The sequence below is a fragment of the Trachypithecus francoisi genome, unplaced genomic scaffold, assembly GCF_009764315.1.
Source record: "Trachypithecus francoisi isolate TF-2019V2 unplaced genomic scaffold, Tfra_2.0 Lachesis_group10, whole genome shotgun sequence".
Taxonomy (NCBI): domain Eukaryota; kingdom Metazoa; phylum Chordata; class Mammalia; order Primates; family Cercopithecidae; genus Trachypithecus; species Trachypithecus francoisi.
Window position 1 is genome coordinate 22,928,389 of NW_022681455.1, and position 144,179 is coordinate 23,072,567.

A 144,179-nucleotide genomic window follows, 5' to 3' on the forward strand; every position below is an offset into this window, starting at 1 on the left:
GCTCAAGGGCTCTAATATACTCACTGGTATATGCACACCCCATTATAACTTTAAAAGTGTTCTATTCCAAAAAGTGGTCAATAAGAACTATACCCAGGTTAAATTCTGATTTTTTTAAAGTGAAGGAAAATAGGAGAGCTTGAGATGATTTCCTGTTCCTGAATCTCTAATTTAGTATAGTGCTCTCCTGCTAGTAGTTTGAACTGACAAAAGAATTGACTATAGTGTGAAAGAAGTTGAACTACATCTTTGCCTCCCCCCACCTTCAATTTAGGAGCATTTTCAAAATTAGGCATCAAAATGCAAAAACATCATAAAATAAATTTGAAATGCAGAAATTACTACTTGCACGGTGTCTGTACAATTTTAATTCTAAACATTTCTAAAAACTCTTCTAAGATAGCATTTTTGTGTGTGTGAAGGGAGGTGGAATGGATAATTTGAATTACAAAAAAGACTTGATAACCCCCCACACATCAATTTACCTGTGAACAAAAAGACTCACACTGAGAAAATGGGACTTGGGACTATTTGATAAATTACTACAGACTACTTGAATATTCCATTAGCAAAATAATAGCTCATTATGGAACCTCAGAAGAATGTAGTATAATTACAATAGTACTATCCTCCCTTGGAGATTGGGAGGAATGCAAATGTTAAAAATGAGAGCGATTTAACCAATGCTAGAGAAAAATGCCTCAAAACAAACGCGGAGGGTATATGATTTATGGAACTTAGAGAAATTATTATAGTTTCCAGCAGCTTTAATTAGTTGAATGTGTTTCTACCAAATGAAGGTTATTCACATTCTTGGACCATATAGATGTATATATGCACACCCCACATGTGAGTAATGACAGAATTGACTTAGTCTCTGTTAAAATTTTCTGTAAACTGCACCTGGATGTATATGAGAAGTGATGACATGGTCACATTCTCAGTACCAGGTGAGAACATTTTGAGAAGTTGATTATTGAACAGAGGTGGTAAAGTAGAAGATTAGAAAGGGTATATGATGGAGGGAAAGAATGGAGGGTGGGAATGAAGGATGAAAGAGAAAGAAAAAATGGAATAATGAAAAGAAACCTAATGTCTAACTTATAATTATGATGACCTCTATCACAAAATAAAGTACAAAATAACAACAAAACTGCCCAAGTTTTTGAACTAATATGTATCAAGTGCCCTTCTCCTGCTACTGGACCCAAATGATATATAAATGGATGAACAAAACTAATTTTTCTATTTTTTTATATTTTTTAAATTATACTTTAAGTTCTAGGGTACACGTGCATAACGTGCAGGTTTGTTACATATGTATACTTGTGCCATGTTGGTGTGCTGCACCCATCAACTCGTCAGCACCCGTCAATTCGTCATTTATATCAGGTATAACTCCCAATGCAATCCCTCCCCCCTCCCCACTCCCCATGATAGGCCCCGATGTGTGATGTTCCCCTTCCCGAGTCCAAGTGATGTCATTGTTCAGTTCCCACCTATGAGTGAGAACATGCGGTGTTTGGTTTTCTGTTCTTGTGATAGTTTGCTAAGAATGATGGTTTCCAGCTGCATCCATGTCCCTCCAAAGGACGCAAACTCATCCTTTTTTATGGCTGCATAATATTCCATGGTGTATATGTGCCACATTTTCTTAATCCAGTCTGTCACAGATGGACATTTGGGTTGTTTCCAAGTCTTTGCTATTGTGAATAGTGCCGCAATAAACATGTGTGCATGCGTCTTTATAGCAGCATGATTTATAATTCTTTGGGTGTATACCCAGTAGTGGGATGGCTGGGTCATATGGTACATCTAGTTCTAGATCCTTGAGGAATTGCCATACTGTTTTCCATAATGGTTGAACTAGTTTACAATCCCACCAACAGTGTAAAACTGTTCCTATTTCTCCACATCCTCTCCAGCACCTGTTGTTTCCTGACTTTTTAATGATTGCCATTCTAACTGGTGTGAGATGGTATCTCATTGTGGTTTTGATTTGCATTTCTCTGATGGCCAGTGATGATGAGCATTTTTTCATGTGTCTGTTGGTTGTATGAATGTCTTCTTTTGAGAAATGTCTGTTCATATCCTTTGCCCACTTTTTGATGAGGTTGTTTGTTTTTTTCTTGTAAATTTGTTTGAGTTCTTTGTAGGTTCTGGATATTAGCCCTTTGTCAGATGAGTAGATTGCAAAAATTTTCTCCCATTCTGTAGGTTGCCTGTTCACTCTGATGGTAGTTTCTTTTGCTGTGCAGAAGCTCTTTAGTTTAATTAGATCCCATTTGTCAATATTGGCTTTTGCTGCCCTGCTTTTGGTGTTTTAGACATGAAGTCCTTGCCCATGCCTATGTCCTAAATGGTACCACCTAGGTTTTCTTCTAGGGTTTTTATGGTATTAGGTCTAACATTTAAGTCTCTAATCCATCTTGAATTAATTTTCATATAAGGAGTAAGGAAAGGATCCAGTTTCATCTTTCTACTTATGGCTAGCCAATTTTCCCAGCACCATTTATTAAATAGGGAATCCTTTCCCCATTTCTTGTTTCTCTCAGGTTTGTCAAAGATCAGATGGCTGTAGATGTGTGGTATTATTTCTGAGGACTCTGTTCTGTTCCATTGGTCTATATCTCTGTTGTGGTACCAGTACCATGCTGTTTTGGTTACTGTGGCCTTGTAGTATAGTTTGAAGTTAGGTAAAGTGATGCCTCCAGCCTTGTTCTTTTGACTTAGGATTCTCTTGGCAATGTGGGCTCTTTTTTGGTTCCATATGAACTTTAAAGCTGTTTTTCCCAATTCTGTGAAGAAAGTCATTGGTAGCTTGATGGGGATGGCGTTGAATCTATAAATAACCTTGGGCAGTATGGCCATTTTCACGATATTGATTCTTCCTATCCATGAGCATGGTATGTTCTTCCATTTGTTAGTGTCCTCTTTGATTTCACTGAGCAGTGGTTTGTAGTTCTCCTTGAAGATGTCCTTTACATCCCTTGTAAGTTGGATTCCTAGGTATTTTATTCTCTTTGAAGCAATGTGAATGGAAGTTCATTCATGATTTGGCTCTCTGTTTGTCTGTTACTGGTGTATAAGAATGCTTGTGATTTTTGCACATTAATTTTGTATACTGAGACGTTGCTGAAGTTTCTTATCAGCTTAAGGAGATTTTGGGCTGAGACGATGGGGTTTTCTAAATATACAATCATGTCATCTCCAACAGGGACAATTTGACTTCTTCTTTTCCTAACTGGATACCCTTGATTTCTTTCTCTTGCCTGATTGCCCTAGGCAGAACTTCCAAGACTATGTTGAATAGGAGTGGTGAGAGAGGGCATCCCTGTCTTGTGCCAGTTTTCAAAGGGAATTTTTCCAGTTTTTGCCCATTCAGTATGATATTGGCTGTGGGTTTGTCATAAATAGCTCTTATTATTTTGAGATACGTTCCATCAATACCGAATTTATTGAGTGTTTTTAGCATGAAGGGCTGTTGAATTTTGTCAAAAGCCTTTTCTGCATCTATTGAGATAATCATGTGGTTCTTGTCTTTGGTTCTGTTTATATGCTGGATTACGTTTATTGATTTGCGAATGTTGAACCAGCCTTGCATCCCAGGGATGAAGCCCACTTGATCATGGTGGATAAGCTTTTTGATGTGCTGCTGAATCCAGTTTGCCAGTATTTTATTGAGGATTTTTGCATCGATGTTCATCAGGGATATTGGTCTAAAATTTTCTGTTTTTGTTGTGTCTCTGCCAGGCTTTGGTATCAGGATGATGTTGGCCTCCTAAAATGAGTTAGGGAGGATTCCCTCTTTTTCTATTGATTGGAATAGTTTCAGAAGGACTGGTACCAGCTCCTCCTTGTACCTCTGGTAGAATTCAGCTGTGCATCCATCTGGTCCTGGACTTTTTTTGGTTGGTAGGCTATTAATTATTGCCTCAATTTCAGAGCCTGCTATTGGTCTATTCAGGGATTCAACTTCTTCCTGGTTTAGTCTTGGAAGAGTGTAAGTGTCCAGGAAATTATCCATTTCTTCTAGATTTTCTAGTTGATTTGCGTAGAGGTGTTTCTAGTATTCTCTGATGGTAGTTTGTATTTCTGTGGGGTCCGTGGTGATATCCCCTTTATCATTTTTTATTGCGTCTATTTGATTCTTCTCTCTTTTCTTCTTTATTAGTCTTGCTAGCGGTCTGTCAATTTTGTTGATTTTTCAAAAAACCAATTCCTGGATTCATTGATTTTTTGGAGGGTTTTTAGTGTCTCTATCTCCTTCAGTTCTGCTCTGATCTTAGTTATTTCTTGCCTTCTGCTAGCTTTTGAATGTGTTTGCTCTTGCTTCTCCAGTTCTTTTAATTGTGATGTTAGAGTGTCAATTTTAGATCTTTCCAGCTTTCTCTTGTGGGCATTTAGTGCTTTAAATTTCCCTCTACACACTGCTTTAAATGTGTCCCAGAGATTCTGGTATGTTGTATGTTTGTTCTCATAGGTTTCAAAGAACATCTTTATTTCTGCCTTCATTTCGTTATGTACCCAGTAGTCATTCAGGAGCAGGTTGTTCAGTTTCCATGTAGTTGAGCAGTTTTGATTGGGTTTCTTAGTCCTGAGTTCTAGTTTGATTGCACTGTGGTCTGAGAGACAGTTTGTTATAACTTCTGTTCTTTTACATTTGCTAAGGAGTGCTTTACTTCCAATTATGTGGTCAATTTTGGAATAAGTGCGATGTGGTGCTGAGAAGAATGTATATTCTGTTGATTTGGGGTGGAGAGTTCTATAGATGTCTATTAGGTCCGATTGGTACAGAGATGAGTTCAATTCCTGGATATCCTTGTTAACTTTCTGTCTCGTTGATCTGTCTAATGTTGACAGTGGAGTGTTGAAGTCTCCCATTGTTATTGTATGGGAGTCTAAGTCTCTTTGTAAGTCTCTAAGGACTTGCTTTATGAATCTGGGTACTCCTGTATTGGGTGCATATATATTTAGGATAGTTAGCTCTTCCTGTTGAATTGATCCCTTTACCATTATGTAATGGCCTTCTTTGTCTCTTTTGATCTTTGATGGTTTAAAGTCAGTTTTATCAGAGACTAGGATTGCAACCCCTGCTTTTTTTTGTTCTCCATTTGCTTGGTAGATATTCCTCCATCCCTTTATTTTGAGCCTCTGTATGTCTCTGCATGTGAGATGGGTCTCCTGAATACAGTAGACTGATGAGTCTTGACTCTTTATCCAGTTTGCCAGTCTGTGTCTTTTAATTGGAGCATTTAGTCCATTGACATTTAAGGTTAATATTGTTATGTGTGAACTTGATCCTGCCATTATGATATTAACTGGTTATTTTGCTCGTTAGTTGATGCAGTTTCTTCCTAGCCTCGATGGTCCTTACATTTTGGCAGGTTTTTGCAATGGCTGGTACCGGTTGTTCCTTTCCATGTTTAGGGCTTCCTTCAGGGTCTCTTGTAAGGCAGGCCTGGTGGTGACAAAATCTCTAAGCATTTGCTTATCTGTAAAGGATTTTATTTCTCCTTCACTGATGAAACTTAGTTTGGCTGGATATGAAATTCTGGGTTTAAAATTCTTTTCTTTAAGAATGTTGAATATTGGCCCCCACTCTCTTCTGGCTTGGAGAGTTTCTGCCGAGAGGTCTGCTGTTAGTCTGATGGGCTTCCCTTTGTGGGTAACCCGACCTTTCTCTCTGGCTGCCCTTAAGATTTTTTCCTTCATTTCAACTTTGGTGAATCTGGCGATTATGTGTCTTGGAGTTGCTCTTCTGGAGGAGTATCTTTGTGGCGTTCTCTGTATTTCCTGAATTTAAATGTTGGCCTGCCCTACTAGGCTGGGGAAGTTCTCCTGAATGATAACCTGAAGAGTGTTTTCCAACTTGGTTCCATTTTCCCCCTCACTTTCAGGCACCCCAATCAGACGTAGATTTGGTCTTTTTACATAATCCCATACTTCTTGCAGGCTTTGTTCATTTCTTTTTCTTCTTTTTTCTTTTGGTTTCTCTTCTTGCTTCATTTCATTCATTTGATCCTCAATCGCTGATACTCTTTCTTCCAGTTGATCAAGTCGGTTACTGAAGCTTGTGGATTTGTCACTTATTTCTCGTGTCATGGTTTTCATCTCTGTCATTTCATTTATGACCTTCTCTGCATTAATTAGTCTAGCTGTCAATTCTTCCACTCTTTTTTCAAGATTTTTAGTTTCTTTGCGCTGGGTACGTAATTCCTCCTTTAACTCTGAGAAGTTTGATGGACTGAAGCCTTCTTCTCTCATCTCGTCAAAGTCATTCTCTGACCAGCTTTGATCCATTGCTGGCGATGAGCTGCGCTCCTTTGCAGGGGGAGATGCACTCTTATTTTTTGAATTTCCAGCTTTTCTGCCCTGCTTCTTCCCCATCTTTGTGGTTTTATCTGCCTCTGGTCTTTGATGATGGTGACGTACTGATGGGGTTTTGGTATAGGTGTTCTTCCTGTTTGATAGTTTTCTTTCTACTAGTCAGGACCCTCAGCTGTAGGTCTGTTGGAGATTGCTTGAGGTCCACTCCAGACCCTGTTTGCCTGGATATCAGCAGCAGAGGTTGCAGAAGATAGAATATTGCTGAACAGCCAGTGTACCTGTCTGATTCTTACTTTGGGAGCTTCCTCTGCGGGGTGTACTCCACCCTGTGAGGTGTGGGGTATCAGACTGCCCCTAGTGGGGGATGTCTCCCAGTTAGGCTACTCAGGGGTCAGGGACCCACTTGAGCAGGCAGTCTGTCTGTTCTCAGATCTCAACCTCTGTGTTGGGAGATCCACTGCTCTCTTCAAAGCTGTCAGACAGAGTCGTTCGTGTCTGCACAGGCCTCTGCTGCTTCCCCTGTTGTTGTTTAGCTTTGCCCTGTCTCCAGAAGTGGAGTCTACAGAGGCTGGCAGGTTTCCTTGAGCTGCTGTGAGCTCCACCCTGTTGGAGCTTCCCAGCGGCTTTGTTTACCTACTTAAGGCTCAGCAATGGCGGGCGCCCCTCCCCCAGCCTCGCTGCTGCCTTGCGGTTAGATCGCAGACTGCTGTGCTAGCAATGAGGGAGGCTCTGTGGCCGTGGGACCCTCCCGGCCAGGTGTGGGTATAATCTCCTGGTGTGCCCGTTTGCTTAAAGCGCAGTATTGGGGTGGGAATTACCCGATTTTCCAGGTGTTGTGTGTCTCAGTTCGCCTGGCTAGGAAAAGGGATTCCCTTCCCCCTTGCACTTCCCAGGTGAGGCAATGCCTCGCCCTGCTTCAGCTCTCGCTGTTTGGGCTGCAGCAGCTGACCAGCACTGATTGTCCGGCACTCCCCAGTGAGATGACCCCAGTACCTCAGTTGAAAATGCAGAAATCACCGGTCTTCTCGCGGTGGGAGTTGGAGACTGGAGCTGTTCCTATTCGTCCATCTTGCTCCGCCCCCCCCCCCCCACAATTTTTCTTTAACAATTTAGCTTTTTCAGCCATGAGATGTTGTGACATCCGATAAACTAATCAAGTCACTTAATATTTAATCAAGCCATTTAATCTCTTAAAATTAAAAAGTTGCTTTAAGAAAACAAAAAGTATAATAATTACTAATGTCAACCATGAGAGCACATTCAACACATGGCTTTTATTTCTTTTCTAAAGCTGACACATCCCAAATTTAGGAAATTTGCAAACTATTTCTAAGCAAGAATTTCACAGTGAGTGTTATGCTCGATGAGCAGGGATATTCATACCTAAACCACGTTGGTATGTTTAATGTCACTTAGTTGAAAATGAAGTTTGCAATAGCCCAAACTTCCCCATGTGAAGTATATATTTGTCTAGATTCCCATCCTTTTGTAAAGATCACCAGAGACAAAGTCAACTTAGAGAATATTTAAGGAAAAACATTTCCATATTAAAAGCAATAATATAGAATAGTTGTGCTTATCAGAATGCCTAGAATATTTTATTCAAATGTCTTAATAGGATGAACACAGGGCTTTACCCAATGTGTTCACTACCAGACTGTCTAGGCTAGAACTTGGCAAATAAACACTCAATATTTGCAGAATGAATATAATAAAGAAAACATAAAATAACATGTTAAGTAAGACTGTGTGTGTTTTCCCAACATATAGCCAACTTTTAATTATTTGTCGGTAATCAGTGGCATTGATAGCCCAAAATCATGAGGAAATTGGGAAAGTTTATATGTTTAGAGAAAAATGCTTTAACTTTCTAAATGATGATTCTTTTGGACATAAAATATCTTTCTAGTTATTCTACACATAGGCAGCATTATGGGAAACAGTGACTAGGAATATAACTAAAGAAGTAAGATTCCTTTGAATAACCTATAAACAGAAAACCAAATGGAACTTATTTAGCATTCGTCTGTCACAGTAGTATTCAGAGATTCGACAAGCAACATTCTGAATATTTAGTAATTATTCCAAAATTTTTTCTTAACCTTGGTCGGTTCTGGGTAACAGGGAGTAAGCATTCCTCCTCTCTCCTATTGAAACCAACTAGAAACCCTGGGAAGAATGCATGGAGCAGCTATTTGTGAACTGTAAATACTAGCAAGAGGATTGGAGTTCAGAATTCCAAACTCATCAAACCCAAACCAGCAGTGAAATTTTTCTTTTTTCCCCTCTGACATCCCTTGTCTTGGATTTAACACAACCAGAAACTTGGAAGTGAGTACTCCTATAGAGACAGAAAATTCCAGGAGGAGCCAAAAAAGGGGACCCTATCACCCCTGAGAGAGATGTCCAGCCCCCACCTTCCCTTTCCTGTGCCAGGTCCTTGGCCAACCTTGTCCAACCTGTGGCCTATGGACTGCATACGGCCCAGGATGTCTGTGAATGTGACCCAACACAAATTTGGAAACTTTCTTAAAACATCATGGAATTTTTTTTTTGGTAGGGGAGTTTTTTTCTCCCCTAGCTCATAGGCTATCATTAGTGTTAGTGTATTTTATGTGTGGCCCAGGATAATTCTACTTTTAATGTGGTCCAGGGAAGCCAAAAGATTGGATATTCTAGCCTAGGCTATCCCATGGCAGCCCTGGCAATGACAGTATGGAAACCCAGAAGAGACAAACTCACTCCAAGCAAGGAGAGCCTTTCTGCGCCCTCCCAGCAGCTGCAATTCCAAGAAGGTGGGGCTAATTCCCATCACTTGTTTGCTCTCTCTGCTCCTCCTGTTGCTTGGCCCAGGTTGGAGGCAGAATCTTCTGTAGACACTTTTTACCAAATTAAGGTGTTTTCAGCCATGATTCCTTCAAATATTTTTTTGGCCTCACTCTTTTTTTCCCTGCCCCCTCTGACACGCTAACGATATAAATCTTCGACCTTTTGGTATTGCTCTACAAGGTTGTAATGTTTATTAGTTGTTTTCTTTATGTGGTTTTTCTCGGTTGTACAGATTGAATTGTATCTACTTATCGATTGTCAAGTTTACTGACTCTTTCCTCTGCCATCTCCACTTTGTTATTAATACCACCCTATGAAATTTTTATTTCTCACAGTGTACTTTTGAGTTCTAAAATTTCCATTTGTATCTTCTTTGTCTCCTGTTTCTTTGCTGAGATTTTTCTGTCTTTTCATTTGTTGCAAGTATGTTTCTGTCATCCTTTTTTATTGGAGAAGTCTTAAAACCGCTTTAAAGTTTCTATGAGATAATTCCAACATCTGTGACATCTAAATGGGGACCACTGTGGATTGTCTTTTCCTAAGAAAGTTGATATTTTTCAGGTTTTTATGTATGCTAAGTAACTTCAAATTATTTGGTGGGTTTCGAGTCTCGGGTTTTTTTTTTTTTTTTTTTAGATGGAGTCTTGCTTTGTAGCCCAGGCTGGAGTGCAGTGGTGTGATCTCGGTTCACTGCAACCTCCACCTCCCGGGTTCAAGCGATTCTCCTGCTTCAGCCTCCCAAGTAACTGGGACTACAGGCATGTGCCACTACACCCAGCTAATTTTTGTATGTTTAGTAGAGATGGGGTTTCACCATATTGGCCAGGATAGAGTCTCTGGGTTTTGTTGAAATTCTACAAAGAATGTGAATATTTTTGCTTTAATAGCAAGCAACCTAATTGGGTCAGGTCACAAGTTATGACCAGGCTTCTTTGGCCAATTTGGCTTTCAAGGTCTTTGCAGTGTGATCCCAATCTCTCCTCCAAGTCCTGCATGTAGCCAGTCCAGGACTTGATCTGTTCCCTAGTTCAGTTCTCAAAGTCTATGCATTCTATTCAGGTTTACGTCCATGCACACACAGCTCAGGGTTAGTACAGGAGTTCATGTACAACTAAAAGGAGCTGTTTTCTGAAGCTCTTACCTCTTTGAAATCTTTGTACTTTCTGGTTTCCTTAGGGTCCTTTATTCAGTCATCTGGCCAGAAATCTAAAGCATCCTGTTTCACTGTGCTTCACGCTGTACTTGACTGTAGCCACGTCAGAAACAAGTGCAGGCAGTGGGAACCGGATAGGGGAAGTAACACCATTGCTCTAAGATTCTGTGATGGCTGAGGCACCAGAAAACAGAGCAAAGAAAGCAAAACAAAGCAAAAAAACAAAACAAACATGGATTTCCACACTTTCTCTGAGCATTAGGAGGTCCTTTTAGCTTTTCTTGAGCCAGAACCAGAGTGATTTTCCTGAATTTCTGTCTGTGTCAGTGAATGGAATTCCAGAGAGGAAAAAACTTGGTGAATTCACTGTAGTTTTTGATGGTTCTTGACTTCTGGTCTTCTGATTCAATCCACCTGCCCCTATTTTCTTTATTCTTTTCTCTTTTTTTAACTTTTAAGTTCAGATGTACAAGTGCAGATTTGTTACAGAGGTAAACTTGTGTGATGGAGGTTTTTGTACAGATTATTTTATCACCCAGGTATTAAGGCTAGTACCCATTAGTTATTTTTCCTGATCCTCTCCCTCCTCCCATTCTCCACCCTCTGATAGGTCCCAGTGTGTGTTGTTCCCCTTTATCTGTCCATTTGTTCTCATGATTTGGCTCCCACTTATAAGTGAGAATATGCAGTATTTGGTTTTCTGTTCCTGAATTAGTTTGCTAAGGATAATGACCTCCAGCTCCATCCATGTCCCTGCAAAGGACATGATCTCATTCTTTGTTATGGCTGCGTAGTATTCCAGGGTGTATATGTACTGCATTTTCTTTAGTAGTTTCTCTTCAGATCATATAAATCTTTCACCTGTCCCTATTTTCTTTTCAGAGTCATCTGCTTCATCCACATTCTTTCTAGGTACATTGTTTTATAGCTACCTTCAGTGAAAGAGATGATTGAAGTGGAGTATGCTTCATCCATCTTTGCCAGAAATAAATCTTTCTTTCTTTCTTGTATCTATATCTGCATTTATATTTACCTGTATATTTCCATTTCTCTCACTCTCTAATTTCGTATATATTTATTATCTATCTGTCTGTCTGTCTGTCTATCTATCTAATCTATCTACCCATCCATATATCCAACTGACTTAGACGTTAGAGTATAAATCTGTGAGTTGTTAATCAACATTTTGTTTCTGCAGTGTTTTTAACTGTTTAAAGCTTCTTAATCCAAAAGCTAGCTTCAGAATTAGTAAATTCAAGGTATTAAAGGTTTAATGGGGAGGTTTAGGAAATTGAGTTAGTCAAATATGATGCATAAATGTTCAATTGTATGTTTTTCATCCTGCTATAGAGACAAAGATATAGACCTATGGTGGGGTTCATTATTCTGAATGAATCTGTGTTCTGATTCTGTGTGTCCATGGACATACCAAATTGAACCATCTATTCACCACATACTTGAATCCCCTCGATCTTATCTATGCTAAGTGGCAATCATTCTAGGATGAATTTAGAACTACTGTTTTATAATGCTGTCCAGTCTGACTGCTGGAAAATTATCCTCCAAATTTGAAGTCAAGTCTATTTTTTTTCCTGCAATTTTAACCCAGTTTCCATTTTTCTTCTTCTTTGGGTCTTAAAGAAGAGGGTTTTTAAAAAATCTATTTACTTTTTCTCCCCCAAACAGGAAAGCCCTTTAAATATTTGAACACAGTTTAGCTTTCTCTACCTAAACATTCCTGGTTTTTCTGAAAGGTTTTCCTATAACAGTCTATGACCATGTTTCTCTGGGTGGTCTGCAGGCCATCTGTTGCAGAATATTCTGAGGTTCCTATTAAAAAATGCCGACCTGTAGGTTTCACCTCAGATGTACTGAATCAGACTGTCAGACTGGAGAGTCATTGCTCTCTGCTGTTGGAGTTGGGCCCCAGCTGGGCTCAGTGTCAACCTGCTCTGTTCTTCTTTTAACTGAGTTTTCTCTGCCCATCAAGTGAATACCAGTGGGGAACTTACCCTTAGAATCTCAAAAGTACTGTACTTTGAAAATGTTTCCAGAAATTGGCAAGGGCATATGCCTTGGGATTCCTGTATTCTCTGATGGATAATATAATTTATAGCAAGCAATGTAGTGAGAGCCAGGATCTCTGAGAGTCTAAGATACTGAAGTTACAAGTTTAAGGGGCCATTTGTGGGTCAAAAAGACTAATTAGGGAGAAAGAGAGCTAGAGATGTGGAGTTTGGTAAAGTGATTTTTACTGTGATTGCTGCTGTTACATTCCACGGGTGCTTACACACTATGTTGGTGGAGTCCATTCCTCCAAAGGCGAGAGTCAGTAAAAGTTTAGTTCGGGTCCTGATGGAAATCCTTTTGTGTAAGTGTTGATCCTCAACCACAAAGAAGTGGCAACTCCCTGTGAGAAGAAATTTGCAGCCGACTTTCCTATGAAATTCAATTGAAACTTGAAAAACAAAATAGCAATGCTTAGGTTCTATGTCTAGAGATTCCAATTTGGGAGGCCTGGAATAAGGCCCAGACACCCATTTACTTTCAGCTTTCCAGTGATTTCCATCTACAGCTAGGGCTGAGAACGGCTCTCCTAAATATTTACATGGACATTCCTTTTGCTATTGATTATCAAAAGTGATGTGGACACTTACAGGTAATTGATAACAGAATCATAAAAACCTGATAACTATTTGGGAATAAAACTCCTCTCTTCTAGCCCATTTATTTTGAATAAAAGACCAATTTAAATTTCTAGAGAAAAGAGAGACATGTTTGCATTAATTGGGGAGAAAATATCTTTGCAACAGGGAATAAATAAAGGGAAATAAGTTGAATCAGGGAGGAAAATTCTTTATTTTGCTTCAGAATCAGTAGCATATAATGAAAATCTGTCACTTTAAAAAATAGTAATAAAAAATAGTAAGTTTGTTTCACTAACCTGTATAACATTTAGCCCCCTTCTCTTACTAGTCAGGCCCATGAGATAAAAAGAAAACTAAAAGCGGTGTTTTTGGAGCTATAAGCTAAAACGTATTCTAGAGCATTTCAAAGACAAGTAGCTATCATTCATTCTGCCCCTAGAAGCATATATGTAATTGAGACTGTGGGCCCAATCGCTTTAACTTGAAATACAACTAACTTTTTTTTTTTTCACTCTCTTCATATTCATACATAGTGGTTTTTCCCTTTTCCCTCTTCTGAAAACAATACACTTTAGTAAAACCACGTAAGCAAAACCAAAATAAGGTCAATAAATCTTGACCTTATTTATTCCCACCCCCCACCCCCCTACCTCCCTACCCCCCTACCCCCCTACCCCTGCTACAAGATTCAACTTTCACAGCTGTTGTGATCTGTGGGCCAAATTAAAGCTAAGAGAAGCTTTGTAGTTTCTGAAATTTTCCCTTCTTTCCAGAAAGGAACAAGAAGTCTTGGAATGACTGAGCCACTGCCAGCCAGCAACAGATCTTGCAAACCCAGCCACTCCTCTTATCTCTCAGGAACTCAGCTGATTGAAGAAAGCCACCTGTTCCTAGGCCACCCTACTTTCTCTGTAATCAAGAAATAATGACCACATTTGAGAGAAGAACCTCTTTGTTGGTTCTGATAAGTGCCCTAGGAATTTGTGGGGCAACCAAACTGAGCAAACTTCAGCTGAAATGAATGCCAAGGGCAGAACAGAGGCATGCTAATGGCCAGATTTCATTTTTCTGTTTTTAATACCATCTGCATCTCTTTTGATATTTGGGTTACTACTTCATGTTACATAGCTATATTTTTTTTAAAAGGATTTTTTCTTCCCCTTTGGAGTTTCAGCATTTTGTTAAGAAAATCTTTTAAGGGAGGATGTTCCAGCAGTATTAGGTTGGTGCAAAAGTAATTGTGGTTTTGCCTCTCCTTTCAATGGCAAAAACCACGACGACTTTTGCACCAACTTTAATAACAGCAACTTGTGGAAAGGGTAGATTTGGCCAATTAGATGTTTCAGCCTGGGAATTTTTATCTGGAGCCAGTGATGCAGAGAGAGAGAGATAGACATAGAGAGAGAGATTTAAAATGTTTTTATAGCTCTCAAGGTGTCCAGTGAGAGTGCAGCCTCCAGCAGCATCAGTGTTCCATGACTGCAGAAGTGACAGCTCAGCAGGGTATCTCTGCTAAAAAGCAGTTGTTGTTCTCACTTCTTTTGCTACCAAGTTCTCATTCTTTCCGTCTATTTCCTAAGTCTGATTGTCCAGCCTGCTGTAGATTCTGTGCGCCCCATTATCTTTCCAGTAAATATTTTTCTATTTAAATTAGCCGGAATCACTTTCTGCTGCCTGCGACCAAGGATCCTGTCTGATACATGTGAGATGAGAAGAGTATGGTCATTAGAATGAGAAGTAATCATTTTAATTCCAAACTTGGGAATATTCCTTGGGAAAATTTCTGCAGCTTTACAATGTATGTGGAATTATCATCTGGAGCATAAACACGAGATTGGAGATAAATATTAGAAGACTCAACTGTAGAGTACTGTAAAAAGTTGATGGGGCTTTTGAGTTGTAAGAGTAAATATACTTTCCTAGAGCTTCTTAAAATTAAATAAATGCTCATTTTTTTTCTAAAGTAAGGTGGATGCAATCCTCCTTTGAAGCCAAAGCTCCTGTTTGCAATCTTTCAGACATAACGTGTGTTAGAGGCTCTTAACAATAACGCTTAATATGAGAATTACTGCTTTTTTTTTTTTTTGTCTTATTATTGGATTGAAAGTCTTATCTTCTTCTGATTATGTGAATCTGGGTCAGGTATTCTCCACTATTGTAGGATTGAGGGAAGCAAGTAGTAGCCACTCTATCTTTGGAATGTTCTGGCCCCTTTATCAATCACTTAGGCGACCTAGTTACAAAGGATTCCTCTCTGGGACACCTAGACTTTGAGGAACCCCAAAGGAAAGAAAATAAAAGCATCTAAAGCGGGGTTTTTTTGTTGTGTGAGGGCTGTAGCAAGTGAATGGGGGGAGTTTTAAGCAGTTGTCTGGTTAGACAGAGCTAGTTAAATAAGAAGAGTTGGTGAAGCCCGTGGGAGTCAAACCCTTCTCTCTATAGTTTTCCTTTGTAAAGGATAAAGCTAGGGTTGAGTGAACCCAGAAGCTTTTTCCTGTCAGGAGGGAATTAGAACAAAGATTTTCTTTAAAGACAGTGTGCTTAGTACTGTCTAGTGACAGATGAATCTCAAAAGACTCAGTTGTGATAAAGCCCCAATGTGTAGATTCTCAGTGGAAGCACAGAGCAACTTCCTAAACTTTTCTCTACTTGTCCTTTGTTCTGCTGACACCTAATTTCCTGTTTCTGGCTCTGTTCCCTCATTTTAATCCCATCTGGCCCTTTACCTGGAAATATTCTTAACAAAAAAAAAAAAATCCAAGTTGTCCCCCTTCTGAAAATAAATGTAAGTACAAGTTGTCAAACAACCATCATTTCAAAATAGAGTGGCACTGTGTTGAAATGGTCAGAAGATTTGGAGTTCTTATTCAGCATTAGACTTTCTGCTTGATTGAAACTTTCTGAGTTCATTTTTCTGAGATACTAATATTTACTTACATTACAGGAATTCTGGGGCAAATAAATAATAGGAGCTAGAAAATCATTTAAAATATCCAATGCTCCAAGAATAGTAAATGTGATGAAAACTTGTCTGTACACTTGCAAGGAACAACTCTTTTCACTTGTCTATAGTCACTCCATTGATTCCAGCTTATCCTCAGCACCAGACTACCAGGTTCCATGCAGTTCTATTGTTGCCACCTGTTTCCCTATAGATCCTGAGTTATTTTGTTGACTTCTTATTATGACTTGTATTTGACGTGAAATTTTACTCAGTGCAAATACATTTTTATTACCTTATTCTAATATACAACTCTGGAGTATTATATATACATGATAAGCTGGATATATCTATATGAGATAATTGCTGAAAAAAATGTTTGACTATGGTGGCCTGATTCTGTAAAACCAGTGAAGTTATATAGCCCCCATTTTCAGCATTTTGATACTGTGTTTCTATCATGATTCACATTTCTCCTTAGAGAATGTGTCTCAGATATGTAGGGAAGCAAACGTTAAGAAATGTTTTGCCGGCTGGATGTGGCAGCTTATGCTCGTAATCCCATAACTTTGGGAGGCTGAGGTGGGCGGATCACTTGAGGTCAGGAGTTCGAGACCAGCCTGGCCAACATGGCAAAACCCCATCTCTACTAAAAATTGAAAAAAAAAAAAAAAAAGCCAGGCATGGTGGTGCACCTGTAATCCCAGCTACTAGGGAGGCTGAGGCAGGAGAATGGCTTGAATCTAGGAGGCATAAGTTGCAGTAAGCTGAGATCATGCCACTGAACTCCAGCCTGGGCAACAGAGCGAGACTCTGTCTTGAAAATAAAAATGACAAAAGAAATGTTTTGCCAACACATGCCCCTGCTATCAGTGGTTGTGCAGTTACGCATTACACAAATTTAAGGGAAATGATTCTCACAATGGTTGGTCTGTGTGACTGCTGGAATGCATCCCATCTTTCTATATGTTCTCCCCTTCTTTAAGATAGTACTTATTAAATAATACAAATGATTGTAATATCCATTAGATTACTGAGTCAAGTATAAGCAGTGCTGACTTTGTCAATTATTCATGATTTTGTTTTGGAGTTGGCTCCTATCTCCAGTTTCATTACACAGTGATTTCCTTCTATTCATGTATGCTACATAGAATAGTCCTCCCTTATCCATGGGGGATATATCTCAAGACCCCCGGTGGTTGCCTGAAACCTAGAATAAACCCTAAATACACTCTGTTTTTTCCTAAGTCAAAAACTTTCACCTTTTCACTTAAAGGGAACACTTTATGGCTTCTCTTTGGCATATCCCATTTACTAGCATCACTACTCTTGCACATTGGGGGTGATTATTTTTTAAAATTTCAACATTTCAATAGCTTTAGGTGTGCAAGTGGCTTTTGGTTATGTGGATGAATTTTGTAGTGAAGAAGTCTGGGTTTTCAGTGCACCCATCACCTAAATACTGTACATTATATCCAATAAGTAATTTTCATCCCTCACTCTCCTCCCACCCTCTCCCTTCTGAGTCTTCCATTGTGTTCATTTAGAATCAATGTCTCCTCCCACCCCATGGAAACCAGTGATTTGTTTTCTCTCCCTATGTTTTTGCCTTTTCCAGTATGCTATATAAATAGGATCATACATTACCAATATGTTGGGTCTAGCTTCTTTCACTTAGCATACTCTATTTCAGATTCATTCACGTTATTTTATGTATCAACAGTTCACTCATTTTTATTGCTTACTAGTATTCCATTGTGAGTATGTATCACAGCTTATCTGTTGATGTAATGAGGATATTTGGGTTGTTTTCAGTTTTTGGACATTATGAATAAACTTAGTATAAAAGTTCAGGAAAGGTTTTTTTATGAATATACTTTTTCATTTCACTGGGGAAAATTCCTAGGATTGGGATTGTGTCATTTGTTAAGTACATGTTTAACTTCATGAGAAGTTGATAAACTATATTTCAAAATAAGCTATGCCATTTTGCATTCTCACCAGCAATGTATGAAAAATCTAGTTGCTCAATAATCTTGCCAGTACTTGGGATAGTTGTTATTTATTTATTTATTTATTTATTTATTTATTTATTATTTTAGCCATCCAATATTTGTATAATGGTGTCTGGTAGGGGTTTTAATGGCTACTAATGTTTTATAAATAATTATACATAATTTTATTAGTTAATGTATCTATATTCTTCTCTGATTTTCTTTTTAGATTCTGTCCTCTACATGGATTTAGAAAACAGGGCAAATGTCACCTTCCCTGTAGCAGCTTTTCAGACTGCTAAGATAAACTCTTCCTCCTTGGTGTTAGAGTGGCAGTAGGAACTTGCCTTTGGTGGTCCATTTCTTACTTGACTCTACCTGCCTGCTTCTCTGTAAAAATGTTGAATTCCAGGTGAATAGGGACTCGGTTGTACTCATATTTGTATCTTGGGTTCCTATTTCAGAGCCTGGTGTTTAGCTTATGTTTAACTAAATTGTAATTAAATATATGAATTTAGATCAATTTAAGTTTCCTCCCATGTCCAATAATAGAGTTAGATCCTATATAATCACAGTGGTTCTGTCTGTGCAGGTGCTGTATGACTTTATCATTTCGTCTGGCTGCAGGGAATAAGTTCTACTAAATGTGTCAAGAGTACAGAGTAGGGCAAATACATATATGCATGGCAGCTAATGCTATGATAATTATCTATAATAATAATTACATGTATTGCGTACAGAATAGGTGGCAGGAATTGCACCAAACCAAATATTTAATACACTATTTAATTTGTTTCTCATAACAACCTTGTGAAGTAGGTATTATTAACTAATATTCTCATTTTATAAATCAGGAAATGGAATATCAAAAAGGTTTAAGTCACCTATCCAAAGTCACCCAGCTATTAAATTACAGAGCTGGGATATGAACTCGGATCTGTTGCTCTCTAAATCCTTTGCCATTCCCCGTTGGGCAGCATAGTTCTATCCTATGCGTGCACTGTTCCAAATTCATTGTGTTGCCCATCTGTTCTAAAAATCATAGCTGAAAGTCCCAGGAAATAAGGGGATTTCCTGCCTTTGAATAAAACAAATAAAAAATGTTTTATAAATAACCTCTTTAAACAGTTACTGAGGGAAACTCAGAAGTAATAGGTGGAATTTAATGAGCCATTCGGATGTCTAAGGTACTTTATCATAGTTGAAAATAGCGCACCTTCCATTGAGAAATCAAAATGCCACACACTAGATGAATGAATGAGGAGGCTGACGTTCCTGCTGACCAGAGTTCAGCAGCTGTTAGTACTAGCAATGTGTGTAAGCTGTTTCGGGGGTACGGAGGTTCTATTTCTTCCATCACTCCTGTCGCTCAGCCCAAGATCCTGTTGCTTCTCTTAATTGCATGTGCTTTATTTGGTAGTACCTGACAGTTTATTAAAGCAAAAAGAAACTGTTGTGGTTTATCATTAAACTCACACTGTAATTACATTTCCACACACGTAGGCTCTTGTCAGCTTTACAATTCAGCTCAATATTGCATATGTTAATGCCGTTAGGATATTAACAACTATTAGATGCCAGGTAGAGCAATCTGTTTTTTCATTAAGCAATAAGTAACATTTAGGGATATGCTATTGATGATATTGACAAGTGAGCAAAGACCTGAGGCATGGAAAGAGGCTCCATGTTGAAGCTGGACCCTGTGCTGCCACTCCTGCCAGTTCAGAGACAGGCTGTGAGTCACCCCAGTGTCCTGGATGTGCCCAGTCATGACAGGGCCTTGGAGGTTTAGAGTGGGAGAAAAACAACTCAATGCATTAAAAAAACTTAAATAGGCTTATCCTCATATCCTTCATAGGATAAATTCCTGAGGTAAGAGGGATGTTAAGTATTCAGAACGGAGGGGTACTGATGAATTGTTTGATCTTCTGAATGAAAATGTGCTCTTGCTCTTTGAAATTATTTTTATTACTACCTATATTGTGCCTCACAGGCAGCAACAGGTGTACAAAATTGGAAGTACTGTATAGGATAATAGAGAAGGAAATGTAAAAAATATATCTGGAAAGAAAAAAAGCAAAATTAACCCATAAGAAACTGTTTATAAATTATGTGAAGTATCATAAGTTCATGGGTTGGCTTTGAAAGCAATGGTGCTAGTTAGCACTTGAGCATGGTTCATATATTATAATAATATTTTCATTATTGCCAGACTTCTTTCAGAATGTATTGATGAACAATGTATTAGGTTTTGGATATCCTTACTCATTTCTCCCAAATTAGCAGTATCTATTAACTACTTGTAGTAGTTACAAGTAGTTTTCTAAATTTGTTATAATAGACAAAGATTTAACATATATCATGAGAATCACATGCTATTACATGTGGTGGTTTGAAAATCACCTACTTCACTTACTCTCTTCACCTCACTGTGTTCCCTTCACCCTCTCAAAGAGGAGTTGCTATTTTAATTGAGTTCAATATATCTGGACTTTTCTTTGGACAGTTTTATAATGTTACCATATCATGGTGAAAATTTTTTTAAACAAGCAAATGACTGACTGTGGAAACTTGACATCACTTTCTAAAATGAGGAGGATAACAGAATTTGAGGAAAGTTCTTTCTTCTCTATGGAACCATTTTTTACCCTCATCACATTGCTTCTGCTTACCCACCACACCTAGGAATTGCTACTTTGGCCAGGTTTAAAGACACAAATTAGGCCAATTTATAGTTGGGGGTTAAATTGTCACAAAGTATTATACGTGAATGAAGCTCTGTCGTTTTTGTTTCTTGCTTCGATGTCATAAGTTGACATGACAGCCCCACTCTCTGTCCCTTTCAATCTCTTACTTACATTATAAAAAGAACAAATAGAGTTGGCCACTTTTGCAGCATGATGAGCTACCTTGACTTCACACCATTGCATTCATACGTTGGATCTCTCATTAATTTGGGCTCAGCAACTTGTTAGGGGGGAAATGAGAACTTAAACTTAAGGCCAAAGAAGGGCATTTCCTTTCCTCTAAATTAATCACTTCAATCCAGATTTATTTTAGGGTTTAATTAGGAGTTATGGACAGTTGAATAATTATAATAACATGGTAATTAAACTTCTGATTTGTTACTCTCTCATATTTGTGTGGCTCCTTTTGAAATCTCATATCTTAGGAATGATGGGAACTTGTAGGAATGATGGGACCATAATCAATCACATGCTGTAACTCAGTACAATAAAGAACCTCAACTTAATTCCTAATATTTTGATTATTGTCTATTTTTCAGCGGATTAAATTTAATTATTCACTTTCAGACCTCTAGAAAGATGATAGAAATATACAACCTTTCCCAAACTTGGCCACTGGTGAACTCTAAGAAAAGTTGTATTAGCGGATGTTATTTGTATAATTTGTTTTCTGAAGTATCAACGCATATATTTTCCCCAACTGCATTATAAGCACCTTAAAGAGAAAAATGACATATTATTCAAAATTTTGAACCCTAACACAATGTATGGCACCTAGGCAGTAGTCAGTAAATATTTGCTGAGTATAATAGATAACTGTGCTATGTTAGTTGTCAAAAGGGCTAATTTTCTACCTATAATTTTGTGTTTCTCTCCATTTTTCACATTTTAGGAAAACAGTATGAGGAGTTATTTATAGATTTTACATTTGACCTTTCCAAGTGAATTAAAAATAAGTGTAGATTATTCGTGCATTTGATTTAGAAATTTATACTTACATTCTCGTGTAAGAGAGCCTGGAAATAGCAAAACACTGCTCTTAGAGGCTGTCAGTCAGCTCATCCTATCTATCATCCTATCCCATATATTGTTGAATGAATAAATATATAATTGAATTTGTTGCATTAAGAGCTAAATAACAATTTTATTTGGTTTACAGTTTTAGGGAGGTTCAGTTTACTTAGCAATATATGTAGAAAAATCCTGTCAGGGTATTTTGTATACAGAACATAAGGGAAAGAGATTACTATTATCTTTCTCATTTTTGTACATTTTCTATCTTTTTAGAATTTCTACAGTTCTCCATTGCTGTTGGACAGTAGAAGGCCAGTGATTTTTCTTTTGTGCATCTATTTTTTTTGCTCTGGTGAGCTTAGACATGACTAATAGAAATGTATTCATAGAGGGCAGTTATCTCCAATATTAAAATTTTATAAAGAGCTTGCCTCTGTGAAATTTTATATTTGAAAAGCTTGTAGTAAGATAAACAGTTCTGTTTCAGGCCACTCATGACTCTATCAAATGAGACTGATATAGCAAAAAGATAAAGTAAAATTGTGTAATATTTGAATTTTGACTTAGCAAGTTGTACACTTAGATTCTTTTCTCTACTAAAACCCCATAGGTACTGAAAATGGTAGCCTTTGAATATCGAAAATTATGTCTTTTTGTGACTCCATTCAAATCCTAGAACATAACTACTCTGATGGTTAATACTAAGTGTCAAAACTTGACTGAAGGATAAAAGATATTGATCCTCAGTATGTCTGTGAGGGTATTGCAAAGGAGATTAACATTTGAGTCAATGGGCTGGGAAAGGCAGACTCACACTTAATCTGGGTGGGTACAATCTAATCAGCTGCTAGCATGGCTAGAATATAAGCAGGCAGAAAAATGTGAAAAGAGAGACTGGCCAAGCCTCCCAGCCTACATCTTTCTCCCATGCTGGATGCTTCCTGCCCTCAAACATTGGATAAATTCTTCAGTTTTGGAACTTGGACTGGCTCTTCTTGCCCCTCAGCCTGCAGATGGCCTACTGTGGGACCTTGTGATCATGTGAGTTAATACTTAATAAATTCCTATATATATATATATATGTATTCCATTAGTTCTGTCCCTCTAGAGAACCCTAATACAACTACCCACCATCTCATAAGTTCTCCAGAACTTCTGGGTGTCAGAATTTTAGAAAGTAAAGAGGCTTTTTGTAGAATGCCATGAAATATACATTGTTTGTAATTTCACTGTACTATACATAGTCACAACCACAAAGGCTTATGTGCAGGGCAGTAGAGGAGCCCATGAACCATGAGCCATCTTTTCAGAAGTATGGCACTTTGAGTAGGAGCTCAAATCTGGATTCAGAGGTGAGTTCAAATTCCAATTTTACTACTTACTAAAGGAGGCTCTTAGGAAAGTAGCTCATTCTCTCTCTGGCAGAAATGGCCAATTGTTCATCAAAATTTGTAGTATCACCCATTGTGTGGAGATGTTGCTAAGCACAGGCTTCCCCTCATGGTTTCAATTTCCTAATCATCTTTGCATCTCTATGGAGCTATGGGACCAGCTCTCACTAACGGAAGGTGAGAGGGAATAAAGTGTGTTATTTCTTGGTTCACAATGATTAAGAAGTAAGTGTGCCTGCTTTCCTCTTTCTTCCTCTTCCACAGTGACCTTGGAAGCCAAGTGCTGAAGATAGTGGAGCTATGACAATAAAGAGCTTGAGTCTTCAATCCTTACGTGGCCGACCATCCACTCAGCACTCTCATCAAACTTTTATGTGTAAGAAAAAGAAATAAATGTATATTTTAGCTGCTAAGATTTCAGGGCTTATCTGTTCTTGCAGCTAGTGTTGCCTTAACTACTGTAGTCATTAAACTTCAGTTTTTCTCAGTAATATAATGAAGATAAATGTATTTATACTTTCTGTATATGTTCAATGATGATGAGTGTTCTAGATGAGCTAATGCATGTAGAGCATGGAAAAGAGAAAGTTCTCAAAAAGTTAGAATTAATGTTATGAGGGTTTACTATTGTTATTTTTATATGAGCTCTGTGAATTTTACTAACACCAATGTTTCCTGGAGGATAAGTGGTAACAGATACCAAGGAAGTAAAGATAAATATATGTGGAAAATAATTAACACTGAGAATATATTAATGGTGTCATTTCTTTCCCTGTGGGTCAGGAAAAAGTTTCTATTTATTTGGTTTTGCTGAATTCAGCACGCTGCAAGCAACATTACCTTGAAATTAGGTTGAGCAACCAGTGTAGCTTTGCTCCATACATAAAAATACAGGATCAGAGCACAGTGCCTCCATCCGTGCCTCATTCCATTTTCACGTCACTTCTCTTGTTTTAAAATATTCATTTTAGAGAATCTGTTATCTTCAGGTGTTATGTTGGTTGATTTTACTCGCTCATCTTTAAAACAGGAGAGATGACATTCATTGGTAAAACTTCTAGGGAATAGAGGCGCATGATCAGTCACGAGCTTCAGCCTCAGGCACTGCAAAGCATGAAGCAAAAGATAGTATAAAGGCAGATGAGTAAACCAGTGACAGAAATGGTACAGCTGGTGCATCCGCTCATGTGAGGGATATACAAGAAATGAGAACACCGTTCTTAAGTCTGCTCAAAATTGCACGCATTTCAATTTATTCCCAGGGCCACGGTCTCAAGTATTCTGAATTTCACTATTCAGACAGTCCTTGGTATATCATTTTGTTAGTAAAGCCTTCCTGACTCTTTGAGGAGAAGGGATAATTGTTTTCTCACAAAGAACAGGCTGACATTCAATTGGTATTCGTCTCTTCAAACTTTATTCCACATAAAATAGCTACACTTTAGTTTATCAAGTATATTGATGTGTTATTTCTATGAAGACACTTTCAGGTTTGTGCCTATATTGGCTGTTGTTATTTTAGACTATTTTTATTTGTTGCAGTATGATATGTGTAAGGTTCTTGTGTTGGTTAGAACCCCGAGAGCGCGCCAACAGACAACATGAGGCGGCGTGGAGCAACACGCTGTTTTAGCAAGCGCCTGAGTGCAGGCGGGCTGAGGCCTAAAATGGCGTCAGCCCCTACTGAGGACAGGGCAAAGGTTTTATAGCCTCCTATAAACAGGAAGTGTCCTAGTCTGACGTAACTGCTACGTTGTACCCGGATGGCCCCTTCCTCGATCTTCGGGGTACCTGTCGTCCGGCCAGGGTAGGTGTCTTCTGCTGGCTTTCTTCTTGCTACTGCTATTTTGCTGGCACACGCTGCTGGCGCAGGTTGTGCCCTGGAACTGGGCCTGAGAAGGGAGGAGTTATTCATCTCCTTAAGCTTTTAGGCCCCGGGGAGACTCTTACAGTATGATATTAAGATGGTTATACAGTAAGGTGGGATGATGAAATTGATATAAACAAATAGAGTTAAAAGCTACTTTAGAAATGCTATTTATACTTTTTGTCCCTTTTTTAAATCCAAGATATAATTGTTTTTGGAGAAAATAACAGAAGGTAAGATATACTTCTACAGAACAACAAAACATAAGCATTCTCATTCTGTGGGTCCTCATATAGCCTTATATAGAGAACTAAGTAGTTATTCAATACGATTTTGCTAAATTAAAGTTTGGTGTTGACACATGCAACAAAATCTGACCCCACATTTATTTTCAGAGTTCAAATAGGTTTACAGTGTGAGAAGATTGGATTCAGGTCATTAAAACTGTAGGTGGATATCTCACTAATGTGCTGTATGTCTATTAGTAGAGAAGCTTCTATTGACTGAGCACTTCTATCATGTAAGAGGGTTTTCTGAGCTGCTCAGTCTCTGTCAGTTAATGTCTGGGTGAAGAACTGAGGGCCTCAGGCAAGACCAAGGGCCCTTGATCCAAATGGCCATTAAATACACCTGACCTGGAGGGTATTAACACTGCAGACATCTCAGGAACGCCAAAAAGTCTGCGTAATGAAGTTTCCTTATATTTAAAGGTTTAGTTTGTGTTCCTATTTTTCCCTTGTAGAGTTTTATTCTTGTGCTAGCGTATGACCAATAGAAAACAACACGTGACTTACTCCATTAGGATTTATATATATATAATATAAATTATATGTAAATCGATAGTTCTATGTAAAAAATACATTACCTATAAACCTACAGTTATCTATAAAAATATACATACAAACTTTATGTGTATATATTTATGTATATAAATATATGTAAATTTTTATATATGAATATATAAATACTTAGATATATACATACAAACTATTGTCTTAAGTTGATCGAAACATCTTTTAAATTTAACGTAGGGAAGCAACATCAAAAGGTATAATTTAGCAGAGCTTCTAAACAGAACCTAAAGTCCCAAATGTTCCTCTTGATTTGGTGATTTATGACTTTGTTCTCTTGGATATTCAGTTTCTTTACTGGTAAAATGAAAAGCATAGTTTTTTTTTTTTTATCAGTACAGTTGATTTTTTTTTTATCAGTACAGTTGATTTTTTTTTTATCAGTACAGTCAGTACAGTTGTGAAAATTTAAGAAAATATAAAATAGAGGCTTTTGTATTCTTGCACAATTTACACGGTTTATATATTGACTATTATAAGTTTAATAAAAACAAATCTCCATTTTATCAACTAGTAATTTTTTCACAGACTTTATTAGCTAATTAAAGTATATGTCCACTTGGTTATATCTTCCCACATACAATATTCAAAATTTAAGTTACCATCCTGACTTCTTTGAAAATACTCACAATATCTTTTTTCTTGAAACATTATATAGCCATTATTGCACATGCATATTATTTATATTTATGTTATGATTTTATCAGACATTTAATAGAATTTAAATAAACTACAGTGCTTTGGAAAATTTCTGTTTCTTCAGAAAACTGGGGAAACCTCTCTGAGAATGCTGTATTCGTAATAAATTATTGATATTTCCTTCCCCGAGAAGAGAAATGAATACATAAATAGTTTGAGGAACATCCTTTCCATTGGATAATCTTTACCTTTCTACTTGTTCTCTTCCAAGTCTAAGTAGTAGGCTCTTAGACACGACCTTGACGTCAACAAATGATATTATTCCATGTGTAAATATGCTCCAGATTCCTCTCTCTAGCTATTACAATGTGATTTTCTCACGTTTTAAGGCAAAGGGACCTTTTGAATGTGTTCAGACACATTTGCCCTATTTAGAGGACAGAAATTGTTGAGCTTGAGGGAAATCTTTATTTTTCCCATCGCCTGCCCAATCCAAAAATGTTCAGCTGCAGATCCTGGCCTCTCCACACTTAAGTCACAAGCCCAGAAGTGCAAATGCTTCTTTAACAAGGGAATGTGACCCTGCTGCTAAACTGAAATATGAGAACATTTCTACTCTTTTTATAATTTTCTTGGTTAGTTTGTATCTATGCCCTCAGTGTCTGTTTTTTTTGTGTGTTTGTTTTTGAGATGGAGTCCCACTCTTTTTGCCCAGGCTGGAGTGCAGTGGCACGACCTCGGCTTACTGCAACTTCTGCCTCCTGGGTTCAAGCAATTCTCCTGCCTCAGCCTCCCGAGTAGAGTAGGGTTTACAGGCGCCTGGGATTACAGGCGCCCGCCACCACGCTCAACTAATTTTTGTATTTTTAGTAGAGATGGGGTTTCACCATGTTGGCCAGGATGGTCTCAAACTCCTGACCTCAGGTGATCCAGTCCGCCTCAGTCTCCCAAAGTGCTGAGATTACAGGCATGGGTCACTGCACTTGGCCGGCCCTCAGTGTTTTTATTTCAGATATTTAATAAGACATTTTGGTTAATTATTCTACAGCTAAATAAATCCTCCTTTAATTTGCCCATCACTGTTAATTTAAACAGTTTTTCTTTTCCCCTCAATAAATGATAGCTTTCTTTCATCTTTGGTCATATTTGGTGTTCAAGCCTGTTTTCCGTAATATTGATAAAAGTGGGTAAAATGCAGAGATGCTGCAGGTTTAATTTAGTTTGGCTTTAAGAGTAAGAGTAAGGGGCGGAAGAGGGTTCAAAGCTTTTCACTTTACAGTACTGCTTTGTAAAATGGACCTTGCCTGTCATGCAATGTCATAAGGGCATGATTGGCCTGCTTCTGTTTTCCTATAGACATGGCAGGAGAAATGATTGAGAGCTTTTCCAGTTTGGCATGGAAACAAAGCAAAGCAATTTCAGTGTGGTAACAAGACTAAGGAGGAGGCAGATGCTGTGCAGGCACCAGTACCAGAGCCAAGGGATGAGGAACTTTTCCATAAGATGCCCCTTTATTGCTCCATAAGCTATTATGGGCTGCATCTCCCCAAGCATGGCAGCTCACCACTGTGGAAACCTAAACAGAATGACACTCAGTGTTGAATGGCAAGGCCTTCGGTCATAAATAAGATAAACCGAAAGACATTTGATGGTTATCGCAGAAATGGACTTTCCTTACTTGGAATTTTCCTGCCTAAACATCCACAGGGAAAAGCTACATGTTGGGATTTCATAATTCATTTCAAGCATTTTGTTTGCAAATCTCAAAGCTTGATTTTTTTTCCAAGTTTGTAGGTACTTCAATATTTGTATTTCCATTTCAGAGTTTTAAAATTCCTTGCTTTAAAGAACTACATCTGAAGAGCAATGTTTAGCTCTTTATTTATTATTATATTTTATTTATCTAAAGACCAACATGTTGCTTCCTACTGATAACGTCAGATGAATATTATTATAAAGTTAAATGAGCTTCCTCAGCAGTGAGCTCTGTGGAATAGATGCACCTTTCCTTCTAGTGTGACCATTTGAGATGGAACAGTCCAGAGGATTTTCCATCCCGTTACTAGAATATGTTTCTGTGACAAAGTTCGAGCAAGTTTTAGTCTGTAATCCATTTCAAGGGAAATTCTCCTGTCTGTTTTTTTTTCTAATTATGTCTTTTAATTTATATTTTCCAGATCTTACTCCATTTGAGTGAAATATGAATAAATGAAGAGATGTGGTATCAAAGCTCATTAAACAAAACTTTTCTGGTAACATGCTTCGTCCTATCTAGTTATTTGAATTCAGATAAACTTAAAGGAAAAGAACAAAACAAAGCTATAAAGAAAATTGGAAGTTATTCATTGCCATTCGTCATAAACAAGCTCAGAGGCTGGGATATTTGGCATGATGACAATGAAACTGCAGGAAATTGAGCACACTCCAATGTTGGTGAGGACGGTCCATCCATTCTGCGTATGTCTGCATCTTTGGGACTTAGAATCTGGCAAGTAGAAGAGGGATTTCATCTTGTTGGAAAATATAAGTTGGAAAATCAACCCACATGAAATTGCAGAAGCTGAGGGGTGAGTGTTCTATAAACTATTTAATTCATTCTTTGCTTTTAGCTAGACTGCATTACATGATTCTGTGTGTTCATTATTTTTGGACACTTTCTAAAGAGTAGCTAGAATTGTAAAGACACTACTAAGGTGATAATTTAAAAACTATGCTGGCATTCATATCAATTAAAAACAAACTCAAAGTAGGTAGAAGACTTGGCCCAACTTTCTATTTTTTTGCTGAAATTGGTTATTTAATTTCATTTTTGTTAGTTGAATATGTTTGGGTTTCTCTGTGGTGCATCTAATAAGATTTTGTGTCTACATTTTGAAGCTTTATGGCCTTTCTCCTCTCAGTATTTCAGTGTGTTTGTGGTTGCTGCTCATGTTTAACCTGCTACTCTTAACTTTTAGTCATGGAGATTAAAAGAGTTCAGGCATCTGCATCTATTTAAATATCAAAACTCTGGGAAGCTTCTCTGATAAGCAAATCACAGTTATCCATGCACTTGCTCTGAGCAGCAGTTGAAATTAAGTGATATTTTATTTAGTGATCCTTATATAGCATTTATTATTTATTAAGCTCAGTTTTTGGTTTTTTACAAGTGTTAGTTTATTTAATCTGCATAACAAAGTCATTAGAAGGTATTATTTGTATTCATAATTTTCAGATGGGGTAATTTAGGTGCCGAGAAATTTAAGCACTTGTTCACATTCACACAAGAGCAAGTGTTAGAGTAAGGATTTCAGCTTAACCAGGATAGTTCTGGTGGATACTGGGTTGACCACTATACCAATGCCTGTTAACCTTGATTTGCTGACCATCATGATAATTATGAAGTCAAAACAAGGAATAAACTTAATAATAGTCAAATAGACTTTAATGAGGAAGTAGGTTTAAAACAAATGGTCAGCAAACACTTTTTGGGCATGTAATATACACCAAGCAATATGCCTCCCAGCAGACTGGCATTGAATGGCAAAGCTAGGTCCTCAGGAGAGCGGCGGTCCAGGAATGGACCAGGTGGAATTAACCATATTAAATCCTATATTTAAAATTACTCTGTTAGCTGTATTTTGTTGATTAACCATCAGTACAAGAAATATGGATCTAATCTTTCCAAATTATACTTTGGGAGAATTTTATAAAAAGTGCCACTCTCATTTTGATTCTGGCAGCATTAGTAACTGAGGCTTTAGGAATGAATTGAGATTCCAATGCTATAAAATAGCGCTCTCAAATGTTTTGGTCTCAGGATTTCTTTACATGCTAGGAAATTTTTGAGAATCACCCCCTTCCCCCCAAAAAGAAAGCTTTTGTTAATGTGGGTCGTATCTCTCAATATTTATATTAGAAATTAAAATAGAAAATTTTTAAACTATTTAATTACTAATTCACTTTAAAGTGACAGTAATAATCCCATTGCATCTTGACCCGAATGGCATATTTTAATAAGAAATAACTGTCTTTTTCAAAACAACAAAAAAATGAGTGACATTTGCTATGGTTTGGATATAATTTGTTTGTTCCCACCAAAACTCATGTTGAAATTTGATCCTCAATGTGCCAGTGTTGGGAAGTGGGGCCTAGTGGGAGGTATTTGGGTTATGGAGGTGGATCCCCCATGAATGGCTCTGTGCTGTTCTGGTGGTAGTGCGTTCTCAATCTTTTTTTTTTTTTTTTAAACACAGGGTCTCACTCTCTTACCCAGCCTGGAGCATAGGGGTACAATCATAGCTCACTGCAACCCTGAACTCCTGGGCTCAAAGGATCTTTCCAGTTCATCCTCTTGAGTAGCTCAGATTACAGGCATACACCACCACACCTGGCTGAGTTCTCAATCTTGAAAGATTGAATTAGTTCTCATGGGAATGAATTAGTTCCTGTGATAGTGGGTTTTTATAAAGCCAGGATGCCCTTAGGTTTTCTCCTCTTCATACATGTCTACTTTCCCATTGCCCTTCTCCGCCATGTTGTGATGTGCCATGAAAGTCCTGTCCAGAAGCCAGGGCCATGCCCTCGAACTTCTCAGCCTGTGGAACCATGAGCTAAATAAACTTCCTTTAAAATAAATTTTTAGGTATTCTGCTGTAATAACACAAAATGTACTAATACAGCATTGTTTTAAATTTTTACAAATTTCTTTATTGTGTGGCTTAATAGAAAGCTAGATTCTTAGATTTGCTTCTCTAAACATTCTGTTATAATGTTACACATTAAAACCCCTCTGAAAAACTCTGTTGTACACTTGTGAGAGAATGAGAGTGAAACAGAGAAATTAGCATCTTGGTTTATTATAAAAATAGTTTGGATCTTCTCGAACCTTTAAAGAGTCTTAGGAAACCCTGTGGTTCTCTGGCCATGCTTTGAGAACCATTGCCACAGGATAAATCCACTGCCAAATTCATCTTTTGTTAAGCTATATGTTTTAACCTGTTTTCATCTACTACTATCTGAATTTGAGCTTCAGCAATTCAGTGTATTATGATTTTCTATTTTTTTTGAGACAAAGTTTTGCTCTTGTTGCCCAGGCTGGAGCGCAGCGGCACGATCTTGGCTCACTGCCAACCTCTGCCTCCCGGGTTCAAGAGATTCTCCTGCCTCAGCCTCCTCAGTAGCTGGGATTACAGGCACACACCACCACACCTGGCTAATTTTTGCAATTTTGGTAGAGACGGGGTATCACCATGTTGCCCAAACTAGTATTGAACGCCTTACTTCAGGCGACCTGCCCACCTTGGCCTCCCAAAGTGCTGGCATTACAGATGTGAGCCACCACGCCTGGCTGATTATGATTTTCAAATACTAGGTGACTCCTTCCTAGCAGTGGTATATTTTATGTATATTATGTCCATGATTTTTTAAAAATTTAAATGAAAGCACATGACAGTTTCAAGTACTCCAACACTTGAGAAGCTACAATATGGTATATACAGTGCACACAAGGTGATTTGAACATCAGATAAATTGAGACTGGCAGATAGAAAGAAAGTATTAGATGTATATGTAACTATATCTAGGCATATTTGTTTGGCTTAATAAAAACACACAATGTTTCTTATGTATCGTCTTGTAATGGAAATTAACAGTTTAATACTTTTCTATTAACCTATCTACCTGGACTCGTTTTTGTTTTTTTTTTTTAATAATCTGCAGAGGTGGGTATATTGATCAAATTAGTAACGACAACACTACTCTTGCACGGTTTTGAAAATAGTGTCTAGGTTGGAATAGCCATTGAAATAGTAGATATTTATATTTTTTGCAATGCTTTTAAATGTGTTAATTATTAATACTCATTTGACTAGTTTACCTTATTGTGGCTGAAATGCAGGCTCACAAGTAGTAAGAGGCACTTACTGTTTCTAAGTTCTATTATGGGATGTGAAGGTCCTTTAGTTTTCCCAAGGTCTGATAGGCATGGCAGCTTTTAATTTCACATGGGATGCTTACAAATTGCCTTCTATTTACACATAGCTTTTGAAGTAATTATTTTCCTTTTTAGTGTCCACATCTGTCAAGCGAAGAGCCTTTTTAGTACAAATTGTGATTTAAAGAGAATAATTGTTTCAGAAGAGTAGTGAAAAATGTTCAAATTGACATTTTGAAGGAAAACACAAACAAAAGAAATTAATTTTATTTCAAGAAAAGAGAAAAAGTTTTTTCCCATTACATAGTAAACATTTTGGCAAAAAAATAGCAAGTATGAGTACATGCATGTGTGTGCGTGTGTGTGTGCATGTGTGCCCCTTTCAAGAGAAGTTGACACTAAAATGATGCTTCAGATGCCAGAGTGAAGAGGTTTCTAGTTGAAACATTTAATTATTACCCAAATAGGGTAGAGAAACAAAGTCTAATTTCTTTCCTGTATTTGGAAGTGCTTGGTGTGGATAAGAAGTCTGAGTGGCAGCTGCAACTGCCAAGCAACCTCATACAATGGGAGTATTCTGCTTCTCAGTTACAGAAGGGGACTTTAAGGCCTCCCCTTCTGTAACCCCACATTTGGAGGCGAGAAGTCCTCTTCTTCTTTGGCATCTTTCACTAGCAGTTTTAGGAGAGTTTGCTACCCCTTTTCAAAAGTATGTTCCTAAAGATGGTGAATACTGAAGAATGACTTAAAATATATATACATTAACATAGAGCAAGCTATAACAAAGTAGGGTAAATAAATGCATTTTAATTAGACTTTTTCTTTTCTTCTTTTTTTTTTTTTGATCAAGTGCATTTTTTCCCCTTTTTTTTTTTTTTTTTGTTTGTTTGTTATTACTTTTGCTTTTGCTTTTGAGGCAGAGTCTCATTCTCTCACCCAGGCTGGAGTGCAGTGTCATGATCTCGGCTCACTGCAGCCTGGACTTCCCAGGCTCAAGTGATCCTCCCACCTCAGGCTCCTGAGTAGCTGGGACTGCAGATACATGCCACCACACCTGGCTAATTTTTTGTATTTTTGGTAGAGATGAGGTTTCACTATGTTGCCCAGGGTGGTCTCAAACTCCCAAGCTCAAGCGGTCCACCTGCCTCGGCCTCCTAAAATGCTGGAATTATAGGCATGAGGCACCATGCCTGGCCTATTTCCTGTGTTTAGACATGGATCTGAAGCTTCTGTAGTCTGAAGTTTTTCTTTAAAATTAGCAGTAGGTTTGAGCTTGTACAAATAAATCCCTTACCAGACAACTGCTAAAATGCAATATTTATTAATTAAGTCAAATTGTACTCCAAAGTAGATGTTAACTATTCTCTGTTGATGAGTTGGAACACAATGTGAGCTTGAGTCATTCATTCTGGCCAATGAATAGCAATCAATTATGGAAGCCAAATCAATCACACAGCAGACCACACCAATAGTTAGGATGGTCAGAATGAAGAAAGAGGCAATGATGTGGTTGATTTCATATGTATAAACATAGTCAAAAGTAATAAGGAACTCTACCATGCATTGGGACATAATACATAGATCCCGATGCGGAGTATAGTTTGTAAAAATAGTATTTCTACTTGAGTTTTGGAGTTAGATTTTTACACAAACATTCTAACCTGACAAGGAATCATATCTGAAAGCTGATATAAAAAGGAGTCCCTAAACTAATGAGAACTGTCAAAGTGAGGCAAATACATACTTTTGCTTATTTTGAAACTTTATTATGAACTAATGATTTTTTTTTTTTTTTAATTGAGGCAGAGTTTCACTCTTGTTGCGCAGGCTGGGGTGCAATGGTGCGATCTCGGCTCACTGCAACCTTCGCCTCCTGGGTTCAAGCGATTCTCCTGCCTCAGCCTCTGGAGTAGCTGGTATTACAGGCATGTGCCCGGCTAATTTTGTATTTTTAGTAGAGACGGGTTTTCTCCATGTTGGTAAGGCTGGTCTCAAATTCTCGACCTCAGGTGATCTGCCCACCTTGGCTTCCCAAAGTGCTGGGATTACAGGCGTGAGCCACTGCGCCCAGCCAGTAATGATGTTTTGTAAGGTAACATCTGAGTTGGGCATACATATAAAATTATAAAATACTTTTTTTAATCAAAGAATACATTCATGTATCATTGCTTTCCACTCTAACCAAAACTGTAACAATGCCCCAGAAGTCTCCAAAGAGGAGCACAGTGGAGTGATTCTTGAGGAGGTAAAATCAAGTCATTTATTTTTCAGAAGGATGGCAGATTTACCAATATGGAAGTTTCTGTCCCAAAATGTACATTCTTTTGTAGCACTTGTTCTAATATTTAAATTTTTCTATTGCTTGTAGTAAGTTAACTGTTGTCACCTAAGATTTGAAGAACTCACCTTCAGATATTTTGGTTTCTTCAACTAAAATTATGCCATGATACAGAACATTAGGTTTTCTCTTACATTCTTATGATTTTGAATTTATTTTAAGTTTCACTGATGGAAAAATGGAGAAGATTTGATGAAACAGCAAGTCCTTAAGAGTGGGAGCCAGAAGTTTAAGTTGTAACAGGTTTCGGATATGATTCAGAACTTAGAGGATAACGAACTGCAGAAAAATTCTTTGGAAGATAATGATTAGAGAAAAATTCTGGGTCAAAGGCAGCTATTTTGGAGCATAGTTATTCAGACTTCAAATTTGAAAAGAAGTCATTGTTTCACAGACCGAAAGGTGAGCCACTGGTATCTGTCATCAGCAAACAGGAAAAATGAAGAAGTACGTTTCTTCTATAGGTTGCAACACACAATACAAATATACCATTAGAATACCTAAAATGCAAGATGAATCGGTTCTGTGAATTGAAACTTTGATTTTGTTCTTGAGCCAGTACAGTTTACAGAGTTCTATGAGGAAGGACGTCTGTAAAATATCTTACAATATGTTGTCTCCTATTTTGAGAGAAAGGGAAAGTATCTTTGCACTGTGAATATACCCTTTGTGTTATTAACTGTGAGGGCATGACAAGGCTAAACAATTGCTTCTTTCTTCTGTCAAAGTTTCGTTTGCTTTGGTTAGTGCCATTGCTGGAGAGAATTAAACAAGTTTCCACGTTTTAGGCTTCTTGACATTTTTTGATGTTCCACGTAACTGCAACGGAATAACTCGATGAAACAAATCAAGGCAGCTGTGCTCTGATCCTTAGTTGCCTTCCAAGGATAAGATGACATATTTGATAAACACATTTCCTTTAACGCCAAGTTCTCCAGGTCAGGCAGGCATATCATATAGATGAAACTGATCTGAGCCTTTATCCTGAGGGAGAAGAGAGTTGGAGATGAAGGTAAACCAGGATCCCGGGTTTAACCCTGCAACACACCAGTCTCCTGAACTTGAGTAATTGTAAGTACTGCATCTGAGATTGGCTTTGCCCATGACTTTCCAAACATTGATATTTGGTGGGACCTGACCCTTAAATAATCCCAAGTCAGAGAAAAACAATTTTGTGGAATAGTTGCACAGAGCGTTTGCTCACTCAGTTCTGTTGCACAGGAGCCCAAGTGGTAGAGGGAGGAGAATGTGGATTCTGGAATTAGGAAGACTTGGGTTCAGTTTCACCTTCTACCATTTAACAACTGCTGAGGTTAGTTTCCTATACTCTTTGAGTCCCAGACCCTTATCTCTAAAATTGAGAATAATCATATCTACCTCACAGGATTGTTAAGAATGCTAATTGAGATTAAATATGTAAAGTACATGGCACAAAACGCTCGATAAATATTAGTACTATTTAATTTAGCCTAAGGGTCTTGCTAGGATTTTAGAGATGCTTTCCTGCCTCTTATTGGCTCTATTGTTTACATAATTATCTCTTTATTTTTCCTTTTCTCTAAAATTTTATTAATATTTCAGTAAATCTTTCTTATATTGAGAACAATTTCTTATATAAAGTGGAACATATCACTTATATAAAGTGAAACATACATTTCAGTAGCCATCTCATAGGCTAAAGAAACAAAGAAACAAAAAAGATAGATGTTTTCAAGCCTGTAATCCCAGCACTTTGGGAGGCCGAGACGGGCGGATCACGAGGTCAGGAGATCGAGACCATCCTGGCTAACACGGTGAAACCCCGTCTCTACTAAAAATACAAAAACTAGCCGGGCGAGGTGGCGGGCGCCTGTAGTCCCAGCTACTCGGGAGGCTGAGGCAGGAGAATGGCGGGAACCCGGGAGGCGGAGCTTGCAGTGAGCTGAGATCTGGCCACTGCACTCCAGTCGGGGCGACAGAGCGAGATTCCGCCTCAAAAAAAAAAAAAAAAAAAAAGATAGATGTTTTACATGTTTTTATTCTGTTGATGAGCCCCTGAGAAGATTGTTCCAGGTTTTGACACTGTCTCATCCAGGACCAAGATGGTTTTCTTCACTTTCCAACGCAATGATCTTTTAGTTTTAATATAAGTAAATCTAAGCATTGAAGTACAGCATTTCCAACATAATTATTTTTGTGCATTTAATATTTTAGCTCATGCAGAAAGGGGAGTTTCTGGAAAACCATGCCTAAAGTGACCATCTATTGTAATCCTTGGAGAGTGTAACAATAAAAATTGTGTTGAACATTTATGTAAAGCTTCTGGAAGGAGATGGGAAAGACATCCTTAACCAACCTAATAGAACTTTCACTTTTAAGGAACTGCAGTGCAGGTGATTAATTAGTAAAAATGGGCCCTGATACAAAGTCAGCTTAGGGTGCACTGGATACTGCAACAAAGGACTTTTATTGTCTCTTCTTGAGTAGGGAAACAGATTTCCCTAATCAAAGACCAGACTCTTTCTTAGCAGTAAGGGAAAGAAAGTAGGTAATACTTTTTGTTTGTTTTTCACTTCAGAAATGGAGAAAGCTCACCAAAGAAGAGAAAGGACATGCTTCACTCAGGTAGGCAATATTGCTTCTTTAACCCCAGATGCAGCTATAGGGATTTCCAAGTATATTAAGGGAAGAAGCCATTTGAGAATGAAGTTTATACTGCAGATACCTACGTCTTCCTACATACTCCGGACACTAGATTTGGGTTTGAATCGATTCTGTGGCTTTCTTTTACAAATTTCACTCCAGCTTAACATTGTCTCAACACTGTCCTCTCCCACTACCAGTAATTTCCACTTTAGTGGAAATTATGTGACTCTTCTTAAGAATAGCTGAGCCTCAAATTGGGTAACACCACCCCATAGTGTCATAGAACTGAGATCCCGTGACACCTACCAACCTATAGGTGTGCATCAGCTGCTGCAGCTTGTTACCTAATTGCTGCCTCTGGTCAATTAACAAAAATAACCTTCTTTCATGAAGCAACTTGTTGGCAAAGATTTGCTTCCTTAGTAAGTCTTTCCACCTCCGGTGTTATAGCAGAGAAGCCAAAACAGAGTTAATATTAAGATTGTCATCACTAAGTTCTCAGGGTTAAGTACGTACATCCGTTTTAAGTTATCTTTAAAACAATTTAAGGCAAATCCTCCCTTAAAAATCATGGTTTGAATTAAATTTCATGTCTCCCAGTCTGCAATCCATGATGAACAAGCTGAACTATAACCTTAAACAACAGAGAAATCCTTGGAATCAACATTTAATTAAAAAGGCCATTAGACGGTGCCTCACTGGAAACACAGAACATGCTTAAATGAATTTTTCAATATGTAGATAAATGTTTTACCATTAGGGTTTCTTAAAGGAAGTAAAAATTGGCAACTCATTAAGAGTGTACATAGGTACTATAAACAGACAACAAAGTGCCTCTGGCATGTTTCATGGTTTAGACATCAAAAGAAAAAGTCATAAAACCTACTTGCAGTAAAACAAAGTCCATTTTTCCCCCAACAAGGCTGGTATCTATTAGCTACCTCATATGTGGAGAAAGAAAAGTTACCAGTCCTTTAATCAGATATATCTGAAATGTTTTGGGAATAAATATGAAATAGCAAAGAGTGTATGTATTTGATGTTTTCTATTTTTTACACCATACTAATGAGAATGACCTTGGTAGTTTAAAACATTCATCCTCTCTGTTTCTAATAATACCTACAATCAGTTGTGTGTATTAAAAGCTTTGTTAATAATCTAAAGTGGTAGGTGACCTCAGCTATTTAGTTCTGTGGTTTAAAGCGTGACCAAAATTGTGTTTTTGTTTTCCCCATTTTATAGCTAAAAAGTATAATGTTAAAAATACTGACAAAAATGAGTTGTTGCTATAAATATGTGAATTGAATGGGAATTTTCTGGGCTTTGTGATTATGAACATTGCACACAGAAAAAAGCCAGTGCATCACACCAGAATGTCAATGGGGTAGGGTACTGAGCCAAAGGAAAGGGGCAAAGAGCCCACTTTGGTACACCTGGAGTAGATTACACACATGAGGTTGATCTTCCCCTCAAAGCCAAAAAGCTCTGGTAATGTGCTCTCCACAGTACATGATAGAGCAGGGTAAAGCTGGAAATTAATCACCCAGTGTTACCAAGGCAGTTCATTACATGCAATTGACAGCCTCCTCTCTGTATTTTTAAATGGCTAAGAATCAAGTAGTTGCACATCAAAATGTGATTTTTTTCTTGCTTCCTGGCACAGGACCCGTATCTGTCATCATTTCATGTCCTCAAAGGCCTGAGAGAAGCTGCCATCCTTGGGCAACAAAGGATGCCATGCAAAGCAGCTCAGAACTTGAGTTGTTTCAACAGATGCTGTTTTATGTTTTGCCAAAGAATGGCCCCTTTTATTTCTGTCATGAATGCAGTCTTTCTTTCAGTTTCTAAATGTTTTCCAGTATTAACCCTAATCCTTATCTATCATTCTTTTAGGATGATGGGCTGTCCCTTTTCCTTTGGAACCAGCATAACCTTCACCATGTCGATATGGATTGCAAAGAAATGGAAACTTGGTGCTGTTCACCTTACAGCTCCTGATGATTTCTTACAGTGGGGGAAAGGGAGATTGGACTTCAAGGTCAGAGTAGCTGAGCCAAGTTATTCCAATGTAAGAAAAAATGCTAACATTGAAAGGAACAATTTTACCCTGTAAAGATTCTCTGCCTAGGGTACTAGAAAAATCATAAAAGGGAGCTGGTGGAGGAAAGAACTAGAATAAACAAAGCAAGCTCAGAACAATTTATTCCTATGTTTGTTTATTGAAACAGAACCAGGAAGGACCGATGAAGGTCTGAATTAATGTAATTTATAAGAAGAAAGGCTCCCCTCCAAGGCAATGAAATGATCTCTTTCCAAATATGTAACCAGGAGTGGCTCCCCATAAACCCAGGGCATGTCAGGGCAAAGATGGTATTCCAGATCTTTACAGCCTCCCCAGTTTTTGCCTCAGAGAGAGTTCCTAATTAACCATTTAGGGATTCAGAATTGTTAATCAAAGTTGCTCTGATGAAATTTTGAGGGTTGTTCTTTTCTTGTCACAAGTTGAATTGTTTAAAAGTACTGCCTCAGAGATCTGATTTTCCGCATTACGCTAGCATTTTCTTACCTTAGGGCAGGCAAAGGGCTAGTCAAACTTTAAAATTGGAACTTCTTCCATTTTTTTTCCCTCAGAGCATTTGAAGTTTGTTTGTTTGGTCTGATTGTTTTGTGTCTGTTACAGTTCTTTATTTTGCTTTTCAAGTGCAAAGTTACTGTGCTGGTGTTGATAGAGGGGATACATAAAGGAGGGAAAAAACTTGCTCAAGGAAGTTCACAGAGTGGATACTCTATATCCAATAATAACAGTGAGGAAAGAAAGAATGCAGTTGAAGATATGAGGGGCAAAGTAATACAGAGATTTTCACAGATTTAGAAGATTGCTGCCCAGATCCTTCTGTTTCTCTCTTTTTGCTCCTAGTGAGAGTTAAAATAGCTAATATCTACATGCCCATTCTGCACAGAGGAGGGATATATGAAGAAAGCAAGAAACCACTAGCCTATGTGTAGGGTGATATGCCTTACAGCCATGCTCAGTTACTATTTTTGGTCGTGGGCCTAGAAATAACCATCTGGGCAATCAGACTTTTGCATTGACATGCAATGTTGGCTAAATCCACAGGCAGCTGGCTGAGTAGTATTTAAACTCAGTGCTGAGATAGGAGTAGGCCCTGACAGGTAGTAGTTAGGGGACACTCATCTATTCTACCCATGTCAACAGTAATGATACTGTAATTCTTTCCAAAATGTGGTCCTCTTTGCTATGTTTTGACAAGCTGGCCGTTATTCTAACTTTCTGTATTATTGGAAACACATAGGCTAGACATACACATATATGCATATGCATGTGTTTATGTGGCTGTATATAGTTATGGAAGAATCCATGAGAGTCAGTCTTCTATATTTATTAAGTATGTATACTATGCAAAGCACTTTATTGTGTGATATAGAAAAATATGGAAAAATTGTAAGCACACTAAGTCTAGGAGAGGTTGATTCACCTGTGTTCCAGAACCTCACTTTGTGTTTCTATTAAGTGACTTATTGGGATCAGGCAGTATCCAATATCATTTCTAGATCTTTAATTCTATGAGTTCATCATTTTGGATAGAAATTAAATATACGGTTAAAGTCACATGGACTCAATTAGTGGTTACAAGCATAAGCTTTGTTGTCAGATTCACTTTAAATATAAGTACAGCTTCTGCCACTTAAAAGTTCTATCACCCTGTGGCATTTATTAAATTGGGCTCTAGTATCCCCAACTATAAAATAGGAAATTGTCATTGTGATCTATCTCATAAGGTTGTTTTACAGATTGAATGTGATAAAGCATGTAAAGCATTTTTCAGAGATCGTGGTAAAGGACAATTATTACAAAAATGTTAGCGCTTTCATGCTATCATAATGGTAGTTGTGGAAGCATTGAAAACTGGGAAGAGTAAGTCAGCAGAACTCAATAAACTTGATTCCTTTGCACTGCCTTTTTTGTTGGAAAACTGTTAACTGGATAGATTTTTTTCCTCTCCTGGGGAAAAGTGAAGTTGTGAATTTCTTTGTGCAGTTCAGAAGTAAATAAGACGATCTCATGTATAAATCACTGAATTTATATTAGTTCTAATCATTCCCACAAATACATCCAGGCTTTACGTGAGGAAAACACATGCATTTATTGAATCAGTTTATTAGCAGTGAAGATATATGTGTGTGTATATGTGTATAAACACATAAAATCATTTTGGCATTTGTATGTTCATAGGAAACAGCCAGGAACTATGGAGAGATCAGAAGTCAGAAAATGCAGGTTTAAGCAGAGCTCTGATACTAACTTGCAGTGTCATTGTGGATAAGTTATTAATCTTTCTAATCTCAGTTTACTTCTTTGTGCAACTAGGGCTTTACCTATTAAATGGTCTCAGCTCTAACACTGCCCTGAAATCTCATGACTTTTTGTCAACAATAGCTCCATGAATGATAACCTAGGATAACTAGAATGAACTTCATTCTTGTATAGTTCAATGTTTCTCAGATTAGAATGGGAAATCTAAGAGTCCAGACAATCTCAGCTCAATCAGCAATCTGAAGACCTCCTGACCAAAAGTTGTCCTGTTCGTATGACCCTGTTCCCTCTACCCCCTGCAGCCAAAAAGCCAATAGACATTCATTGGGAACCAGCTATTTGTCAAGCACTGCGCTTGATGGTAAAAATTTAAGATGGAAAATACATTTTCTAATTAGGAAGACATGTAATATTTATATTGTTTTAAATACTAGGCAAGCACACAGAAAAACTACTAAATATTTCTGGTAAGGTCTGATAAATTGACACACAGGCTTCTTTGGAGATGCATCTTAAAAGATTTCAAAGAATTGATCTGGTGGATAAAGTAATGAGGAGACAGAGGAAGTTCTCATGCAAAGAAAAAACAAAACATTTGTAAAGATACAAAAGTGTGAGAAATCTTGATATGGTCAGAGAATAGAAATTACTGTGGATGTGAAATAAAGAGCATTGGTTAAGAGCCCAGATACCAAAGTCAGATGGTCTAGGTTCAAATACCAGCTCCATCACTTAGGTGCAAATGCTGGGCTAATTATTTGACTTCTCTGCTTTAGTTTCTTCATTTGCAATATGAGAATGATAAGGTATTGTAAGGATATACTTTTGAAACATACGCAGTCAATAGGAGCTATTTTTCTGAGTATCAAGTAGAGGGGGTGAGTGAGACAATAGAGCGAGGAGACCCTGAAGAGGTAGATTGTAATCTGATGACAGCCAGAGGCTGTCTTATGCCTTGTCAAAAAAGGTCTCCTAGATGTGCCGATGGGGATTTATGCTGGAGAGTCCAGTGGCCATATCAATGGCATTGTGGCAGGGAAAATTGGAAGAGTCTTTTCATAAGAAAATAAGAGTGGAGGAATAGTCCAATATTTTGCCTTAGGTAACCAGATGAATTGCAAACATTAACATCTGAGGCAACATCTGAAGAGGAAGTGCAAGATATTGGGAAATATTATAAATTCAGTTTCATTGCGTTTAGTGTCTGTGGGACATCAACTGGAGGTATTCAATGAATGTTTGGATATAGAGCAATGTCTCAGAAGAAAGTCTAGAATAGTGCTGTCCAATAGACACCTACTGTGACCCTCAAATGCAAATTATTTAGTCCACAAATGTAAACAGGTGATATTAATCTTAATTACATGTTTTATTTAAACACAATATATCTAAAATGTTATTTCATCTTGTAATCAATACGAAATTACTAAGATGTTTTCTTGCCAGGTCTTAAACTTGGTGTGTATTTTATACTCAGCACATCTCAAGCCATATGTCAGGTGCTTGGTAGCCATATGTGGCTTGAGGACTACCAAATGGGACGGTGCAGTTCCAGAACATGGTAATGGGGGGGATTTATACATTTAACAATGGTCAGTTGAAAAATTCCAGGCACTGTGCTAGGAGTGAGTATTCAGTGATGTGTAACACAGACACAGTTTCTCCTTCACTAAACTTTCAAGTTATTAGGGAACAGCAGTTCTGCTGGCCTTGATGTTCTTTCTGTGCAAATTAAATAACAGTGAAGTCACTGGGCAGAGTTGTCCCAAACCAGGGATCACAGAGCACACATGAGATTTCTATGCCTCTTTTTTTTGTTTGTTTGTTTGTTTTTCTGGAGATGGAGTCTCTCTCTGTTGTCCAGTCTGCAGTAGCATGATCTCGGCTCACTGCAACCTCCGCCTTCTGGTTCAATCGGTTCTGCTGCCTCAGCCTCCCAAGTAGCTGAGATTATAGGCACCCACCACCACGCCTGCCTAATTTTTGTATTTTTAGTAGAGATGGGGTTTCACCATGTTGGCCAGGCTGGCCTCGAACTCTTGACCTCGTGATCCACCCTCCTCAGCCTCCCAATGTGCTGCGATTACAGGCATGAACCACTGCACCTGATTGAGATTTCTATGCCTCTTTACCCTCTCTGCCCTGAAACTTTTTGTAGTACAAATTGTACAAAGTCATAAGTGGGGATGCCACAATTTACCCCATCAGGGAATGCAGACATTTACAAGTAATTAAAAGCAAATGAGAGTGTTATAAGGGAGGAACCTCATGTGAGGGGACTTGGTTGCTTAAAGATCAAGAATGTCTTGAAGTAATGACATCTAAGCTGGAAACTGAAGGATCACCAGGAATTAGACCAATGGGAATGTGGGTGGGTATTCCAGGCAGAAATTATGATACATTTGAAAGTACAGAGAGGGGAGGCCCTCAGGGAAAGTCATGGAGCTAAGAGAGATTTGGACCATGTGTGGAGAGGAAGGGAGGAAGGACATGCAGTTAGAAGGTCTAGGGGCTTCTCTGCAGGGTAGATTAAGGGAGCAAGGGACACACAGAGCCAGGGATACTAATGATGTCAGTAGAAAGCAAGAGATCTTGGAAGGAACCTGGGAAGGGTCAGTCAGAAATGCAGAATAAAAACCAGAAATGAGTAATGATATATAAGGCAACTAGTGAGAGGGAAACTCCACTTTTTGAAAAGGGCCAACAATGTGTCAACTACAGCAAGGAAGTCAAGGCTGAAAAGGCTAAAAAGTGGCTGTGGGATCAATTAATGAAGGCAGCGTTGAGGCCTTGGTAAGCACAGTTGTGAGAAGAGAGGTAGAAACCAAATCGTAGCAGTGGAAAAACAAATGGAGCTTGAAGAACAGAAGGTGTTTTAAAGAAAGCTGACTGTTGGGAAGTGAATGAAGGTGATGTTCCTACGAAAAGAGAAGTACCCTGCAGCATTGGTGAGAGTTGTTTGCTCTTTTATTTTTGTTTTTAGTTATGGGATACTAGCACATCTCTAAACTTCGTATTACCACAGTTTTGTCTCCAACTCTGTTACAGAAAACAGATACATCTGGTACTCTTTTTTTTCTTTTGAGACAGATACTCTTTTTTTTTTTTTTGAGCCAGAGTCTCACTCTGTCGCCCAGGCTGGAGTGCAGTGGTGTGATCTCGGCTCACTGCAGTCTTGACTTCTCAGGTTCAAGTGATTCTCATGCCTCAGCCTGGTACTATAGGTGTGTGCCAGCATGCCCAGCTGATTTTTTGTATTTTTTAGTAGAGACAGGGTTTCACCATGTTGGCCAGGCTGGTCTCGAGCTCCTGATCTCAGGTGATCCACCTGCCTTGGCCTCCCAAAGTACTGGGATTACAGGCGTGAGCCACCGCATGCCCTTCCCATCTGATACTCTTTAGAAATGGACACAAGAGTCAGAAGGTGTTATTGGATTCTCCTTGTTAACTTATTGCACAGCTTGAGGCCTTGTGATTGAATGGGTGTTGAATTTGTATACACAGGATTGAGTTGTCAAGGGACCATCAGAGGAAGAGCTTAGTAACCAGTCTCTCTTCCCTCCGTCCATCATTGTCCACCCAGGTATGAATGGAATCATTCATTTTTCACTGAACACTTACTTCATGCTGGGACCTAAGCAACAAAACTGTGGCAACAATGGACTTATTGATAATTTACTATGTACAGATGCTCTTCTCACCTTTTGACAGGTATTTTCTCACTTAATCTGTCTCAAATGTTCGTTGGACATATACTATTATTTCTTTGGCTGAGCAAGAAGAAAAATTGATAGAGATTAAAAATACCAACTAGAGGTGCATGGCTGCATCCATCAGGCCCACAAGCTCTAAAACATGCTCATAACCACCATGCTACCTACACAATAGGAATATATAATAAAACAGCAGATGTGCCTTAGTCCATTATCATTTCATGGTGGAATCTTAACCAACACTCTTCCCTTAAAATTGTTCCCAGATTAACTCCAACCATCCCAAGGCTCTGGTTTACCATGCCATTGTGCTTCCTTTTGATCATATATATTGTTTTTTGTTGGATATTACTATATAGTGTTTTTAGTTTTTCAAGTGGATATTCTGCTGAATGTTTATTATCCTTGTTTGCATACCTGGTGGACACAAGGCCTCTCTCAACTTTCTCTCTCTCTTTTTTTTTTTCATTAACATTCTCAGGTTTTAAAAAATCATTTAAATGGAAGGGTCACATGAAGTTAGCTTCTCAACTGATTTGGTCTTGTTTTTCTAAACATGGTTGGGTGGAGCGCCCTCTCTCCTGAATCCTTCTCTTTCCTTTTTCAGAGAACGTTGATTAGATGACCAAAAGTGCCCAGCCCTTTGCCAAGTCTGATAGAAAACAGGGAGAAGGTATCATCACAGTTTCACAGATGCCTGCATTCCAAAGGATCTCATCAGAGCATAAGAGCTCTTCCAGATAATTAGTAATTGGTCCTCACAGCACTCCTGGGAAGTACTGGGTATGCAGCAAAGCTACACAGAGCATAAATGAGCCTTTCCAGAGTGCAAGACAATTGCCTCCTCAGTGATGGGGACAATTATAGTGATCCACCTTTACAGGGGTGTCAATTATTCACAATCTAAAAGCCCTGAGAATTATGAACCTCACTAGGAATATGTATACACAGCACACTTGTATTGTACTTAATTGGCATTCTTCTTTCCCCTGCCCTGCTACCTGCAAATCACACCACAATGACACCCTTGGGTTTACCTTTGGTCCTGGTTATTGACATGGAGCCTGCCTCCTTGCATCAAAGATCTGCCTGGATCACACAAGAGGATAGAGGAAGAAACCTGTCAGGTGTTGATGTGCCCATGACAAGCAACCTAAATGGAATTCTGACAGGCCTTCCCAGCATTCTACATAAACATAATGAATCAACACAGAATGCACACTCAGTAAGCTACAAGTAAAGCAGAAAGCAATGTATGAGGATAAAGGGAAAAACAACAGATTGATCCAGCTCAGCAATAGGAATTGCAAAATTCACTCTGAATGGGTGCAGGGTGCAAGTGAAATATTCCAGAAAAGCTTCTGTTAACAATTGCCACCAATGACCCATTCACCTTTGGATTCTTTTTATTAGAGCCTTTTTTATCTCCTCCCTCTTTCCTATCCCCTACCTACCTTATTTTCATCTTTTTATGTGTAACTATCCTATCTCTCTGACAAACTGAAATTGTGAGCTTCAGGCAAGGAATATATCCCATATGTTACTTTGATTCAATTAAATTAGAAACACAGTCACAAAAACAAAACCACCATTTCTGCTTCACCATTCTTCACCTGTGGAATTGCTTATGAATTTCATTATTGGCACATTCGCCATTCAGTTCTTTCCATCTTCTTTGTTTCAACACTTCTTCTTTATTCAACTCTTCATTTCATGCAACAGCTATTATTGGACGTGTTCACACACAGACTAGGAAACTGTTTGTACAGAGAGAGTTGCAGGAGTAGCCTCAATAAAATAAATGGAAATAGCATTTCTGGATAAAAGAACTCTTCTACTAGATATTACCCACTGACTGTATCTAAATATCTGAGTTCCTTGAAGATTTCTGGGACAGGTCTGTGTGGAGGGGAGGCTGAGTATAAAGGAAGAGGGGAGGAAACTGAATGATCATCAGAGGCAGTGCCAGAAGTAAGGTGAAAATTAATAAATGAACTCTTCACAGAAATGTCTTTCAAAATGTAATTCTAAACCATTCTTTAGAACCTAATGTTCTTGGCCGGGTGCGGTGGCTCAAGCCTGTAATCCCAGCACTTTGGGAGGCCGAGGCGGGCGGATCACAAGGTCAGGAGATCAAGACCATCCTGGCTAACCCGGTGAAACCCCGTCTCTACTAAAAAATACAAAAAACTAGCCGGGCGAGGTGGCGGGCGCCTATAGTCCCAGCTACTCGGGAGGCTGAGGCAGGAGAATGGCATGAACCCGAAAGGCGGAGCTTGCAGTGAGCTGAGATCCAGCCACTGCACTCCAGTTTGGGCGACAGAGCAAGACTCCGTCTCAAAAAAAAAAAAAAAAAACACACACACACAAAAAAAAACCTAAGGTTCTTACTCAAAAACACCACTACCTAATACCTTCTCTCCCAAATGTATGCAGTGACATAATCTCAACCTGGAACCCTTTAGAGAGGAGTCACGCTAATACTGTTACCTCTATAATTTCCAGATGTGATGCAATAACTAATAACTAAAATAGATCATCCCTTAACCAAAGAAGAAAAGGCAGAAAGACAGAATCAGGTAAATTAGAGCTGATAGGTCTTGGGACAATTGCACAAACTCTTCAAACCTAAGTGATTAGAAAGGGTCCATGTTTTTCATTAGTCAAATGCTTGCCACATGATCGTAAACCTGACCTCTGGTTGATTGCCTGCATAAAGGATTCAATGACCAAGATGGAAGTTGTTATATTTGTCTTAGGAAAATAAGGAGTGAGCTCACACATTTTAATTTTAAAGCTGCATTGAATAAAAAACTCTGAAAACACAGAGCAAGTTATAAATTCAGGAAGAAATGATTTCCAGGACTCTTTCTAAACAGAATGCATTAAAGTAACTGGGAAATTGTCCATTGTAGAGCTAAACGAAGATGTTTCATTTCTCATCCCTTTCCATTAAGTGAGAAAATAGAGCACACCAACCAAAGAAATGAAAACTAACTCTCCTTAGCAAGCTTAAGGAACATTTTCCACAGCTCAGGTCATTGAGATCGAACGAGAGGAAATTTTGAGCATTCCACCCAGAGCTCATGGTGGGATCCACAGTGTGTGTGGATATAGACAGCATGCATTTGTGAGAAATCAGCCCCAGAATGTGCTTGTCAAAGCCAATTTTAAAATATTCCATCACACCGTTAGGAAACACCTCATTATGAGAAGGAACTCTGCTTTGGGGTGGTTGGTGTAAACAAAGGCAACGTTTTAACTTTATAGATTAGTGCATATCTGATATTTTGTATAATACTTTAAAGACTGGGTATCGTAGGAGATCTGAGAACATAGAAACCAAGAAACATATTAACTCCTGCAATGGAAATGAATAAAACATAAACTTAATAAGCACCAAGCTACAATATATTTTTGTGCCTGAATTATCCAATTGAGATATTTACATATATGAAAGTTACTGTCAGTTCTCCGTATCACTTTTGTGCTTATAAATCTGGTGAAAAAGGGACCCAGGGCATTAATATATTATTTATTCACTTATTTGCAGGATGTATCTAGCATATAGCCTTTAAATAGCTAACAGCATTGTGTCTGCACTTGCAATATTTAACATTAGGCCCTTGGTAACAAGCAAGTAAGTGGGGGATTGTTTTGACTTTTTCGAGTTTTGTGGCCATGTGGAGGGATAAAACAATTTGAATTTATTAGAATGAATGCCAATCAGAAAACCAAAAGAGTAAAGCATGACATGGTTCAAACATTTCTAATTAATATTCTGATGAATGATAATTCTGTGTCCCTAAAGATACTAAATTCATGTTAATATTGGATATAACAGCCCATTGAGACACTATCCTTGGGTAGAATTGACGCTGATCGCATTTCAAGGTAGGTTTATGGTCAGGTAACAAAATGTTTATGCACTCATACACAGCAAAAACAAAAAAATTCTACTTTCTTTTTTTTCTGATAAGAAGAAACTTCCCAGGACTTATCTTTAGCCCCTTGAGAGCTTCTGGTTGTTTTTCACATTTGCCTGTATTCACCTGTTCCCTCCATTGCTTCTCTGAATGATCTGTAAGTAAATACCTCAAAATTATTCACAGCTTGTAGTCTCAGCACTGTATTGCTATAGGATGTCATTCTGGGTTGAAGGGTGAGATTTTCGGGGCATAGGGGAATGAAACAAGGTGACCAATATCACATAGGCAGTTAGCAAGTGAAGGAACCCTCTCAGTTCCTTCCTTCTTGTGGTCATTAGGGAGTGAACATGGACTTGCTTTCAAGCAAGGCTTGTGCTGACATCCAACGTCTATTGAAGGACTTTGTGCATATTGTACAAGGCTGTTCAGGTTGGGATAGCTTCCTCCGGTTTAGGTGACCCTATATCCTACTGGAGTCTCTTCTCCAAAATGGGTGGGAAACAGAGTTTTGTTTTTTTGTTTTTTGTTTTTTCCCCCAAGTAAATAAGGGAAGAAATCCACTGTTCCAAAAGGAGAAGAGAATTCCTATTCCCACGTATTTCTTGCAGAGAGAAGCACATGTCCACTGGGCTGCCGAGCTCAGGTTCTCCATGAAAGGGAGCTGGGAGTTTGGGCCTTATCCTCAAAGAATAATTGAAAATAGTTGCACTCTGCCACCAGGTGATCTCACAGACCTCTCTATCATACGGTACCTCTGTGGATACGGCTCTTCAGAAACTGCCAGCACCTTGGAAAGACTTCAAACCACTTCTTTTCAGCAATGACCTGCGTTTACATGGTCTCTCTGTGACAGCAGCCAAGTGATCTGGCCCGGATTTTTGTTCCATGCCTGAACTCATTCATTGCTGATAAAGTTAAACCTATTCTGATTGCCTGTTTTTGCACCTTGTGCATTCCACAGGGAATTCCCCAAGTTCAGGATAGTTCTCACTCAGTACTGCACTATTTGTAAGTGCTACGTGGAATCCTGGTTACCACCACCAAGGGTTGTACATCTCTGCCCATTTTCCTGAAAATTGGTCCCCCAACTCATTTAGCCAGGTCATCTAGTTTTGTTCTGAGGTTAAATGTACTCAAAGTAGGAAGAGGTATTTTCTCTCTGTATTTATTAGATGAAAGTATTGTGGCCGAAGACATGTTCTGGGGACACGCTTTCCTGCTACTCCTTCCCCTTCCTGGTGCACGCCTGCCTGAAGCACACAGCACACTGTAACACGCCTGCCCTGAAGCACACAGCACACTGTAACACATCTGCTCTGAAGCACACAGCACACTGTAACACACCTGCTCTGAAGCACACAGCACACTGTAACACGCCTGCTCTGAAGCACACAGCACACTGTAACACGCCTGCCTGAAGCACACAGCACACTGTAACACGCCTGCCTGAAGCACACAGCACACTGTAACATGCCTGCCTGAAGCACACAGCACACTGTAACACGCCTGCCTGAAGCACACAGCACACTGTAACACGCCTGCCTGAAGCACACAGCACACTGTAACACTGCGATGTGTCGGAAGGAAGCTGTTATGAGGTGTGATAAGGCCTAGTTCCAATCCTGTATTTAACTCCCTGTTTGCCTTTAGGCAAATCTTTAAAATCTCTTTAAACTGCAGGTTCCTCATATCAAGCTCAAGGAGATGTCCAGTATACTGTGTGGGCAATATGCATAAGAATGTTTAAAAACATTTTAAAGCGCAAACTTGTACAAGCATAAAGTGATTTTTGACATAGAGTGGTATATGACAGTTATAGAACAGTCATTGTGTTTCATTTAGTCTGTCTTTCCTCCTCTTCTTTTTAATTCTGCTGGCTCATCCGTTTATTCAACTTGCTTGAATTAGTGACATCCAGCTATACATCAGGTATATGGCAAGTCCTGGGAATTGAAGATTAATAACACAGCTCTTTATTCTTCAATAGCATATAATCCCATCATGGAGACTTACCAAACCAGTGATTAGCCTATGAACACCCTGACAAGGACAGTTAAATGAGCTTTTAGCATCAGACAAGTCTTCCTGGATGAGTTGATATTTCAAATGAGGGTTGAGGGAAAGGATGCAGGAGATAACAAGTTGAGGAAGTAAGAAATTGCTCCATTAAAAGAGAATGGTGCATACAAATGCTCACGGATAACGTAGCATTAAGCATTTGGGAACCTAAATCAGTTGGCATTGCAGTAGCACAATGTATTAGAGAGACAGGGCCGGGAATGAGGCTAGAATGATGGTCAGGACCTTTGACCAGTGATATTAGAAATCTTGGTCTTTATCCAAGGCTTAAACAAACAATGACTTGTTTAAGGAGAGATCAAATCTGTGTCTCACATGTGTGCATACCTGTGAGTTGTGGGGACCAATTGCCATACAATATTTTTCATTTTGAGACGATCCATTTGTACTTTCTATTCTCAAATACATAAATTAACTGGTTGGGTGATATCCTTCAAGATGAATTAAGTTTTAATCCTTCATAAAAGGAGAGTAATTTGAATTTCTTAAAATTGGTAGGTGTTTCAGTGGCCTGGCTTGAATTAGTGATTTGACTAAAATCCAAATGTGAGGAAATAGAACTTCACACTCCCAAACCACAAGCACAATAGCCATTCGATTGGACTCATTAGGGCAGCTGTAGTCATTGTGTCATGGGAAAAATAGGTATGGTGACTAACTTAAATGACCATTCATACCATTTATTTTAAAAGAACGGAATTTGAAAAACATTTGTAGTGGTTCACTCAGTCATGAATAAAGACACATTAATTTTCACTTTACAAAATATTTAATTATCTTAAATAATTTCAAAATAAAGTGCAGCCATCATGATGAAAAATGGCCCTCCAAAAATAATGATGATTATGATTAGATATTAATCATGATAGAGATTATGCACCATCACATTACTTTGCTCAATATATTGACTCTGCTCTGTCAATTTCTAGGCTTTCCATATTTTTTGGCTATTCTAATGGTAAAAATTAATTTGTGGAAATTAATTTATATCTAAATGAAAGTAAACCAATTAACAATAGGAAGCTTTTAAGGGAAAGGTTTTTAATTATTGCCAGTGTTATTTTTAAAGGCTTGTGATTTCTATTAAATTTTTCCAATCCCTGTTTCTGTAATTTATTGGTGCTAAAGACAGTATTTTATTAACTCAGCGATGAAGATTCATTGTATGTTCTGTACTCACAAAAATTATTTGGTTTTCTTTCTCCTTTCCCTTCCCTTCCTCTTTTTCTGCCTTTTTCTTATTTTACTATTCATTACGTGTAATATTTTTTTCCCCCCATACAATCTTTGGCACTGATTTAGTCAAGCTTTTGGAAATCATTTCAAAGCTTCTTCTTGCTTATTTTTGGATACAGAGTTTCATCCCATGGGAATTAATTTCCTGACCTCTCCCAACTCTTAATAACTAACACACCCACTCTAACCAACATCTATCCAATTACAGTCTATTCATAATCTTGGAAATTAGTTGAGATTACTTAAAAATATTTGTCTACCATTAATGTAGGAATAGCAACTTAGGTTCATTTCCGGGTATTTCCTTTTTCAGGTCAAATTGAACAAGTTCTGCGCCTTATGCTCCAAGAGATCCACAATAAAGAATATCATAATTTTTCAAACCAGATGCCCACATAGAGGTACATCATGATTCTTCATTTGAAACCAGTACGCATGTAGTTATAAGAATCTTTTACTTCTTAGTAAAGCAATTAGTAGTAACATTAAATCCAAAGCCTTTTTGTTTTTGTTTTTTAATGACAAGCATTTTTACCATGCATTTCAAACTTTTTGGATGGAACTAGGCTCAGTGCTCTGCAATTTATATTTTAGCCTCTATAATGTTAGTGAGATATTAATATATGCATGAAGAGTTGTAGTGAATGTAATTACAGTGGCAAAATGATAAACACATAGCTATTTTGCCTGGTAATATTGTGTATTTAACAGGTTTATTTGTTCAACAGTTCTAACTTTAATTACATTTTGCCATTTGGGATTTTTCGACATACAACAATCATAGCTCTTCTCTGGCTATTAGTCTAAGAAGATTGCATTCATTATAAAAATAATCCATATTTGTTTATTTAATTTTTTTCTTAATGCTATGCAAGTGAACTAAGAAATGATAACTTTCTGTGCTGCTGGTATTATGTGACTCATTTGAATGCTAAACAAATCATTCCCCATTCCTACCTGTGGCAGGGAAAGATGCTCAACAGGGTTTTGGCCCCAGGACTGCTCAGTCTTAGGGACTGTGCTGTATACTCTCACACAAACTTGGAGCTAGTCCTCCAAACTTGGGTTCTAGATCACTCTGAAAAATACCAAAAATAAACAAGGACTAGGTACTGAAGCTAACAGATAGGTGCAGAGGGCCAGTCTCTGTAACAGCCAGGCTCAGCCCTTTTGTGCTGAACCACAGCCAAATAACCTCTGAAATTATTCCCTGCCATGGAGTGAACAGAAGACCTGGGTAAATCTCAAGAAGGTGAGAGTGTGAGCATGGGGTGAGCTCATGTTACATCAGTGAAGATTCCAGAAAGCATACTGATAGCTCTTTTGCAAAGTGACTCTTATATGATGTGTTCATTATGTTCATGCTTATGCAGAACACAATTAAGCTTTTAGTTCCAAAAGCCTTTTTCTGCTTTCCATGCCCAGATACTTATTCGGGAATCTACCTCTGCAGTAGTCTTTCAATGAAGCCAAATTATTCCTGCAGTGAATTATTTCGATAAAAGATTTTTTTCCAGGTTTGGCCAAAAGATACGTTCTATTTGGTTTACACAATGTTATTGTTGGAAGTATGAGTTACATGCAGTCAAATGCGCAGATCTGGTGTTTGACTTGATGAATTGTACTTATGTAGATACCCATGTAACGACCTGTCAGATCAAGAAGTAGAGTATTTCTGACTCCCCAGATGGCTCTCTCATATCTCTCTTCAGCACTCCCACATTCCACAGGATAACTTGTATAGAATTTTTTAATTTATAAAAGTAGATTTAAGATTAAAAAGATGGTGATGACTTTTGATAATATTGCAATCAATTTTAGTATTTTGACATCCAGGTGTTTAAGTACAACTCTTTATCCCTGATAAATAGAATTGCAAAACACATTTTAATGAAAGAGATAAAAGTTCTTCCTCATTCATTTGTTAAACATATATTGTAATATATAAAATGTGTTCAAGGCTAGAAATATAAAGATTAAAAACAACAACAATACACACTGCAGACTCTGGCCTGAAGAGGTTTGCATTTCGGTGCCCTCGGGCTATGATTTTAGCTATGGTTGCAAACATGCCTATGTGTATTTGTGCACATGCTACACATACACATACACACACACATGCACAGCTTCTATTTATTTTATTCTGTTTTTGCACATATGTAAAACTAAAATAAGATCAGATGATGTATTCATCATGTTGGATGAACCAGAGTGGCCTTAATAACTTTCTCCCCACCCAGGCTTGATGTTAAAAGCAGCCTATAAAAGCCACCAGATCAGCAAGCATGTTCTGAACCTGAGAGTTGTACTCTAGTTTCTTTAGTTTGCACCCTACTATCTTGGGACTGGAGTCTGCCTTTGTGCCTGCCTTTTTAGTCTGATGCTTCATTTGGACCGTCTTCTTGATTCTTGATAACACCTTTTCTTTGTACATTGTGTTTTTGTTCTCTCTTGGCCCATGCTCTGAAGCCCATGGCCATCCCCTCAGACAACTCTGGCTGCTGGCACCCCGTTGCGGATTGCACTTTTAACTGTTACTTAAACAAAAATAGAGTTTTGATGGCAGGCTTATGTTCTAAGTAACAAGATTCTCTTGGCATAAATACTCGCATTTACAATAATTTTTTTAGTTCTCTTGGTTCTTCCAGGAAATACAACATTTTCCTGGGGAATTATCTTTCCAAGGAAATTTCCTTGGAATTCTCTTAGAGAATTTATTTCTGATTTAACAAGTGGGCAAGTCTGATTCTCTTTTCTTGGATAGGCTTTCTTCATACCTTTGCATTACAGTGCCTTGTAGTGAAATTCCTGTTTGTAATAACATGGGCTTTTAATGTGACCAACAATTCCCAATTACTAAAACACACACACTCCCACACTCATATACTCATAATATCTTAATGTTTTATGCAGCTGTGGTTTATCCATGAATTATTATTGCAATGCTTAACCGGAGATAGAAACTTACCATGAATTTATCAAGTTTTCCTCTTCAGAAGTTTCACTTCAGTTTGAAAGAAAATGCAACCAATGAAACAATGAAACAATCGCTGCATGTCATAAATTATAGGTATCTGACATTCATTGCAAGGAAAGAAACAGTCAAATATCATAGGACTTATATTTATTTATGTCTATATTATCTACAGATATAGATAATATATATGTATATATTGACAGAGAAAGAAGAAGATGACTCTGGAGTGTTTAATCTACCATAGTTTGGTATTGTCTTTCTTGTTTGTGCCAATTTGAATTACTTGGTTCTGTTTTTTGGTTATCTGTAATTAGTGTGCTATTTAATTTACAGAATAGAGGAAACTGAAGCTTACTGTATGTACACAAAAGAATACTGTACCCATTCAATCATATAAAAATAGAGTTATCTCATGGAAAATTCATTTTTTTCTTGTTTTGGTACTTTTCCTGAAGTTTTAGAATATGTTCTACTTTTGTCTGTGACACAGATTGTGGATCTTTTGATACTCTGGAGGACACGCTGCAGTTGAGCCTGCAAACTGGTAACTGTCTTTTTGTTGGCACCCTGTCTTGGTCATTACCGACATCAAAGCACATTCTTCCTCCATCCTGATAGATACATAACATATGAGTTGCATCTTGCAGTGTATGAAATATACCATACTGATATCGACCTAAAAATAGACACATTAACCAGTGGAACAGGATAGAGAACCTAAAAACAAACCTGTGCATGTATGGTCGATTGATTCTCAACAAAGGTGCAAAAAACATACAATAAAAAAGGACAGTTTGTTTGATAAATGGTGTTGGAAAACTAGATATCCACAAGCAGAAAAATGAAATTGGATTCTTGTCTAACACCATATGCAAATATCAACACAAAACAAATTAAACACTTAAATGTAAGACCTGAACTGTAAAACTACTAAAAGAAAACAAAGAGGATATACTTTACTACATTCATCTGAGCAAAGATTTCTTAGATACGATCACAAAACCAAAGTCAACAAAGAAAAAAAACAGATCGGATTGCATCAACTAAACAGCTTCCGCAAAGCAAAGGAAACAATCGAGCTAAGAGATAGTTCATGGTTTGGGAGAAAATATATGCAAACCATATAAGGGACTAATACCCAAAACATATAAGGAACTCAATGGAATAGCAAGAAAACAAGTAATCCAATAAAAATTAGGTAAAGGACCTCAATAGACCCTTATCAAAAGAAGACATACGTGACTGCCAGATATATTAAAAAATGTTCATCATCACTAATCATCAAGAAAATACAAATTAATACCACAATGAGTTATCACTTCACACCTGTTAGAATGGCTGTCATCAAAAAGACAAAAGATAAGTGTTGGCGAGGGAGTGCCGACAAGGGAACCCTTATGCAATGTTGGTGGAAATGTTAATGCGGCCATTACGGAAAATGGTATGGAGACTCCTCAGAAAACTAAAAATATATCTATCATATGATCCTTCAATCCCACTACTGGTATATGGTCAAAGGAATTGCAATGCCTATTCCAAAGATACCTGCACTCTCATGTTATTGAAGCATTATTCGTGATGGGTAAGATATGGAAGCACTCTGTGTCCATCAAGGAACGAATGGATCAGGAAAATGTGGTATATATGCACAGTGAAATACTATATTCAGCCTTAAAAAAAGAGAAAATTCCTGTAATCCCAGCACTTTGGGAGGCCGAAGCAGGTGGATCATGACGTCAGGAGATTGAGAGCACCCTGGCTAACACAGTGAAACCCCGTCTCTACTAAAAATACCAAAAATTAGCCAGATATGGTGGCGGGTGCCTGTAGTCCCAGCTACTCGGGAGGCTGAGGCAGGAGAATGGCATAAACCTGGGAGCTGGAGCTTGCAGTGAGCCGAGATTGCGCCACTGCACTCCAGCCTGGGCGACGGAGTGAGAGACTGTCTCAAAAAAAAAAAAAAAAAAAAAAGGAAAATCCTCTAATTTTTAACAACATGGATAAACCTGGAGGACATTATGCTGAGTGAAATAAGCCAGGCACAGAAAGACAAATGCTGCATCATCTCATTTGTATGAGAAATCTAAAAACATTGAAATGATGTTACCAGAAGCTAGTGAAGGGGAGTGGTTGGGGAAAAGGTAGTTGTTGATCAGAGGTTACAAAGTTTCAGTTAGGAGGAATAAGCTTAAGAGATCTATCACATAGAATTGTGACTATAATAAATACTAATAGAGTTGTTAAAAGAGTACATTTTAAATGTTTCAATGCACACAAAAATGACAAGTATGTGAGGTGATAGATTTGTTAATTAGCCTGATTATAAACATATATCAAAAATCACATTGTACCTCATAAATATATAGTTATTATTTATCAACAAATAATAAAATTAAAAAAAAAACCAAAAAGAAAAAAATACCAGGCTAATCATTTGTTCATCTTAGCATTAAATTGGTGGATTTTTTTTTTTTTTTTTGAAAATAGGTATTTTCTGAGGAATCAGATCAGATAGAATTTGAAACATTAATGAAATAATTTAAAATAATTCTTTAGGAAAAATTAAGTTTTTGAGAAAAGCGCATTGTTGCTTAATTTTATCAAGTTGATTCACTGCCTTTGGTTTTGAGTTTTGTATTTTACAGAGCATAACAAGGAAGTCAGTATTCCCTTTGTGTGTTCTTAAAATCTTTTAGAAACTGAATGTTATTCTTTCATAAATGTATTTTGAATCTAGTCATTTCAAATTGCTATGAGGTATAGATAATAAACCCCTGGTTTCTGATGTTCTCTTCTATATAATTCAGTTGTTTGAGCAGCTATTTCTCATGTTTGCTTTACACATTTGTGACTTCTTTATTGGTTTCATTTTTTTCAACACTTTGGTACACCAGATTTTGTTACCTGAGAATAAGTTGAATTTTTCCCATATTTGCTAGAGTGAAATAAGAGTAAATTGCTGCAATATTCCCATTTCAAGATGTGTATGTCCTTATGTTTTTTCGGTGTGTTTAAGTATTTCCTTAAACATTTTAACCAGAGCTCTTTTTGGAGCATCCTTGGCATAGTGATATGTAAGAATCATTTTTCTTTTCAAGTTATACATAACAGTTTAAAATAATAAATATATATGTAAAATAAACATTTTTCTTCCAAAACAAAATTAGTAAGAGTGCACATGAGCAGAAATGAGAACGAAAGGAGCAAAGATACAATAATTCCACCTTAAATCATTTTCTGATATTATTAGAACTTTTTAAAAATGTAAAGCCGGCTAATCTGGCCTATTATATGCTACAATCTGTGAATTGCTATGAAAGCTGGCATTTAGTCCCCTGATTAGATACAGGGATAAAGACCAATGCAACCATGGTCCTACATAGACTACCAAGGACTACCATGGGCCACAGAACACTGAAGGAAAAATAGGTGAAGAAAGGCAGTGAAGAGATAGGTTCCCTACCTTGCACCCACTAAGAGTGCTCTTTGGACTTGTGGAAGAGAACAGCTCATACACATGCTGTGTGTAAATAACAAAAACATAAAACTGAAGAAAGGTCCTTGTATGCAGCCATTTTCCTGCGTCATCATTTTTCTGCTTTACACAGGCCAACACTTATAATGCGTATATTTCTGGGTGAAGCAGGCATAAAGAAAGACTACAATACAAATTCCATAAAAGGCTAGAGAGTGTATGAAATTCATCACCAATATTCACTACACAAAAATCTTTATTTTTGCGCCTAGATAATTTTTAGCATTTTAACTAAATACAGCTTAGCTCACACTAAGTGATTCTGCATGTCCTAGTTAAAATTAGGAACAACATGAAAACTAGTTAAGTGGGTTCCTACAAAACAGTGTAAAGAGAAAGTCCTCTCACTGATAACCAATGAATATATAAGCACAAAACCCATATTTGTACTATCAAAATTACAAATGATATTCAACAATCATTTTTGCTGGGTGACATTTCAATCATTGGCTAACTTCCAAATTTTAGTTTAAAGAAGGAGAAAGAGTTGTTTGGTCTAAAGAGGAGAGAGATTGTTTTATCAAAAGCCGAGTCATGCCTGTGAATGAAATGAGTAAATAAAATAAAATTTCTTGCTTCATTTGTGTGCTTTATGTAAGTTAATAATGAGAAACTGGCTATTCCCAGAATCTAGCAGATCTTAATCATGTAGTTATTAGCAATTAATTGATAAATATTATATATTTATTCATACCTATTGCCTTAAGCACAACTATCAGACTTATTTTCAGATAAAAAATTCATTGTTTGAATTTTGAGACAGCAACATGGCATAGTCCGTAATTAATAAAGATTTTGAAAATTATAAGCAGATTTCACCATAAGCCATCCCTGTACCAAATGCAAAAACACATACATACTTTATGAATTATTCTATGTTCTTAAGTTCAAAAAATTAATACAAATTTATATTGTAGAATCAACACACATTTTTATTGTAGAAATTACTTAATTTTTTTTTGAATAACGTATTTAAAGTAACATATTCTCAGAAATTTATACTTTATAAAAAATCGCCCCCAACTGACTTGTTTTAAATTATTCTGGTGATTACTGTACTTAGAAATTTATCCAAATGTTTTTTCATATTACCATTTTCTGCTTAGGTGTTGAATTACTGGTGCAATTATATGAAAAGAATATACAACTGGGCTCTTGAAAGAAGTAAACAAAGAATTTCTACAGATAGCTAAAAGTAAAGATGGCCTTCCGGAATCTCCGAATAATCTCAACACTCTCCTGTTTCCTCTGTAGGGCTGGGGACACTAAGAGGTCCTCAGGTCAGTGGCTTGTGTTTGTAGGGGTCATGTCTAGATTCACAAAGCCCTAGTTGTCAGTCTGGGATGTCAGTGTTTAGAACACAGCGAGTTTGTAGAAAGACAAGCAGGAGGTAGGGTGGTCAGGGCATGAGGGTAATCAGGAGTTACACCACTGTCTCCAAACCCCTGGCTTTACGTAGTGAGAGGGATTGCTGATAGCACAACCCTATGGAAAAGGTTTCTGGAAGCAGGACCCTCAACTTGAGCCCCAATCCTATCATTTATCTCACCCCATTCCTTACAGTTCTGTAACTTTGGGTAAGACTGTTAACCACTCTGAATCTTATTTTACTTACCTTTAAAACAGGAATAATAGTTGTTGCCTTTTAAGGTTGTTGGAAGAATAACATAAAGTTATAAATGTTTAGTTCAGTGTCAGTTGTAGAGTAAGGACCCAATAAATGGTAACTATTACATTATAGCTATTTTATTTCCCTTTGTAGGCTACATACAGCATCTATTTACTTATTCAGAGGTATCTATATCCAAAGTTTGGCTTGACATGATTTTCTGTCATTATTAGATAGCAACATATTCATTATGGAGGGATTAGCCAATAAATAACAGCCCGTTGACATTTGGGAAAATGTTGTGAAAATCATAGGAGGCTGAAATTTAGGGAAACATACCAAACACCACATTAACCATTATGTATAAAATCATGTCATTAGGCTTTGTGGAAGAAGGAATGCTGCTGGTGTTGGACTTGAAGTGCAATTTTGATGCCATAAATACTAGGAACCTCCTTACAGGTGTATGATCAGTTGAGTGGTGTAAGATGGGGCTTGAGGAAGATTTTCTTGATGGTTGTTTGATGGTCAGCAGAATCTAGGAGAGTAAGAAGAATCTCAAATTGAGATTCTACACAAGTAATAGAGTCTTATTTTCTGATATTGTGGACCTAATTTTCCTTTAGGCTAGACCAATTTAGATCCTTAGTGATACTGACTTATAGAGATAATAGCCCTCTTGTAGATGTCATGTATTAACAATGTGAATCCTTTGGGATTCTTCTGCATACCATGTGTGGTCTCAGAGAAAGTCATGAACTCTCAACCATTTTATAATTTTCTTGTGTATTTCTTTCCTTTTTTTAGATTATACTTTAAGTTCCAGGATACATGTGCAGAACGTGCAGGTTTGTTGCATAGGTATACACATGCCATGGCGGTTTGCTGCACCCATAAACCCATCATCTACATTAGGTATTTCTCCTAATGCTATCCCTCTCATAGCCCCCCCACCCCCTGACAGGTCCCAGTGTATAATGTTCTTGTGTATTTCTAAAGCACTACACTTTTTTTTTTTTTTTCTGAGAAACCTGTTAGCTAGAATTTGTAAATTTTGCCAATGAAAGAACCAGGGAACCAAAGTATCCACACAGATTTACAAAACAAATCTTTGCAAAACTAAGCCTCACAATTTTTGAGCTACTGCTTTAATTCCCACTCTCATCACTTTGGTCAAACAGACCCTTTTGAACAAAATGGAGCATACACATAGTTATAACCCATCACACCAACTTCTTGGAAATCCAAATAGAATTTGATGTACCTATGTGTTCCCAGAATTGCTTAGTGAGGCAGTTTCTGGCTATGACCAAAATTGAAAACATGTAAGTATTCAAACAGGACCAAATGCTATTTTCACTCAACTTAGAGCAGCAAATATTGGAAAGAATAGAAGACTCCTTTTGGATGTTTTCCCATTAGCTTCCAAAGACAGTGGATAAGCCATGTATGAATACCCAAACATTTGGATTTTTATCCTCATTAAATCCTTATACAAACTTTTAAATCCTGTCCACCACTCATTTATCTACACAATGTATTTGGAAACAATAAAGGAAAATCACTGAGGCATTTAGCTGGCAGGAGCGTAGAACCTGAATTCAATGGTTGGCTTTGCAAAGCATGACTATAGCTGTGCTGCTGAGACATTCCACTGGGAAAGGAAACCTGATGATATTCCAGGAGAGTTGTGTTGCATTTGGTGTCAGTGGAAATGGAAGGACTAAAGTTTGTGAATGAATCTCCAGCAGCACACCATTTCTTATCTTGAACTCAATCATCTGAGCTGATAAAATGGATACCACACAAGCAATACAGGATGCTACGAACTGAGATTTACTTTGGGTACTCCATAATACACAGGGACCTGCCAACAGTATTTGGGGTAATTAGGAAGCCCAGTCTCAATAATAACAGTATAGACATGTAAGTAAAGTGACAGTGTAAAGCCTGTGGCAGTAATTTATTCAATTCACAAGTATGGAAAGAGACAGAGAGATAGAGAGAGAGCTCTTGGTATTGGATGCTAACATAAGAGAACCCAGAAATAGACCCACAAGAAATATACCTGATATTTTTTACACAGATGCATAAGAAATTCAATGGAGGAAAGACTACTTTTTCAACCAATAGTGCTAAAGCAGGTGGAGTTCAGAAGAAAGAAAGAAAAAAGACTTCAAATTAAATGCACACCTTATAAAAAATTAATTCAAAATGGATCGTAGGCTTAAATTAAAAATGTAAAACTGTAATTTTTTTAGGGTCTGGCTCTGTCCCCCGGGTTGCAGTGCAGTGGCACAATCTCAGCTCACTGTGTCCTCCGCCTCCTGGGCTCAAGCAATCCTCCTGGCTCAGCCTCCTGAGTAGCTGGGGCTACAGGTGCCTGCCACCATGCTCAACTATTTTTTTTTTTCATTTTTTTTTTGTAGAGGTGGAATTTTGCTATGTTGCCCAGGTTGGTCTGGAAATCCTGAGCTCAAGCGATGCTCCACCTTGGCCTCCCAAAGTGTGTAAAACTTTTAGAGAAAAATGTAGAAGAGAACATTTGAGACCTAGAGCTAAGCAATGAGTTTTCAGACTTGACAACAAAAGTGTGATTCATAAGAGGAAACTTCTTTAAATTAGAGATTGTTAAAAAAAATTTTTTTAAAGTAAATAACTTTTGCATCGTGAAAGACCTTTTGAAGAGGATGTAGTAAAAGAATGGGTGGAAATACTTGGAAACCACATATACTACAAATGACTGCATATCTAGAATATATAAAGAACTCTCAAATCTAAATAGTAATGGACAAAAAATGTGATTAGAAAATATTTAAAAGGCATGAATAGATTATTTTGCCTGAGAGGATGTACAATCTGCAACCAAACACATGAGAAGACATTCAACATCATAAGCCATTAGAAAAATGCAATCTAAAACCACAGTGAAATAGAACAAGGAGGTGTCAACATGACTAAAATTAAGAAACATAGTGAAAATAGTCAATGCTGGTGAGGATGCAGAGAATCTCTCATGCATGGCTAATAGAAATGTCAAATAGCATAGTCACTCTAAAAAGAAGATGAAAGTTTCTTACAAAACTACATATGTAACCACCATATGACCAAGCAATTGCACTCCTGGGCAGTTCTCCCAGATAAATGAAAACTTATGTTCCACAAAAAACCTTTATGCAAATGTTTGAAGTGGCTTTATTCAAAATAACTCCAAACTGGAAACAACACAATTGTCCTGCCATGGGTGAATGACTACACAAACTGTGGTACTGTACCGTGGAAAGGGTATCACCTCGCAGTCATGTGACAGGTGGCAGTCCAGCCTACATTGACAAAGATAGATGAAATCAGCACCCTTCTTTTGGAAATCAATCTGGCTACATCATGTCAGTTCACAATACCCACACCACATAACTGTACTATTTTACTGGTAGGTGTTCTTTCTGTTCAGACTCTAACACATGTTCATAGAAAGTCATACAATAATGCTTATTGCAGTGTTGTGTGTGATAGCAAACAAACAAAAACCAAAACAGATTTTAAAAAGGAAATGAATGAACTAGATCTATGAGTATTGTCATTGTAAAAATTTAAAGAATACAAAATTGAATAAGAAAAGTCAATTGCCAAAAGAGATATACAATAAAATGTCAAATGCGTATAATGATCAACACTCAGAATCATGTAGATAGATAAATAGATGAGAGATTGACTGAATAAAAGATAGAGTCTGAGCACAGAAAAATGGATGGGAATGATACACAGTAACTTCAAAATAGTAGTTTGTCTAGGGAACAAGAGATTAGAAAAACAGGGAGTAAGGCTGTAGCTAATTCTGTAATGTTTTATATCTTTTAAGAAAGATCTAAAGCAAATAATTCAAACCATGCTAACATCTACTTAATCTCAGTGGTAGGTATATAGATATCTTTTACTTTGTTTTTATGTATTGAAAATATTTAACAATTTTAAAAGAAATAAATAGAAAGCAGGCAAGCAGGAAAGAAAGAGGCAATTTGCTGGTAGAAATTTTATAAGTAATAAACCTGTACCTTCCCCATGGCAATTTTATTTTATCCTTCTATCTCCTAAAGCAGTAATCTGGATAATAAAATGTTTCTCTGTGAAAATAAAATTTCAATGAAGGAGGGGGAAGGCGACAAGTCTTCAAAGTGACAGGTTGGGGTGGGGTAGCGGGAGGTGACATCTCTCAAACAAGCCTCCTTAGTTGTGGCTGCACCCCTAGGTCAGGACAGCTGGGATATTGCTGGCATTTTTAGCAGAAGTCACCTTGGCAGGCTCGTAAGAACAGTTCGCCCCGGTTGATAAACATATTCAAGAGTGCTCACACCTGCCCGTTCAGGTCTTTTCCTTATGGGCTTGTGAAGGTCAGCAGGATGGGCGAGTACTCATCTCCTCCCAACCTTGACAGCTTGTAGAAACATGCCAAGTGTGGTCGTCAACATGTTCTTTAAACCACCACAAAGTCCTGACACAAATGATAGCTTTTTCTTCTCTTTGGTGATTACTCATCAAAATATTGTGTATAAAATAATATTAAGTTCTCACATAATTTCCAGACTATTTTGTGAACTTGGGCCCTGGTTGCCTTTTTTTTTTTCTTTTTTCTTTTTTGCCTTCCAAACTGTTCTTACTGTTCTTGTTTCCATTGCCCACTTCTATTCCCAAACAGCAAACAGAGACTTTAGCTGGGTCATAGAACATTTCCTTTGGGAATACATGAGATAACATTTCTAAATCTGCCACCAAGTCTCTCAGCTTAGGCAGATCCTCAAATTAATTAACCCTTAGTTGTTCCATCTATAGAATTCATTATAAAACAGATCTATAAAACAGACTATAAATACAATTGTTTTTGATGGTTAAACAAAGTAAGTTAATACTAAATATAGAAATTATGTACCTATCTATATATTTGTCATTAATTATGAGAGTAATTACAATCCTATCTCTCAGAAACATCATGACCTTAAATAAAAATAACATTGCAAACAAAGGAGTCAGAATGTCTACTGGAGTAAGAGAAATTTTGATTTAAAAAAGCAATTTTACACTGACAAAAACAACATGAACATTCTAGAAAGTATTTTGAAATGCACTTGAGAGGCTTGAATCCAAAGAAAATCGGTAAAATCATGTTTGAAACATAATCTCTGGAACCAGACCAACTGGGCTGGGATGCTCGTTCAATATTTATTTGTTACACAATCTTGAGCAATTTACTACACTATCCTGTGCCTCAGTTGCCTCATAGCGTTGTTGAGAGGCTTAAATACATGGAGTCCTTAGAATAGCACCTGGCACATACACAATATATTGCTTTTTTTTTTTTGATATGTCAACTTGACTAAGCTGCAATCTCTAGTTGTTCGATCAAACACTAATCTAGATGTTGCTGTGAAGGGCCTTTGTAGATGTGATTGAAGTCCCATAATAAACTGATTTTTAAGTCAGCGAGATAGTCCTAGATAACCTGGTGAGTTTGATTTGATCAGTTGAAAGGCCTTAAAAGCAGAACCAAAGATTCTCTGAAACAGAAGAAATTCTACCAGAGTGGATAGCAACTTCTGCCCATGGCTGAGTTCCAGCTTGCCTTCCCTGATGGTCTGCCCTGTGGATTTTCGAACTTGCCACCATTACGTAAGCCAGTATTTTGCAACAAATCTCTTGCTCTATATGTCTTCTTTGCTTCTCTGGTTGAATGCATATAGCACTGTAAAATACAGTGGTAAAAAAATTATGGTTATTTTAGGTGAGCACTTTACCTGAGTTAACAGAAGAGCAGATAAGGCCTAAAGTCTGCTCAAGAATAGGAAGGCACACACAAAAACATTTGAAGGGAAACTAGTTCCTAGTTTCTGAGAAAGCCAATGAGCAGGTTCTTAAATTCTTATCCCACCATGAGACCAAGGGTTGGGTGTCTTCCTCCTTCAGTCAGTCCTGGTCTCACCCCGACCCATCCTTCCCATACGAGAAGAAACTCTGGGGACAATGAATCATTCCTCCCAAGACCTCAGGAGTTATCTTTGTGATGTTAAAAATTGTAGTATAGTTTTCAACAAACTACAAAATGTTTATTTTTTTTCTATTTAACATACCTGATTTAATAGTAAAGGCCTTTAATTTTTTTTTTTTTTTTGACAGAGTCTTGCTCTCTTGCCCAGGCTGGAGTGCAGTGGTGATATCTTGGCTCACTACAACCTCCACCTCCCGAATTCAAGCAGTTCTGCCTCAGCCTCCCAAGTAGCTGGGATTACAGGTGTCTGCCACCAGCCTGGCTAATTTTTGTATTTTTAGTACAGACAGGGTTTCTCCGTGTTGGCCAGGCTGGTCTCGACCTCCTGACCTCAGGTGATCCGCCCGCCTCGGCCTCCTGAAGTGCTAGGATTACAGGCATGAGCCACCCGTGCCCAGCCATTTGAAATTCTTGAGAAGAAATTCCATCTCATCTTCTCATACAGAGTGGATTTTTTTTTTTTTTTAATGATTGGGGCATGGTCATAAAACATGGTTGGTATGGGGGCTCTGTCTGCCAGGGTATGCTTGACTACTTAGAATTTGAAAAGTGAATAATTCTTGAATCCACCAGGATGGTTGAAAAGTGCACTCTACCATTACAGAAAAGAGGATTCTTCTAATGTGGGGTGATTTTCCAAGTTAGTCACAAATGTCACAGCATGGAACTATGGTTTGACAGCTGGTTTGATTTTGCTCAACACTCTGTGTATTTGTGTGTGTGTGTGTGTGTGTGTGTAGTAAGCATATTCTGTTCTCTGTTAAGAATCATTTCCTTTCTTTCCACTTGGTTTTCTTTGACCTGCTCAGAATATCTTTATATTAATGTATTTTTCTCATTAATAGCAGTTGCTGACAATTGACTCAATACAATTCTTCCATAGAGGGCAAGTGGGGAGAGAAGGTGAACTCTTGAGCTTTCACCAAGGCCTACACTTAGATTCATGCAAATGGATTAATGAAATACATGAATACTTTCTCCTTTGTGCCTATATTTTACTCACATTGTTAAACTCTATTTTGAATGAAAGAGATTGAACTACAATGAAGTATTAAAGATAGCAACATTCAGTGCTATAGATTACACCTAGAAATAAGGTAAATCTGTACTTGTAAATATTACCTTTTGCATCACTCTTAGGCTAAATGATAAAATCTGCCCACTCTTTCTGGGATCAGTCCTTCGAGGTGCTCCACCCTTCCAATCTTAACAAAGTTTCTCAAATGTGAACACTTTACCCCAGGAAATGATCTGAAATAATCAGTTGCAAGGCATTTATGCAATAGTGTCAATTAATCACTGTTAAGAGTTGGGGAGCAGCCATGTTTAAGTCTTCCCTTTGATTATATAAAGAGTTTCATAGCATTAGTTTAAGTGTGTAGTATAAGGAGGTAGTCGGAAGAGAAGCCCTTTATTTTTCAGGCAGGGAAGCTTATTCCCAGCCCCTTGGGTGCAGCAACTATATTGAGACAGAGAAGCACAAAGCAAGGATGAATAGCCTGGATTCAAGTCATGTATTGACAATAAATGTATGCCTCTGAGTAAGTCATTTCACTCCCTGAGCTTCAGGTTCAGGTTCGTGATCTGTAAAATAGTTGTCATGTACCTACTTTATAGGGTTATGTTGAAATTTTAAAATAATGTGCTTACTTTACAATTCTTTGTAAGTTGTAAGCTCTCTGTAAATACAAAGACCTATTTTTCTATCTGTAAACACATTGACATCTCCTCCCAGGATGCCTCTGCTTCCAGCCAAGAGTTCACTATCAAAAAGGCTAGAAATCAGAAAAGCTGTGGCTTATCAAGTCCTTACTAATTGCCAGGTACTGTTCTTAACACTTCAGTTGAATAACTCATTTAATCAGCACAGCAACCTTACCAGATAGGTAATATCAGTATCATCATCATCTGCATTTTTCAGAGAAGGAAACGGAAGCATGGAAAGATTAAGTAATATACCTATGTTTACATAGCTTGGAAATGATGGCACTGGAATTTGAATTCAGGTGTGCTGGTTTGAGAGCAGAGCTATAACAACTCCACTCTACCACGATAAGCATAAATCAAGTAATCCTATGATTTAATAATATTTAATTCTGCTGTAGAAAATAAGAACAGTAAGAAGGATAGATAAAACTAGATAAAGGTGAAAGTAACTTGGGAGATAGGCTGAGCATAAAGTGAGCAGATCCTATGTGTTCAGAAGATGGATAGGATGGAATAGAAGGGCCAAGTAGGCAATGCATATACCTTAGGCTTTACCTGAGCCACTCATGGGTGACACCCATTCTGTCCCATATATCCTCTGTCTGGAAATACAGATAAAACTGTAGCTGCTCATTAGACTAACCGGCAAGCTACAGGTATTGGCCAGATAGACTTACCCTGTGTGTTTCAGAGACTGCAACTGTGTGGTGACTCCAGGTATCTTCCATCTGCTGAGACCCCTGGCTCAAATTTCTGCTCTGACCTTTACAACTCCATCACCCACAGGGAATTCTGATATGATACAGAGATGGGACATATGAACATTGTGTACCCCAGGATTCAGGTAATGTTGTCCTCCCACCTCACTTGGATGTTACCCCTAGATTATTAACACCCTATTTCTTTTCCTTACTCTTACTGCATTTTAAAAATTAATTTAATAACCAGTGTGATAATTTGCTCTGTGAGCCTGTCTGTTCTGTGACCTCTGGGGTAGCTTAAATATTGGTATACTTGGCACTTACTCGGAAGTTCATTTTCCACAGCATGCCCTAAATTTCGCTGTAGTCAATAATTTCAAATTCTCCTACTACCAAGCTACTAATAAGTAATAAAAAATATTTAATTTTTGTAATCTCCATTCCTTTACCACTTGGTGACACTGAAAATGAAGCTAGTAATCATTATGATGACCATGAAGGTGGTATGATGGTTTTTCATTTTTTTTTTTTTATTATACTTTAAGTTCTAGGGTACATGTGCATAGTGTGTAGGTTTGTTACATATGTATACTTGTGCCATGTTGGTGTGCTGCACCCATCATCTCGTCAGCACCCATCAATTCATCATTTATATCAGGTATAACTCCCAATGCAATCTCTCCCCCCCCCCCCCCCTCCCCATAATAGGCCCCAGTGTGTGATGTTCCCCTTCCCGAGTCCAAGTGATCTCATTGTTCAGTTCCCACCTATGAGTGAGAACATGCGGTGTTTGGTTTTCTGTTCTTGTGATAGTTTGCTAAGAATGATGGTTTCCAGCTGCATCCATGTCCCTACAAAGGATGCAAACTCATCCTTTTTTATGGCTGCATAGTATTCCATGGTGTATATGTGCCACATTTTCTTAATCCAGTCTGTCACAGATGGACATTTGGGTTGATTCCAAGTCTTTGCTATTGTGAATAGTGCCGCAATAAACATACGTGTGCATGTGTCTTTATAGCAGCATGATTTATAATCCTTTGGGTATATACCCAGTAGTGGGATGGCTGGGTCATATGGTACATCTAGTTCTAGATCCTTGAGGAATCGCCATACTGTTTTCCATAATGGTTGAACTAGTTTACAATCCCACCAACAGTGTAAAAGTGTTCCTATTTCTCCACATCCTCTCCAACACCTGTTGTTTCCTGACTTTTTAATGATTGCCATTCTAACTGGTGTGAGATGGTATCTCATTGTGGTTTTGATTTGCATTTCTCTGATGGCGAGTGACGATGAGCATTTTTTCATGTGTCTGTTGGCTGTATGAATGTCTTCTTTTGAGAAATGTCTGTTCATATCCTTTGCCCACTTTTTGATGGGGTTGTTTGTTTTTTCCTTGTATATTTGTTTGAGTTCCTTGTAGATTCTGGATATTAGCCCTTTGTCAGATGAGTAGATTGCAAAAATTTTCTCCCATTCTGTAGGTTGCCTGTTCACTCTGATGGTAGTTTCTTTTGCTGTGCAGAAGCTCTTTAGTTTAATTAGATCCCATGTGTCAATTTTGGCTTTTGTTGCCGTTGCTTTTGGTGTTTTAGACATGAAGTCCTTGCCCATGCCTATGTCCTGAATGGTACTACCTAGCTTTTCATGGTATTAGATCTAACATTTAAGTCTCTAATCCATCTTGAATTAATCTTCGTATAGGGAGTAAGGAAAGGATCCAGTTTCAGCTTTCTACTTATGGCTAGCCAATTTTCCCAGCACCATTTATTAAATAGGGAATCCTTTCCCCATTTCTTGTTTCTCTCAGGTTTGTCATAGATCGGATGGCTGTAGATGTGTGGTATTATTTCTGAAGACTCTGTTCTATTCCCTTGGTCTATATCTCTGTTTTGGTACCAGTACTATGCTGTTTTGGTTACTGTAGCCTTGTAGTATAGTTTGAGGTCAGGTAGCGTGATGCCTCCAGCTTTGTCCTTCTGACTTAGGATTGTCTTGGCAATGTGGGCTCTTTTTTGGTTCCATATGAACTTTAAAGCCGTCTTTTCCAGTTCTGTGAAGAAAGTCATTGGTAGCTTGATGGGGATGGCGTTGAATCTATAAATAACCTTGGGCAGTATGGCCATTTTCATGATATTGATTCTTCCTATCCATGAGCATGGTATGTTCTTCCATTTGTTTGTGTCCTCTTTTATTTCATGAGCAGTGGTTTGTAGTTCTCCTTGAAGAGGTCCTTTACATCCCTTGTAAGTTGGATTCCTAGGTATTTTATTCTCTTTGAAGCAATTGTGAATGGAAATTCATTGATGATTTGGCTCTCTGTTTGTCTGTTACTGGTGTATAAGAATGCTTGCGATTTTTGCACATTGATTTTGTATCCTGAGACTTTTCTGAAGTTGCTTATCAGTGTAAGGAGATTTTGGGCTGAGACAATGGGGTTTTCTAAATATACCATCATGTCATCTGCAAACAGGGACAATTTGACATCTTCTTTTCCTAACTGAATACCCTTGATTTATTTCTCTTGCCTGATTGCCCTAGCCAGAACTTCCAACACTATGTTGAATAGGAGTGGTGAGAGAGGGCATCCCTGTCTTGTGCCAGTTTTCAAAGGGAATTTTTCCAGTTTTTGCCCATTCAGTATGATATTAGCTGTGGGTTTGTCATAAATAGCTCTTATTATTTTGAGTACGTTCCATCAATACCGAATTTATTGAGCGTTTTTAGCATGAAGGGCTGTTGAATTTTGTCAAAAGCCTTTTCTGCATCTATTGAGATAATCATGTGGTTCTTGTCTTTGGTTCTGTTTATATGCTGGATTACGTTTATGGATTTGTGTATGTTGAACCAGCCTTGCATCCCAGGGATGAAGCCCACTTGATCATGGTGGATAAGGTTTTTGATGTGCTGCTGAATCCGGTTTGACAGTATTTTATTGAGGATTTTTGCATTGATGTTCATCAGGGATATTGGTCTAAAATTCTCTTTTTTTGTTGTGTCTCTACCAGGCTTTGGTATCAGGATGATGTTGGCCTCCTAAAATGAGTTAGGGAGGATTCCCTCTTTTTCTATTGATTGGAATAGTTTCAGAAGGAATGGTACCAGCTCCTCCTTGTACCTCTGGTAGAATTCAGCTGTGAATCTATCTGGTCCTGGACTTTTTTGGTTGGTAGGCTATTAATTATTGCCTCAATTTCAGAGCCTGTTATTGGTCTATTCAGGGATTCAACTTCTTCCTGGTTTAGTCTTGGGAGAGTGTAAGTGTCCAGGAAATTATCCATTTCTTCTAGATTTTCTAGTTGATTTGCGTAGAGGTGTTTATAGTATTCTCTGATGGTAGTTTGTATTTCTGTGCGGTCAGTGGTGATATCCCCTTAATCATTTTTTATTGCATCTATTTGATTCCTCTCTCTTTTCTTCTTTATTAGTCTTGCTAGCAGTCTGTCAATTTTGTTGATCTTTTCAAAAAACCAACTCCTGGATTCATTGAGTTCAATTCCTGGATATCCTTGTTAACTTTCTGTCTCGTTGATCTGTCTAATGTTGACAGTGGAGTGTTGAAGTCTCCCATTGTTATTGTATGGAGTCTAAGTCTCTTTGTAAGTCTCTAAGGACTTGCTTTATGAATCTGGGTACTCCTGTATTGGAGTTTTTTGTGTCTCTATCTCCTTCAGTTCTGCTCTGATCTTAGTTATTTCTTGCCTTCTGCTAGCTTTTGAATGTGTTTGCTCTTGCTTCTCCAGTTCTTTTAATTGTGATGTTAGAGTGTCAATTTTAGATCTTTCCTGCTTTCCCTTGTGGGCATTTAGTGCTATAAATTTCCCTCTACACACTGCTTTAAATGTGTCCCAGAGGTTCTGGTATGTTGTATCTTTGTTCTCACTGGTTTCAAAGAACATTTTTGTTTCTGCCTTCATTTCGTTATGTACCTAGTAGTCATTCAGGAGCAGGTTGTTCAGTTTCCATGTAGTTGAGCGGTTTGGATTGAGTTTCTTAGTCCTGAGTTCTAGTTTGATTGCACTGTGGTCTGAGAGACAGTTTGTTATAATTTCTGTTCTTTGACATTTGCTGAGGAGTGCTTTACTTCCAATTATGTGGTGAATTGTGGAATAAGTGTGATGTGGTGCTGAGAAGAATGTATATTCTGTTGATTTGGGGTGGAGAGTTCTATAGATGTCTATTAGGTCCGCTTGGTGCAGAGATGAGTTCAATTCCTGGATATCCTTGTTAACTTTCTGTCTCGTTGATCTGTCTAATGTTGACAGTGGAGTGTTGAAGTCTCCCATTATTATTGTATGGGAGTCTAAGTCTCTTTGTAAGTCTCTAAGGACTTGCTTTATGAATCTGGGTACTCCTGTATTGGGTGCATATATATTTAGGAGAGTTAGCTCTTCCTGTTGAATTGATCCCTTTACCATTATGTAATGTCCTTCTTTGTCTCTTTTGATCTTTGATGGTTTAAAGTCTGTTTTATCAGAGACTAGGATTGCAACCCCTGCTTTTTTTTGTTCTCCATTTGCTTGGTAGATCTTCCTCCATCCCTTTATTTTGAGCCTCTGTATGTCTCTGCATGTGAGATGGGTCTCCTGAATACAGTAGACTGATGAGTCTTGACTCTTTATCCAGTTTGCCAGTCTGTGTCTTTTAATTGGAGCATTTAGTCCATTGACATTTAAGGTTAATATAGTTATGTGTGAACTTGATCCTGCCATTATGATATTAACTGGTTATTTTGCTCGTTAGTTGATGCAGTTTCTTCCTAGCCTCGATGGTCTTTACATTTTGGCATGTTTTTGCAATGGCTGTTACCAGTTGTTCCTTTCCATGTTTAGGGCTTCCTTCAGGGTCTCTTGTAAGGCAGGCCTGGTGGTGACAAAATCTCTAAGCATTTGCTTATCTGTAAAGGATTTTATTTCTCCTTCACTGATGAAACTTAGTTTGGCTGGATATGAAATTCTGGGTTTAAAATTCTTTTCTTTAAGAATGTTGAATATTGGCTCCCACTCTCTTCTGGCTTGGAGAGTTTCTGCCAAGAGATCTGCTGTTAGTCTGATGGGCTTCCCTTTATGGGTAACCCGACCTTTCTTTCTGGCTGCCCTTAAGATTTTTTCCTTCATTTCAACTTTGGTGAATCTGGCAATTATGTGTCTTGGAGTTGCTCTTCTCGAGGAATATCTTTGTGGTGTTCTCTGTATTTCCTGAATTTGAATGTTGGCCTGCCCTACTAGGTTGAGGAAGTTCTCCCAGATGATATCCTGAAGAGTGTTTTCCAACTTGGTTCCATTTTCTGCCTCACTTTCAGGCACCCCAATCAGACATAGATTTGGTCTTTTTACATAATCCCATACTTCTTGCAGGCTTTGTTCATTTCTTTTTCTTCTTTTTTCTTTTGGTTTCTCTTCTCGCTTCATTTCATTCATTTGATCCTCAATTGCTGATACTCTTTCTTCCAGTTGATCGAGTCAGTTACTGAAGCTTGTGCATTTGTCACGTATTTCTCGTGTCATGGTTTTCATCTCTGTCATTTCGTTTATGACCTTCTCTGCATTAATTAGTCTAGCTGTCATTCTTCCACTCTTTTTTCAAGATTTTTAGTTTCTTTGCGCTGGGTACGTAATTCCTCCTTTAACTCTGAGAAGTTTGATGGACTGAAGCCTTCTTCTCTCATCTCGTCAAAGTCATTCTCTGACCAGCTTTGATCCGTTGCTGGCGATGGGCTGCGCTCCTTTGCAGGGGGACATGCGCTCTTATTTTTTGAATTTCCAGCTTTTCTGCCCTGCTTCTTCCCCATCTTTGTGGTTTTATCTGCCTCTGATCTTTGATGATGGTGACGTACTGATGGGGTTTTGGTATAGGTGTCCTTCCTGTTTGATAGTTTTCCTTGTAACAGTCAGGATCCTCAGCTGTAGGTCTGTTGGAGATTGCTTGAGGTCCACTCCAGACCCTGTTTGCCTGGGTATCAGCAGCAGAGGTTGCAGAAGATAGAATATTGCTGAACAGCCAGTGTACCTGTCTGATTCTTACTTTGGAAGCTTCCTCTCAGGGGTGTACTCCACCCTGTGAGGTGTGAAGTGTCAGACTGCCCCTAGTGGGGGATGTCTCCCAGTTAGGCTACTCAGGGGTCAGGGACCCACTTGAGCAGGCAGTCTGTCCCTTCTCAGATCTCAGCCTCTGTGTTGGGAGATCCACTGCTCTCTTCAAAGCTGTCAGACAGAGTCGTTTGCGTCTGCATATGTTTCTGCTGCTTTTTTTGTTGTTGTTATTTAGCTGTGCCCTGTCCCCAGAGGTGAAGTCTACAGAGACAGGAAGGTTTCCTTGAGCTGCTGTGAGCTCCACCCTGTTCGAGCTTCCCAGCGGCTTTGTTTACCTACTTAAGCCTCAGCAATGGCGGGCGCCCCTCCCCCAGCCTCGCTGCTGCCTTGAGGTTAGATCGCAGACTGCTGTGCTAGCAATGAGGGAGACTCTGTGGGCGTGGGACCCTCCCAGCCAGGTGTGGGATATATTCTTCTGGTGTGCCCATTTGCTTAAAGCGCAGTATTGGGGTGGGAGTTACCTGATTTTCCAGGTGTTGTGTGTCTCAGTTCCCCTGGCTAGGAAAAGGGATTCCCTTCCCCCTTGCGCTTCCCAGGTGAGGTGATGCCTCACCCTGCTTCAGCTCTCCCTGGTCGGGCTGCAGCAGCTGACCAGCACCGATTGTCCGGCACTCACTAGTGAGATGACCCCAGTACCTCAGTTGAAAATGCAGAAATCACCGGTCTTCTGTGTCGCTCGCACTGGGAGTTGGAGACTGGAGCTGTTCCTATTCAGCCATCTTGCTCCGCCCCCGGTTTTTCATGTTTTTTGCATATGTGTTACCCAAAAACATTGCTGGGTTGCTTGCATGCCCCATTTCATTTTATCCTTGCAACAGTCTCCTTAGCTGCTTATAATTAGTATCCTGATTTTGAAGATTGAGAACATCAAAATAGTTGAGTAGTCGACCCAATGCCACACATGCATTTAATGGCTGAACAGGAAGTCAAACCAGGTCTGACTCCACAGTTGCCCGTTTAGTCATTGGTCAGTGGTATTAATACATCTAAGCTCCCCAAATCAAGTGCACACTTAGAGAAAAAGATCAATATGAGAAGGACTTGGAGTCCCCACAAGTTGAAACAATAGTCTTTGGTAAACAAGGGTTGACAGTATACATGTACGTATCTGAACACTTGAAAATATATGTACCTGGGAACCTAGAACGAAAATAAATTTTAAGTAATTCTTTGAAAGCACCTTTTAAAAATGAGTACATTTTGCCTACTGGCTGCTGAAAGCAAGGACCTCCAGAAGGGAACACAAGGGACCATCAAAAAGATCTTTCGATTTTTATTTTCACAATTCTGCATTCTATACAAGGCTATATATTTTGATGTCCTTTTAGAAACAATAAACAGAGGGAAAGAAATATCATTTACATCTCCAAATATGATGCTGTTGGACCAAGGCAGATTTTCATACATCTGAGGAAGCTTAAGCTTCAGAGACCCTTCCAAGAACTTGTACTTATAATTTTGGACTTGTCATTTTGTATAAGCTTCTGGCCCCACAAAAAAAAATGTTATTGCCCTATGAAGCCATAGTTGGTAACAGAGAATTATCAAAATATGAACAATTCAGTTAGAGTATCTTGCTTAGTATTGCCATCAAACAGTGCTATGAGACAATGCCAGCACATTTAAAATTCTTTTAAAATAACTTTCAATATAGCTGAAAATAACTTTAAAAATGATTTTTAAACATTTAATTTCTTTTAGTAATTTAAGATAAATATTAAAAGGCAGCATATTCGTTGTTTTGTTTCTCTGCCCTTTTGATTCCTCTTTCCTCCAAATGCATCTGCTTTTTCAGAGAAGGCAGAAAAGATGGCAAGGCAATTTCAGCAGGGAATTTTATGCAGATGCAGTATTTATGATGGTTGTCCTGGGGAGAGTCTGTGATTAATGATCACATATAACCTGGTTCAATATACATATATTTAAAGTAGGCTTCCTTATTGGCAGCAATGTACTACAAAGTGGACTAGACATCGAAAGATCTCTTAATCCGAGGACATAGACCAATGGGTCAGTTGGGTGTTGTTTATAACCTTTAAGATCAATGGTTTTGAAGGTCATGTGTAGTACACATTTATTTAGTCTGCCAGTAGTAAGTCTACTTTCCGGATATGTTAACAAAATTGCTAACATTAGCTATTTTCTTTACCCGGCATTTGGATGCTACTTATTTTTCCAAACAATGAGTTTTAAGACAGATTCATCATACCTCCTAGATCGTAGGGACACTCAACCACAGTATTCCTCTAACTTTTGGCTCTTCACTGTAGAAATTAGCCAGGAACTCATGTAATTGAGAAGATAATTATGCATAAGGAGCAGCAACAGGAACAACCATAGCAGTAGGAGATCCTCCAAAGTGAGGTTATTAGAGAAGTGTATTAGACTCACACCTTCTTGGAATATCTTCTAATTTTCTGTTTTGTTTGATTTTTGTTTCAGATTCCTTCCACTGTAAGTTTTTTGCCTGCCTTTGGGAGGCCTCAGGCTAGTGGTTCTATACTGTGGTTGCACTTTAGACATACCTGGGAGAGCTTTAAAAAAATGCTGTAGCAGGGCCATATGTCTAGAGATTTTGTCCAATTGGTATAGCCCAAGCATTAGTATATCTAAAAGGCTTTGCAGAGAATTTTGATGTGCAGCAGGGTTGATGTCACTCCTCTGAGCCATGACTAACATTACACTGCTTTTTCAATGTTCTGCAGTGTATTTCTCCCTTGGGTTCTCCCTTATTCTCCCCTTATGCTCTCTCCTCTCCCTTCACTCTTCCTTTCAGTAACCCTCCCTTATGCTCTATTTCGTCATCATTCAAGAAACATTTATTACGTGCACACGTATGTTTATGGCAGCACTGTTCACAATAACAAAGACTTGGAACCAACCCAAAAGCCCATCAATGATGGACGAGATAAAGAAAATGTGGCACATATACACCATGGAATACTATGCAGCCATAAAAAAAGATGAGTTCACGTCCTTTGCAGGGACCTGGATGAAGCTGGAAACCATCATTCTCAGCAAACTAACACAAGAACAGAAAACCAAACACTGCATGTTTTCACTCATAAGTGGGAGTTGAACAATGAGAACCTATGGACACAGAGAAGGGAACATCACACACTGGGGCCTGTTGGGGGGTGTGGTACTAGGGGAGGGAGAGAATCTACATTAGGAGAAATACCTAATGTAGATGACGTGTTGATGGGTGCAGCAAACCACCATGGCACGTGTATGCCTATGTAACAAACCTGCATGTTCTGCACATGTATCACAGAACTTAAAGGATAATTTTTTTAAAATGTCCAAAAGTGAAAATAATAATAATAATAATAGGCCTAGAGAACAACAACAACAACAAAAGAAACATTTATTATGTATTTTAAAAACTATCTGACACTGGACTAACATTGCGGATATAAATAAATAAAAATAATGATAATGGAAATACAGGCACTGTCTTTGAAGCATCAGAGTTCATCAAGCAGATGATTGGAAGCCAACCATCCCGATTTGTCTGGGACTGGGAGTGCATTTGTGGGGAGTACCTTAGATGTGGAACTTTCAGGGCTAAAACCAAGAAAGCCCTGGGCACACTGGGCTAAGTTGCTCACCCTAACTAGGAAACCATGAGGAATGGAAGAACTCTGTCTGGAGGGCTGAGGAAAGATTATGAATGTGACTGTACAAACCCATTTGAGCTCCTGCCTTAAAACATGAATAGGTACAGTATTTGCTTTGTACATGAGAGTGGAAGAATGAAAGGCATTAAAAATGCCCATAGTGGCAATGGCAGCATTGAAGATGTTCATATTTTTATAGTTACTTTAATTTTTCCCAGTTGAGAAGTCTACATTTTTAACTCAATATTTTCCAAACCTCTATATTGTCATAGAATTTTTTCACCCAAGACTTTTAAATAACTCCTAGACCCACTATTTTGGAAAATGCTGGACTCAGTCAGAGACTTGGAGAAGGGTAGTTCATAGAAATGAGAATGGAGAAAGAGCAGGGATAGACTGGGTACAGGAGTTAGAAGGACATACTAAGAAGTTTGAAGTTTTTCTTATGGGTAACGAGAAGTTTTGAGTTTTTAAATGGGAAAATAGCCTCGAAAGTGTTTAGTTTTAAAAACTAAAAAAACTCTTGCTTCAAAGTGTGTGTGTGTGTGTGTGTGTGTGTGTGTTTAACTTCCCTTAAGGTGCTTGTTCACTATGGGTCTCATGTAGATGTTTAACCTTGAGTGGGGTTTACTACAGTTTGGGTTGGATTCTCAAGCAACCTGAGCCTGGGAAGAAGCAGTTTTGGAAAGGTCCTTCCTATGGCTTTCTGCACAGGGTACTAGAGGAGAAAGAGACTGGAGGGAAATAAAGAAGTTAGTAGGTGGTCAGTTTACCTATGTGAAAAATGATAAGGGATGAACTGAGATACTGGTTGCAAATAGAAAGGAAATAAAGTTTCAGAGATTTATATCAAGGGTACTATTAATAATAAAAGGTAAGTAATAACATTTGTTTTTAAATCCCCTGGCTTCAAAGTAGAAGGTAGGAGAGAAGATTTGAAATTTTCCCAATTTGGTAAATATAACAAATATTTGAGGTGAGAGATATCCCAATTACCCTGATTTGATCATTATACATTGTATGCATGTAGGAAATATCACATTGTATGCATGTAGGAAATATCACATGTACCCCATTAATGTCTACAACAATTATGTATCAATTTTAAAATAACAACAAAGAAAAGATTTATAAATAGACATGTATTAATAGTCAATTTCTTTCGATTGCTGAGTAGTATTCCATTATGAGGATTTACTACAATTTGTTTATCCATTCACCAGCTGATGGATATTTGGATGTTTCCAGGTTTCAGCAATTATGCATAAGGCTAAAATACATATTAAAAAATAGATGAATAAATTCTCTGTCTTCACATTTGTAGAGGGTACAGTTCCAAATAAAAATCCAACAGCCAGTTAAATGTAATTTCAAATGAACAACAAAATGTTTGAGTATGTAATTATGTCTTAGGCAATATTTTTTTTCTAAATCCTAAAAGAGGGTGAATTCACATTTAAATATCCATCTCATCTGGTGGAGAAATAACAACTCTCCAGAAAGATATGCTTCTTCCCTAAAAAAGGACTGTGTCAACATGAGATACAGTGCAGTCCACTCTCTGAGTAACAGGTGCTTCACATGAGCTACACAGGCCTCTGTTGGTGGACAGAGATAATACACTGAACTTAGTAGTTGCTATAATCATTTATGAGGTTTTTGCTGTGAACAGTTCTGTAGATCCAAACTTTTGTTACTTGTATCAAACAGGAGAATCACCTTGTCCCAGGCATATTATTCCGATAGTGGTATGCTATAAAATAATATGCTAACATGGAGACCTGTGGTAATCGCATGCATATTTAGTGACATCTGGGGGAAAATTCAGAAAACATTACTGTCAGTGAATTTTCAAGTATTGGCTGTTTGTAATTCAAGCTATTTTAAATTAAAACTATGGCCAAGGAATGTATGAGTACTCGGTGATTATTTTAGAGTTGGAGTCTACCCCTAGCATGTCTATTTTCCTTTCAATTGATGGTTCCTCTCAGAGTACATATACTGGGGCATGCAGTTAGGGGAGGCTGAGTCTCTAGCATGGTGATGACTAGACCATGATAGGGACACAATATTCTGACATAGATCTTTGTGATAGTTTACTAATAGCCTCTTGATCTTCTCTTGTCCCTATGTATTAGACTTTGTTCCCTTATCCATCCAGGAGGGAGTCTATTGATCTACCCTTTGAATATGAAGTACCTGTGACTGGCTTCCACTGATAGACTGTATGGAAAGTGAAATAGCATGAGTTCTAGAGCTTAGGCCTGGAGACCCCACATGGCTTCTGCCCTTCTCCATCCATACCTGTGGCTGAGCTGTCCAAAACATCTGTTCTGAAAAGGGACAGACCCATGGCTGGGAACTTTCTGTTTGGAAAAGCTATAGTGGGAGGGCTCCAGGGATACAATATGGGAAAATATGAGTGTTGACTCAGAATTTTCGGCTACAGGTGAAACACCACTTGCATAGAAGGAGACCAGCCTTCTAAGTGGTTTTATTGAATACACTGAAGTCATCTTTCTCAAACACAGTATTGAGATGCTATTCCTTTGCTTTAGATATTTCAATAACCAGATCCAACCCTAATATTTTCAAGGGTTTGGGACAAGAGAACAAACGTAAATCCACATAGATATGGATAAAAATAGAAAAGTTATGCAACAATTTAACAAACTCTAAATAGAATAAGTCATTTTGTAAGAAAGATGATTTCCTGTTGACAAAATCTAAACATACATGTAAAGCTAAGGTTTTTATATGAAGTCAGGGGGTTAATAAAAACAGCTGAAGTGGGTTGTCTTCATGCATATCTGAGTATTCTGATATAGTTCAATGATTTTAGGCTAAGAAAATGAAAATATAAAATTTATAGCTTGTTAGATATTAATTCTGTAATATTAATCTTAGCAGAATCACTAATTGTGGTAGGTATTCTAATCAAAATGTTCACATATTAATAATTTGTTCAAGTGACAACAATGATATAAATTATAAATACTAAAAATGTACAAAATTAATTTTGGATATATTTTCATTAAAGATTTATGCTAAAGTAAATGTAAAAAATGACGATTATTTTTCATATGTCTTTTCAAAGAAGACTTTTCTCCAAAAAAGTTGAGGTTACCTATTATAATTAAAAGGCAAACAAATAAATTATAATGAGGGAATATCACAAAATTAAATAAGATATTTTAAAATAAAGCCTGTACTCTCATAAAACAGTTTTGGAGCTGGGAAGTCATAAGGAAGAGAAGCAAGTCACTGGGCCAAAAGTCCCACTCAACTGTCACACACACAGAATAAGGTCCAGGTGAGCCCAGGTATGCCCAGGTGTGCCCAGCCCCCAGTGGATCCCCCAGCTGAATATAGCCTCCAGAAAGAGCACAGGCAAGATGAGCAAAAGAATCAATTGGCCAATAGACAGAACTCAAAGAAATATTCATATATTATTTGGAAACTGAGACAGTATCGTTCCTGTGTACACATGCAGAAAGGGTGCTCAGCATAAACGGCTTGCCCAGCATAATATAATCACTACAGGCAGGCACTATGATTTTAAACAAAATCTCTGTAATTCTTTGTCTTTTCTGCTGTATCTTAGGAAGCTGCAGAGAATCTTCAGAATATTAAGGAAAACTGTACTTGGATTTAGATGAACCCTTTGGCCCAAAGAGTTTATCTGTCAGGTAAGATCAATCCTTATTTTTAGATTCTCTGACTTTTGTAGAAAATTAAATGCAAATTTTTATTTGGCACTGAGTGTAGGAATGAATGTGTGTCAAATGAACTAAATCAGATGACATTAAGAAGTATTTAGCAAAAGGCTTGGAACTAACATAAATATTATTTCACTTTCTAGCTGCACACATATAGACCTGGCCAAAAATTAAAATTCATTACATTCAGTGAAACCATATGCATCTGGTTTATAAAACTTATTATCCAAGGCATAATTAATCAAGCATATTAAATTAACAGACAGATATTTGTTGAGCTCATATTGTGCAAGAGGCTCTGTGTTGGATGCTGTATCACATGTTCCATCTGAAAAAAACAGTGGATAACTTCTTTTCAATGGCTTGGATTTCTGGAACTATGTGGATATTTTCCTTAGGTGTTAATGAATGAGAGCCCTAGATTAAATGTTGTGCACACTTGAAGGTATGTGAACCCTTGGCCATCCATGTATCAAACAAAACATATTCCTGCTTTATATATTTTGCCCAGAAATGTATTGATAATACTATTTATCCATTTCAAATAGAACTTAAGAGGGACCTACATTTTATTTTATGGTCTTTAGCTATGTGAATTTCTTTATTCTGTACATTTATTTATATTAAAAAATAAGTTTAAAAAGTATATATTTTCAGAAGCTAACATATTTAAGAGCTGTGTATATCTTTTAAAATTATTATTGTATGAGCATTTATTTATATTATATTATATACTTTTATTTTTGTTTTGATTTTCTAGGGCTGCCATAAAGTGTCACAAACTGGAGAGCTTGTAAACAATAGAGAGTTAATTTCTCACAGTTCTGGAGGTTGAATGTCCAAGATCAATGTGTTGGCACATTGGGTTTCTCCTGAGGCCTCTCTTTTTGGCTTGCAGATAGCTGTCATCTCTCTGTGTCCTCACATGGTCTTTTCTTTGTGCATGCACATCCCTGGCGGCTGTTCGTGTGTCCAAATTTCCTCTTCTTCTAGGGACATCAATCGGATAGGATTAGTGCCCACTCTAACAACCTCACTTAGCCTGACTCACCTCTTTAAAGTCTGTCTGTCCACATGCAGTCACATTCTGAGGTTCTGAGGGTTAGGGCTTCAACATATAAATTGGCAGGGAACACAAAACTTTGAGAGGGACACAATATAACCCATAGCAATTTTTATTATCTTATTTACAACAGAATATGTATATCCTTTTATATCATTATTAAAGGACACTTTATATATTCCTCTTTACATTATTCTAACATTTTACACTTATTTGATTGTAACGATAACTAGCAGTTAATATTTAAAGCTTACCATCTGGTGTAACAATAATGATTTTATATTAATTATGGCATTTAAACCTCGTGGTGACCATTAAGAGCTGACTACTGCTATTATTCCTATTGCACTGGTGAGAAAACTGAGATTAAGAGTTGTTTGTTGACTTGTAAAGTTACATGACTACTTAGTGGAGAGACCAGATTGTAGTCCAGGCCCTTTGCTCGCAAAGCAACCCTGTGAAATCGGTATTGCGGGTACTATGTAATTTGTTGGGGGTTGCAGGGTATGAATTGTTCCCTTATCATATTTTGAATTCTTATATGGCCGGTCCATTTATTCATCTTTGATGCTAAAATTCTAGCATTTTAGCTCTGTGCCTGGCAAAGAGTTGGTGTTTAATACACTATTGACTTGATGTGGGTTAGTTTTAATCATCATTACTTTCTTTTGAGAAATAAAGAGATACTAGATAAGTAACCACGACAAAGTCAACCAAGCATCCTAAAGTAGTTTAGCTACAGGGAGCATATAGCATATCAGTAAATATTTCATTGAACTTGAAAGCAGGGTGCTTCATAGATGGTTGAATCAAACCGAATCAAGAGATTGAACTGTTTGCCTAAAGCCACCCAGTTAACTGGTGACAGATTTAAAAGCAAAACCAAACAAAAACACCAGGACTTTATTCCATTTCTGATCCAGTTACTTTACTTTTGCATCTAAATGCTCCATTTACAAGTGAAGTCACCTAGGAAAGTTTGTAGGATAGAGAAACCGATAGTGTGTACTATTTTTTAAAATACTTGTTAGAGTTCCTTCAAAAAGAGAATCACAACCCATTGCTTTTCTTTTCTGGCAATCAGATATTTATTTAATAACTCAGAGCCAGGTTGAGATGAAAGCAATTTAGTGCTGTCTTTAGAATGGCCACAGCAACATAATCTTTATTTCATAAGAAAAAAAGACTTGATTGGGCAAGCAATTAATATGATATGTGCCTGCATACTGTAAGATAGCGAATGCACCTGTGCGTTGAAGGCTGTTTCACTGTAACACCTACCCATTGTGCTTTCACATTTTGGCCAGTTTCAGCTTTAGCGTTGAATGGAAAGCCCTGGGGTCTCAGTGTGCTTTCCATTAGAATCCAATTCATCTTTGTTTCCCTCCTTCAGCCATCTGGTTACTACTGTGAGTAAATGGGAATTGGGATGCTTTATCAAAGCACAAAATGATGAAATCCCAAGCACCTCAAATGGTTCCTAGCTTTTCTACTTAGAAATCACAAGCAATCCATTCCCTGTTTTTGCCCCTTTTCTCACAGTCATGCCACATGTTATCTTAACAGACTTTCTTTGACTTTCTGTCTTGCAAAAATAGGATAGAGGTAATTTCTTAAACACTTCTCATACTCAAATAATAACAGAGATGTTTCACTTAATTCTATGTAGGTAGCTTCAATGCACATATCCGTGTAAGATGTACACATTTATTCCTTTTTATTGAGTTTTATGCTACATGCAGTACTAACTGATTCTGCCACTCACCGTGTACATCTTTTTAAATAAATAATTTTATTTCTTTACCGCTTAATTTGCTTATCTGCAATGTGGAGATAGTAAGTCTGAATTATTTCAGTGGTAACCTGGGAAAATAAATTAGTTTGGATAGAATTTTGAGTTTTCCTGCTGAAAGATTTTATAATTGATATTGCTTTCATTTTCATCAATAGAATGCTGAAAGTAATGCAAAAAAAAAAAAAAAAAATTAAGTGAACAAGGTCCGAGCCTCATGTTCACCTCTTCAAGCATAATTCTGTTTCATCAAACTTGCCTCACATTCACTTCTGTATGTGATTGGACCCACAGAAAGCAGAGACTACACAAACTCATTACAATCAAATGGGACTTGAATTCTCTTGTCTAATGTCATAATAAGCTATTATGAGCATCTTCTCAGCATTCAAATTGGGTAATGGTGAAGCCCTAGAGAGGCATTAGATGCTGGCAGACTCTGGCTGATGGAATGTGCATATGCTCAATGGTTCCCTAAAGGCAGAATGGGGAGCTAGATGCCAAGGCAGATTGCCCTCAGTATTTAGGATAGACACTACCTTCAATTATGACTTGTGTTTTATAATTGGGGCGGTTATAATAATATGTGTGTTCATTCTGGAGAACTCATTGTGGCAACAGAACGAACAGCATTTTCTATTTCCCATTTTCATTGGAGAATAGCAAATGAGTTTCTTCTTTCAACTTCACATTTTCCCGAAGAAGTCTGGGAAAATATTGGTTGCTACTATATGTTATTATTTCATTTTAAGTTAAATCTCCTTTTGTTGACTCTGGGAAAGGTAGCAGATTTTGTATTATCAGTGGAACACTTTGCAGTGATAATTAGATAAATAAACACTTGCCACCCTAAGGAAGTAGTGCCTCTTAATTATTAGAAATTTTCCCTCCAAACAAATTAGTTACTAAATTGGAGTACTCTCTTCTGCTGAGCCTTTGCAGTAAAATATGATGTCCTCTGTCTTTTTTTCACAAAACTAGATGACTGTTAAGGGATATTATTGCTTATAACTATGTGATTCAGTAAAATAATTATCAAGTGACATTTATACATATTGTAAAACTCTTTACATTGGAGATCTTTAGAAGAAAGTACCTTCCATACGTATCAGCCCAGACGGTACAAGAAACATAGAATGTTGGACCAAGTTAAAGAGCTCCGAAAAAATATCAATTTTTTTTTAAGTGAAGAAAACCACAGAAAAATAGGGATATTCTGCAGGAATTATTGACATTATTTTTATATATGCATAATTTTCACCTTTTTTAGTTCCAAAAACTATTTAAAATAATATAATACACATTGAAAAGTAAACTATTATAGATACACTAAATGTGTAGACCAAGCCCTAAAGCTTCAATACTTAAAGATGTTCCATCTATTATGTGGTCCATTTCTCCACTGGCAAAATCAGTGTAGTTATTTCATTTGTCTCAACAACCAAATTACTCTGATGCTGGTTGGTCTGATCCATGATGGATCAGATTCCAGCATCAATTATTGGAATGGTCCACATTCTGATGTGGCTATCCCATGCAGATGTTATCAAAGTACCCTGTGAACCAAAGCTCAGTGTCATCTCAAATAAATTCCCTTTGATGCATACAAATCAGAAATCCTTGCTGACTCCTCAGATCATCAAGGTAAGCTATTTTAAGAATGCTTTACCTAGCAATGACTATTTTCTCATTTTGTATGTTACTTTATTCAGATATTATAGTCTCTCTAGGTTTACAAAGGCAGTTGCCAATAAAAGGACTAGCAACTATTTTTACAACATTTCCTGCCGTTATAAAATCAGATGTAGGAAATTTAATAGCATGTGGACAGAGAAATGAATAAAAATATATAAGCAGTCCCAAACACATTACATTGAAATTATTTTTGAATTACAAAAAAGGAGAAGGTTTGCTTTAGTTTCAAATTAGCACAGAATTCATGGTAACATTTATTTATGGAATTAGGCTTAAGAATTGGTTGTAAGGATTACAAATAAACTAATCAACAACAAACAATCAAGTAATGACGGGAGACTGGACACAGTTAAAGAGTTGTCTGGAGCTCAGAGGGCCCTGCTTCACACATCAGCTTTCATAGTTCTGATTCCCTCTGTAATGACTCTGGCCCTCTGTTTCCATCTGATATCGAACGCTAGTAACGCTGAGAAAGAAGCAGAAAACAATGCTCCCAAGTGCGAGAAAGAGTGAGTTTTTTCATGCTTTTAACAATGTGACCTTAGGTATTGATTTATAGCCTGCCGCAGCACCCCAGAGCAAAAGGGAACATTGATAATTAAGTCAGTATCTGCACTTTCTAAAATAGTGCTGACTTGCCACAAAGAGAGCCTCTTTATTTTTCCTCTCTGTCTCCCAGTGAATGCAGATGCAGGCACTGACCTCTGACCTTTCTCCAAATTCTCTAGCTGCAGCTGTTATTTTTCTTTTTTGGGACCTTTAGCTGCTGACAGACTGGTAAGATTTCTTAAATTGTGTGTGCAACTTTCTTTTAAGCAAACATGAAACAATTTATACCTCAAGCTTTAGTTATAAAATATAGCTTTATTGAGCTGAGAATGAAGGTAAATATTTTTACTTGGGCACCTATTAGAGATTTGCCAGATAAGTACCTATGCCCATTGACCATATTCAGAATGCACAGACATTTTTTGGAAGAATTTTATATTTAAACAGAACTTTCCATTGCAAAACTCCCAAGATTGTAAAGTGTATTGAGTCAGAAATATCTTTGGATTCCATTAGAGTCATTACTGAAATAGGGCCACAAAAGGTAACAGCAATAAAACCAAATACCTTAAGGTATGTAATATGCAAATTATATGCTAATATATGGTAATCTGAGCACCATGTTCGGGGTCATAAAAAATACTAAATACCGCTAATTAAAGGTAGGTACATTGCTGTGTTTTATACTTCACAGCAATATGAGAGAGGTAGACTATTATGATAATTATAGCATTGCTTGCTTTGGGGAGTACATCCAACATTTTAACACTATTTCTTATTCTTGTGTGTTTGTCCATTTCACTGAATAGAATCACTTTTTCTGTTCTCCGCCCTAGGTCTTAGATTCATGAAGTTAGTGAAAAACTAAGTAACAAATTAAGTCTTTAGCCTCAAGGCAAAAAACAAATACTTTTCTCCCTAGAAACTTTGGAAATGTGGTACCCACCTAACACTCCTCTGAAAATAAGTGCGCCCGACTGGGGTGATAGGGTTCAGAAGTCAGCCACACTGAAAATCTGGGTAACAGGAGCCAAGAATTCTCATTATACTTGGGAAATGCAAATAACTATTTCTCCCAGAAATGCACTTCAGTATCAAGGATTTTTTCTTATAGTGTACTCAACAGAATATAATTTTCTCTTTAATTCTAAAAAAAAAAAAATCCTAAGGTAATGAAAACAAAAGCAACAACATTCATAAAAGGACATAAAGTAAACGTGAAATATACCTGCCTAAAAAATTCTGATTTTCCTTATTTAACTAAATAGGTTATGTGTGTATAATCAATATGCTAACAGGACATTAGCCCCCTATAAAATGCTTTTGCCCCATTATACTAAATACATACTTTATCAGTAGATATTTACCTGAAAATTACCCAAATTAGGTGAAAAATCCACCTGAAGCCAATTTACCAACTTACTCATAAAATATATGTTGTAGTTTCCCACGGCTGCTGCAACACATTACCACAAACTTAGTAGCTTCAAATAACACAGATTTCTTGTCTCAGACATCACTTTGGAGGTCAGAAGTTCAGCACAGGTCTCACTGGCAAAACTCAAGGTGTTGGCAGGGCTTCAGTCCTTTCTAGAGGCCGTAGAGGATAATTCATGCTCTTGTCTTTTCCAGCTTCTAGTATCCATCTGTATTCCTGGGCTTGTGGCGCCTTCCTCTGTCTTCGAAGACAGCAAGAGCCGGTTGAATTCCTCTCAGGGACTCTGACCTTCTCTACTGCCCCTCTCTTTCACTTCTAAGGAACATAGTGATTACATTGTCTCCCCTAGATAATTCGAGATAATCTCCCTAGTCTTAAAAATCAGGTGATTAGCAACCTTCATTCTATCTGCAATTCCCATGTGCCATGTGGTACAGCGTATTCACTTGTTGTGGGGATTAGGATATGGAAGTTTTTGGAGGTAGGGGAAAGTGCATTGTTCTGCCTGCTTCCCTGGCACATGTGTATCAGGTGTGGATTCAGATATGATCAAGCCATGTCCTACCTTCAATGATTTCATAGCCTATCTCAGGAAATGGACATGCAAACAAATACCTGTCATACAGTTTAATAAGTAGTAATAATAGAAGCATCTACATGGTCCACTGGTAAAGGAAGAAGTGCCAAATTTAACTTTGCTGACTCATAAACAATTTAAAAGGAAACCAGAGAATTTACTGAAATTTTGAAAAATGATAAAATTTCTGCAAAGATGTCTGGTGGATGGAGATTCAAGGAAAAGATAAAATTACAGGGTACAGGACAGTAGTATGAGGAGCCCAGAGGTTGGAAAGTTGAGCAGAAGCAAGGATTGATAGTTCATTGGTTTTTATATTGCGTTTGATAAGAAACCATGTATGTTTTTGAACAGCATAGGTATCGTATGCAGTATGTGTGTTAGGAAGTTTATATTACATGACAACGTAGAGGGGAATTTATAGAGAAACTTATCTGGAATTGGACACCTTACCAAGGAGATGATTGCAATCCTCCAGGAAAAAAAGAATGGTACTGACCTAAACTGAGTCAGTGGCAGTGAGGATGGATGGGGAGAGATGGATTTGAGAGCAATGGAAGGATTTGCTGAGTGATTGGATATGGAACCTCAATGGGAAAATGAGTCAAGGATCCCTTCTGGTTCCTGCCTGGGGTAACTAGTTAGAGTGAAATAGCGTTAACCAGGATAAGAGTTACAAGAAGATAAGTAGTGATGGAGAAAAAGAAAATTATTTCATCCTGGATATAATGACTTCAAGTGCTTATGGAAGGATGTTGAGAATCCATCTTTACAATAATGAAAGTGAAGAGATCTGGGCTATTTTGTTGATTTTAAGCTTAGAGAAAACCCCCCAAATTGTAATCTTAGTCCAGTTGAATGAAGAGGTTCTTTGGGAATAGGATGACATGTACAGAAGGAGTCCATGAACAAGAATGGGACAAGAGATATGGCACAGAGCACCATGAATAATGTCATGAGGGAGAAAGCCCAGGAATGCACAAAAATGTTAAGGATAACTAAAGCACTTTGTATTGTATATTTAGAACAAAGAGAAGGTAGGTGAAGGCAGACTGTATATAATATTTTGAAATGACACTGACAAATCGAAATTTGCGGTGGTTTTTCTTCTTTCTTCAAGAGAATGATCCTCAAAAATGGGTATAACAAACATGGTAAAGAGGAAATTGGATCCAACGAGATCCAAAGAGAGAGATACTTAAATAACATCTGTTTGTTTTAAATGTGTTCCTGTCTTTAGACTGAGATTAGGGAGTCCAGGATACCAAAAAAATTTCCAGATGTTATCACAAGTGTCATTACTCATAATCTCTGAGTAGTTATTGTATTAGGCCGTTATTGCATTTCTACAAAGAAACACCTGAGACTGGATAATTTATGAAGAAAATAGGCTTAATCGGCTCATGGTTCTGCAGGCTGTGCAGGAAGCATAGTGACATCTGTTTCTGGGGAGGCTTCAGGAAGCTTCCAATCATGGCAGAAGGCAAAGGGGGAGCAGGCTCTCATGTGGCAAAAGCAGGAATGAGAGAGAGAGAGAGAACAAGGTGCCACACAGTTTTAAACAGCCAGATCTCATGAGAAGTCACTCACTATGGTAAAGACAGCATCAAGGGGATGATGCTTAAGCATTCATGAGAAATCCACCCCTATGATCCAATTACCTACCACCAGGCCCCACCTCCAATACTGGGGATTACAATTCAACATGAGATTTGTGTGGGGACACATATTCAAACTGTATCAGTTATGAATGGGTGAAGTGCCAGAAGACTGGTGTCTACATGGTAAGGATGCAATCATCAGGAGGTTACCGGTTGGTAATCGTCTGCTTGACTCCTGACAAATTCTAGAATGGATTACTCGATTTTTAGTGTTAAGAAGATAGTCACAAGAAGGAGTTAACAAAAACACATTAATAGGAATTCATTTCATTTATATTTTCATTTTTCAGGGAACAAAAGTTTAGAGAAAGCTAACAAATTGGAATAGGAACAAAATGAAATAAATATTTCAGTTTTGAAATAATAGAGCCAAATCAACATGTTGAAATATACAGGGCCAAGTGTAAAATCTTATGCTTAGGTTTAAAAGAATCAAATCAACGACACCGGTTGGAAGATATTGAGGATCCAGCATTATAACAGTGAAAAGTTCTAGGCTATTTAGTTAATTATAAGTTTCAAGAGGACATCTCAAATTGTAACCTAGTATAGACATGTATCACCTCAAACACGAAAGATAACATCTGTAGCTCTCCTGGCAAAAGTCCCATTTTAAGGATTGAGTGGTCTTTTTTTGTACTGTATTTTAAGGGGGCAAAAACGAAAACAAAGGAAACTCTCAGTATATGGAAATCATGTAAAATGATTAGAAGTTGAAGGAGCTAATTATAATGTTTAGGTCAAAAGGGACATATTATGTCTTTGAGTATTTGAAGACATAATATGGGACTGGGCTTCTAATTATCTTTAGCTCTAGAAACTGAAATGACTACAATGAGGTTGTAGGAGAGAAAAAATATCATTTGCTCTACCCATCCTAGGTTCGTGGCTGAGATCCCTATAATAATAATAATTTATATATATTATATATATTGATATATGTAATATGATATATATATCAAGAGAGATTAACAAGATAAAAGCAGACAGATTTATTTACCATAATATTTACACGTCATGGGAACCTTCATAAGGAAATGAAGACCCAAAGAAACAGTTAAACCTGAGTATATTTTACAGCAGGTTTGATGGAGAGTAGAAAGTGGTGGAGAAATATGATGGGGTAAAGAGTATGGTTTAATAGTAACATATTGGGAGAAGCTTGGAGAGGCCCATGCATTCAGATTCTTCTGTGTCATCCATTCATCTTCAGAGATCAGATATCAGACTATGGTCCTTTGCTCGGGGTATAGGGAAGACATCTCTCACACAAAGGTCTTATGAACTTCTTCAGGGCAAGAGCAGAAAATCCTTCCTAGGTTTTATGACCCAGATCAGGGAAGAAGGATAGGAGGTCAGAGAGTCCATTTGCTTCTGCCATTTTTCAGTATGTCACGGTGCCACATTTTGGCACAGTGTATCCTGAACTCCATTATGGTATAGTTAAACACAACATTAAAATAACTTTAAAAAAATAGATCTTCTAATGAAATTAATCAGCTGCCTGATGAGAAATATGGTTCTCAATAGCAATCCTCAAATACAAACTAAGTGACACCTTGTTAGGGATATTGAAAAGGAAGTGCCAACATCAGGTAGGAGTTTGAAATACATCTGTTTTTCCGAAATTTTAAACTGTGAATATCCCTTTTAATTATAATAAAACAAAACAAAAAAAACGGGCATAGTAGCTCACGCCTGTAATTCCAGCACTTGGGGAGTTCGAAACCAGCCTGGCCAACATGGTGATACCCCATCTCTACTAAAAATGCAAAAATTAACTGGGTGTGGTGGCAACCATCTGTAATCCCAGCTACTTGGGAGGCTGAGGAAGGAGAATTGCTTGAACCCAGGAGGTGGAGGTTGCAGCGAGCCGAAATTGTGCTATTGTACTCCAGCCTGGGCAACAGAAGCAAGACTCCGTCTTAAAAACAAACAAACACCACCCAAGTCTCTGTATACGACTACTTCTAGTATCCATTACATAAGAAAATATATAGAGCAATAGTAAAAAAAAATTTATTTGGGTGCAGAGCTATTATCATATAAATATGTATTGAAATGACTCAAATGTATCTTTATACTTTTACGAAAATAGAATTTTCAAGACATATTTATTCCTCAGAAAATATCTGCCGTTTCTTTGAATTCACGACTCTCTGAAATAATTTTGTATTCTCAAATATTCCCAGGGTCCACAGTGAAAACTGAACAAGATAATAAAATTCTGATTCACTAAGCCTGCATAGGGCCTGAGAATCTGCATTTGAACAGGCTCCAAGGTGGCTGATGCTGGAGATTTGCTTCATATTTTGAGTGGCCATCAAGTATCTTCCAGGTTTAAAGTCTGTTTTGTTGTGTCTCATTTTTATCCAAACCTAAAGATGATACTGTTTCCATTGATAATTTATAGCCTAGTCCATCCTGGCCTACTCCGAATCCTGACTATACCATTTACTCAAGCTCTGTGATGTTGAAAACATCCCCTAAAATTTCTGGTTGCTTCATGAGATGGATATACAAGAATTAAATGAAATAATGTATATACTGTGCTGAGGGTAATACCTGACATACAACATTCATTCAAAAGTTATGGCTATTGATAATTTCAATGGCAACGTATGTAAAGGTGGTGATGAGAAATTAAATGGAATGAGAATACAGACATTTTCTCCCACAAAGCAATGTTTCCTGAGAAATTGCACATTAAAAATAATACAGTTTAGGGAAAGAGACCACTCCAATTAACCCTTGTAATGAAAGCACTAAAAAACAAACAACAAAAAAGATGATTATGATGTTATGATGACACATACCTGGAGAGTTAATTTAGATGGCCCAGGCAGACAGCTCAGCATTGTTAAAAGCTGCCTCAGTGGATATTTAAAATCAGCAAAAGTGAATACAGTCAAAATATTCACAATCCTTTAATTAGAGCAGCATTGGTGGATGTGGAGAGGTCTGCAATAGTAAGGCTTCCCTTAAGATGGGCAAAAGAGTGAGCAACATGAGATACCTGGAGTTCCGAGCCCTACCGTGCTGGCCTGGGCTCTTACACTGCTTCCAACATAATTGAAGAGACAGCTGAACGGAAGCTTTGTGTTTCCTCCTGAAGATGGTAATTCTACTCTTGCTATTTTGCACCTCTTCTTGCCTCGGAGTGAGGAGGCCAGGAATCAAAATCAAATATAAACCCACCTGACTCCTGCCTTTCACCAACATCATTCCCCATGACATTGTCATACTAATTACTAATTTTAGTTTCCAACACTTGCACTGCAGCAGAACAGAATGTCCTGGGTTTTGTAGTCTATGTCTTATCTGGAAGGCACTGAGAAGGAATATTTCCTCTAACCTTCTTGGATTCTCTGATATCCAGATGAATAGAAGACAATCTAGGTTATGGTGGTGGAGAAAACCTTTGCAAACTCTTGAGGAATAAAAGCAAAGGGGCAAAATAGCCAGAAGCAGAAGGTGTTGGTTAAATATCTCCCTCACATCCTCCATCTTATGGCACTCTCCTCATAGGGGAAGACTGAACTCAGTTATGAAGCATTTTCTCCTAGTTTAAACCTATTCCTAAGTCACCTCTCCTCATCCCACGGTACAACTTCTGTAGACGATAGCAACGTTAACTGGACAAGCAAGCATCTTCAAAGAGAGCTGAGAGGATCAGGTGCAACTTTTTGGTTGGCAACCTCGTTCCTTTGGGAAGAAGTGGATAAAAAAATTCAAAGAGAGGCTGCAGTTCTTGGCCTGGTATCTGGGCTAACTGTAAGCTTTATGGCTTTGCCTTGATGTGTGTTTAAGCAGCAGCAGCCTGCAGTCTGGCACAAGGAGGATTTTTCCTCCTCTTGTTTTATTATAAATAGTTTTCAAAAGCTCCTGTGGAACACAGACTGTGGCTTTGATCTGGCCAACTTCTTCAGTACTGACATTCCCATGGAAAACCCCAGCTCGGACCAGCTTCAGCCACTTTTAAAATTCTCATTTAAATTCAGAGTCCCCCTAGTCTTAACAGGCAAGAGGTAGATGAAGAGAAAGAAAGCGAGATGCCTCTCATGTGTCCACACAGCCCTCAGATCAAACAGATGCGTCTAGGCAGCAGGGAGAGTGTAGAGATCCCAGAAGAAAATAGCAAAATACTTGATGTGGGCCTTGTACCTCCTAGACCAGGGCTTCTGACTGACACTCGGTTCACATCAAGTTGCAATGTATTTATGAAAGCTCCCTTTAAGATCTCTGAATGTTTTATGCCATATTTTTGGTTAAAATAGAAATAAAAGGCTTGATGTGGTGTGCAGTGTTTACAGAAAGAAGCATCATTTGCTTGGGTTCATTTTATGGGCATTTCTAAAAGTATACTGGTAGATTTTGCTTTTTCCACCTCTATTCCCACAGCCTCCTCCAAGTTTACAATCTAAGATCGTCCCTTGTTCTTGGTAATTTGAGGAATCTTACCAACCTAAAAGATGTAGGGAGATATTTGGAATTTATATGAACTGACAGAAGATTCACACTTTCTCAAGGATGTTGTGCAGGAAATATATGATCCCTTTTCTGCCTTTCCTCTCTTGCCCCAGGGAAGAAGGTCTGATCTCCCATTTGCCTTCTTTGGTATACAACTTGGTTACTTCTGGTTTTACATTGAACCCTCCACCACCCACCCCAGCCCCTAACACACCCCACTCTGAATTTGGTAATTTTTGATCACTCTGTATCTGCAGTAGAAGATTTCTTAGCTAACCACTTGAGTAGAGTGACCTTGACTTATTCTGTGAACTCAGTGGACTCAGCTCCGGAATTTCCTCTAGTCTAGGCTCACTGGTCTTTCCACCATGGCTGGGACTGACTTTCATCTACCTTCTAGCTACTTCCTGCTTTGCTTTTGGAGAAAGAATACGGGATAGACTTTCTTGGTCAAAAATCCAATTTTTCCAGGAGAAAAGTTGACAAAGCACAAACTAACAATAAGTAGATTTTATCACTGATCTTTGAGATACATCAGGAACACATTATGGTTTTCTAAGTTGCAGCTCATTTCATCCAAAATTCATAACTAAGAAAATATATATCATCCAGTGATCTGGGAAAGAATGATTCTACAACCTATTATTTTTTGGAATTATTCTTTCCTTTCTGCTTCCATTCCCTCTGCCTTAAATAAGGACCTTATTCTTAATTACTAATAACCTCTTAATTAGTCCCTTTACTGTCATTAGAAAATGATGTCAAAAATGTCACAATAGGAGACTGATAAGGCCTCTCTTGCTCCACTGTTTAAAATATTTCACAGCCTATCCAGCACTTACATCAGTGTTTCCTAAGGGACAGGGAACCAGAGAGAAACTTCAACAAGTTAATAAATGGCAAAATATGATTTAGAAAACTTGGGTAGTGAAATCCCCTCCTGGAGGCTTCAAATGCATTCATTTGGAGCAGTAATGGCCTGAATAAACTAGTTCAATCCAGAATTCTCTTAATGTATTTAATCACAGAATTTCTTTTTCAAGTTTTGCCTATTCAATATCTATAGTACTAGTTTCCACAGAGACGCTTTGGGTAACGCTTTCTAGAATAAAAGCCAAGCTGCTTAACTGATAGCACGGGGCACATTGCGCAGGTTATTTTCAGTCTCCTTATTAGCCTGGCTTTCCACCCCTTGATGCCTTTCTCTATTATCTTCTACCTGAACAAGGCACACACCACAGTGTTGTTGTCCTCTGTGCCTTTGCAGTTGCCCATTCCTTTGCCTAGAGTCATTTTCCTCCCGTTGCTTGCCTGGTAAACTGTTTTCCCCCATCTTTCAACCCCAGAAGAGATGCCTCTCCCCAAGGAGGAGTCTTCACTGACTCTTGTTGAATAAAGGGAATCACTCCCTTCATCATTCTACACTATGCTTTGTTCACCTCATTTGCATTTTGGTTGCACTCATCATACTGGTTTGAAATTGTGTTTGTGGGTCTAATGGGTTTCAAAATTTATGAGAGATTTCATGGAAGGAATCTGTGTAATGAGTCTTGGGTTATGCGTGGAACAAGGTAGGAGGTTAAATCCTGTTTGTAGAACAGGCAAATGGTCACATTTCATATGGTAGTAACATCATCTGGATTCTGAACTTCTGTTGGTGAAGATATCTTAGGTTAGATAACACACATACATCAAGAAAAAGGCAAAAATGTTATCATAGGAAAATGAGATGTATGAAGTATGTGTATATATATACATATAAATATCTACACATATCTGTATCTACGTCTATACATAATACATACATATATAGTTTCAGTGTATAAAAAGGACACACAAATGCACACACACACACACACAAGCTTATGCTTATTCCCTCACAAAAATAATTTTCCCCAGCCACGAGACACTGCTATTTAATTAAGGATTATTAGGAAATACAGGAAGAGAAACTTTACCAAGGGCCCTGAAACACATAGGTGGTTATAGAAATAAAACTTTGGTATTTTTATTCTTTACACATAACCTTCGCTTCTACAGTCTCATCCAAACAACAGACCTGCAGCATCCTACACAGATTTCTATTTATCTACTTGGGCTGAGCTGACCCCACTGGAAATCGAACATTGCTGCAGATATTGATCCAGGCACACGGACACTGGCAAGGCTCCCTTTGTGTGAAATTTACAGAAGGGCCTGCTAGAGAGGAGGGAATTCTAAGTACAGAAGCAGTCACGAGTCTGCCGCTTCCCTCATAGGTCTGATAGAAAGAAATCTGCAATCGCTTCTATCTGGGCAAAGGACTAGCACCACTGTGGTGTCTCACCATGTATTGTGCTGAGCATGGCTTGGCTGGCCTGTTCACCCCTCTCATTCCTCTAGCTCCTCCATCTTGCTCTGACTCTTAATGTAATGTGACCAGTTAGTCATGACCTTCACATGCTGCACTGGTGCCCTGTTCTCCCTCTGCTCTGTCTCTCTGGCCTTAAGCTGTAGTGAACTCACTAAGCACGAGACTCCCCTTTAAAACATCTAACTGAAAGGAGTGTTGTTTGCTTTCTGGCCCTCAAACACCAAGGCACTGTTGTGCTCCTTAAAATTGTAAATTATGTCTGTTTAAGAAAATGTCAGCGTTTTTTAAAACAGAATAACAGTGCTGGAAAAGACTTGGCTGTGCAATTTGTTACCAAAGTTTCATGCAAGAAAAATGATGCATTCATCATTATGAGCACAGTCAAGGGTTCTAATGACTTGGGCACAATGCCTCTTCAGTTCTTTTAAGGAAAATGATGAACTTTTTTCTTTCTCCTCAGCAAGTTATCCGAGTAATGTAAAAGCTCATAAACTAAGATTCAGGGAGACACTGTCAATGAGGCACTATACTTAACAACAATTAAAACGTAAGACACATCTTGTATAATTAAATTGATTTTTTTTTCTGCCAGAAACAAGACCTTTTCGGGTAATGATTGCTTTGGTTGTCTAAAATTGTATGTATTGGGGCAGCAGTGGAGGAGATCTGTTGTTACATTTATACATCACTTCATGTGTCTTCAAAATCCAATTCCTAAATAGGCCAATAGGATGATTTTTGAGTACGGAAGGGTAAATAGTAGCTATGGATGATCAGTACAATCGATGTTGTCACTGCACTTGGAAACATATTATTTAGCTACTTAGAATTTCAGTTCTGCAAGTGGACTCACAGGTTTAGAAAGGCAAGGCTGAAAGTGTCAGCAAATGGGGCCAGGCCTCTGATTTTGATGGGTCCTCTGGGAACCGAAGTTGGGACCTGGGGAAAGGTCTTAACTTACCCACGCATTCTCCAGCGTTACACAAGCATGACGTTGTCACACTTTTTGTGTGTCTGAAATTGATCCAGGCACACGGACACTGGCAAGGCTCCCTTTGTGTGAAATTTACAGAAGGGCCTGCTAGAGAGGAGGGAATTCTAAGTACAGAAGCAGTCACGAGTCTGCCGCTTCCCTCATAGGTCTGATAGAAAGAAATCTGCAATCGCTTCTATCTGGGCAAGGGACTAGCACCACTGTGGTGTCTCACCATGTATTGTGCTGAGCATGGCTTGGCTGGCCTGTTCACCCCTCTCATTCCTCTAGCTCCTCCATCTTGCTCTGACTCTTAATGTAATGTGACCAGTTAGTCATGACCTTCACATGCTGCTGTTAAGGTCTGTAAATAAAATGCTTCACTTTTTATATTAAAAATTGCCTTTTAAGGATAAGTGTAAAACCACACCCTCAAAAACCATAGTGTCTTTTTGACCCCTGGGTAATTGTATTAAACTGGAATATTTACCTGAATTTTCCTTACTTGGCCTCCATTCATGTTAAGCAGCTGTTGGAATGAATACAAAGGGACTTGCCTGACTTTCTAGTAATAATCTTCATTTTTTTTTCCTCGTGGTTCGAACACATTATTTAGTGGATTGAGTTTTACCTTTTCCTGCAGTGGGAGTAGCTGCTTTTCTGTTAAATATTACTGGGTTTTATTAAGAGATATTAAGAGAAACCTTTGCCATATGGCAATTTCAAAGAAAGAAGGAAGAAAAAAAGAGAGCTATGTTTGCTTTTATTTTTACCTGATGTTCGAAAAGCTAGACGTAACCCAGAGGAGAGTAGGCCGGGGTTTTTTGTCAGTGGGTGGAACGTATTTGCTGTGAAATGTGATGGAATGTTTACTGAGCTATTTTCTTCAAAAATCAAAATGTTTCTGCTCTCATAACCAGTTTACACAGCAGTAGCCTTTTAAAAAATGTTGCCTCCATGATGGGCAGGCAGGCTTCGTGTTGCTGTCTTTGGAGGTAATGGCCCAAGGTTGTGCCTGGCTACACTCACGCTGTTGGGCAAAAGCACAGACAGATACGCTCCATTTCCAAGCATGTGGGAGCTGAGTTCCATCTCTTTCTGGTATTTACTAAAGACATATCTAATGGATGGGAGGAAATCTAATCCTGACAGAATATTTTCTTGCTGTCTAGGTTAACATGTGTGTTTCTATGCCTGACTCTCAACCTTGGGCCTGTACCTTTGCAATCACATGGCCCTGGATGAATGAGGAAGGGTGGCATGTAAATAGAAACTGGACCAGTGAGACCACCAAGGAATGGTGAGCACTCAAGCAAGTCCTCATTCTCTTTGAGTCTCTGGATTCTGTTAGATGAAAGCAAATTAAGACAGTTATTTATTTGTAATAATTCTATGCATACAGAAAGAGATGGAATTTAATATAATAAAATCATAGCAGTGGTGATGTTAATGGAGTGGGATTTTAGGAGAATCTGGTCTTCCATGTCTCTGGATTTTCTGTAATTTTCCCTAAACACACACATACATACATACACACAAGTGACAACAGCAACATTAAAAGGCTTTTGGGCAGGTCTTCACAATGAATAATTCATATTATTTACCTTCATATGCACCAATAGTCTTCAGTCAAAAACTATATACAAAGTATATATACTCTATCATACTCCTTCATGGATTGTTTTGAAATTAAATGATTGAGCAAAAGTGCTTAATTTATAGCTTATTTTATAGGTATTGTTATTTTGGAAATTATATTACCATTATTATATTGCTATCCTAAGAATCTAGTTTATCACAAACATACATATATACATATATATTTTTTACATATTTACCATATATCTCTATGGATATATATCTCTATGTATATATATCTATGGAGATGTGTATATATATATATATATATTTCCAGTAATTTGAACATTATTTGGGGTATTACATTTTTATTCATTTGGTGAGGGAATGTTAGTTAAAACTTTATTTTGGAAATGTGAAGATGAACTGTTTTGGAGGCTAGTTTTAAAAATTAAAAACAGTAATTTTTAAACAACAACAACAAAAGACCAGATCTTTATGTTGTCTTGGTTGCTACTGTAGCTTTGAAACTTCCGTGTTTTCCAATTCTGCAATTTTCTCTTTTCTCTCTTTGAAATTCACTTTAGATGTCTGAGTGCTTTTTTTAATTATTTTTTTATTTTTTTGACAGAATCTTGCTCTGTTGCCCAGGTTGGAGTGCAGTGGCGCAATCTTGGCTCCCTGCAACCTCCGCCTGTTGGCTTCAAGTGATTCTCCTGCCTCAGCCTCCTGACTTTTTTTTTCCCCAGTGGATCCTGCATTAGAAAACCACCAACTTATTGTAACTTTTAGTTAATTATAAAAAGATAACTTTGTCACTGTTCTATCTTATAAAACAATGAAACCAAGTATAAAGTATTATAAGTAAATTGCTTTTCTGGGATTTCTCTTTTCAGAATTGACTGTGGCTCCATCGTTTGTTGTAATTAATTAAGCCATGTTCATTTGGACTTTTGATCAAATTAGCTAAATATATTTATTTTCTTCTATATTTGACCTAAAGTTTGTTAGTAATAGCATCATCTAGATTTTAGAGATAGTAATAAAAACTGGTAAAAATACTAAGTGGGAAAGTACACTGTTGTAGCTTATCAGTGTTAGAGCTTGAAAATACCTAAAAAGCTGAACGCAGACAGAAAGAAAAACCAAGAGCGCTAAATCCAGAGGGTTGCATACAAGCAGTATAAATTACCAGAAAAAACACTGGGTCAAGCTGAGAGAGCATGAATTCCTATGCCTGCTTTGGAATTTCCATGTGGATTTAGGTGAGCTGTCCCTAAGCCTCAGTGGCCTTTATTCTTTTTTTTTTTTTTTTTTTTTGAGACGGAGTCTCGCTCTGTCACCCAGGCTGGAGTGCAGTGGCCGGATCTAGGCTCACTGCAAGCTCCGCCTCCCGGGTTCCCGCCATTCTCCTGCCTCAGCCTCCCGAGTAGCTGGGACTACAGGCGCCCGCCACCTCGCCCGGCTAGTTTTTTGTATTTTTTTAGTAGAGACGGGGTTTCACCGTGTTAGCCAGGATGGTCTCGATCTCCTGACCTCGTGATCCGCCCGTCTCGGCCTCCCAAAGTGCTGGGATTACAGGCTTGAGCCACCGCGCCCGGCCGCCTTTATTCTTAAATAGAAGGGCCAAAACAGTTCTGTAGGAAGTACCAATAGAAAGGAGTGTATGTCCTGTGCACACTTAATTTTTGAACTATAGAAGCTCTATTTTTGTATGTTTTATATGTTCCTGTCTTGTGTACAGTTCAGTTTGGAGTGAGGTAAGTGTTCTGTTTAAAAACTATTAATGTATACATATTTCTCTCTAAGTAATCACTGAGACAGGCTTGCCTCCTCTAATACATGATTTAGGATACTCATCGTGTAGAGAAATCCTCATATCTGGAACAATGTGGAGAATAAGTGTATGAATAGTGAAAATGATCCATTTAGTATGCATTGGTATCTACTACATGATAGAAAACTGAGGTCATAAAACAGCAAATCTTACAAGGAAGTTCTAGATTGGAATTAGGAAACCGAGAATTCAGTTGGGTCTAACCACACTAGCCTTGTCCCCTCAACACGTCAAATTTCTAGAGTTAGCTTATTATCTGATTTTCTGAACATACACCTTGTCAAATGTTGCTTTGGTTTCTAAGTGCCCACCTAATCATCCCCTCTTGTAGCACCCCAAATATACTAAAACTTCCTTCTTCTTCTTCTTTTTTTTTTTTCTGAGCCAGAGTCTCGCTTTCTTGCCCAGGCTGGAATGCAGTGGCATGATTAGGACTCACTGTCACCTTGAATCCTGGGCTCAAGCGATCCTCCCACCTTGGCCTCCCAAAGTGCTGGATTTTCAGGTGTGCACCACTAAGCCCAGCCTCAGACTTACTTCTGATCATGTAACTCTGACTATACTAATTCGATTTAATTACTCTATGATTTTAGACTTTAGTTTTCTAAAAACTCCTTTCCAGCAAACTTTTTACTCCTAACTTGTGTTTGTTGTGTCTATCATTAAAGTATTATTGCTTTACTCCTAACCTAGGAAGCTCTCAGCTCCTCTAAAACACAACTTTGGGGTCGGGCACAGTGGCTCACGCCTGTAATTCCAGCACTTTGGGAGGCCGGGGTGGGAGGATCATGATGTCAGGAGATCAAGACCATCCTGGCTAACCCGGTGAAACCCCGTCTCTACTAAAAAATACAAAAAACTAGCCGCCGGGCGAGGTGGCGGCGCCTGTGGTCCCAGCTACTCGGGAGGCTGAGGCAGGGGACTGACGTGAACCCGGGAGGCGGAGCTTGCAGTGAGCGGAGATCGCGCCACTGCACTCCAGCCTGGGTGACAGAGCGAGACTATGTCTCAAAAAAATAAAAAACAAAAACACCACAACTTTGGGAAGGAAATGCTTGCATCCACTTGCATCTACTTTTCCATGAATTACTTGAACAAGTATTCGTCCATGGCAGGAGGGATTCAGCATGGCGGGATGGATTTGCAGAGTGTCTATTAATAACTGTCATGAAGGGACGAAGAGGGAAAAAGAGACTGACAAGTAATGATCACAAAAAAAGGAAAAAGAAATTTCCGAGTAGAGATACAGCACGTTTCCCGACCTTCACAGAGGAATTTAAGTTTATGTCATTATAAAGCTCTGAAGATATTTCAATGATTATGATGGATAAAATGGAGCTCTTAAATGATCATACAGGTATGTAGCAGTTCGTACTTAACGTTAACGGAGTATTATAGAATATTATAAAAGTTAAAACCTGAGGTCATCTTTGCTAGATGATTTCTATGTCAATGAAAACTCAGATGTATAAACCAAAAAGATTGCATCATCCTTCTCAAATTCTTATATTTATAAAAACTTGTGCTAAAATTTATTTATCGCCACGGTTTCTATCCTAATAAAAGAAGAATAACTCACACTAGAAAGATACCTATGCCAGTCAGTGAGCAGGAATACACTATGCAATTTCAGGTCTCTAAGACGACAAATCAAAATAAATTACTCCAATTAAGGCAGACAATTGCACGAGGATCTGACCTGGCCAGTGGTCCTATCCACTCCCTTTTCGGTAGGTTTTTGTTTGTTCATTCTAAATATAAGTGAACAGTTCTTACAAGTTTATATTCAAATAAGGGTTCAGAAGTAAATAAATGCATCTATTCATTCAGTCAAGTAAAGTAATCCAATTTTCCTAGTGTGTGCACATGTGTTAGTGGTTTCCTAATATATATATTTCTTTTTTAGAAATACATGTGCTGTGGCTTCAAGGGTGGAAAATTTTACACACTTATATAAGTGAGGAGGTTTACTTGTAACCCTTTTGCATGCGTTTTGGAGAAAATCTCTTTAAGAAAATAAATATTGCTTTAGCACCTAGAAATACATATAAAATACTGTGTTTACATCTCTCTCTTCCAGACCCTCCAGACAGCAGTATCAGGTCATTGGTTCTTTTGGTGCCTCGTTTTGGCACTGTGTTTATTCTAAAACATATTCTAGAAAACACCAAGTAGGTATGCCAGTTATGACCTTCCAGATACATTCCACTTCTCAGCATGCTAGAATATATTTAAAACAGATTATATTTTCCTTCTGTGTTTCAGTTTTCACAGTTAATAAGACAGGCATTTCCATGGCTGACTTGCTGTTTTCATGGATAGCAAGTATTCTGATTAGTATTCCAGATGCCAAGTTTACCAAATTTTATTCAGAATAGAAAATGCCATAGAAATGAAAGGTTTTGCCTCTGTTTAAAGTTAAAACTGTTTAAAGTTAAAACATCAAAATAATAATATATAGCTAATATTCATGATTGTTCTGGTAACTGGTGTTTCTAATGAAATATCCCTTGAACCAGTGTGTCTTGAAAAATACTCATGTGATGTAGAAGCTGCTGAGCTCAAAAAATACCTCCTAGCGCTAATCTTATATTTAAAACTGTTAAATAAAATCTTACTTTGGATCCGAGAGATGACAAGGAGATTTGGAACAATGACTCTCCTGTTGTTTCAGTCCTTATGACCTAAACTTCTTTGCCATCCTATCATATACAACTAACCTTTTAGTACCCTCTCCAAGTAGGAAATAGTTGAAGGTAATGTTGTGTATGTTTTTCCAATTATTCTTGGGAAACTAACATGATGAGTTGAAGGTAATGTTGCTGGTAAGTTTTTCCAATTATTCTTGGGAAACTAACATGATGAATTGAGTTTCGGTACAAGATCTACCATAACTTCCTAACCTCTTTTTTTCACAGGGAAAATAGACCCAGTGTTTCAAAAAAGAAAAGGATGCTTGGGCATCATATTGATTTATCATATGTTTTATGATGTTATGATATTAAACATGGTGTTGTAATAAATAGGATCAATAAAAGTCAATAAGTGATTGGATGGGAAGTGGAGGAAAATGTAGATGTCATGTGGCAGTGAGGATGGAAATAGATATGTCCAAGAGGGATGATAATGCAACTTGTGGGTCACATGAATTTGTCATAATTTCCAAAGATCAGCCAAAAACTATAAAAATGATCCTTTTGAATTTTAAATATTGTATTCTTCATAAAATGTGGGATAATTTCACTGTTACATGGGCTGACAGGTTTATTTATTAAGTGTAAAACTTTTATTCTTAATTAGTTTAATGATAACATTTTGGGTTGAATACACTCAAACTTTATTTTGAAAGCACCTGCAACTAGAGGAATAACCTGAAATTACATAGATAATATAATGGGTGTGTAAATTGAGCTATTTTTCAGATCTGATGAATTTTTCTTGCTCTATTGAGAATTTTCCAGAAAGAAATACATTTCAGTCAGTCTGGCACACAATAGAGCTAGTACCATGTTCCTGTCTTATACTTAAGGTCAGTTTGATAGAGGATGTGAGAATGCATAGCTGATTGGCCAGCTCTACTGCCACCCAGTTAATGCTTCACAATGGGTGCTGGGTTTAGCAATCTTCCTGGGTATCGTTCTGCCTGGATCCTTATCTCAGGCTGGTTTATAGTTGGAAGACTCTCTAAAACTTCTTGAGAATTATGTATTCTTGATCTCTGGTGGCTATAATTTCAGTTTAAATCCAGAGCAAAGAATCAGCATGATGCTATCTTCTTTCTCTAGAAGTTCAATAAATTGAAGAGAAAGTAAATTGCCATTAGCAAGGAAATTCACAGTTTTTTTTTTTTTTTTTAAATGCATGTCTGTTAGGATCCAGTGGCCCAATATGCCTTCAAAAAGTAAGAACTCTCTTCTTAAAGGCAGAATCAGGTTCATGACCTAAGAATCTGCCTTATACTACATTAAAGAGAAGAAAGAAAAGAAGGAAGGAAAAAGGAAAGAATTTTATCAGGCCAAGAATTTCCTTCTTCTTTCCTTCCTTCTATTTAATGTAGTATAAGAAGACAGATTCTTAGGAAAGACAAAAAGAAAAACTGAAAGAAGGAAGAAAAGAATGAAGACAAAAGGAAGAAATAAAGACAGAGAGTAATTAAGAATAAGCTACTTTTTGAAAGTTATCAAATAAGTTAATTATAAAAGCAAAATAAATGTCCAGATGTAGTCATATTTACATAAATTAGCATTAAGTTCTTTGTCAGTCATTTGTTAGTTGTCATTCATTCGTTCTTCCAGGCTTGTGCTAAGAGCTGGAAGAATTTTAGAAGAGAGTCTTACTGTATAAGGCAATGGTTTAAAACCATGGGAGAAACCCTACCCTTGAATACTTGACTGTCAGCAAAGTGACCTCCACAAAGTGCCATCCAGTTTCCATTTCCCTTCCAGCTTCTTTGATGTTTCCAGGAAGTGATAGAGTATGCCTTCTGCATTTAATATTTATAAATTGGTTAAATGTCTCAGACTTTGGTCTAAGCCATATAACATAGGGCAAAGAATGAAAGAGGTTAGTCAGATCAGAGAGAAAAGCAAAGAGAGAAAGGGTCTCAACAGAGCTGTAGTTATTTTCTGTAACCAACTGGCCCTCGAAAACAACTGACATCCTTAGTCAGATGCTAAGCATGTGATGTGGAATGGCCATGGCTGGCACCCTTCACAGAGGATCGTGCGTCTCCACTGTGCAGGTGTTTCTGCTCCTGGAGGCCTGCCAACCAGCAACCTGATTCTCTGAAGAAATCACACACAGTTGCTTCTTAGTTAAAACGGGACACTTAAGCAAACACAGGATCCACTGTTGTTAAATTTAGTTGCTCTTGTTACCTTTCATTCTCTGGTTGTAAATGAGAGAAGCAGATGCTGGCAATGCAGGCTTTACAATTCTTGTTTTTCTACTCATTTAAATTGGCACCCACAGCTTCTACACAGAGACTACACAGCTCTGAAATGACACACGAAATGGAAAAAAATGGGAACAATTGTTGCCCTGAATGCCCAGGTCACAGAAATTACAGACACAGATTCACACAACAAATGGTGCTATGTCTCCATTTAGTTTCAGCAAAGATTTAAGCTGACTGTAGTTGGTTGTACCAATAAGCAGAGAATTGAGTCAAAAGAGAATAGGGACTTAGGTCTGTCCACTTCTTTGACTTGACACCATCTCATATGAATCATCTGAAGTCCTGCCCTTTCTTCCTACACCGTCTACCGGTTTGTGCTTCCCTATCACATTTCTTCCTGATTTTTGCTTTCCTTTTTTGCTATGTGCCCTCTCCAAATATTCAACACTTTATTTTCATGCACTCTTTTCTTCCCTTCTATTTTATTTTTGCTCAAAAGTCCCTTACCCAGAGTACCTTCTCAGGAAGCATATTAAAGGGAGGCAGAATAAGAATGGGGCCATAGAGTTTAAGTATTTATTAAAAATAGAGACATATTCAAGAAGCAAAGCCACCAAATGACCCCTCTCTGTAGGTGCCAGTCCCTGTATTCTAAAGAAACAAAAGCTATGCTGTGTCACTAAAGATATGACTATCAACCAATTGTCTGCTGGAAGTACTTAGGATAGGTCACTTTGCTAAGCAATGTACGCTTGTCTGTGAATACCCATAAAACTGGATGGGGCTACTTCCCAGCTGTCTATCTCTCACTCCAGCCCTGTCTCTCTCAGTCAAAGAAGGAGATCAAATACAAGAGTAGAAGTTGTATTGGGAGTATAACAATGAAATTTATTTTAAATAAAGCAAGATATAAACTCATACTGCATTTTAAATGTTCTGCTTCTCAGCAATCTTGCTATTCAGATGTATAAATGAGGCTGAGCAGGCTTCCCTTTCTTTGTGGATTGTTACTTAATCTTTGAGAATTTATGGGGTTTCCAGGAAAAGTATAAGACTTGACATCAGGATACTGGCCTTACTGTTTCAGCTGAGGCATCTCCCAATTGCATGAACTATCTACGTTACTTTGCTTCTCTAAGCCTCAGGTTTTATTTCTATTTTTCTTTTTCATAGTGACAAAATTGGAATAAATTCCTTTTGATAATTGAGTGAGTCAAATGAAATGAAATGTGTTGAAGACCTTTTACAATTAAGTAATTGTGAATAGAGAAGACTATCATCTATCTATTCTATGGTAGTAGCCATTACTACAATTTCGATGGCTAACCTGTAAGAAATTCTTTTAACTTCTTTAGAAATCACCATATTGGCATATACCCAAATATTTTCAAAGTGAGAACCTGAGATCAGTATAAAGAATCTGTTTCGCCTGGTGATTAGAAGCATGAACTTTGTAACCAGACTGAGTTTAAATCCCAACTTGGCTAATTTAACATTTTTTCCCCCATTGGTAAAATGTGTATAATAATACTGCCTGCAACATAGGAATGATATGAGGATTCTGTGATGCATAATGATGCCTGCCTTCATGTGGCATGCCCCATAACATTTACTGAATTAAGAGAAATAAAGTAAGATAAACTGTGACCTGCTCCAGGATATTACTTGCACAACTCCTCTCATTGATATTCTAATCAAGTGTCTAAGGCTACAAATATCATATGATTTTAAAACTTTTACACAGAAATCAGCACTACAAGTTTCTTATGCTACTGCTAATATTTGAATCTTTTCTATTTTTATCTTCTCTTCCCTAACAAACCACTTCCCATGATTCATTTTTATTGGCAATCAAACAAGTGCTGCTCTAATGGCATGTAGAATTTAATCAATTAATGGAGTTCAATAGGCCATTTCCAGTTGCAATATTTTGAGAGGTTAATTTTGCAAACACCTGAATACTTTGGAAGATTATAGAGTAGTCTGAAATTACTGAGTACATGCCTAGTCTCAGTGGACTGAAAAGAGAGGGATCAATATATAAGTGAAATCTTTTCTCTACCAAATGTCCTTGGACAAGTTGCTAATTCCCCACTGAAGCAGAATCTTTATCTTAAATTTACATTGCCAGGTTGTTTTAAAAAATAATTGTTCTGAAAAATTGTTCATACCCTGGCTATATTTACCATGTATGCTAGCTTCCTTCTTTACCGTGCCTGCATTATTGTTTCCTGGAAATAAGCAACGATTCATGACAAAACAAATTATCATTCAAACATAACATAAAATACTATCAAAGTGACCACAAAAACAATAATAGGAACAACCAAAGAGCAAAAGAAAGAGTAAAAAAGAGGTGTGTGTACGAGTGTGTCTGTGTGTGTGGGTGTGTATGTAGATAGATAAGCAAGACAATTGTTAACTGATTCTTAGACATTTCATTTAGGGTTTTGGATTGTTGATTAATTTGACCAATACATTTATTTACTACCTATATGATAAAGAATGGTTTATACCAATAGTCATAGAACATTGTTAGCAAAATAAACCTTTTTATAGCTAATATGTTAAAAGTAATAGTTAACTAATTCATAATAAGAATTAACTGGTTGGCTATGCTTTAACAGTTTCCACATATGACACAAATTCAATTTAACACATTTCTTTGCCCTTGAATCCTCAAACTTTTGTCTACATTAGAATCACCTGGAAGGCTTGACAAACATCGATTTGTGGGTCTGTCCCCAGGGTTTCTCCTTGAGTAGGTCTGGGGTACAGACCGAGAATTCGTATTTGTAAAGAGTTTCACAGTTATGCTGATGCTGCTGGTTTGGGAACCACACTTCAAGAACTGCTGTCCAATAGTTTCTTTTCAATCAATTCATTATGAGGTAATTGATTTTTATTGTGCCAGGCTGTTAACTTATTTGCCTTCCTGTGAATCATATCCTCTTGGTACCAATGCCCTTTGCACGAATATGGGATGGGCTGGTGGTTTGTTTTAAACAATAGAATGAGGCAGAAATGATTCTGTCCTGGTTGTGGACCTGAGCTTTGAGATGGTCTGGCAGTTTTTACTTTTGTGCTAGTAGAAAGCAGCCACCACATGAAAAAACTCTAACTACCTTGAGACCCTCATGTTTGAAAAAGTTCAAGATAAGCACATGGAGAGGCAACATAGCAGAGAATTGAGGAACCCAGCCAGCAGGGAGAATAGGTCCCAGGCAGACAGCCCCTGCCTAATGGCTCCCATCATCCAGACAGCATAAATTTATCTTACGGGTCAGGCCACTGTAAACCAGCTAGCCATCAGTCAACACTAGGTAAAGCAGAAAAACTGCCAGCTCAACCCATGATCGTGAGAAATAATAAACTGTTTTTGTTTAAGCCATTCAGTTTTTGAGGTGATTTTTTAAGGCAGTGGTAGAAAGTTAAAACAAAATTTGTATTTGCAAGTACAATGTGGCTGTAAATGAATGACGTGAAATTAGGGGGTTTGGGGACTAGGTGGCAGTCCCTGAAGGGCCGAAGGGCCCTGAAGCCTGAAGGGCTTCAAAGGAACTTTTACTGTACACTGGAACAATATTTGGGAATTGTTCTTGGTGGCTAGAGAGAATGGAGCTGGTGGAAAAATGAGTGAGGCTTCCATCTTCAGTAAGGCTGATGATTAGAAATGATACTTAATGACCTTGTGGTTCAGGTATCGTGATTTTGGGGCAGAATGTTGAAGCTACCTATTTTGACTGTACCTATTTACGACAAAGACAGGAGGAACAAAATCAATTACAAAGGAAACTTTTTGAACAAAATTAAGAATCAATGTAAAAAAGCCAGGATTTGCTTCAATCAAATATAAATCTGGTTCTTGGTCGGGGTGGTGGTTCACACATTGAATCCCAGCACTTTGGGAGGCCAAGGTAGGAGGATTACTTGAGGCCAAGAGTTTGAGACCGGCTTGGGCAACACAGAGAGACTCTCCTCTCTACAGAAAATAAAAAATAAACTAGTGGGGTATAATGGCATGCCTGTAGTCCCAGCTACTCTGAAGGCCAAGATGGGAGGATCCCTTCAGCAAGGAGTGAGGCTGCAGTGAGCTATGGTCATACCCTTGCACTTTAGTCCAAGTGACAAAGTGAGATCCTGTCTCAAAAATATAAATAAACGAAAATTGACCTGTTTCCCATACTCAGCTATTCCAACTGTCAGTAATTCTCACAGTAACAAATGGGCTGAGGACAAAGATGAAATCTGGTTGTGGCATTTGGGTAATGTCATGTTTCAAAATCCTTTGTTAATTTCTTTGAAACACTTCAGGCAATACTTCCTAGGTTTTCTCTACTAGACTACAGGATTCCTAAGATCATAAAGGCATGACTCATGGAGCTCCTCAGCAAGAAAAAAAAGGACTTCTAAGAATCATAAGACATTGTTCTACAGCTGAGATTCAAGAGGGTTTTTTAATAGATGTATTGTTATGACTTTTGCATATTTTATTTTAATAGGGTAAACTTTAAAAAGATTTATTGGAAACCTACAAAGCCTTTAAGGTAATTGTATTAGCAGAAGCACTACCAAGTTGGATTAAGAGGGACATACACAGGTTAAAATAAACAGGGGCCTTTTTAAAAATATATTTTTTTTATACTTTAAGTTTTAGGGTACATGTGCACAACATGCAGGTTTGTTACATATGTATACATGTGCCATGTTGGTGTGCTGCACCCATTAACTGGTCATTTACATTAGGTATATCTCCTAATGCTATCCCTCCCCCCTCCCCCAATCCCCCAACAGGCCCCGGTGTGTGATGTTCCCCTTCCTGTGTCCAAGTGTTCTCATTGTTCAGTTCCTACCTATGAGTGAGAACGTGTGGTGTTTGGTTTTCTGTTCTTGTGATAGTTTGCTAATAATGATGGTTTCCAGCTTCATCCATGTCCCTACACAGGACATGAACTCATCCTTTTTTATGGCTGCATAATATTCCGTGGTGTATATGTACCACATTTTCTTAATCCAGTCTGTCATTGACAGACATTTGGGTTGGTTCCAAGTCTTTGCTATTGTGAATAGTGCTGCAACACATATTTGTGCATGTGTCTTTATAGCAGCATGATTTATAATCCTTCGGGTATATAACCAGTAATGGGATGGCTGGGTCAAATGGTATTTGTAGTTCTAGATCCTTGAGGAATCGCCACACTGTCTTCCACAATGGTTGAACTAGTTTACAGTCCCACCAACAGTGTAAAAGTGTTCCTATTTCTTCACATCCTCTCCAGCACCAAACAGGGGCCTTTGGATGTTAACTTCCTATTGACAGGAAGTAGTAAGAAAGCAACCCATCTGCAAATATGGGTCAGTTATTATAAAGGAAGGATAGATCAGAGAATAGAACCAAAAACCACTAAAAAAACATTTCCAGACATTAGAATTGAGCCCTAATTGAGGAACTGTTTATTTATACCTGGATAAATTTCAGGATTTTTTGGACCAATGATTACTATGTGCCTCTCCTATTTCCAGTTTTTGAATAGGAGTGTTTGTTGTAATTTTCCTGTCCCTGGTTTACAATTGTTTGTTGTGGATATGAGGGACAGATTAACTTGTCTCACAGGCTCACAGATCTGCAGATCAAGAGAAGCCAGGCCTTAAGGATCTCATCTGTACCTGGATATGACCTAGGTGATGAGAATCTGGACTTCAAGCCTAAGACAATGCTGTAATAAGATGAGATTTTATTGGTCTCAGGAAACAGTAAATATATTTTCCATATGGAAAGGACTCAAATCATGGAAGGCCAAAGGACAGACAAACTTAACTGCAGAAGAGGCCATGTGAGGCAGCCCCTGAGCTTCTTGCTGACAACTGGCATTGGACTTGTCAGCCAAGAGAATGAGCCACTGTGGAAGTAGACCCTCCAGCCTGAGTTGAATCACCTTAACTGACACCATCTCAAAGATCATTTCATCCCAAATTGCATAATTATGAACAAACAAATTATTGTTGTTTTAACCCATTTAACCCAGTAAATTTTAGAGTACTTTGTTACACAACAAGAGATATTTAAAATGTTTTGTCTCTGGCACAAAGACAGATTCGAGTCTTTTCTTGAAGCTACCATCTCATCCCTTTTCCCTAGCTTGACTCTGGGATTCATATTAGGTTTTGCTCATTTATGAATTTTTCTAGAAAACACAGCCCCAATTTTCTTTCCACATTCATCTTCTTTCCCCCTCTACTACTTGGTATTCATCACTTGTTATGGTAACCAGTGGATACATTCACAGTCATTAATTAGTTTTTTTTCTGCTTTCATATACTGTATCTAGCATTCAATTTTAAAATCTTATCCTCACAGAAACCATTGAAATAAACCCTACTGAGTAGTGCTGGAATCTGTTTGGTAGGGATGGGGTTAGGAAATCTTCTCAGCCTCTGAGTTCCCTCTGGTTACTTTCCTAGACTCAGAGGATGCAAAAATGGTGCTCACAGGTGTTTGTGCAGTGCCTACAGGGTACAAGTACGTCTGGACTCTATCTGTCCAACCATCTCCAGTCCTCAGCAACCAAGAAATAGTTTTGCTCATATTACTTTATTTTAAAGCCTACCAAACTTCCAGTTTTCCTTTAAAGTCAAGTGGTTGAATCATTAATATTTTATTTTGGGGGATTAAATTTGATACAGACAGGATTTTTTTTTGAGAAATTTTAAGATATTCAAAGGAGTAAGATAAATTCTTCACCTTTGGAAAATGTCAAGGCTAAGTTAATATTCTTCTTGCCTTCCAAATATGGCTCTATTTTATCTTCTAGTGATAAATATCAATACATATTCAATATGTGATATATTGCAGCATTGAGCGTTCCTGTGGTCTACTAAGTTCTGCTTCATTCATTTATGCCCTTATACATAGGTCTATCCACCCATCAAGGTTTCGTGCTCATTTTTTTTCTGAATAGCTCTATATTAAGGATTGAAATAAACACACAAAATAAAAAGTAACGTCCTGACTTTCATGGATTAAAAGAAATCCAGTTGACTTTAAGGGATCTTGGAGAAATATATGATTCTTGAACTTGATTACTTTATGTTTAAGTAGTTACTAAAAGGATTTTTTAAAAAAGAAACAGATATTTAAATAGTATTTCGACACATTGTAGAGTTCTCTGCATTTTTGTTGAAAGCTCGGTGAATGAATAAATGAGAAGAATAAATGAAGTATCATCTGAGTGCTTACCTAAAACCTAGGAAGATCAAAGAGTGCCAAGGAAATTCTGTTTTCTAGATTGGGGCACGTTTTGCCAAGTTCTAGTTCTTTTCTCTTTCTCTCAGCCTCACTTAGGAACTTTTAGGATCTGTATATTGTTCTCCTTCACCAGGAAGTCAAAAATAAGAGAAGAAATATGAAAAAGTATCTTTGCTTCGAGAAAGAATAGCCAATGCCTTCAGATAATCATATAAAACCCTGGTTTAAAGAAAAAAAAGACTTGAAGCCACTAACAGAGGAAGAGTTCTTTTCTTGGAATTTATACTAACCTGTCTTTTAGTGAGTATCAATTTGAAAGACTGAGTAGAAGCCATAACTGCTAGAGAAAAACAGAGTATCAGGATTGGAGAGGGCCCCATGTATTATTAGCTGTGAAAAATAAATTCTATATCATTCTTTAACATGCAAAGACAGTAAAGGGGCTAGAAATATTTGATTGCATGTGGCTGTGTAACAAATTGCCCTAAAATATAAGGGCTAAAAAGAACTACTCTTTCATCATTTCTTATGACGTCATAGGCGAGAGGTATGCTGACGTTACAATGTCCAAATGGCTTTTTCACTCACATGCTTCAGACATGTATGTAGCTCAAAATGGCTCAGCGTGAGTCACATGTCTGGGACTTACATTTTCTCTTTTAGTTGAGCTCTTTGGCTGTTTTCCAGTAGTCTAAGGGTTTCTGTTTCTCTATAGGTTCTCTTCACATGGCCTTAACGCACAGTATCTCTAGCAGGGATGCCACACTTCTTACACAGGAGCTGGGGCTCCCAGGAATGCAAAAGCAGAAGCTGCCAGGGCTTCTTAAGGTTTAGGTCTGAAATAGGGCAGCAGTGTTTCCACTGCTTTCTAATAATTAAAGCAAGTTTCAGGCCCACCTCATATTCAAGAAGAGTGTACTACAGGAAGACGTGAATACCAGAAGGCATGGGCCATTGTGGCATTCCGACATAACAGAAAACCAAAACACAGCATTTAGACTGACTAACTGGAGCCCAAAATCTAAAACCAAAGTTGCAAAACAGGTGTTTGACTCCTGCAAAATGTTCAGATGGCAAGAAGAGAAGATCATCATATAGTGATTGATGCTAAGTCTCCCAAGAATGGAATAAATAGGAAAAAAATGCGCTGGAGAACGAGAGACTGTTTCATTTGTCATCTTGAACATTAATTGTTTTGATTGAAATCATCCTTTTCAATATCAGAGCACAGAATGAATTTTACCACAGTGCTGTAAATTATGCTCTAGAAAAAGCAGACTCCATAAAAGTATTCTCTATTTAAGGAATCTGTATTTTCCTGCAGAATTTTTATTCTTGGTGCTTTGTCATAAAAAATTATAAAATAAGAAAAAGCAAAGGGAACACTACTCTAACTGAATCTTAGTATTTTAGCTGTGCGCTGCAGCTTTACAGGGGCAAACAAGTATCCAAAGATATCTTACACATGGGAACACCACCATTTACATCTTTTGTTCTGTTTTCTTTCATGTTGTACCAGGGCCTGCCTAAAAATGAATTAAAGAGCAACTGTCAAGATGATAGTTTAAAAATAATCTTCTGCACTGTTTCTGGGATGCTCAACTGTGTAGTTTTAAAAAAAGACATGTTTAATCATCTCCTTATCTGGTTAATTTACATTACCTCGTAAGATATTAAAAGAATGACAGGGCAATTCATACTTATTTTTTGTATATTTCACTATCTATTGCTCTAGGATTAACTCACTTTTACAAATGAAAGTTGCAATAGGTAGCAAAAAACATTGCAGGGGAAAAGAAAATCTAAAACGCAACTTCGATTTCCTTACAGAATAATTTGTTTTCTTAACTTTAAATTCTATTTTCTATTTTTTATATTATTTTAACATGTCAAATTTGTGTCTAACCTCACGTGTAGTAATTTACTCTGGGTTCACTCTAATTATAGTCCCAGTTTCTATTTTCCTGCCATATAGACTCAAAATACATTTTTATGCAGCTCTGCAGCAGTGCATGAGATAAAATATTTGAATAGCGACTGATGTTGTGTGTGCTTTTCACCCCAGGAGATTTCTTTCAAGAAAAGCAATGGCCAGGATGTCTTAGCATTTCTTTATCAGTATTCACGCAGCTTTTATTTGTGGCTTCATTTTAATCCTCGGGCATAAGAATTGGAGCCCGAAATGTATACTCTCTGTTTACGTTATACAAAATGGCCAAGGAAGAGGAAAAGAGGGAAAAGGAATGTAGAAATAAGATTTTAAAACATGATTGCTGCCCTGATGTGAAGAAATTAGGTGTAAAACCGTAGCCAAAATTAACATGTGTGCATGTGTGTGTGTACATTTGTGTGTTGCAACCTCTTTGTTGACTCATAATCACACCATTTTCAAAAAAGCTGATTAGCAAGGATGCCTATTCTACTTTGATACTTCAATTGTGATTTTTTTTTTTAATTTGCAGCCTTGGTGCGTGTGGTTATATGTACACACGATACACATGATCACTTATCATTGAAAGGAACATATTTGATTATGTTTCTTTATTAATAAGGTGACTCCTTTGTCTGAAAACCACAAGATAAGTCAAGACCCTTTTCCCCTCTCTTACCACCAGCGTTTTGAACTGCTCTGAATAATCTAAAGCTCCGTTCAGCTTGCAACCAGATGTGAACAATCACTGCTTGACATGGAGTACAAATAACACCTACTCCAGCCATTACTCTTAAATTGGAGCTTGCTCTTGATGGAGGCTGAGATTGCTCTGGCTTGTGTAACTTGCACATGGACGGTAGTAGGCACAGAGTGAGAAGGAAGTCAGAGTGTTTAGGCTGCAAGCTAGAGGCTGCTCTGCTCTGGACGTCTCCCAAATGAGAGTGGTCTGTTTTAAAGTGAAGTGCTGTCACAGGCCACAGTTCAACCTGAAGGACTGAGTAGACTAATGTATTTGGCAGACCCAGACCCGTTAAAACAAAACAAAATAAAAAATAAAGTGAAGAAGGGTACAAGCCTACTTTGAAACCTAAATGGCCATTCACTTTCATTTTTGAAAAGCTTCGGAAGTCTTCTAACCATCCTAGGCTAAACTGTTTATGGTTCGTGGTGTTAGAGAAAATGGAGTCTTGACATTCTGACCTTGCATGAACCTGAGATCTAGAAGAGAATGAAAGAGCCTGGAGAGCAGAAGTGTTATTCCCTTAGCAAGCTGCTATGTTTGATGGTCGTGGTCAGAGTTTAACCAAGATCCTGGGATTGTGCTTCAGAAATGAAACTAACAACTCTTAATTCCATGTAGTATTGATTGGCTTTGTTTTTGCTGCGTGAGTCTTTTTTTAATTTTTATTTTTAAAGTTAGGTTGCAATCATTGTTTCCTCCTGGATGTTGAGTACTTGTTGTGAAGAATAACAGCGTGTTCCACCTGCAGAGAAGGCCCCTACTGAGTTAATGCTCAAGTCCAAGGGATCTGAGCTACACAAATCAGGAAAACAGGTGGTCTTCCATTATGCTTTATTCTTTACTTATTTCTGTTTTATTTACTTTTGCATTTTTCTTAAATGTTGTTCTTGTCAGAAGTGAGATTGTCTTCTTTTATATCTTCGTATTGAATTGATTCCCTCAGAGAAATATATGAAACGTTTGCACCTTAACAGGGTGAAAATAAATATGGGCCACGAATTGTGGTTTATACTAGTAAAGTTCATGGTTCAATGATTAGAAAAGGGAAGCAAAGAGGAGAGCAATGTATTCTTTAAAGCAGGCCTAGGTTGCATAAGAAGATGTAAAATGCATAAAAATTTCCTGCCATTAAAGATCATTTAGAAGTGAAAACTGGAGGAGGGAAAAAATGCTGAAATAGAAAAGAGAAAACTCTCAGTGTCAACTCTGGCTCCATTGAGTACTTGCTGCTGTGATGCTGTCAGACTCTGTTATTGGTGGCCCACATGAAGCCTGCAACTCACTGACTGCCACTACTTAAATTAAATTAAATTGGGCCACCTTGGCTCCTAGAGCGATGAGTAGACCCACCCTCATTTGTTTCACCTGTGGGGAAAAAATCACCTGTTATAAGTATGCTCTGTGAAAAGGGTACTAGATTTCCCTTGAAAATCATCTTTATGTATTGAAACTTTTCAGAAAGGTAGAGGTGCTGAACATAAACAATTTAAGAAATGATCAGATGAGATATAAACATCAAGAATGCTGATCCAAATGTACATGCATGTTAAAAAAATCTAAAAACTGAAATTATTTTGTTAATTCAGTTATACGTTTGAAGGTGCACATATCTTAAGTGAAGATCTTGAATGTTTACATGTGGTAGAAACGTTTTTAACCATGCACAGATCAAGATATAGAACATTTCTTGCCCCTTAGGAGGCTTCCAGCTCACCTTGCATCGCAAATGTGCACCCCAAAGGGAGCCATTATTCTGTATCACCTGGTTTTGAGTTTCACACAAATAAAAGATATGGAGTTTATGTATTTGTACCTAATGTCTTTTACTCATCATATGTCTGTCAAATTCATCCCAGTTGTTATGTATATGAGTAGTTGATTCTTTTATAGATATACAAATTAAATTACTATCTCTATTTATCATATCCCCATATTGGAATATATATATATGTGTGTGTGTATATATATATATAATTTTCCAGTAGTTCATTCTTTTATATGTATATAAATTTATATATATATATTTATATTTATATATTCCTGTATGGGGCTATGATAAATAAAGCTTCTATGAACACTATTGTATATATCCTTTGGAGGACAAAGCACTCATTTTGGACAGGTACATACCCAACAGTGAAATTACAGGTTATATAGTATATTGATTTATTAGGTGCTGCCAAAGAGTTTTCTAAAGTCATCATATCAGTTAACACTCTCACCAGTAATTCAAGAGTTTTTGTTGCTCCATATTCTCCCCAACACTCTATGTTCTTAATTGTAGCCATGCTGCTACTTGTTAGTATTTCTTAATTTGTATTTTTCTGATGAATAATCATGTTGAGCATCTTTTTATATGTTTATTGCCCCAGTTGTTTTTAAAATATAAAATTTGGGAGTTTATATGGTTTGAATCTGTGTCCCTGCCCAAATCTCATGTCAAATTTTAATCCCTAGTGTTGGAGCTGGGGCCAGGTTGGATCATGGGGGTGGATTTCTCATGAATGGTTTAGCACCACCCCTTGGTGCTGTTCTCAGGAGAGTGAGTTAGATCTGGTTGTTTAAAAGCGCATAGCAATCCCCACTCACTCTTTCTTGTCCCTGCTTTTGCTGTGTGAACTGCTTGCTCCGCTTTGACTTCCACCATTGGTAAAAAGCCACCATCAGTAGAAGCCTCCCCAGAAGCAGACGTCACCATGCTTCCTGTACAGCCTGTATACCTGTGAGTCAATAAAACCTCTGTTCTTTATGAGTTACCCAGTCGAAGGTATTTCTTTATAGCAGTGCAAGAACAAACTAACATAGAAGTTCAGCTTAAAATTTTACTCCAAGAGGCCTGGGGATCGTGTCAGTTTCTTGGCAGTGAAAACAAAGGTGAGAAAACAAAATTAATGTTTATTTAGTGCCTATCATGTTGTGAGAACTTTACATATGCCATCTCAATTAATTCTTTTAACGGACATATGTGATATTTTTAATGGCTCTAAAATTCATAAGTTTATGAATACAGTTCATTCCGTTATCTAATCTCTCTCCTCCTTCCATACCCTGATGTGCCTTGATTCTCCATTATCCTCGTATAAGTTGGAGATTAATGTGTTTCCTTATTGATGGAGAGAATAATGGTTACTGCTATGGCTTCTTGATAATATTTCCTTAACCTATTAGCAATCTAACTTCATCAGGTGGGATGGTCTTCTCTATGGTTTTTGGTTTTTGAATTTTCACAACAAATCTCTATTTCCTTTGTGATTGAAAAAAAAAACCTGTAGAGTTATTTCCATTTTAGGGAAAAAAATCTCTTCCTTCCTCCTGGCTAAACGAGAAATCAGGTTCTTGCCTTCTCAAATTGTGTTATGAGAGGGTAATCAATGACCTGTTTGCTTTTTTACTTATTTTCAAAGGCATCTCAGCTTCCAGCCTTCTATTAATAAATAGTCTAGTCCTAACTCTCAAGAAATCAAGTATCTTCACTATTCTTTTTAATTTCATCAATTCTCCCTTATCTCAGGTTTTCCTTTTACAAAAGAAGTTCTCATATTTATACTTAGACTCATTGACATAATTAGCCTGTTGAAGAAAAAGATAGTGGATATAAAATAACTTGAGAGGAGTATCAATCGTCTTCCTAATCTCACAAAGAAGTTTATGTGGTACCTCAGGAGGGAGCGTTTAAGTTTGTTGATGAGGTCAGTGATGTTATTATTGAGTAAGAAATTTCCTACTTCTCTATTTTCTCTTCCTCTCTTGCCCTTAAAATCCAAAATGAAACAAAACCCCAAAACCAAAAAGAAGAAAAACCTTTACTAAAAAAAGGCATTTATATATGTTTTAAAAATATTAAAAGACACACTGAATATTAACCAAAGACTTTCCTGTATGGTTCCAAGGAATGAAGGTGAAGGTAAACTGGCTAGGTCAAGTCAACATATGGAAGTTTATGCTTTCAACATTTTACACAAAGCTGGGTACATAACAGATACCCAAACATCCTTGTTTGATTTGTCATATTTTTCCTCATCCAGATACTTTTAAATATCAGAGTTGTCTCAGTACGCTTGCTTACCTTGCATCTAAACAAAAGCCTGTTCATTTTTGATATTGATTCTTTTTACTGCAAAACTAAAAACATCTTTCTTAAACCATCGTAATAAACCACTTCAACTTCTGAAATGTACCAGGTCCAGATCATTCTTTAATGTCTTCATTAAGGATGATTACATTATCCCTAAGTGTCACCAGGAGCAAATGCATTAACTTCTGAGCCCCCGTGGATAACGTCAAATGACATGGCATAACTCCAGCCTGCCTATATTATATATTTCAATTTTGGTATATTTTGTCATCATTTTTCTATGTGGTATAACGTTCAGTAGTTGGAGGAGGTGTTCCTGCAATTTTAAACCCACATTTTGCCACACATTTGAGTAGATTATTGCAATTGAGTCAGTTGAGAAAAAGCCTATGGATTTAATATAAATGTGCTATCTTGTATTTGGCAATGGCAATTGTATATTTGGATAGGCAAGAGGGCTAGCTGCCAGCTCTCCATGGAGGTAGCAATTTCTGATGCTTTCCCCCTAGTCTATTTATTTTGACCGTAAAGTAACTTTATTAAGTTAAAGAGTCAGCAATAAATTTCTGTTGTAGAATTCAAAACACTCACATACTTTTTTGGAGTAACAATGTTTGTCTAGCAGAGGTTGGAATAATTCAGCTCAGTTGCCTACAGTCCAATCTTATTTGAAAAGACTGAACTGGATTTTCATTAAGAGTAGGAGCCAGGGGCAGCAGGGGTGCATGGGTGCAGGGGAAGGAGAACAAAACCAAAAACGAGGGATCAGGGAGAATGTGGGCAAGACAGTGATCAGGTGATTGGTTGGAGTTGCTGCTCAGTGCATGGAGAATTATATTTCTCAACTGTTATTTTAGATATATGTGGGTGTTTATTCTGAGATTTATGTAAGGGCTGGACAGGATATGACTGGGTGTGACAAAGACGTGGCTTCCCAGGAAAAGCAACCAACCAAGAAAAGGGCATGATAGAAAGGCATGACCTTCATTTAGAGGACAGTTCTTATATCCCTGTAGATTTGAAATCTTCAGCTGTAAAGGTGTGCATACAAGGCCAAGGGAAAGGACATGTGATTTTAACCAGTATCTCTTGTTCAGTTTTGAAGTTCCTTATATCAATAAGTGAGATATAATAGTTTCCACTGAAGATGCATCTCGCATGGCGGCATACCCACAAATGTGACCGCAGGCTGCAGAACCTTTTATGGGTTTTTAAGGAGGAAAACCATAGAAGATTAATCGAAATGAAATACAACTGGAAGGAGAACCATCATGTCTCCCATCTTTTTAGCTTCAACATGAACTAAGGTTGAAAACAAAGTGTGAAGTCTTTGGAATATTTGAGAATCCATCATTGAAAATGAGAGCCAACTACCTAATAAATAATAAATAAATATTTCCCTTCTCCCAAAACCCACAAAGAAGTTCTGATTTTGAATACTAGAATGGCTCTAGAAGCCCATTTGGAAATACTTTCTTGTCCTTACTTATCCATTGATTCAATAAACATGGTTTGGGAATTTGCTACCAATGTCTGTGCTTAGTATGGAAGTACAGAGATGAGTAAGATATAGTTTGTTGCATTTAAGAGTTCATATTCCACTGGGAGAGAGAGATCCATGCAGTATTAGATCTGTGCACAGGATATTATGAGAACACTAGAAAGTTTTACTTAGGAGACAAAGAGTAGCAAGACGAGCAGTGTGAAAATTTTATGGCTATGTAAGAGTCATGCCAATGAAAAACAAAGGAGTGAGGGAGAATATTTCAGGAAACAGGGACTCATTGTGGGAAGGCTAAGAATTTTTTTTAAAGGTATAGCACAAGCTGTTTTCTTTAATCCTTATAAAAAGTTTCACATTTGTAAATGTATTGGCCAGGAAGACAGAAATTAAACTGAAAAGACAGACAATGGTCAGATAATGGGATGCCTACCTTTTCCTGCTAAAGGCTTGAGAACTAGAATATAGGACCTAAAGGATGGTATAGGCAAAGGGGAGTCACTGAGGGCTTCAACTAGGGAAATTGATTGAATTTAAGTACTTGATACGATTTGACTGTGTCCTCACCCAAATCTCATCTTGAATTGTAATCCTCATAATCCCCACGTGTCATGGGAGGGACCCGGTGGGAGGTAATTGAATCATGGGGGTGGTTTCCCTCATGCTGTTCTCGTGATAGTTAGTGAGTTCTAATGAGATTCGATGGTTTTATAAGCACCTGGTATTTCCCCTGCTGGCACTCATTCTCTCTCCTGCCACCATGGGAAGAGGTGCCTTTCACCATGATTGTAAGTTTCCTGAGGCCTCCCCAGCCATGTGGAACTGTGAGTCAACTAAACCTCTTTCATTTATAAATTACCCAGTCTCAGGTATTTCTTCATAGCAGCTTGAGAACACAGTACTCTAATCAACACTGGCTTTTATTCTGCTTTAAGTGATTAGTTTAAGGCAATGTTTCCCAAACTTATCTGCACATTAGAATCCTCTGGGATCTCTTGAAAATTCCAAAACCCAGACCACATCCCACGCCAATTAAGTTATGTTCTCTGGGAATATGTTGGGAACCAATGGCTTAATGAACAAAGTTTAAAAGGGAGTGTTATTTGGAGCAGATGGAATTGACTTGAGAAGCGTGTGCCTATTCATTTATTTTTCTTGCATATGCATTTTTCACAACTCTTAACTTCCTAGTTTTTAAGTGATGGAGAATGGTTGTTGAAACAGGGTCAAGATCTCTTAACAAGATTAGAATCTACTCAGTTTTGTTCACTGCATGGGCAGTTTCTGTCCAGCTAGTATAAGTAGGAGATTGGGCAGAAAGGATGATTTTCCAGAGACTACATCTTTGGGTCCATAAATTTTTCTTCGCTTTTTCCCCATAGAATCATGCCCCTTAGCAACATTTTTAGTATAGCACAATATATTTGTACAATATTTATACTTAGAGCACAAATAGTATTCATTTTTACCACAATATAGTGATGTGTCTAAAGAGGCATTACATACCACATATATCAAGTACGGGAAATACACTATTTGTTTACTACTAAATTCAGATAGGGACCACATACCACATAAAATGAGTTTTTCTGTTACGTCCTGGGTCACACCTTTTCCCACCACACTGGGTCCAAAACAGAGATTTTTTTTTTTTTTTGGCCTTTTCTTGGATGTTGAAGAGGCAGGTTTTTAATTTGCGTTTTTAGTTACAAAATTCTGTTTAGTTAAAAACAAAATACAACAGTTGCAAACTGTGAATTCTTACTGGTCTAGCTAGTGACAAGTATGGAAGCTTACCTGAGATACAGGATAAAGGTAATGATTCCGTGTGCCACATCCAGATTTGGTAAATTTAACATGTTGCTCAGAAGTCTTTGTTTTAAACAAATATCTGTTCATTCTGATATGATTGGTTTGTTGTTATTTTTTATTTTTATTTTTTTTTTGAGACAGGGTGTAGCTCTGTCACTCAGGCTGGAGTGCAGAAATGTGGTCATAGCATACTGCAATCTAGAACTCCCTAGCTCAGGTGATCCTCTCACTTCAGCCTCCCGGGTACCTGGGACTACAGGTGTGCCCCACCACACTTGGCTAATTTTTGTATGTTTTTGTGGAGACGGGATTTCACCACGTTGCCCAGGCTGGTATTGTACTTCTGGGCTCAAGCAGTCCTCCCACCTCAACCTCCTAAAGTGCTGGGATTACAGGTGTGAGCCAATGCACCTGTCTTGTCACTTTTAGACACACTGACTTTGGCAATAAAGATGTAAAGAGAAATAAGGAAATAAAACATGCCTTGAATGTGTTTTGAACCAAAACAATTTTCTTGGCTTCCATATTTGTTTGTCATAAGACGTTGTGCTAAATTTGAGTGGTTTTCTCCCATCAGAAATCCTAAGAAAAATATTTAAGGTGGTTCTTCTTCTACCTTTTAAGTAGGCTCCCCTTTCCTTTTTTCTACTCTTTCATTAAATGTTTGCTTTTCTCTCATACCCGTACTGTATTTGTTGGTGCTATAGATTCTCTTCATTCCTTACCATTGTTCCATGTTCCTTAATCCAATTTTCTAACTTTTCTTTTTTCCTCCCTCCCTTCCTTTCTTCCTTTTCATCATTCCTTGTTCCATGTCCTTAATCCAATTTTCTAACTTCTCTTTTTTCCTCCCTCCCTTCCTTTCTTCCTTTTCCTTCCATCTTCTCTTCCTCCCTTCCTCTTTCCCTCTCTTTCCTTTTTTGATTACTTTCCTGGGGATCAGCCATTAGGGGCTGTACCTGGTGGGCCCAGTTAATGCTGTCACTAGAGCCAGGTGAGACTTCCTGGCTTCTATGTCCATGCAGTAGCAACTCTGTTCTGCAGGCTGCAGACTGCAGTGGAAATGAGTGTTGGACTGGAAACCCCGTGATCTAGGCTTGCTTTAACATTTAGCAACAAGATGCTCTTGGACAAACACCATTTCTAAACTATAGTTTCCTCTACAGAGGTTTGGAAAAGGTACTATCTACTCTGCCTACTCAAGGAAGTTATAATGTAAAGAAGCGAAACTACTGTATGTCAAAATAAGTTGGAAATCTCGAAAGCCTCAAAAATACCTAAGGCAGTGGTTCTCAGTTGTAGCTTGCATCAGACTTACCTGGAGGACTTGTTAAAATGCAGCTTGCTGGATCTCACTCCCAGAATTTCTTCTTCATTGGATCCGTGGTACCTGGGCATTTTCATGTTAATGCTCCTGATAGCAGTATCAGTGGTTGAGAACTTTGGTCTAAGGAATTATTATAAAATGGTCTAATCTCTCAGTTTGCATCTGCTCTCTGATTCCCTCTAGATCTAAAATTCAGAGATGCCATTAGGAACATAAAGGTGCTAAGAGGAATTTGAAATGAACAGGAGGGTAGGTCTCCATAAAGTGCCTACCAAATAGGAGCTAGAAGCAGCTGAAAACAGATTTCACCTGAGGAAGCTCCGCAAATTTCTAAGAAATTATATTTGAAGCCTTGTGTTTCCTTGGATGATGAGTTAATTTACTTTTCTGGGCTATGAAAGTAGTCAGTATTATCTTTTAATTGAAGCCTAAGAAGGGACAACTGAGAAGGGGCCTCCCGCAGGCCTCTCTGCTGCCTGCATGTTTAATGGCGCAGTTCTGGCTTACTCTAATGAAGAGGAACAGGACACTGTCAGCTTCAAAGAAAATTTTCTGTGCTTTAAATGGTAATGCGGAGAGCATACTAGATAATTTTAGCTGGAAAATCAAAATATGCTGTGACACAGCTATAAAACTCCTGGCTACAAAGCCAATATTATTCTGGCTGATGGACCTCACAAAAGGAGGTTAATTAATGAAACAAACCAGTTGTAAAATGGTCTGAAGGAAGTCTGGTGTGTTGCATCAAGCTTTGAGGTGCCAAATGAGACTACATCTACCTAAAAAGAGGGGAAGCTGGCTGGATGGCAGAGAAACTCAACGCCTGTAGATTTGTATCTGAATCTGGCTTCTATGGCATATCTACGTGTAGTATGTGTGCTTGACCAAACATCAGAACAATCAGGCCTTTGAAGGAATGATGGGTCAGTCTAATTGGTCTTTCCCAAGCAGTTGCACATACTGTTAAATTAAAAAAGAAAAGATGGGTCAGCTTAAAGCCATTCACATGATTTGGATTAGCTGTCAAGGTCCTACAAAGGCCAAAGCCAGGAATCCTTGCTCACTGTTTCTTCAGGGTGCAGGGATGGGTTCGACTGGCAGCATAGCTCTTGGTTGCCCTCTGCAGGGACAAATATCTGAAGCTTTTTGTCTGGGGAAAAGACTCGAGAAAATTGCAGGCCTTGGAAAGATGGATGGACTTGAGGCAGTAAATTTCAAGGCATGTCTGGCTCTTTAAGGGCCTATCCAGTGTGGGTGATTTAACAAGCAGGCAATATTTTCAGGAACCGAGTTTAGTGCTTCAGATGTACAGGGGATTTGCTGACTTGAGGAAATGGAGTAATTCAGGTCTGGGGCAAATAGGAGAATATGAGAATTTTTTTTTTTCTTCCACCTTCATTGTAAGGCTGCAGCTTGTATGTGGCGGGGTGGGGGATGAGGGGTGGGAGGTGGTGCTCTTATGATAAAACAAAAAATAATACAAAACAATATACACATACAACTCTTGTTTTTATATATTTAGTACTGATGTCAGTGGAACTAATGAAAAGCAGACTGGTCACAGCAACATAGAAAATCAATTCTCAAGCTTTTTCGTATTCAGGTTTTTGATAGTACATTGCTCTCATCTGTTATGTGAGGGTCTCAAAGTGATTTTCAAATGAGTTTTTCTTTAGAGAAGAAATGAAGACACTGAAGACACTTGCTCTGGGTCATACACAATAATAAAAAGTAACCTCTTTCTTCCAATGAATGCTTTCTATGGTCTTCAATTTCAAGGCTGACATGAAAGAACTTTTATAATTCTCTTCCATGAGGTTCTTTCCGGGTAATAGAAGTCGTCAGCTGAAAAATGATATATTCACATTATACGTGCATTCATAAATTAATATTGATCAACTCCTCAGATATTTTGTGACTTCATGGTGACCTAATGCTTTGTCATTTCCTCATATATTAGCAGGACTTGGAACTAGTAAATGTGGCTATGTAACTACTTATTCAAAGATGGATGAAAGACTAAGTCTCTAGTTTATTACTAAAGAATACACATTTCTCCTAGACACATTTGCATTAACATGTCTTGAGGAAGTTTATGGAGGGGACAATTAGTGAACAGGATATAAATGATCTCTAAACAGAAGCCTACACTTTTGCTATTTCTCTTTGTTGAAGGCAGATGAAAGCATGCTCAGTCATTTTGGGTGAAAATGCAATAAGAAATGTCAGGGAGGCAAAGATAGCATAAATGCCCTATAGATAGCTGTTTTCCTCTCTCCACAAACATGAGAAAGAATACAACATTTGAAAGGAATAAAAATAAAGGGCCTCAGTTTGGCTCTCAGTTTCCTTATGTACAGTAATAAAGTTGAGTAATAGCAACATTTCAACGTGTGTTCCACAGGAATGCAAATTCTATCCCATGTAAGTATGCATCCCCCAAAATAATTCCATCATGATATAGGTTTGAGAAAGACGTGTTTAGTTGAATTGAACAGTCTTATTTACTGCTAGACTTCTTAGGCTTTCATAAACCAACGTACATCAGGGGTTCCCAAGAGGTGGACGTAACATAGTGTTTCCAATCTTTTTAACCACACCACCATTTTCTCCACATTACTATGAAAACGTTGATATTGATTATTGTTAGTATCTTGTCCAGATGTCAAATTATATGAGTACATGTTCAGAAGATGGGCTATAAAAAGAGACAGTATGAAATGGGAAATAGATGGAATTAATCATGTGCTTTGGGCCATAATAGCCCTGTTTTACATTTTCACAACATTATAGCAAATAATTTTTTTCCTTGATATTCCACATGTTGCTTTGCCAAGATAAAGAAACTTAAGCAGGAGAAAAAAAAAAAAGTCACCAGTAAGAATAGAAATGACTAGATATTTACATGGCAATGAAAGAGATCTTAGTGTCAAAGTGGTAGCATCTAAGAGCTGCCATCAGCAACATATTACTATTTTCAAGGCAGCAAAATATCTGACTGGAAAACCCAAGCTCTTGCCTATCTTCATTTTCCACTCTGGCCATTCTCAGAATATGACAATGCCAGGCAGGCGCAAGGCACTGAATCTGTTTTGAACCCTTACAGTCAAGGCAGAAAACGTGGCATGTTCAAAGGTGAGCCCTTAAGATGATCAAGGAGTTAAAAAACAAGCCCAATCTGGAAAGGTTAAATGAGATGGGATTTGTTTATTTATTTTTTAAATCATGAAGTAGAGTAAGCAGAGTTAACAGCATGGAGCAGAGTAAGTAGGGTTTAACAGTCAATTCTCTTGTGTGCAGTGTTATTCAACAGAGGAAGGTGACCAGCTAATTTCCTTTGCCAGCAAGGAAAGGAGAGAAAGTGTTCTTATGCTGTAGTTGCAAGAATTTATTTTAGATATGGGGAATGATTTTCTTATTCTAATGGTTTTGTACCATGATTGCAGTTACCATTTAATTAGGTCAAAAAGGTAGTTTCCTAAAAGACACTTTACCAATACATAACTAATAATATTAACCCTTATTAAATTATTATTATGAGCCTCATACCATACTGGTATGGACTATTTAGGCATCATGACATTTAATTTTCATATGTGCTTTCTGAGAAATATAATTTTATCAATAAGTTATATATGTGAAAAATATGGTTTATAGATATTAACTACCATCAGTATTTAGTGGAGTCAATTTTCAAACTCAGATCTACTTGACTTCAAAAGCCACACAACTGACCACCATAATGTACAATTTCTCTTGTTGCACTATTTCAGTATAGGTCAGTTAGTGTTTGAGTTTGCTCCTTAACAATAATATATAATGTAGATTAACTGTACTATAGAGACCAAAAGAAATTTAAACCAAGAACTGACTTTGCTCCTTCTTGACACAGGGAGACAGGTGTGATCTTACTGAAGAATGAAGAGTCTAATGTAGTGGTTCCATGTTGTTTTGGGAATTGCAGTCTGGGTTCTCAGGGATCTTCATTACTGTCCCTCACCTTGCCTTGACTGGTTACACTGAATCTGCTGCTGAAGACAAAAGGTGGAAAGCAGAATATAATATCAAATGCATAGGTCCTGATGGACAAGGTCTGTAATAAAAGGGCTCTGGGGTACTCTATGAAAGTGTGTAAGAATGGGAAGAAGTTGGCTTAGAAAGACATTATGTACATTAAGTTCCTGAAAGTCAATCTCAGCTAGGTGTGGTGGCTCATGCCTGTGATCCCAACACTTTGGGAGGCCAAGGTAGGAGGATTTCTTGTAATCTCAGGATTTTAGGAGGCCAAAGTGGGAGGATAGCTTGAGCCCAGGAGTTTGAGACCAGCCTAGGCAACAGAGCAAGACCTTGTCTCTACAGAAAACTTAAAAAATTGAAAAATTATCTGGGCCTGGTGGCATGTACCTGTAATTCCAGCTACTTGGCAGGCTGAGGTGGGAGTTTTAACTGGGGCCAGGGAGTCAAGGCTGCAGTAATCCATAATCGTGCCACTGCCCTACAGCCTAGGTGACAAAGAAAGACCCTGTCTCAAAAAAAAAAAAAAGAGAGAGAGAGAAAGTCAATGTTACCTTCTTATATAAGATCTAAGAGGCTAAATTCAAGCTGCCTATAACTTTGCTTGAAGGTTTAGATGGATTTGTATAGGTGACTATTTAAGAATTTGATTCATGGTAGGTAATTCTGTAATATAAAGAGATATAAGAAGAGATGCAACATCAGAAATGTTGTCTACAAGTTCAGTTTCACCATAATTTATGTTAGGTAAGTCCTAATCTCTTGAAGTACATGTGTACACAATGTGGTTGACAGCATGAATAATGTTTTGGAATGCATGCACACTAAAATGGCTATAGATAAGTAGCCAGTAGTCACAGGCATTTACTAATACTCATAATTTTCTTAGCTCTCTCCTGGGAAGAATCCAGCAGGCCTTTCAGGAGACGCCCCAAGAACCTGGGTTTTGCCTCATGGTGCAATGTGCAGGTGTTTATTCCAAACTCTAAGTCATGATGCTTTTCCATTCTGACCTCATTCCTTGAGTCTGCGGTTGTCCTGTGTGGAATCAGAGCAAATCCTACCATAAATCCAACTTGAAGAATCAGAGTAAATAATGGAAAGCCTCTGGTCAAATTGGATCCAGGGTGTGAGGTCAAGCAGACAGAGCCAAGAAATGTTATGTGAGGATATCTGAAAATATCTGGATAAAACTGAGAGTCTGTAGGAATGACCCCAGAACAAATAAATTCTTCTGAATTCTTGCCGGGCCCATCTGTCCACATTGGGAAGCTCTAATCAAGTTCCCAAGAGCATGGACTCTTCCCATATTTCATTTCCATTGGCTTGAATGTGCTTTTTCTAATTTCTCCTGGATCTACCTCCTGTCTCACTTGAAAGAAAATATACTGAAAAATTGAATCTAGTGTCATAATGTTTGATTATCCTGCTCGCTTGGCAACCAGTCTGCTAGGACCCCAAAAGTTGCTCTTGACTAATTGGTCGATTCCAAGTGCATAGATTGAGCACCCAAATTATTTCCAAGATCATTAGCATCTTAACATTGCTCAGAACAAGTACTAATATACTTGATAGGCTTCCTTTTTAATTGTCCTCAGTCGCTCCTGAAAGCTTGCACAACTCAATAGCCTTGCCCTGGCTACCCTCTCTCACTAGATAACTGTTTGTATCTCATTTGACCAAAAAAGTAAAATAAAAGAGGCTCTCAAGTTTACCCGAAGCCCTTCAACTTTGAGCTTCCAAATTTATATCTGCAAAGTCTTATCTTTTTTAATCTCCAAAGAGTGACCTGTGTCTTCCCTAAAACTGGTCCTTCCACCTCGGCATTGAATCCATAACTGCCTTTTTCCTCAGAGAATTTGTTCCAACAAATAATCTCATTATTTCCTACATCTTCGACTCCTCAATCTCCATTTTTCTTTTCTCCTGGCATATAAGTATGATAAAGTATCACTCACATGTATTTTAAAGACCTCCTTCTTCCACTCTTTGTTTTTCTTTTTTAGCCAAGCTTCCAACTTTTTTTATTGTTCCCACTATCTTCTCTTTCATTCACCTGATATCAGTTTAACATAATCTGGATTATTTTCTCATTAATCACTGAAACTGTTCTTTATGAGTATCAGTAGATGTCCAATCTAACATCTGCTTTTAAGCTTTAATCTGACATGATTCCTCTCTGGTATTTGACACTCCTTTCTTTTAGAAACATGGTTTCCCTGGTTCTATTTTCTCATTTGTTTCTGACATTTCTGGCTGTTCCTTGTCTCTAATTTCAGGTCCTTTTCCTCCACTTTCCTCTGAATTTTGGAGTTATCTCGAAGTTCTCTCTTTGGTTTCCTTTCTTCTCCTTTTCTTCTTGCAGTGAACTTAATCATCTTTTCCAGTCCTTTGACCTCAATAACAACATGTTAGCCAATGCCTCTTAAAATTTGATCTGTATATCTGTTCTCTCTTCTGAGCTCCAGAAAGATGTATCTGATTACCTACTGGATATGACCATTTGGGCATTGCACCCATGTTTCGAAACCAATAAACCATGTTCTAAAGTTTGAAGTGTTTCTTATACGGGAACAATGAGGTGAGGAACAGTGAAGAATTATAAGACTATGAACATTCCTAGGCCCAAATTAGAAGTTGGAATACAGAACATAGATTTGAATTTGTGATTGCTTGATCTTTGCCTTAAATGCATCAAATCTAATTTTATATAAAATAAGAAAAATCAGTTACAAACAGATTGAGTGAATGTCTGTGCAACACTTATTCATCGATTAAAACAAAATGTCAATGCAAGGTCAAAAAATGACTGGTTTACATGATTACATGATGTGTGAACACTGTAGGGAATATAAGGAAGCACCTCTTTTCCATTCCTCATATTTCCACAGAAGAAAGAGAAGGTATACTGAACTCTCAGGAGATGAAAATATGATGTAAATTTCCTTGTGTCCCCCAATAAATCCTCATGTCTGGAAGAAGAACTAATTTGATCACTGAATTATGGAAAAGAGCTGAGCATGATGATCTCTAGAGAGCTTTCTCTCCTTGTCTTTTTCTCCCTCTCCTTCCCTCTCTTCCTGTCTCCCTTCTCTTCCTCCCTTTTACTTGCATCTGCCTGCCTGCAAAAAGGGCAATGTCTAATCTAGATTGCTTCTCTGAACTTCTGGGAAATACATTTTATTTAGGAAAATTATTAGGAGGCATAATTGTTGGAGGCATTTCCACAGTTCCAGGTTATAGTGTTAGTTAAACTGATACATTGACTCAATTTTTTATTTCTATGTGTTTTTTTTTTTTTTTTTTTAAGTTTGACAAGGGAATAGTAATGTGTCGGCACTTTGGAAGTGAATAAACAACACCCCTGATCACAGAAATAAAATGTGATAAATATATTCATAAATTTGTGACTTCAGAAGTTTAAGATGCATTTTCATTTATATCTCTTATTAAAACACAAAAATTGTTTTTAAAATTTTGATTATCTAAAAGGAATAACCATCTAAATTCATTTATATGGTCTCGTTAGAAATTTTATTATGTTTTACATATTTATTACATGCTTATATGCTAATAAAATATAAAACTCCAAAATATCTAACATTGTCATATGTACGAAATAATACTATCAGTTCTTGAAATATTTTGAAAATAAACTTCTTTGATGTAACAAAAATGAAAGTGATGGAAAAACATTTTATGTCAATAGATTGAAAGACTTAATATTTTTTAAGAGGGCAATACTTGAAACAATCTATAGATTTAATGCAATAACTATCAAAATTTCAATGGCCTTTTCTGCAGAAATAGAAAAGCTGGTCTTAAATTTCTTATGGAATTTTAAGAAACCCCCCAAAACCTGAATAGCCTTGAAAAGAGTTGGTCAACTCCCACTTTGCCTTTTCTTTTTTTTTTCATTATTATTATTGTACTTTAAGTTCTAGGGTACATGTGCACAACGTGCAGGTTTGTTACATATGTATACCTGCACCATGTTGGTGCGCTGCACCCGTCAACTCGTCATTTACATCAGGTATAACTCCCAATGCAATCCCTCCCCTCTTCCCCCTCCCCATGATAGGCCCCAGTGTGTGATGTTCCCCTTCCCGAGTCCAAGCGATCTCATGGTTCACTTCCCACCTATGAGTGAGAACATGCGGTGTTTGGTTTTCTGTTCTTGCGATAGTTTGCTGAGAATGATGGTTTCCAGCTGCATCCATGTCCCTACAAAGGACACAAACTCATCCCTTTTTATGGCTGCATAGTATTCCATGGTGTATATGTGCCACATTTTCTTAATCCAGTCTGTCACTCATGGACATTTGGGTTGATTCCAAGTCTTTGCTATTGTGAATAGTGCTGCAATAAACATACGTGTGCATGTGTCTTTATAGCAGCATGATTTATAATCCTTTGGGTATATACCCAGTAATGGGATAGCTGGATCATATGGTATTTCTAGTTCTAGATCCTTGAGGAATCGCCATACTGTTTTCCACAATGTTTGAACTAGTTTACAGTCCCACCAACAGTGTAAAAGTGTTCCTATCCACTTTGTCTTTTCAAACCTTACAACAAAGCCTTCAGCAATCAAAAAAAGTGCGATGGTGATATAGGCTAGACATATAGATCAATGGAATAGAATTGAGAATCTAGAAATCAGTCCATTTATCTTTGACCAATCCATGTTTAACTTCTGACCAGGGTTTCCAAAGCATTCGATGGCAGAAGAACAGTGTCTTCCACAAATGATGCTGAGACAACTGGGAATCTATACGCAAAAAAATCAAGTTGAGCCCTTAACTCAAAATGGATATGAGATATAAATATAAAAGCTAAAACTATAAAAGTCTTAGGAAAAAACTTAGAGGGAAATATTCATAACCTCGTATTTGGCAATTGTTTCTTAGATAAGACACAAAAAGCAGAAGCAACAAAATAAAAAATAAATTGTACTTGATCAAATTAAAACTTTCATGTATCAAGGGAGTGAAAAGACTACCTACAGAATGAGAGAAAATATTTTCAAATCATATATCCAAAAAATGTCTAGTATCCAGATTATATAAAGAACTCTGACAACTCAGTAACAAAAAGACAAACAGCTAAAGGGAAAAAATGAGCAAAATACTTTAAAAGACATTTCTCCAAAGAAGACATACAAATGGCTAACAAGGACATAAGAAGATGTTCAACATAGTCTTTAGAGAAATGCAAATCAAAACCACAGGAGAGGCCACTTCACTCTTACTGGGATGAGTAGACTGAAAAAAAAAAAAAAAAAAGAAAAGAAAAAAATGAGTGTTGGTTAGGATGTGGAGAAACTGAAATCCTCACATATTGTTGGTGGAATATAAAATTGTGCATCTGCTGTGAAAAACAGTTTGGCAGTTCCTCAAAAACTTAAACAGAATTACCTTATGATTAAACGGTTTCACTCCTTGGTTATACCCCAAATCATTAAATACAGGTGTTCAAACAAGTTTTACATAAATGTTCATAGCAGCACATAAATAATTACCAAAAGTGGAAAGAACCCAAAAGTCCATTAGCAATGAATGGATAAGCAAAATTTGATATATTATTCAGCCATAAAAAGAATGAGTTTCTGATATAGCTACATTGAAAAACATGATGGTAACTGAAAGAAGCCAGATACAAGAGGCCACATATTGTATCATTCCATTTATGTGAAATATCCAGAATAGGCAAATTGGTGGAGACAGAAAGATTAGTGGTTGCCAGGGACTGGTGGTAGGAGGCATGGGAGTGACTGCTTCATGGATATGGGGCTTCGTTTCAGAAAAAAAAAAATATGAAACGAATAGGAATGATGGTTTCACAACATTGTACATTTTTTGATGTCTCTGAATGTATCCTTTAAAATGGTTAGGATGGTAAATTTTATGTTATGTGTGTTTTACCACAACAAAATTTTAATGTCTATGAAAGGGATTTGATGAGTCAAAATCAGACAGGCAGGTAACTTTTTTAGCTGGTTAAAGAAATATAATGAAAAGATGCCTAACTCTAATTAGGTAACACTGAACGTTCCTACATTGTGGTTTCTTCTGTGCTGTAAGATACTAGTTGCTTTACAAATAGCTCTGGAAACAGAGGGAGGACAAGGAATAGAGAATAATAAAAATGTTTTCAAGGGTTATATCTTGCAACGACAGAAAAATATGTTACTATATAAAAATATGAATTTTCAGACTCTCTTTGAAGTACTCATTTAGTTAGCTCTTGTTTCAATTATGCTCTAGTATTAAAATAAAGCCTTTGTCATTTCCCAGGGCCGGTATTGTATATGTGTGTTTTGAAGAAGAAGGGGGCAAGAGCTACAGGGCACAATATATAATCTTTAAAATATAGATTTCTAAGCAAAAATATTTTGTATACGTGAAAGAAGTCCTCTATGAAATGAATTTTTAACTCCTTGCAAATGAAAGCTAAAATGTTTTATTCTTTGTAAAACACATTGAGAAAATATGTGTTTCTGACTGACCATTGATTAATATCTTCACAACATACTATTTTTAGGGAAACCACCATTTTTAATGAACACAGATTGAGTTAATGTTAATCAGACTTCATTGGTTTGGCTTAACCTCACATCCAATTCTGCTCTTTTAGATTTCTGTAACGGCAGACTCTCAATCAGTAACTCCATCTTGCAAACTCACATTATGTCATGTCCCAGTTACTGGCATGAATGGAGTTTTTGGGAACCATTCCACTCTTTCAAAAATGTCTTCAATGTTTCCATTTCTACTTAGTAGGCATGAGGCCTTATGTTTTCACATAGAAGTAAGCAGTGTTCACCTGTTTAGATACCACTTCTGAAACAGGTGGAAGGCAAAGGCTGTTTATGGTATTTGACTAATATAAGCATCAGTATCTTAATCATAGATATCAGGAGAATGTAGTGCAGGTATTAATATCTAATAACATGTCACTGAAATAGATGATAAAATAGAATATGCTCATATTTTATATGATGTTATGTATATTAAATATTCCATATGTGTCTTGTGAAGCAGAAAAAAAAAGACCTGGTGCCTCTATTTTTGGGGTAAAGGGAAGGATTAGTCCAGTAATGGTCATATCACTTGTTTTAACCAATGAAATTTGAGTGAACATAAATTGCTCTAGCAAATGAAATGATGTGAACATCTAAATGGAAATATTGGAGAAAGAGTGAGGGATTCTTCATCAGCCTTCCCACTACCATGGCCATCAGAAAAATTTCAGCCGGTGGAGCCTCCGTCATCGTAGGTTCTTAAGTAAGGACAACATGGAACTAAGGCTCCCTGAACCAAAATAAACATGTTGCATAAGTGTGTTTTCAAGGAGTTAGACTCTGGAATTGTTTGTTACAGTAACATAACCTATCTTATACCAATACAGTATATACTTAGGCTAAGCAGTATGTTTAATACAATATGTAATATATGTAGCATACATGTATTTATAAATGTATATGGAATGTCAAACTATGACATAAAATAGGAACATATCCCTATCATGTTATTTTGATGATATTTTCCTTCTCTCCAAGAAATTAGTGTAACCCTGTACTGGATGTGAGATGTATTTGCTCTAGTTCTTGTCTGAATCTTCATTCTATCATCAAGTTCAAGACAATCCATGGCTCTGTTTCTGCACACCAGACTGTTCCCTACTACTCAACATTAGACATATTATTTCTTGGTATAAAAGCTGACATATGAATTACAGATTTTTCTCATTTCTTAGAAATTTTAGAAATTTAAATCTACAAATTACATCTTTAACATTCTTTTTAAATTACCCTAGATGTTTTCTGTTTTGAATTACCAATTTTTTAGAAATTGAAAAACCCTGGAAATATGATCTTGCTTGTGTTTGTAAAAGTCAGTCAAAGAATGCTTCAAGTGGCCTTTTTACTGTCTCCTAAGGGTTTTGTCACGTTCTTGAAATTTTTGTTGAAAATTTCATCATCACGGAATGTTGCAGTTTTTCTTCATGGAAATATCATGGCAGTAATTATATATTTATGTGTACAATCATTTAAAAAATATCTTTTTCAAAATTAGGCTGTTAGCTCTATGAGTATCTGTTTAGTTTAATACTTTGTCACCGGAAGCCAGTACCAGACTTGCCACATAATAGGTTTTTAGTAAATATTTATTTGGTAAATGTCTGAAAGACATTTCTGAAGTTGATTTCTTCTTTGCTGGGTTTTTTTTTTTTTTTTTTTTTTCCTCCTCCCAAGACCTCTTCTGTTTACATGAAACTTTGGTGAAAATCTATGGGAGAAATTAAAGCATGGTTAGTTTAAGAGCTATATCTGTTTTTCTTCCACTCTACCTGACTTCATCTAGTACATAATAGGAACGTAATTAAAGCATGCATGTGATTCTGAACACAAAGCACATAAAACCATGTAAATCACTTGGTTTTTAAACTTTTTTATGATTGTGATTTATAGTGGTAATGACGAGATTGGGTGTCAGGAGGGAGTGTTGGATTTGTAATTAGAAAATGAAACAGATGTTAAAGCCTTCATTTTAAATGATGTTTTCATTATAATAGTCCTCATTGCTCACTGATCACTTTCTATTTCACGTACTGAAATGCTCACCAAAAAAAACTGGGTCTCTAGGTAACACCCACCATATGAAGGCTTCACTGCAGTAGAGCACTGAGAAATTTCTGATTCATTACTCCTATAAATGGAGACCCTAAAAGACCCCATGTGTAAAGTCACAGAAACAGAAACAAAAGAAACCATTCTTTTTTTTTTCTTTTTGGATCCAAAATACTGGGTGTATAATCATGTTTACACACTGAATGTTTTACTCTATGTTTCACAGAATTTACCTAGCTTATTATCTTGACAAAAATCCATTTTTCCCCCAGCTGATCAAAGGAGGGAAGAAAGGAAACCTGTATCCTAAATCAACCTAACACCGTTCAAAGATAAACACTGCTAGGGCAAACAAGTATATCTCAGCACTCTGGGTTTGGTGGTGAAAAACACCATTTGTACTCTCCCTATGGTGTCCTTTAATCAGAGGATGGGTCACACAAGGTTGTATCTACGAGGCCTTGATGTAAGAGGCCTTTGCTGACACTGACACGTGGGCAGTAGAAGGAATGTAACACTGCTGATTTCAGTTCGGTTAGGATTAACAGGAGAATGGTGTCATTAAATAGGAAAGGTTATGAAAATAGTAGGGAATATCAGAAATCACTTTAGGCCTATTGATCTTTTCCTCTGCATCTTTCATGCTGCTCCCAGCCCCACCTTGAATGTGGGGCAGTGCACATGTCTGGCTGAAGTCAGAAAAACCTTGAGTCATTGCCAGTATGTCTAAATGGGGAGATCTGAGAACAAATAGATGCCTGTCCTAACATCTAGAATGAATCATGAGGGCAGGGACTATGTCTACTCTGTTTGTCACTACATCTGCAGTGTCTAACACAGTAAATGGTATACGGCAAGGGCTCCAATGTTCATTAATTATTATCACACGAACATGCCAGCAATGTTACTCAGTGATACTAATTGTTTGCTGTTATAACTGAGAGCATCAAGTCAGGTAGACCCAGACTTTAGGCTCAGTGAAAACACTTAAAATCTCTAGAACCAGATCTCAGCTGCCTGGTGAATCTGCAGGCAAACTTCTTTTGCCTTGAGGAGGAAACACTTTTGTCTGGTTTCACCAGTGGAAATGGTTGTCCACATCTGAATGAGCCAGTCTGTTCCTTCTTCACATGGAATGCTGCTATTAGGAAGGAATAAACACCAGCTAGTGAACAAATGGAGCTCCATATGAGAGAGGAAAGTTAGGTAATGAATTACAGAGATGCATTGAGCAAATCTGCTTTGATGTGACATTGTAGTGCTGGTGTCAATAAGATGTTGGTCAACCCCATTTGATAAAGCACATGGAAAGACAAATTTAACCTTCTAGTTTAAGAGCCTGCATAAACGTGTTGTGCGCACACACAGTCCTCTTTGATCCGTTAATGGACTCCCTACTAAAACACATTTTCATCCCCAAATGGCTGTTAGTCAAGTTTTTCACCTTTTTCTTTACATTCCTTCACAATACCCCTTGACTTCATGAAATTACTCTACATTCTACTTCAAAGAGAGGTGTATGTTTATTAACCCAGTTGTGCATAGAAGAAGAATAAAAAGCTTTTAAATGGAGCATTGCAAATTTGCAGAGACTACATATCACTGTATAGAAGACTGATTGTGTACAAGAATAGACCTGTAAAATCCCATTTGTTTAAAGGCAGGTGCTCTCAATTATAGAAATTTCTCCAGTTCTGTATCTCTCCTTAGGGATGAGTGCTCTCGTTCTGGTGAGGAGACACTCCAAGTGACATATCCATTTTTAATTAATCAGCACTTAAGTATTTTAGACAATGAGGCCTTCATTATATTTGTTAATGAACTTGAAGGATGAATCTCTAGTCTATAGGTGACTCAATGCTATAAACAAAATATTTCATGAAGCCAACCTTGAACTTGAGAACATATCAAGTCTTCTTCAAAGTAAGGTTCCTATCCTGCTCTCCCCAAGCATTATCATTGTCATGTCACTTTGTATTTAGATGTTGTAATTGTAATGTGAGAGCAGAGAATAAGAGTAAAGGACCCAGCAGAGCATGCTGACTGTTAGAGCATGGTAAAGTCCGAGGTCCTGGCTTTTACAACTCTGCCTTTGGATTGGCAGGATGCAGGTTCAAAGAGGGAAAGAGTGACTTGTTGGATTCTGAGGAAAAATGTCAGCTTAAATATATGTCACCTAGAAAGAAAAAGTAAAATTAAGAGTTATTTATTATTCATGAATTATTTTTTGCTCCTTTTATTCCTGCACTCTCATTTGAATTTTTGAATAATCATGATGATCAGATCTGGACAGGTAGTGTCATTTTTGCATGAGACAATCTGGTGTCTGTCTTGTTCATGTCACCTGGTGGATCAGTGCCTCTTAGTAAATGCCTGTGCTGCTGTGCAAGGTACAAGAGTGCGTCAGCTGGGCATCTGCAGATGATGGCTCCAGGTGTTAGCCCACGGAAATTGCTGAAACTCAGTGCAAATGTCAAAGCTCTAGACATGGAGTTGCAAAAGCCATGTGGGCAAGGTCATGTTTTTGGTACTTGTAGCAGGAACCAAAGAGAAATTCTGAAATCACTGCCCACATTGCCCCAGAGGGAGAGTTGACAAAAGTTTGCTCCACTGCAGGAAAACATTCAGCACACATAAAATGTCCACTGTTCCCTGAGGCAAAAAAAAATAGAGTTTAAAGTATGTGTCTGAAGGAAAACAAAAACTGCCTCTTGAATGTCTGCACGTGGCAGGTAAATGAGTCTTTTCTAAGCCAAGGCTCCTTTGTCTCTTGGCAACTTAGCATTTATTTCTTCATGCTCAGCAACATGAAATTTCCCCCTTCCAAAATTCAAGCCATCTGGGCTATTAGCAACATAATCAATCCTAGCTAATAAATCACCCCACCCAATGTTCTTGACAACACAAATTCTGTAGTATGTTAAAACATTATAATAAATGACAACATGGTATGATCTATGAGGCCTCCTAGAGTTATCCGCTTCACCCAGCTGGGAAAATTATGGCCTCAAAATCTTAATTTTGAGCACTTATGTTTGCTGAGCAGACATCTAAAAATGTGTCAATTTTGTGGGATTTTAAAACCACTTACCCATGGAAGAAACCCTTGGCTTTTCTTGACAGAAGATACTGTGATCAAAATGTCTTCTTAATGCTTTCTGTGGCCAAGCAATAAAAGAGTTAATGAAAATCAACAATTTGGATGCTGGTTAATAATGCAAATTGGTTTCTTATAGTACCAAGTAAAATGTAATTTTGGCATGGCTTATTTTACATATAGTTCTATTTCTTGGGGTTATGTTTTTACAAATGAGACGCACTGTTCTTTGCTGTGAGAATATATAGTGATTTGCAAATATTAAGCCATTAATATCTTCAGTCTCCTCAGGGCAAGCGAGTTGGAAGCATTCTATTTCGAAAACTCAGAATCAATGTACTAGGACCATGCACAGCATTCCCCACAGTGGCTGCCATGATAAAGTACCTTGTGCAGAATTGTACTCAATGACTCATTCTGAATCTTCTTGATTTTTTTTTTTCCTAACAGGTAACATTTCTTGAGAATCCAACTAACTTATATAATAAAAATAATGTGTGTTGATTCCAAATACCAGAAATTATATCCTAAGCACACTTATGAAAAGCCTTCAGGAGACTTGTAGATTAACTCTTATCAGCAATAGAGAAAATATGAAATATTTAGAGGGAGATATAAATAGGTACCTATAAGCCATCACTAGGCACATAATATTGTAGATGGCTTGAAAATTTGTTTTAGTCCATCTCTGGCTTTTTCCCTGCTGTAATGACAGTTAGACTGCTAATTATGCTGTACAGTTTTGCTGCATCAAGAAAACATTATTCATAAAACGGCTAAAGTCCAAGTAGTGTGCAAGACACTGAAATAATGAACTATTTAGGAAAAGAATTTCAAAAATATAAAGTATAGGCAGGTGGTAGAGCTGAGAGGAAGATGTGCTCTTATGCAAGGCTAGCAGGTATTTACATACTGAAATCAAAGTAGTTTATATGTCATATATTATTTATTATCTACTATATACACACACTAAGGGTCACCTACAAATAAAGCCATTCTGACCGTCTAGAGCACTAAAATTCAGTGTGTCAACCTAGAGGATTTTTTTCTTGAGCGACACACTATCTAACTTTTAAAATATCTTCAAAGGATGTTTCTCAAAATAGCCCGGCCTGATTCACTCTATCATCCTTCATCACTTGCCAGTCAATAAGTCATCCAATCAATCAATCAATCAAAACTAGGTATTCTCATAAACAACCATTCTAAAGCTTTTTCATTTCATCAACCAGTGAAATTTAGGGGGGAAAAAAGGAATTGACATGTAGTTGCTAACATTTTATTTCCAAACAAGAACTTAAATAACAGAAACTATCACTACCATATGCTATCACAGGTGTTTAAAAAGAGATATTATATCTAACATCAAAAATAGTAAAAGTATCTTTTAGAACAAAGTATAACTCTTTTCATGAATAAAGAGTTAGGACCTTCCTGATATATATGTATATCCATACACATAGAGTTACAAACATACATGCATCCATATATGTAATTGTCCTTTCATTTTATTACTTTAAACTACAAATTATTCTTTATTTTATCAACGTTTGCTAGATTTGGGACAAAGAGGGAGGCCTTAGCGTAATTCCAACCTGGAATAGTCTTTTACATGATCATTGGCAGATAGTCTTAGTAATATGAAGGATTTCCAGTCATAATTTAATTATAAAACATTAGCTGAAAGAGAATCTTGGATTTTGATGTATACATCAATTATTAATTTACTGTCTTTCAGCTCCAAACCTTCCCGTCTTCCCTTTGTGATGCTGATGCTTGGTCTCTGCAAACTGCATTTCTGATTTGCCAGTTTGCTTAGCCAATAGGGGATGATAAGGGAAGACTGCAGAGCTACAGAAGAAAAAAAAAAAACAAAAAAAACTGGTGCCTTCTTACTGATTCTTTCATGAGTTTAGAGCCTGCTTGCTGACTGCCTGCCAGAATATTAGCCTAGCAATACATCTTCACTGGGAAGTGGTAGCTCCTTTTGGTGGACTCCAGTGGGTACTTTCTCCAACATTTGTAGAACCAACTTGTTCGTACCCCGCAAAGATCTCACTATGAGCAACTAGTGCCCTTTCCTCCAAGGTCTAGGTCCCAGGCTCATGAAACAATGCTTTCAAGTTTTCAAATTTTATCAGTCCAATCTTTTCATTTTGTTCCCTTGGCCCTAAGGATGGAATTTGCTTCCTGCAGTTGCTACCTCAATGATAATTTAGAGCAGGGATTGGCAAGTGAGTAATTTTATTTGTTAACTTGACTGGGCTAAGGGATGCCCAGATAGCTGGTAGAACATTAGTTCTGGGTGTATCTAGGAAAGTGCTTCCAGAAGAGACTAGCATT

The 144,179-nt window shown here is 37.6% G+C and overlaps 2 long non-coding RNA genes across 2 annotated transcripts in view; both read right to left on the bottom strand.

Annotated features, from left to right (window-relative positions):
- Nucleotides 1-34,559: 34,559 nt before the first annotated feature.
- LOC117086796 lies at nucleotides 34,560-107,141 on the bottom strand. The gene is made up of 2 exons (XR_004438580.1): nucleotides 106,938-107,141; nucleotides 34,560-35,640 (listed from the first exon to the last, which is right to left on the bottom strand). It is a non-coding gene; the product is annotated as an uncharacterized LOC117086796 (long non-coding RNA).
- Nucleotides 107,142-138,260: 31,119 nt separating this feature from the next.
- LOC117088667 overlaps nucleotides 138,261-144,179 on the bottom strand; it is a 17,409-nt gene continuing 11,490 nt past the window's right edge. Inside the window, exons 3-4 of the long non-coding RNA XR_004439269.1 lie at nucleotides 141,831-141,897; nucleotides 138,261-138,398 (exon numbers count right to left, since the gene is read on the bottom strand). This is a non-coding gene — a long non-coding RNA (uncharacterized LOC117088667). The remainder of the gene's footprint in view (nucleotides 138,399-141,830; nucleotides 141,898-144,179) is intronic.